General features: G+C 31.8%; 3 protein-coding genes, 1 long non-coding RNA gene and 1 pseudogene across 5 annotated transcripts; 1 reads left to right on the forward strand and 4 right to left on the reverse strand.

Moving 5' to 3' along the window:
- Nucleotides 1-13614: 13614 nt before the first annotated feature.
- Nucleotides 13615-30213, reverse strand: LOC139498399 (uncharacterized). 2 transcript variants are annotated; one of them, XM_071286785.1, is made up of 6 exons: nt 29673-30211; nt 27992-28066; nt 27595-27666; nt 25284-25364; nt 24220-24279; nt 13615-13748 (listed from the first exon to the last, which is right to left on the reverse strand). In XM_071286785.1, exons 1-6 carry the CDS (start codon nt 30040-30042, stop codon nt 13738-13740), a joined length of 669 nt encoding a protein of 222 aa, XP_071142886.1. In that variant the 5' UTR covers nt 30043-30211; the 3' UTR covers nt 13615-13737. The 2 variants fall into 2 exon arrangements, with proteins under 2 accessions (XP_071142886.1, XP_071142885.1); XM_071286784.1 differs by lacking the exon at nt 13615-13748 and having other exon boundaries at nt 24132-24279; nt 29673-30213.
- On the reverse strand, nt 15152-17144 carry LOC139499258 (uncharacterized). The gene has a single exon (XM_071287932.1). The coding sequence runs from the start codon at nt 17066-17068 to the stop codon at nt 15152-15154; it is 1917 nt and encodes a 638-aa protein (XP_071144033.1). The 5' UTR covers nt 17069-17144.
- Nucleotides 30214-32102: 1889 nt separating the features above from the next.
- LOC139499259 (perlucin-like) lies at nt 32103-39853 on the reverse strand (annotated as a pseudogene).
- Nucleotides 39854-43634: 3781 nt separating this feature from the next.
- LOC139499261 (C-type mannose receptor 2-like) lies at nt 43635-118356 on the forward strand. Its single transcript, XM_071287933.1, has 6 exons — nt 43635-43757; nt 44240-44330; nt 46813-47020; nt 49840-49928; nt 58135-58345; nt 118263-118356. Exons 1-6 carry the CDS (start codon nt 43635-43637, stop codon nt 118354-118356), a joined length of 816 nt encoding a protein of 271 aa, XP_071144034.1.
- Nucleotides 118357-129813: 11457 nt separating this feature from the next.
- LOC139499612 (uncharacterized) lies at nt 129814-130935 on the reverse strand. The gene is made up of 2 exons (XR_011658227.1): nt 130811-130935; nt 129814-130176 (listed from the first exon to the last, which is right to left on the reverse strand). It is a non-coding gene; the product is annotated as an uncharacterized lncRNA (long non-coding RNA).
- Nucleotides 130936-144179: the final 13244 nt, after the last annotated feature.

Consider the following 144179-nt stretch of genomic DNA (forward strand, 5'->3'; position numbering starts at 1 on the left):
TCCAAAAGTTGTACATAGATTATATGAGAATCCAAAACTTTTAAATGGAACAATTAAACAGGACACAAAAACATCTATCTACGAACACATGGATGATTTGAGTGTCTAAAGTCAGAAAAAATATATACGTCACATAACTTTGTCAATCAATGTGCATACAAACAATTTTAAAATTTACATAGGCCATGTACGCATACAGGGTTAAAAAATCATAAGTATGTAAGAATAAATAAAAGAAATAGACCGAGATACAAACTAGTACAAAAGTTATAATAAAATTTATGAGAATCCAAAACTTTTATAAGGAACAATTTAACAGGACACAAAAACATCTGATATCTACGAACACATGGACCGACCTGAGTGTCTGACGTCAGTAAAATCACACACGTCACATAAATGTGTTGTTCAATGTGCATACAAACAATTTTTGAATTTTCATAGGCAATGTACGCATACAGGGTTAAAAAATCAAAAGTATGTAAGAATAAATTATAGACCGAGATTCAAACTAGTCCAAAAGTTATACATAGAATTTATGAGAATCCAAAAATTGTTAATTACACTATGCACCACCAAAACCTTTCTTCTAATTTAATTTCACATTGATGCAGCCTTACGACTTTTTAAGGTTTGATATTACTTTTATAAAATTTAATATCTAAGACTAATTCACCAACTAAACCTTAAAAAAATTTATATTTTTCAAACAAATTTTATGATCTCCGATGTTAGAACTAATGTTCAATTCTATGAAATAACCATGTTTGTTTTTAAACCCGTCGTTGGCATAATACGGGACTTATTCTTCTCGTCTACTTTATGAGAGGAAAAGATCGATTTAATTGAGGCCAGGGACTGCTAGTAGTTTTTTGTTTAATTAGTGTCACTTCCTACAATTTCTGCTGTTACCAAATATAACATCATGACATGCATATTGCTGTGTGTTTAAATCAACTGATCAACATTGGCTTGGCAAGAGGTTAAGAGGAAAGTTGAGATCAAACAAAACATGTTAAATCATGTCCCTTTTTTGGTCAGAAATATTCAAATGTGCGTTTTTTTTAAATTTTGGTTCGATTGTATGTTTCAGGGTTTAGTATAGCGTTCATTTTTCTGAACTAGTATACATTATTTTTAAGGGCCAGCTGAAACTTATCTCCGAGTGTGGCATTTTCTCGTTCCGTTGAAGACTCATTTACAGCCTTTGATTTGTATCTGCCTTGTGGTTTAATAACATTTTCACATCTGTAAACTAATCTCAAAAATAAAATTTACAGGCTGATGCACCATCCGAACGTTTATAAGTACATCCATAAGATACACCATAAATAGACAGCTCATATAGGCATTATATGTATATATGCTCATCCGTTAGAGCACTGTATCGTCAATATGATGCCTGTCATTCTAAGACCAATAATAATGGGATCACATTTAGCTACAACATGGATATGGTATTTTATTACACTTGTGTCCACAACTATATCCCATTGTGGTTATCATTTCCCTTTCCTGCCATCACAAGAAGCACACGATTTTTATCATCAAATGTAAGTGAAGAACTAAAATGTATTAGGGCAAACAATATAATTTGATTTGGTATCTTTAAACTTAGTTTTTTACAATATTGTCGGTTGCCAAATGTGTAGTAGAAAATGCTAACCGTTCAGAAACTTCAGGACTAACCCCAAGTTTAGGTGGGATTTCGTTGCGCAGACTTTCTATACCATGTTTTGTCTGCATGATTTATTTTTTCCGGTGTGTCTTTTAATTTTGACAAAACTTTTATCTTGTTTTTGAAATAATAGCTTTAAGGTGGTTCCTAACACCTGAACTAAAACTACTTTGGCTCGTTTAATTTCCTTAAAATATTGACAAAGTATTAACTTTGAACTTTTGACAAAAATATAAAAATTTCAAAAATATTGAACCAAGCGTTTAAACAGAAAAATTACACTGGTTATATAGTAGGTCGACTGAAATCTATTTTGATCATTGAGAAGTTTAATACTCCCTTAACAACACGACGTCATTAAAACGTTCAGTTGATTTTACAGAGTTATCTCCATGTAGTGTTTGGTACCACCTTAAGATGGCGTCTTGGTACATGTACATATAAAGTCTCTCGGATTTTAACGCATAACTGTGTATAGCGTTATATTATTTTGAATAAAAAATCATGCATATATAAAAGCAAAGATTTCTTATACAGTTTTGTAGTTTTCAATTTTTATCAAAAAACTGAATTTGTAAAATCTAACTATGACGAAAAAAATAAATTGACTAAAATTCAGAAACGGAATCAAAAGATGTAGATAATTGCCAAGTATTGCAAACATTTTCTGTTTAACTATCCAAGAAAGTAATGTAATAGTAAACAGTCGTTTATTTAGTTTCTACTAACAATTTGAAGTATAAATGAAGAGTAAGCTAAGGAAATTGCTTGTGATCATTAAAAGTTACATGTTTTCCTTGGTATGCACTCACATTGTTATTTCGCATAATAAAAACACATATGAGTCGATGAACAGAGGAAGCTCATTAAGTTTGTGCAAACACGAAAAAACAAACCTGCACGTATTTATTTTATTAAATGAAAATACTTCGTTTTGTATCTCGCTTCGTTTCCATCAACACTAAATGAATCATCATACATGTGTACATTATATAGGCAGAATGCATAGTCTCATTGTTCATCCCGCTTATGATTTTCATTTTCGGTTATTTTGAGAGGAAAACGAAAAAAAGGCGTCCAGATGTTGTTTCCGTCATGGGACGGACTTTTAAGCTATAGACAACACTTATGATTGCGGATAACGGATTTAAGGAGGTCGACTCATTCACTTGCAAGTGAAAACCGAATTATTAATGTTTCTTAGCATAATTTGACAAAATTGAACCTTTTTGGCTGCAAAAAGCGAATGTTTATTTCACTATTTCACTTTCATAATTGATTGAACAAAAAAAATCAAACTTTAGATTTTTTATACATCTCGTAGCTACTGCCCCTTTAATCAACTATCGTAATATCAAAAGCAGAACAACTACTGTTTCGCGTTGACTTTATACACATTCTTTATTCTAACTCTACGTCCTGCACAGACGTCAATCCAAGATAATATAGGTTAAATGCACCGCCTTAGCTTCCGTGGTACTCTCATATTATCAAATTCCTTAGCTAGTTGCAGTTAAAATTACGCGAAATATAATGACGTTTGCAGTCAAACTTGGAAACTATTTATCGGTTGAATAGTTTTCAACGCTTGCAATTAAAATTAAAAATAGTGTGTACTTATTTTATTAGGAAAAGACTGTGGTATAATAATAATAAAAACATGATGTACATTACTACATAAACTTAAATAAACATGAAGTCGCTATTTACAACTAACTATGATATTGCTAACAAATGAAGGCCAAACGCCCCCTGTCTGTAGTGCTCTTAACTTTATTTTTTTTGTAGGATAACACTTTCCTTGTTTTCTTCTATAAAAAAGGTATATATAACTGAAATAGTTATTAAAATATATGTTACAGAACTGTGTTTACTTTACAATTGAAAAACAAATGATATTAATTTTCTATAGGAATACAATTTCGTTCGTAAAATTAAAGTAAGCAATCACCTTAAATCATTCATTTGTATTTCTTCTTTTAAAAACCATAAAATAATAATCTCTCTCTAGAACATGCAGGGGCTTATTTTTGTCTTCTTTTATATACCTTTTTCAATATAAGGTTAAGGGCTAGGCATGGTTTTTTTTCTATGTTTGTTATCAATAATACGAGGCTTTTAATTTAATACGCGTCTGCATTTCGTCTACACAAGACTCATCAGTGACCCTTAGATCAAAATAGTTAGAAAGTCACAAGTACAAAAATGAAGAGCAATATTGATGACCCGAAATTCAAAAAAGTTGTGTCTAGGGCTTTCTCTAGGTTAAGTTTTATGTTTAGGGATAGAACTAGTGTATGGTTAAGGTACGGATACGTTTATGGGTAAGAGTAAGTGTTAGGTACGGCTAAGGATAAGGGTAAGAGAAAGTATTATGTACGGGTAAGGGTTATGATAAACGTTTGGTATGGTTATTGGTAAGGGTAAGGGTTAGGTTCATGGTTAGTTCAGATATAGCCCTACATGGGTTGGGAACCTTAAAATAAAAGAAGTTCTTAAAAACTCTTTTGTATCGTTTACATGTCCAGTTTCATTTGTAAAACGGCATCCCTTTCTTCCATATGCCTCAACTTCTTTCCAGTGCTAAGAGTCAATTACGATATAGCTAGATTGAGATAGACATCGGTAGCATATAACTAGCACAAAAGTCATGTCTTGTTACAGGTTTCTGAATATACTTTTGTTTATGTATATAAGTATGACACAAAGGTGAACAACCATATAACTTTTCTAAACAATTTTATGATACATACCAATCAATAATGTACATTTCATTAGGGACTATCATTTGCTCTTGGTTTTTTTTTCTTCATTTTCATAGTACATGTACCTTCTGCTATGTGGGTTTTTTTTTGTGTTTTTTTTTGTCTCTCAACATATATATATTTCCTAGTAATTCAGTCAACCATGTTCGTCAAAGTTTCATATAATTACTCGCCAAAACGTAATACTAAATTTAAATTAAAGACTGAAAGTATGTATACATAATATTTATGTTATATGAATTTAAGGCGCAATTACTTCATAAGTAAGCGGCCTTCCAAAACCAATAACAACAACAACAAGATAGACATCGTAAGACTTATCTTCCAGACTGATTGATAAATTAAGATTTTTACTTCTTTATTTCTTTTCATACGGTTTAGAACAGATTAACCCCGGAGGGCTGATTTATAAAATATATTCTACTCCGTAACAGTTTTCAGAGTCAGGAACCTCTTTAGTTATTATCTTTTCCTCAAAATAAATTATAGTATGTTCTGAAAACAAATTCTCGACATAATCTTCTTGAACAAGTGGGATGTACAACTTAAAATGAATGAATCATAATATTCTTTTATGGAAAACTATAAAGCAAGACTAATGTCGAAAGGACTTAAAATTATTTTCTGTCAAAGGACCACAAGACGTCATTCTGGAATATGCTTTGGCGGGTTTTTTTTAATCCTGTCTTTGGCAATATATTTTTCAGCTCTAACTATGCACGAAAATTCATTTGGTAAAGTGTCAACCCTCAACAAAATCAAATGTTTGTCATTTTTTCTCAGACTTCAAGTTGGTATACAGAGAGAAATCGTGTAATTTTCAAGATCTTTAATCTATCTTTCGCAAATAAATATGTCTCTCCAGTCACGTTTTATTTCGCTTACTAAAAAGACGTTTTGTTAAATCACTTAAGAACATTTGATTACAGTTAATTGTTTTGTTTATTGAGTTTTGCAACAGAACCACATGATTAGTGAAGGTGATTTTTAAATGGTAAATTAAGATATATCTACATTGAGACGGTCATTCCATAACTTTGACACAGCCTTCTATAACGATGACCTGTCAATCCTTTGCCTCTTAAGAAACAAGATTTTGGTAAAAACAAATGTGGAAATTAAATTATCTACGAGACTTATTAATAAATGAGGAGTTTTGTTACAATTTTTACTTCTTAACTTTTTGTCATATGGTCCAGAGCAAAACAACAGGCAAGTTCTAAAATATTTGTTATTCCGACCCAGTTTTCAGAGTCTTCATTAGTTATTTTCTTTGTTTTCTCAATATAAATTAAGATATATTCTGAAATCGATTTCTCGACATATCTTTTTGGAACAAGTGGGCTGTATGACTTGGCATGGATGAATTCCAATATTCTTCCAAAAAAGACTTTCTAAGAAAAACCAATGTTAAATAATATAGCTAAAAAAGACTTAATTTCTTTTTCTGTCAGCGGTCTCTAAGACGTCATTCCTGCATATGTTTTGACGGTTGGAGCTTAATTTCCTTTAAAACTGTTCTTAGGAATATCAAATCTTTAGCTATATATTCAGAGCACGACCATTTGTTATTCTTTTCGAGAAGGTGTATTTTGGTGTTCATACTTATGGCCTTTGTTGCATGCTGACACTTTTTTTCATCCTGTTTTGGGCAAATATATTCAGTCTCATCTGTATTTACGTCTCCCATCAAGAACATCAATTGTTTGTCATTTTTTTGCCTCAAAATTCCAAACTAAGAAATTCTCCACATCGACCATTATACCAAAGGTAGAGGTTGATATTGCCTCTAAAATGGTCTATAGCACTTATGCCATAGACTCGTACGATTTTATCAGAAAAGGATAAGGGGGGTATAAAGATAGAAATCGTGTTATTTAAATGATTTTTAATTTATCTTTTATAATTATGTCTCTTTAGTTACATTTGATTTCGCTTCCGAAATGGAAGTATTTTTTAAAATTAATTAAGAACATTTGAGTACATTTAGTTTGTTATTTTTTTTGTTGATTTATTTTAACAGCACAACAATATTTACATTGACGATATTTTTCTACTTAACTGGTGCTGAATTTTCTGCATGCCAGCATGTTTCAAAGCTCATGGTTTGCACGGATTATTGTGTTCCACTCCGGTTCTGGAAGAAAAGCCTGCAAACATGGGCTTACAGAAACCATTGCGCTGATTTTGAAAGTGACTTTCATTATGGTACGTCGTATAATTGAGTACATGTATGTCGTCACGAACAAAGGAAGAATGAAGAGAGAAAGAATTATGTTATGCTTCACGAATTAAAATCAACGTCTTTATATATTTGATGTGTGTCAGCTTAACTGTTATCTGAAGGCAGTAAAGTCAACTTTAAGTCTTTGTGATTTGGCAAACGACCAGGCAAGGGGACTCAAAATTTTACACCATATTCCTGAATGAAGTGCTTCATTCTCTGAATATCAATTATGGACAAAGCATGCTTAGTGGTTTTGCCAGTGTTTCAATGAGTGATCCTGGGTTTAAAACCTTCCTTTTCCAACGATTTGGATATAGAATATAGCTCAGTTTTTCCAATTGCATGTGCATATAAAAAAGTATTCATTTATGTCTAAATCACTGAAAGCTATCTGACATGTCTCTCTCTTTTCTTTATCAGACTCGTCATTATCTGTGTCATCATCATCGTTTGTGTCATGTTCATTGATTTAATTTATTTCTACATTGCTAAAAAAAATTATATCGACTTCTTCAATTTCGTTGACGAAATCCTCATCTTGTTCATCTATCAAATCCAGCGGTACAGTACTTGCTTTAGAGAAAACACTACTTTGAATTGACATATTATTATATCGTTTTACCCTACATTGATTTGCCTTACTTGTAAATTCCTTTTCATCTTCAAAGTATGCAAACAATATATTTTGTTCTCCGTGTTTACATTTTCGTTTGTTGTCTAAAAATAGTTTAACATGAGTAGTTCTCCTTGATGAAAACCTAGAGCTCAAAACTAATACGGGACAGGAAATTAATTTACGTATTTTATAGTCCTTCGCTACTATTTTATTTTTACTATTTATCTGCAATGCTACTATAATCTATAGATAACAATCAAAGGCCCTTTCAATGATGCAGAACGAAGTTGTAAACATCAAATCACTAAGTAACAAGTTGCGTAAATTAATTATGTCGGAAATCTGTACACGGGAATTATAAATTCTATTTTATTCCGCATGTTTAAATATTGTTCATAAAAAATCTTCCGTTCACATATTCGAAATTATATTCAAGTTCCTTACGATAGAAAAGGCAATTCTAGTTAGGTTTATGAGTTAAACAAATCGTACATCCAATCACAGGTGCCCCGATTAAGTTACGTAACTTTATATCGACGTTTTTGCATTATATTATGACTTTTACCTCCATAAGCCTGGACATGTGATTGCGGGTCACATATCATTAGCTTAACCATTGGCCAAATCGGCCGATTAACAGTTTAAACACATAAATCGGCAGTTAAAGGCATGGTCAATCAATCTAATGGCATGTAAAGGCTATACCAATCGGTGCTGATCAGCCCGTTGACAGAATAAGAGTTCAGCTTTGTATAATTTGGACTTGGCATTGATAGGAAAAAGTGTTTGAATCATTGTATTTTTCAAATTGTGGAGTGATTTCTTTTGTTTGCCAAAGTATTTATATTATTTTTGATTTCTTTCATCGAGATATTTATTTAAATTTCCAATTTTACTAAGAGCCATGGAGATTTATCACAAGAAGTGAACATCTGCTGAACCCCAATGTAATCCCTTCTTCACACAAAAAGTTTCTTGGTCCAATTTTTCTTTCCCAAACCAAGCAATCTTGTTTAAATCAATATCATTTTGTTATAAAGTTCATTTGGGTAAAGCTGATCACCGTAACTGCATTCACGGTCATCTCAAAATGCCGGATGAAAAATTAGGTCAGTTTATATATTGACTATTGAAGGGTTTCTATATCATTTTCTTTACAAAGCATACATTGGTACGATGCAAATTTAAAAAAAAATTCACACGGAAATCACAAATTACTACTGAGAAATGTGTATGAAACAGGAAATTGGATTTGAAGAAATTGTTAAGATTACCGCAAATATTCATTAAAATATTTTAAGGATGACCGTAACATATAACTAGGATGACCGTGATTTGAAAACAGATGACCGTAATTTGAAAAGGATGACTGTAATTTATTAAAGATGATTGTTACATTTAAAGGATGATCATCAATTCAAAGAAATATCCGTATTTGTGTTACCTTGTTTTACAAACATAATAATTAATTGTATAGAAGGTAATTATAAGACAGCATTATCCTATAGGTAGAAGAGAATGAAACGAGCTTCAAATTCATAGTTCACCATATGTAGCCTTAAGTACAAGCCAAAATATATTTTTTTTTATTCTGGGATTCCTATTAATGTCATATAATAAATACAACTTTTAAAAAAATGCCTATTTTGATTGATCTTCCATTTTGTCTTGCAAGTATAATAAAGAAAATGTTGGTTTTTTTTAAACTAGTGAATAGTTATCAAAGGTACCAGGATTATAATTCAGTACACCAGACGCGCGTTTCGTCTACATTAGACTCATCAGTGACGCTCATATCAAAATATTTATAAAGTTGAAGAGCATTGAGGATCCAAAATTCCAAAAAGTTGTGCGAAATACGGCTAAGGTAATCTATGCCTGGGATAAGAAAATCCTTAGTTTTTCAAAAAAAAAGTTTTGTAAACAGGACATTTATCAAAATGATCACATTATTGATATGCATCTCAACATTCAAACACTTAATTGTTGACTACTGGGCTGAAGGTGAGCTTCAGCAAAATAGATCATTAATACAGTCTTTTGCAAATAGCGTATTACGAGGAGAATCTTGAAAAACTTGGTATAAATACATGTAAAAAACTACATGTAAAGACGGGTTACCCGTTAAAATACTGAAGTTGGCATTACTAACAAAATTAATAAACAAATCTATTGGGCACTCTTTATTTCCGTACAAACTCAAAGAGGCTCAAGTGGTGCCACTTCACAATTGAAAAGACCACTCGAAGTTGGTAACTATAGGCCAGTCAGTATTTTACGGTTACCTGTTGAATCAAACAAATTTCGAGAAGCCATCTTCCGACAGCCAGTTGATTTTTTTTCAAACATTTTTCATCCATATGTGCCTGCCTTTAGAGCAGGATACGGCTGTCAGACCGCACTTTAGAAAAACTTTGAGGATTGGAAGAAGGTTATTGATTATATATATATATTGCTGCTGTGATGGTGGACCTGCCTTCCATATAATTAATTGATTTTAAAACTAAAGGCATATGGATAATCTGAAACAGATTTATGCTTGATAGACAACTATATTAGTAAAAGAAAACAATGTGTAAAAGATATGGTATAGATATATAAATACCTGAAAAGATATATATAAAGGTAAGCCACAAGGCCCTATATTAGGACCTGTACTTTTTAATATTTTCTTGAATGACATTTTTCATTTTGTACCAAGCAGTTCATTGTATAATTAAACATAATATGACAATACTTTGTCATATTCAAATTCTGATATAGACACTGTGGTAAATATTTTAGAAAAGGAAAGCTTAGAGCTAATAAATTGGTTCAATTTAAATCATATGAAGGCCAATCCTGACAAGTTTCAGGCAAAAGTCATTGACAAGAAAACTGAAAATTAATATATTTCTTGTAATCTAGATGGTATATTATACATTGTTAAAAAGAAGTGAAATTATTTGGTGTATCAACTGACTACCAGCATAAGTTGATGCCCATATTTCTAACATTTTTAAAAAGACATCAAGACAGTTACATGTACTTTAACGTCGCTGTCAATTTGTATTGACATTCTTACGTCGTTATCAATATATATTTGATTATTTACGTGAAATATGAAATTTACTATCATTGTCCAAACCCAAAATACGGAAAATGGTTAAAAAGAAATTGATTAAACATATTTATATCCGCTTACCGAGCCCCTTTTTAGACAAACTGAACTAAAATGTATGATTATAAATATGAATGTTTCCTAGAATTTACGTTCATCCTATAAAAGTTACGGTCATCCTATACAAATTACGGTCATCTTTGAGCCAATTACGGTCCCCCTCGTTATGAATCGCTAATCATGTAACGGTCATCTCGATAATTATTTACGGTCATCTTAGCCATTTTTTCGAATCAATTTTCCTGTTTCATACACATTTCTGGGTAGTAATTTGTGATTTCCGTGTGAATCTTTTATAAATTTACATCGTACCAATGTATGCTTTGTTAAGAAAATGATATAGAAACCCTTTAACAGACAAAACAGAAACTGACCTAATTTTTCATCCGTCATCTTGGGATGACCGTGAATGCAGTTACGGTCATCAGCTTTACTCCAGTGAAAGTTACTGCGAACTAGATTTTTAAAGGTTTTTAATTTGTTTGTATTTAAGGTTTAATTTGTCTAAACAATTTCACAGGGAAATGACTCAGTTAAAATACTTCGTTCTTACGGTTGAATAAAGGCATAATCGAGTACATGTACATACAATATTATTTCCAATGAATACAAGAAGTAACCTATAATTAAATGGGTATCTATGAGAAAACCATGCAGATGGTGCTCCATGTAAGGTTGTTTGATTTTGATGAAACTTTGCTTAAATGATCAGGTTGACTTCATATGAAAGTCCAACAATTTTGATGGCCTTACATCAATGGTAACCATGGTAACGGTAGGAATTTGTTATTTTCTCTTGTTCATATATAGATGCTACTAATGAAATACAGAGACTTCATAGATTTCTCAAATAATAATAAAGACTATAATACTTCTGAGTGTTTATATACTTTTATAGCATAGATAGCATGTGTATGAAGAATAAATCACATAATTTCATTTAACATAACAATAAATATAGAAATTAAGGGGGTTGCCCAACACATAAAATGATTGAAAATCTGACTTTTTCACCTAGTTGCACTAAAACAGACACTACAGCCCAAAAGACGCTTTAATTAGTCCTAAATTTTTTAAGAGCATTACATTGTATTATGTTCAAAATATCTTAAAGGGAATTCGGTTGCAAATTAATTTTATAGATAAATTTGGTCGTTCAGAGAGCCCCCCCCCCCCCCCTTTTTTGTAATTTAGCAATAAGATAATGGAAACCCTCATATTTCCATAAAAAAAAGCATTATAAAATAAGGAGATGAATTATATAGATTATTACATGCCATTTAGGTAACTTGAGTTGAAAATTTCAAGTAAAAAGATTTTTAGGTCACAAACAATAATGATCATTAGGCTAAAAAAAGGGGGGGAGCTGCACAAAGACAATTTTTGAAGGTTTCTTTTTTTTTAATAAATGTAAAAAATCTTAACACATGTGGCAACTTTTTTCTTGCTTACTGGTTACCATATTACTCAATTTGTCATCATTACCTGAGAAAGCGTTAATATTTTTTTCTATGGTACAAAGGGAGATAATCCAGAAAGATGAATTTTTTTAAATCTTAAAATTTCAAAATTGCATATTTTTAAAATTTCAAGTTCTCAGTCCATTTAAAATATAAACAGATTTGATCAGTGACAGAGTTTAAAATGCATTTTATAAAGTAGTACAAAGTATGTAAACATGTTCATGGTACAAAGGGAGATAATCCAATAAAAAATGAATTTTCAAAAAAAAATAAAAATTTCTTCAATTGGAAGTGTTCTGTTCTAGATCAGGACACTTGAAAAAGAATGCAAGATGGCAAGTTCTAAAACAATACAAGAAACCACCAATGTGAGCAGAGCTGCTGAATAACATTGTAATCTAAATTCAAAATGAATCTATTACAATTTAAAATTATGATTTTAAATGAGACAACTTTACAGCAGAGTCAAAATAACATGGATTGAAGCAATTCAATGTCATTGTACAACCTTCAACAGTGTTCAAAATGCACACAGTTTAGTAAGAGTGAATGCATAACAATGAAAAATATGGTCTAACAATTCTGTCCAAAATCATACGTAAGAAACATTGTACAGCAACTTCTACATAACTGCTCCTGTCTATATTATAACTATAGACATAAATCTTTCAAATAAATGTAAGCATTCAGAATATAGGTTACAGTGACAAGATTTTGGCTTGGTGCTGAAGTACAAAAATACTTATATGTACTTACTGTATGCAAGATACATGTTTATACAATTTTGCATGCAGTTTTAAATGATCTTGAATATAAAACTGAAGTCAGTTAAGTGTGAAATGTAGGTCAAACTTTGAATTTTTAAAGAAATGGATTTGGTTGTTTCTGTCCCTTTATGATTTTTACTTTGATGTTATCTTAATTTAATATCAAATCTTTGTTAAACAACCAAATTACATTGCAAGAATTAGATTAAAATACATCCAAGTTTACATCTATATTGAGTAAATTAATCATGACTTAGCAGCTACATGTAACAATACACCAATTGTTGAATTAGTCAAGGAATTTATAATACATGTAGTAATGAATTGTTTCTTTACTGTCTAATATATATCATAACTAAGAATAAGATCAATAAAACTAATTGGTCAATCCGGTAACAATTTCTGATAAAACATTATTGTGTTCATTTGCAATTAAATGGCTAAGTACATTTTGAAGATCTTCATCATCTTCTTGATCATTTTCTATTTTGGCGACCTCTATAGATGGATTTTTGGACTTCTCTACTTTCTGTTTTTTGATGCACAAGTTTCCAAAGAAACTTCTTATTTGTTGATGAGACAACCACTCTGATGGTGAGACAAGTCTGTTTCCTTGGGAGTCAATCTCATTTCGCATTTGATTGGAAACTGTATAAGGACTTGGTTTTTTACCAGACAGTTGCCCAGCATTAAATAGAGCTGCCAAATAGTCCTTCACTTTTGGGGAGAATCTCACAGCCTTTTTTCTTTTCTTCAAAGCATAACCATGCTGTTCTTTGATATTTGTTTTTGTTTGATCTTGCAATTGTTCCAAACCAACAGAAGAAATCAAAGGTTGATTAAATCTAATATCTTGGCATTTGGCCGACCAAAGCCTTTTGGAAGTATCTATGATACTATCTTGCTTTTCATCATCAACAACATGTTTACCAACAGACAGGTGTTTCAATAATTGGTCTTCTTTCTTGAACTCCAGTATGCAATTTGGATCAAAACATGGAAAACTTGCATTATACCTGAATGATTTGATGGAAGCTGGTTTAGTTTCTGGTATTTTGGAATCACCAAATGTCTGTAAAAAATAATTATAAAAAGGTTATCCTCTTGAGACTTATCAATTGGAGTTAAAAAAAATCCTGAAAAGAAATGATTAATCAGCTGAGTACAAGATATGGTTCCTTTTAAATTCAAAATTAAATTCCTAAAGAACAATGAAGAATAACTAATCTCAGAATTCAAATCTAGAAGAAAATTTCAACAAGTGACCAAACAAGACATTAATTTACAAATGGCATACCGCATGAGCAATGAGTAGTTGTTCTGCCAGTAGTCAGTAAACAAAGTGCTGATTAATGTCCGCTGACACATTAGCTTTATTTGTCAAAATATTTACGAATTTTAGATTCTCATAATAATGATATTATTTTACCTCAATAGGCAATTTAGGTGTTTTTATTTTTTATATTTACTTCAGCGTCACTGATGATTATTTTTTAAACGAAATGCACTACTGGGTTTACAATTTTAATCCTGGCATCTATGATGAATTTATTTGGTTGTAATCTCATTGACTCATATATCCAATATCTGCCCTACATCATGTATGTCTTTGAACAGAAATGCTTTTTAAATAAAATTTTGAAAAGGCTTAAGCTTAGTTAAGTTTTAGGCTATCTATAATGTGTTAGGAGAACATTCTACTTGATGATTGTTTGTGAATTCTATGAAGTAGCCCTATTGTTTTAGTCTTTGGAGGTTTTGTTTCTAGATCTGTTAATTGGTACCTTTTTTTTAAAGGATTACAGACATGACAGAAATAAATAAATTCTTACCAAAAGAGGGACGAAAGATACCAAAGGGACAGTCAAACTCATAAATCTAAAACAAACTGACAACGCCATGGCTAAAAATGAAAAAGACAAACAGAAAAACAATAGTACACATGACACAACATAGAAAACTAAAGAATAAACAACACGAACCCCACCAAAAACTAGGGGTGATCTCAGGTGCTCCGGAAGGGTAAGCAGATCCTGCTCCACATGCGGCACCCGTCGTGTTGCTTATGTGATTACAAATCCGGTAAATAGTCTAATTCGGTAGGTCAAATTCATGAAAGGGAAGGGGATTGTAGTTACGACGTGAGGAACATATCCGATATCATTTGTGAAATGGTTATTCCATAACGGTCAACCAACTCGTGATGGCGTCCGTAAAATTTACGAAGGGATGATTTCAACTTCACCATTTGGAACTCTTGATTTAATAGCTTCCTTGTGAGCAGTAACCCTCTATCAAGAAAATCATGATAGGAAATGCAAGCACGGGAATATCGTATCAATTGAGAGATATATACCCCGTATGCAGGTGCTGCTGGAATGTTGCTACTTAGAAATGGAAAGTTCACAATTGGAAAGCTGAAATCATCTCTTTTGTCGTAAAGTTTTGTCTTCAACCGACCCTCATTGTCAATTTCTAGATGTAAGTCAAATTAGAATCAAATAAAGTTAACATGTTGGAAATTCTGGCCATGTCTGTTGCTTTGACAAGTTCCCCTCCAATGCCATATGCCTTGTAAACTCTCATGCCTTCATCATCAAACTTGAAATTGTTGAACTGCGTAATTTGGAAATTCTTTATCGTGCCACATAATAAAGGTTGTGTTTCACATGATACATTTACCACTGAAATATAAGTGTTTTTTATACCGCCATGGCTTTCAAGTGCTTCCTTCATCTGTTTACCATTGGTTATGTCATTCCCTTCATTTATATAGTTCAACATGTGAAGTCTACAAGTGCCTGTTCTTGAGTCACAGAGATCTTTGCCAGATTGTGCTTCACTGAAATCATACTGTTTTACATCTAATGACAATTCATTACGAAACTTCCAAAGGTATCCCATCAGTGGCAAGGCATGATAACATCCAGCATTATCAGATCTTATATAAGCATGTTTTAGGTGTGGATTAATTGATTTTAGTATTTTGAATGCACTGCTGAAAATTTGTGACACAATATGCCATCCTTGCTTCTGCTCCTCAACAATGTGTACCATTGAGTATATATCAAAGTTCTTATCATCATCATTTTCATCTTCCTCAGCTTGTGGCCTACAAACAAGAGCACAAATCATGTGCCAGCTGATGCCCTGCTTCCCGAACCATTCACTCTGAGTTTCACGGAAAGTTTGTGGTATGTACTTCATGGCCCAATCAGCAATAATCAATACTTCATGAGACTGTAAGTTTCGTAGAATATCTCTTTTGCATGAATCTTGATTTACAGTTCTAATAGAATGATCCCTCCAAGCCCAAATTTTTTCTGTAGAAATTAAGATGTCATGTTCAAGTTCTTCTTTCTCTTGAATTTCTATGTTTGAAAAATTTGATGTCATAACATTTTGGATTTCATCTTTAATTTGGTACATTCTATCGCAAGGTTGACATATATTGCTGTGGGTATGTTCACAGCCTTTTTCTGATAATGCAAAGTGCATGCAATGTTGACTGCAATCACTTTCTGTAGACAAATGACTTCTAAATTCATTCTTGAGATGTATTTTCAATGTGTCTAAACTTTGAATAAGATCAGATACTTTACTTGATTGCAGGCCTTTTGTACCAAGATTTGAAACAACTTTCTTTAAAGTATCAATACTTTCCATACCATCACTTATGTAGTTGTCAAGGCCATGCAGGGATTTGAGTTGAGAGGCGGCGCAAGCTTTAATGATCTTATACTGAGTTGCTCTACATGGAGGAAGTATGGAGTTGTCCTTGCAATAGTTGTTGTATGCTGTTATAAGGCGAGATGCAATCATTGTTCTTATTACCTTTGGTACCTTTACAGTCAAACCTGAGGATAATTTAAGGTGTCTTGATCCAAATCCGACTACTTGGAGATAACATGGAGCAGAAATAAATTCAATGAAATGATGAATTTTCTGTTTTGAAAGGCGAAGGCGTGTGATCTTTGGTGGAGTAACATACTGTCCTGTTCCATGAGTTGATGCATATTTCCGAGCTGCATCAATTTTGTAAATAGTCAACCCTTCTATAAAACTTAAAAGTTCAGATTTAGAATATTTCTCCACTATCAGAGACAAAATCTGGACTTTAGTTGTGTAATCTTCAGCCTTCCTGTAAGCAGATATGATTGTGTCTGTAACTGCATCTTTTTGTTTGGTTTCAGCAGTCTTCAATTTCATGCTTTGGTACACTTGAGTCAGCAATTCTATACCTTGAGCTGGAGCAATGCATTCACATACAATTTCACATGCTAACCTTGCTTGACGTATATAATACATTTTTGTAGAGTACTGTAGGTCTTCTAGATTTAATGATGCTTGCGATTTGAGAGGTAGATATTGCCCATGAGACATCATTTCCATTGCCCAGTTAAATGTATCTTTCTGTGACCTTTCATCTTTGGAACAATTAGAAGCAACTGTTGTTTGAGATGAAAACATATCAGGTTCTGAAAATATCAAAAATAAAATACATGACAATTTGAAGGATAACAGAATCAGAGAGCTTACACAACAACATCTGAGGTATACAGATGGGTGCGGTCCTAACCTTGACAACAGTTAACTTAGAGTTAACTTGTTGACTGCTTTTTAAGTTAACTTGAGAATTTTTAAGCAGACAAGCAAGTTAACTTCGTCTACGGTGGACCAGACCTACGGTCCGCCTTTTTATGACTGCTGCAGACCTATCGACGGGTCTGTTCCAGACCAGACCTGTGGACAAGTCTGCTTTTGACCAGTCCTGAGGACAGGTCTGCCCAAGACCAGACCTGTGGACAGGTCTGCTCCTGACCAGACCTGTGGACAGGTCTGCTTCTGACCAGACCTGTGGACAAGTCTGCTATTGATCAGACCTGGGGACATGTCTGCTTATGAAATGTTATCGTTTTTGCGACTTTTCATATCAGACTTGAGCTTTATTAAAATATGTATAAACAACATTCGCATATTGTTCTTCCCAAGAAGGCCTCTGATAGCAAATTTCTTTACTCGCTATACTCTACTAGACATTATTAATAACAACACAATTCTTCCTTTTTTTATTTTTATATATTCTTATAAACAATAGTCAATTACATAGAGCTAGCATATTATTTTAATTAGAAGGCGGATAGAAATTAGGGTTATCCAACGCATCGGAACAACATTCGTATATCATGGGATATCAACATCTCTGTCGACGTTACTTCGTTCCCCGTTTTTTACCTGTCCCTTCATAATTTTTACTTTACGCATTTATACATGCATGGATAGTTCATCATGTTCATTGTTATTCTACTTTTTTGGATTGGATTTACTATTCTTTTTCCGCAGAATATTCTAACGAAAATTGTACAGTTGTACAGTGTCCGGATATGTACGATGTGGTAAAACTACCAACAATCTCGTCAAATTCGTCAGATTTGTCGAGAGATTTGTGCACATGAATGAAATAGTTGTCACTTGACGTTTAACTATAAACAAAATCAATCAACCGACATAATAGATTAACAGTATACTATTACCAGAAGAGAACCTCAAATACATTGTTTATTAAAAATCACAAATGAATTCAGACATGTCAGTGTTGGTACATGTACTTGGATGATGCGGCCTAATAGTTTCTTTTTACACACCCTAGTGACTGTTCAATATTATGAATACAGAGATGAAACGCTGATATTCTCAATGTATGCGGGAAAAAAATTGCATTAATTGTTTTCCTTATTGCTTACATTTGCCGTCCTACTAACATGTTCACAGGAGAAGACATAATAAGGCGCCATCCCAACAACGGTCATTTATTTTATACATTGAATCCAGACATCAAAAATATGGCTGATTTACTATGCGAAAATATATAGATTTTAAAATTAAAGTGCACATTCGAGGTCAGTTTTTGGTCGATGCAGTCAAATAATTTTGTTGTATAAGTCAGCATGAGGTATCAATTCTACTGAAATTTTGTTACGTATCAATAAAAGGAGGACATGCTGACATCCAAAATTAATGCGAACAAAAATTTGTTGTTATCATATTGCAATATTACTTTCCATTGTATTATACATTGAATCCTGGCATAAAAAATATGGCTTTTTACTATGCAGGTATACATGGTATATAGATTTACAAATTAAAGTGCACATATGGTCAGTTTTGGTCAATGCGGTCAAATCATTTTGTTGTACAAGTCAGCATGAGGTATCAAAACTACTGACATTTTGTTACGTATCAATATTTTGAATAAAAGGAGGACATGCTGGCACCCTAAATTTATGCGAACAAAAATTTTTTGTTCATGTTGTTATTGTATTGCAATATAGCTGTCCATTGTATTATTCATTGAATCCTGACATAAAAAAAATATGGCTGATTTACTATGCTGGTATATAGATTTACAAATTAGAGTGCACATATGGTCAGTTTTGGTCTTGGTCAATGCGGTCAAATTATTTCATTGTACAAGTGAGCATGAGGTATCAAAACTATTGAAATTTTGTTACGTATCAATATTTTGAATATAAGGAGGACATGCTGGTACCCTAAATTTATGCGAAACAAAAATTTGTTGTTATCAGCTGGTTATTTCTTGCAATATTACAATCCATTGTATTATACATTGAATCCTGACATAAAGAATATGGCTGAATTACTATGCGGGTATATATGGTATATAGATTTACAAATTTAAATGCACATATGGTCAGTTTTGGTGGAAGCGCTCAAAATATTTTGTTTTACAAGTCAGCATGAGGTATCAAAACACTGTAATTTTGATACGTATCAATATTTTGAATAAAAGGAGGACATTCTAGCACCCTAAATGTATGCGAACACAAATTTGTTGTTATTGTATTGCAATATTACTGTCCATTGTATTGTTCATTGAATCCTAACACAAAAAATATGGCTGATTTACTATACAGGTATATAACTTTACAAATTAAAGTGTACATATGGTCAGTTTTAGTTGATGCGGTCAAATAATTTTCTTGTACAAGTCAGCATGGTCAGCATGAGGTATCAAAACTAATGAAATTTTGTTACGTATCAATATTTTGAATTAAAGGAGGACATGCTGGCACCCTAAATTTATGCGAACACAAATTTGTTGTTATTGTATTGCAATATTGCTGTCCATTGTATTATAAATTGAATCCTGAAATATCAAATATGGCTGATTTACTATGCGGGTATATAGATTTACAAATTAAAGTGCACATATGGTCATTTTAAGTTGATGCGGTCAAATAATTTTGCCGGACAAGTCAACATGAGGTATCAAAACTACTGTAATTTTGTTACGTATTAAAATTTTGAATAAAAGGAGGACATGAAGGCACCCTAAATTTATGCAAGCAAAAATTTGAAAAAAATTGCTGATTTAGTATGGTGGTATATAGATTTATGAATAAAAGTGCTCACATGGTCAGTTTTGGTCAACACGGTCAAATAATTTTGTTGCACAAGTCAGCAAGAGGTATCAAAACTACTGAAATTTTGTTACGTATCAATATTTTGAATAAAAGGAGGACATATGCTGGCACCCTAAATTTATGCAAACAAAAAATTGTTGTTATTGTATAGCAATATTGCTGTCCATTGTAATATACAATGAATCCTGACATAACAAATATGGCTGATTTACTATGCTGGTATATAGATTTACAAATTAAAGTGCACATATGGTCAGTTTTAGTTGATGCAGTCAAAAAATTTTGTTGTACAAGTCAATATGAGGTATCAAAACTACTGAAATTTTGTTACATATCAAAATTTTGAATAAAAGGAGGACATGCTGGCTTCCTAAATTTATGCGAACAAAAATTTGAAAAAATATGGCTGATTTACTATTCGGGTATATAGATTTATAAAAAAAAAATGCACACATGGTCATTTTTGTTCAACACGGTCAAATAATTTTGTTGCACAAGTCAACAAGAGGTATCAAAACTATTGAAATTTTGTTACGTATCAATATTTTGATTAAAAGGAGGACATATGCTGGCACCCTAAATTTATGCAAACAAAAAATTGTTGTTATTGTATAGCAATATTGCTGTCCATTGTAATATACATTGAATCCTGACATAACAAATATGGCTGATTTACTATGCTGGTATATAGATTTACAAATTAAAGTGCACATATGGTCAGTTTTAGTTGATGCAGTCAAATAATTTTGTTGTACAAGTCAGTATGAGGTATCAAAACTACTGAAATTTTGTTACGTATCAAAATTTTGAATAAAAGGAGGACATGCTGGTACCCTTAATTTATGCGAACAAAAATTTGAAAAAATATGGCTGATTTACTATGCAGGTATATAGATTTATAAATAAAAGTGCACACATGGTCAGTTTTGGTCAACGCGGTCAAATAATTTTGTTGTACAAGTCAGCATGAAGTATCAAAACGTAACCACATTTTTTTATGCATCAATATTTTGAATAAAAGGAGAAAATGCTGGCACCCTAAATTTATGCGAACAAAAATTTGCAGTCATGTGTTAAAATGATGCTTTCCTCTAAAATACGTCCTTTCATAGATATACATATAAAGAAAGTGCAAATATGGTTGAATTTGATAGGTATTGGAATATATATTCAGTGCCCTTTATCATTGTAACCAAGGTCGTTTTTTTAATTTATAGATTGGCAGATCACAGATAAATTTGTGTTTCAAGCAACATTTTATGCGAACTTTATTATAGGATTAAACACATTTTTTCTAGAGGTTATTGATGTGTAAACCGGGGCGGTTAACTCACAAACTGAATAAAAGTCCGAAGGACTTTTATGTCAAGTTTGTGAGTTAGAGACCCGGTTTACACATCAATAACCTCTAGAAAAAATGTGTTTAATCCTTATAATTCTTCAGCCAAACATACGCGATTATTAGTTTACATTATAACTTTGATGGCTACTATATGTACCATCAGATGCAAACTGTCATGTCGTAACTAAGGAGTACGCCGCCATCTTGACTTTCTAAAAAACTTTTAAATGTTCGATAAATGCAAAAGAGTCTAAAATGAACTAGCACCTACCTCAAAAACTTGATTTTTATTAGATACTTTCCGAATTTGAAGCGTAATAATAACGAAATAATCTTCCGTCTGAAAGTTTTCAACCGTATGACGTCGTGTTTTGCCATGACGTAAATTCGCCAATTCATTCGTGAAATTTCCCGGAATTTTATTTAAATTTCATTTTTTATACATTTTCGAAGCTTTAGTGCATTTACTTTTTTTCTTTTTTTGGATTATATATGCATAAGAATAGAAACAACTGTCATGCCAATTGTTTAATAATCTCAACTTGCTGAAAATCTCAGTATCCCTGCAAGAATGTGTATCGCGCATGAATAGACTACAAAAGTAGTTTCGGAAACATGGTTTATCGAAGTGTAAACCAAGAGAAAAATTCTTCTTGACCAATCCAATTCAAGTATTTATAGATATGCAAATGATATAAGAATTATTTTCAAATATTTGTATTAAATCCTGTTTATATAACGGAAGTATTAGTTTTACTTTATTTTCGATGTTTATACTACGAAACAAAGATATTAAAAAATATTTTTAAAAAATCGATGTAGAGCGGTCCTGGTTACAAGTTAACTTAGTGTTGAGCAGACCAGTCAAAAGTTAACTTGGGAACAAGTCTGGTTTCGGTCGGATTTGTCAAAGCAAAAGTTAACTTATGTTAACTTTGTGGCAGGACTGGTCTCGAAGTTAACTTATGTTAACTTTATGGTAGGACTGGTTTCGAAGTTAACTTATGTTAACTTTACGGCAGGACTGGTTCGAAGTTAACTTATATCAATAGCGGACCTGTTTCGAAGTTAACTTTTTGGCAGACATAAAAACAGTCCTAGGACCAAGTCCGCTTTTCAAGTTTACTAGATTTTGGTCCTAGGACTGGTCAAAGCAGTCCTAAATTTGGTCACAGGTTCACTTTGACCAGTCCAAATGACTGGTTATCAAGTTAACTTGCTGTACAGGTTAGGACTGCACCCATCTGTAGGGGCAGTAATTTTGATCACATTGGGACCAATTCATCTCATCATGAGTAACTCACATACCAAGAATCTGGCAAAATTTTGAAAGCATTAAGAAAAAAGGTCTGTATAACTGTGACTTTCAAAAATTTATCAAGGTCCAAAGCCTGAAATTACAGCAAAAATTAGCCAAGCTGAACAAAACTTAAACTTGATCTGTAACTCATCTTGGTTAACTCACATACCAAAAATCAGCCCAAAATCTGAAGGGGTTAAGATAAAAAAAAATCTGTATAATGGTTTGTTGCAGAATGAATATGACGAATTACGGAATTACGGAAAAGGGTAAAACTATCTGGCACAGACAACTTCATTGTTGTGCCATAAAAAATATGAATTAGATATTTACCATACATGTTTTGTCCGAATTCAAAATGCATGGTTTAATTGAGCATATTAAAGAACCCCAAGAATTCATTTTTTTATGACATCAAACAAAGATTAATTTTTGACCCTTTTGACATCAATGTGGACTAATTTTATAAAAGTACCATAAGTTAAAAATCTAAATACAGTAAGATTCTGCATATCAAAGAACCCAAATAATTCACGTTTTAATGAAATCAAACAAAATTTAATTTTGGACTCATTTGACCTGGTATAACTAAGCTAAAATATCAAAGCCATGTATTCAATTTTTGTTGGAATCAAACAAGTTTTAATTTTTAATCCTGGTTTGGACCAACTAGAAAATTAGGCCCATAATCAGAAATCTAAATAAGCACTTTGGCATATCAAATAACCCAAATAAATCAAGGTTTGATGAAATCAAACAAAGTTTAATTTTCGATCCTTTGGCTGGACCTCACTGCAGACCAATTTAAAACCGAGCCCAAAATCCAAAAACTTATTACATGTTTAGATTCAGGTTAGTCATGTTTATAGAAAGAACTCCAAAAATTCAAGAATAAAACATAATATAAATTGGACAGGAAATAAACCATTTATGCAAGGTATTAGAACGGAAGTCTTGTTTTGGACAAAATGCTTATTAGGACCCCCTTTTAGGCCCTTAATTCCTAAACTGTTGGGCCCATAATTCCAAAAATCAATTGCAACCTTACCATTGGTAGTTTCAAACGTTGTGTTTAAATTTAAGAAATCATTTATTCACCTAAACTAAAGTTATTGTCCAGAAATTAAGTGTCTTTGGACAAGGACAAAGTTATACCAATACACAACATTTTTAAAGTTGTATAAAAAATATTCAATTAGATTTACATGTATCACAATAAAGATCCCCAAAAGTATTCCCTATTAAATTTGTAATAAGAATGTTGGTATATGTAATTACAGGTAGAAAAAAATAACAGTCGCATTCTTTGAGATATAATCAATTGAAAACTTGTCGAGAAATGACTTTCTCTAAAGTTTTCATGCAGGCTTTGCAAAAATTACAAGAGTTTTGTGAGAATTTCAAATATGCCTTTTACTATACATATGTATATGCAGGTGAGATAATAATTGTTTACCTGAATCCACACACATTGCTAATTCTAGGCCTTCTTCATATATGCTATCAGACACCAGCTCTGTAAAAAAAATTATAGTAAATTATAATGCAATAATAGCAAATCATGCTCGAACTGTAAAGGAAGACATGGTCACAATATAATAGTTTGTCTCTTGACACTCACACTACATCTTCGTATTTATATAAAGCAGAAACAGCCTTAAAATCCTCAGATAAAACTGTCTTTATATTGTTGCTGGTACATGTAGTATTTATTTCCCACTCAAATATATTTCTTGTATCAAGTGTATTACACTTAATCTTTTTTATAATGATATGAAAATATATTAGAAATTAAACTGACAACATTGTTAATGTTGTGAGGTGCCTTATTGCACCTTATGAAGTAACACATGTATTATTTACATATAATACAAACAAAACACTGATTTCTTGTTTAATTTTAGATTTTAGTTTCTTTTTATATATATTTGGAGTCAAAGTCAAATGAAATATCAAATTAACTAAATGGTTAGTTTTCATTATGAAACATGTGTACATGTATTTTTTTTCTCAAGAAATTCTATAATTTGTCGAAATGTAGTAGATATCTACTTTCTTTAATTGTTTAATTGATTGCCTCTAATAAACTATTTTGCCCATATAATTTCAGTGTATAGTGAACTCAGTGTGACCTTTTTCATAAAAATATGTGAAACTAGTACATGTTGTTGTTTAAGGACCAGCTGAAGCATGCCTAAGGTTGCAGGATTTTCTTATTGTCTGTTTTTTTTATTGGGTTATTGACTCTTTGACACATTCCCCATTTCCATTCTCCATTTATTTATGTATTATGATGTATACAGATTGCATAGTAATGATATTATGCTTACAAGGCTATATACATTCATTGAAATCATAGTACAAAAAGAAGTTCCTCATTATATGTTTTTTTACCAACATTTAGTTTTTACTGCAATTTGACACCAGGAATCAATTTTGAATAAAATTCTGAACCTTACCCTTAATGTTTGTTGTTATATAATTTTCCTTTATTGTTATTTTTCACAAAAACTATTGTACCTGTATTTATACTTTCTGTATTGATAGCTTCTGAATCTATGGACATAGCTACTTGATTTATGTCATTCATAGTTGCCATTTCTGAAAAAGAAACAAAATTAATAATATACTGATGTCAGAATGTGTCTACAGATATGAAATATAACCTTCCCATATACATTAAGTCAATGGAGCATGAACTGATAAGTTAGTTGATGATTTGGTATTTCAAAAACTATTTGATTTGATATGTTTCTAATCTTTAATAGCAATACAACATTATTTGTAGACAAGAATTTAGTTAATTACTGAATCATTTGTTTTCTTGTTGATCTTGTATTGCTTATAATTTATTCCTGTACATACATGTAGTTACTGCATACATGTAGCTTAACTCTATCAAATGTATTGTTTTTGGCTAAAAGCAAAAAAGTTTGCCAAAATTGTAATCTAAGGGCAATAACTCCTACATTAAAGAAGTTATCTGAAAACTTTTTAACAAATGAAGTAAAAGATATCACTTTAGGAATTTCAATGCAAATTTAAACAAAATTCATGGGAGAAATTTATTGCCTACTTATAACATGTATGCTACAGTGATGTAAAAATAAACAATTGTCAACTAATCAATCTGAAGTTTAACATGATACTTTGAACATATGTCATTTATGTGTTAGATCAGGGACGTATGCATGGTATATAGAAGTATAAAAGTCCTTGGTTAGGCCACACCAATTTAATTTCTTGTTCTTCAGATTTTTGGACTCCAAAATTTGGGGCGAGCAAGCGATTTGAAAATTTTAATAAAAAAATATTTAATTTGCAAATTTTTGAGGCGAAGCTTGAAAAGTAGAGGCGAACGATTATAATTTTTTTTTGTAAACATAAAATAGAAGGTTTTGACAATATTAAAACTTGATTTATCACTTGTACTTTGACATTTCTTTAATTTCTGAAGTATTGTTTCCCTATTCAACAAGAAATAATTAAATCTGGTCTATGTATGACAATGAGACAATTCTCCATCCAAGTCATATTCAGTTTGGGGGCAACCCTTAATGTTATAAATTTATCCCTTTTACATGTTTTATGAGAGATCAATATAAGTTATAATCTATTTGTTTGTACAAAAGGGCTCATATTTTCTCAAAGAACTATATATCTATCTGGTATTAAATGGTCAAAACATGTCCAAGAATTTTTGTATTATTCCTGGACTTTAACCATGTTAACACATTTACTTTAACAGTTTAATAATTATTCAAAATAAGTGGACCCCTCTTTTAGAAAAAGTTGTTTAAAATATGATGTAACTCTCCTCTTTTTGAGTACAAAATTCTAAGTTTTCAAAGGTTTTGCAGTGGCGGATCCAGAACTTTTCCTAAGGGGGGCCCTCGATCTGACTGACCTAAGAGGGGGCCCGCTCCAGTCATGCTTCAATGGTTCCCAATATAATCAACCAAATTTTTCCCACGAAAAGGGGGGCCCAGGCCACCCTGGATCCGCCTATGTTTTGTATATAAGAACTAAACAAATCCTTGGTCATGTTGGTATTTCTATTTTCTTTTTTCTACATCAGTAAAATGACCCCTTGTCTGAGGGTGGGTTGTTCTCAACCTGATAATAGCAAACACAGGTCAAAGTACGGCTTTTTACACAGACCAAACAGCAAGCTAAAAAGGACCCCAAAATTATTAGCGTACACAATTCGAACAGGAAAACCAACGATCTAATTCATATATCCGAACGGGAAAATACCAATGAACAACATCAACAAACGATGCTGAACAGGCCCCTGAATCAATCAGGACAGGTGCATAAACATGCAGTGGCTATGGATAGTTTTGTTTCGCCAGCATACAATATAATTGCAGTTGAAGGCAAATCCTTCAGAAGTTCTTTGTACTTTATTCTAACAACGAATGTTTGTTGATAGGGAATATAATTAAGGGGGAAAGAAACCATTTTTTTGTTCTTAAAAGGTATTTCTGCTGTTCTAAATTTATATCGGAGCACTCCCGCTTTGGATAAATAGGTTTCATGCTAAAACAAATATTCTCACAGATATTTACACAGTATGGTGGGGTGCTTTTATGTTTAAAATCGTTATATACAGGTTAGACTGTGATTTTAAAAACAGATGTTGATATCTTTTTAGAATATTTACAAAAAAAAACGGTGCGGGAAATGGACATGATTACATTTCCTGATGCGAGAAGCGGGAATATAAAAAAAATAAAAAAATTCTGTCTTGAAAAAAATAGGTGCAGGCGGGTCCGTCGAACAAGGAATCAAATTGGTGTGGCCTTAGATTAATTATTTTTTTAATTACCACTCAAGTTTTCATCTGTAACAATTCCTGCTTCTTCCCTCTCTGTAGAATTGTCTAGAAAGCAACATATTTCTAAAATAAAAATTACAATTATTGTTAATTTAATTAATTCACAGTAATTAATGTTAATTTGTCTTCATCTTGAGAATATGTCAGTCTAACAGGATAACCAGGTTTTTTTTCAGGCTTATTGTCAGAAAAGAGGATAAGTAGTTATTATTCTGTTTAACCACAGTTTATTTGTGTTTTTCTAGATTCAACTTTTAATAAATTTTTTTTATTTATTAATTCTTTAACATGCTGCTACAAATTCTCCAAATGATAATAAAATCTTAATTGTAGTCCATTTAGCAGTCTCTATCCATTGTTACATCTTTAATCAATATCATTTATGTACCTCTAAGTTCTCCTTTCAAATCTGTGGCAATTTGTACCTCATCTTTATGCTTTTCAATGCACCTCCTACATATACCTGTCGATAAAAATACATGTACAGTTCAATGTAACAAATGTATGCCTATTTTTAGGAAATTAATAGACATTGGATACATGTAAATTTTCAGTATCAAAATTTATATGCATGAACATGTGTGTGCTTTTACTAGCAAATTCTGTTATCAATTTTTCTTTGGGATAGAATATGAAATGCATGAAGAAATTAAAGAAAAATATGTTGTAAAGTCATGAATTCAAAGTTGTTCTGTTGTACAGCTAGATGTACATTTGTACATTTATAGGTCTTGCATTGTAATGTGGATGCAATTATTGATCAATTGACAAGGATTGAAATTAAATCAATTCATGAGTATTCATCTTGGTTACTGTATAAAATATATATGCAGCAGAATTTAAACTAAAAAATTGCCAATATAAACAGAAAGTTGTGATGTACAAAAGCAATAAATTGAACATACATGTTCATGTATAACATTGTAAATTAATGCTCCTTCAATTTGAAAGCTACCACAATGCTATTTTTTCAATAAACATGATATATACATGATATATACATGTAGAAGTTGTAGAGTTGTCTTATTGACACCCATACCACATTGTATATGACTATATCATTTGTTGATCCGTGGACTGTAAAATTGCCATTATTGAGGTCAAAACTCTTAATTTGGCATAAAAATTAGAAAGATCATATTAAAGGCAACATGTGTACTTAGTTTCAATTTATTGAACTTCAACTTAATAAAAAACTAAGTCAACCAAAAACTTTAACCTGAAGTACATGAAGTACAGACAGACAGATGACGAACGGACAGATATTAATGAATGGAGGCACAGACCAGAAAAACATAATGCCCATAAATAGGGCATAATAAAGGAGACATTTATCTAAATTTTGAGTTTTCATAAGATGGAGACATTTTTTTTTTGAATATATAATTTTCATTTATTACTTGAAAATTTATTTTCATAAGATGAAGCTCGAGCCATATTTAAAAAGATTTGATACAGAAGTTAAAATTCATTTATAATAAAATATTTGAATTCATGCATAATGTGACAGCGTTAATATTATGTGGTATGATTGCCAATGAGACAACTATTCACAAGAGACCAAAATGACACAGAAACTAACAATTAGAGACAACGATATGGCCTTCAACAATGAGCAAAGCCCATACTGCATAGTCAACTATAAAGGCCTGGAAATGACAATGAAAACTCAGGGTCTTATTTATATTAAAGAATGTTAGCGGGATCCACACTTTCTCCCTAACCTTGGACAGTGGTAGGGTATTTGTACCTGTAATATTCCAACAACAAAAGGACACGTCTTGATACAATATGAGTATGATACATATCTGAATACAATGGAATAAGTTTGTTCATATTTTTTGTAATAAAAGTAGCAATTGGAATCATAGGGAAAAGACCCATTGCAAATATGAAGCAAGGCAAATGAGCCCAATACCCCAAAATATTCCCCCCTTTTTTTACGATAAATGTAGTGTTTTTTTCCTTTTATATATATCATATATTTATATATGCATTTCTAGATGATGAGATCTTTTTTTTGTGGTGTCATTTTCCTTTTCTCTTCATTAATTTCGAAATAATCTTACCAGAACCAACTGAAACATTCAAGTTAAACTTGACCCAGATCTCTCTGCTTTGGATAAAGTTCACTCCCTTTGCCACTTTTGAAGATTTTGAAAGGTCATGCAGTGGATGGCAACATGTCCTTTTCTTTCTTGTCCACTGCAAACCAAGCTCTTGTCTATGTTTAAGGCAAATATGTTTTGAAAAGTTTGAGAGTCTTAGGCCCAAACTGGCACGATTGAGGATTAACAATGATTCTGGTATTGTTATGTCTGTACCACATTTAAAAAATCTGAAATGATTGGTGGTATCTTTCCTGCATTTTCTTAAAATAAATAGGTTGTCTGTGTCACAGCTCTCATCAAAAATACAACTTTCTCCTTTCTCAGCCATTATCCATCCTTGAAACTATGTCCTTCTGCTCATTTGTTTATTTCCCTCCTTCTAATGTAAACAGTAAATCTACCTTGTGTTTGGAGAGTAGTACAAAGGGAAGTAATCGAAGGTATAAATTTTTCAGATTTTTTATTTTTATTCAAAAAGTTTAAAAATAATTTGCAACGGAAATCCAGTTCAGGAATTTTATTTTATAGTGAAACATAACATTTGACCAAATATTGTTTCATTTTGAGTGACTTTTGAGGATTTATGGACATTTGAAGTGCAGGCTACAATCAAATTTGTGAAAAAAAAACTTTTTTTCAATAGAAATACTAAAAAAATTGAAAGGCGAAATAAGATTCGACTTGCAGTTAATTTTAGTTTAAAATCTTAATTTTAAGGCATAACAAAAAGATTTGACATGTAATACTTGGAACAATTCAATATTTTTTTTTTTAAATGTCCATTTTCATCAAGATTTCAAGCAAATTTGGTACCAAAATAGAATTACCCTGTATTTACTGTATTTGACCTATATTGTCATTTTTCAACCATGGGTGTATTAGATGTACTTAATACTTTGTCAGGAAACCAAAATCAGCTGAAAACTCCACCACCCCTTTCATAATTTTTTTTGGATTTTGCATGGTTTTCTGGTAGACACCCATTTAATACTAAATTACGGCTTATTATTCTTAAAATCGTTTTGCATACGATTCACAAAACATATAAATATAAGGGAAATTTAAGTTATTTCGGAACATTTTATAGCTGACATTGCAGTATGGGCTTGCACAGTGTTGAAGGCCGTACACTTATCTTTAGTTGTTACATGTAGTTTTTGTGACATTTGGTCTCTTGCGGTGAGTTGTCTCATAGGCAATCATACCACCTTTTCTTTTGTACCCACTTAATTTAACAGCTTTCGTAGCATTATTCAAAACACAAAGAAGATCATTCAATTTAATATTTTTAACTTGTAAAGACAATCATGTTAGGCTACCTATAAAGAAAAATATATTGTAAATGTATGTAGAGTAAATTTTCTTCCAATTACAATGAAATAATTACTTGTCATTTAAACCAGACATTTGAAATCTGTCAATATTTATTAAAAACTCAGAAAAAAAATAAAAAACGAGTTTGTTATTACTTGATGTTAAAAGAGGGACGAAAGATACCAGAGGGTTAGTCAAACTCATAAATCGAAAATTAACGTACAACGCCATGGCTTAAAAAGGAAAAAAGACAAACAAACAAACAACAGTACGCATGACACAACATAGAAAACTAAAGAATAAGCAACACGATCCCGACCAACAATAAGGGGTGATATTAGGTGCTCCGGAAGGGTAAGCAGATCCTGCTCTACTTGTGTCACCCGTCGTGTTAAGTATTTCATAACACGCATGTATTCTCTGCAGCTGTTAATAAACAAATTTAACTCAGAAATATCTTTTTTTAACAATGAGTGGTTAACATAGTACTACCAATAACTCCTAAATCAACATTTATTTGGTTACTGAAATTTAGTTTTTGCTATATCTGTTCATTTTTTATCCAACGATCGGACTTTCCATACTGCAAGAGATAAAAACAAAAGTTTATAACTAAATCAAACAAATACAAAATTCAATACAAAAATACTGGCGACTACATATTCATTCTAATTTTCTAATGTCACCAGTTGTCTTTTGACGAAAACCAGGTGTATCATATTTTGGTCCTCAGTACTTCGTACTGTTTTACAATGTTATAATTTGTTAATCAAGGGTCAATTTTTGTCACTATTTTGCTAACGAAACGCCCATCTGCCGTACACAGTAATAGTTCTAGAATCTTTAGTAATTATTAAACTTTTTAGAAAATAGTACAACTAGTATTACAATCATAAATTTGAATCGTTAATGAGGCAAAACAATTATGAGCCTCATAAGACCATTTGTCGCTCACCTTGGTATATGTGCATATTAAAGAAAGAACACAGATTGATTCATGACAAAATTGTTTTGGTGATGTTTTGATTATTAGATAATGTAATCGGTTCACTATGGTGGCAACTCAATTTTAAATCACCGATTTAAAACATTTTGTTTTAAAAGGAAATCAGCTATAAATTTTCTTATGTTTTTCTCACAAATATATTTGAAATGCTCCGTGCAAGGCGCATCATTCCAGAATGTTTTGTAGCCTCCGCCCGTCAACACACAGTCTTCTCGACCCCCACTATTGGTGGGTTCTCCTGGGTACCAGTTTGAATAATCGAAAGCGACGTTAATTGATGCCCATTCCCATTGTCCCTCAGAAAATTCATCTGTTCCATCCAACCAGAACATTCCTGGACAGCCAAAAATATTAAAACATGTAGACATTCTGATCATTATTTTATTTAAATTTAATTTGTTTTTATACAGTACCATGAGAACGTATTCACAACTAAGTAATTTTTATTGAATAATAGAATGCGAGATGCAAGTTGGGTAATTTTTTTTTGTGAGAACAGATTCAAGTTTAAGATATATCATTAATCATTGTATCACGGATTGTTTGTATTTATGTAACGCAAAAGCAGTCTTTACTAAAGCCTGCTTCACACCTTACCGGATAGCACGAACGGACGTCTAACGGATGAAAATAAAAGTTGTCAGTTGACGAAACTGTTATCCGTTTGGAGTCCGTTGTTGTACTGACCGAATAGAAGGCATAACGGACACACACCGGATATGTAACGTACGAGAAACGGAAACGTACTGGACAGAACGGATGTCACACGTACATCCAACGTCCGTTTTATCCGTTAAACGTCCGGTAGAAATCCGTTTCTCATTCGTTCAACATCCGTTTTATCCATCAAACGTCCGGTAGGAGTTCGTTGGTGAATTTATGTTTCAGACCTCCAATGGATGTATAAGAGACTAGTAACGGATACAAAAACGGAAACCAAACGGACGAGTACCGTACAAAACGGACGCCTACTGAAAGTTCAACGAACATTTCATCCGTTGGACGTCAAAATTTTGAACATGCTTAAAAATTTCAACCGGACAGAATTGACGTCGACGGATAAAACGTATGCTAAACGGACATGTAACGGATATGAACGGACGTCTAACGGATAAGAACGGACGTCTTACGGACATAAACATCTCGAAAACAAATTATCCGATAGCCATTCGTTTGTTTAAATTACTAAGTAATAACAAGTTTCTTTGCCGTGCAAGTACACGAATTATGTTTGTTTTTTGTGTATGTGTCAGTAATCTCTATGAACTAAAATTTATTTTAGATCTAAACATAATGTATTTGGTTTTCAAAAGGAAATGTGTATGATATTAAGTTTGATAATAACTTGTCCAGAAAACATAATTTCATAATTGAAAGAAATTGAAATATTGGTGTAATGCATAGTGCAAAGTTTCCAACCTCCAAGTTTAGACATTTCAGACCATATGAATGTATTTTCTTCATCTGTCTCTATGACAGCAAGTTCTGCGTGATGTGCCTGGCAAGAAGCCTGTAAAAAGATGAAAGTATTGATGACAATAAAATTAGTTATACTATTCAATTGATTAATCATGATAATAGTTATCAAAGGTACCAGGATTATAAATTTTAGTACGCCAGACGCGCGTTTCGTCTACATAAGACTCATCAGTGACGCTCATATCAAAATATTTATAAAGCCAAACAAGTAAAAGTTGAAGAGCATTGAGGATCCAAAATTCCAAAAAATTGAGCCAAATACGGCTAAGGTAATCTATGCCTGATACAAGAAAATCCTTAGTTTTTCGAAAAATTCAAAGTTTTGTAAACAGGAAATTTATAAAAATGACCACATTAATGATATTCATGTCAACACCGAAGTGTTGACTACTGGGCTGGTGATACCCTGAGGATATACTTATTTGATATTGACCACCGATGCCATGGTAATATAGTATCGGTATTAAATTTGAATATACAAGCATTTTGGCCTCTGGGGAGACTGAAGAGGCGGAATCAGACCCAATGCTTATTTTGTACAGCAAATTAACAAATGCAGTATCTATAATTCCGTCTTAAGTTCATTATAAAAAATAACATACTGAAGATGTATCCCATTTTTTTTTGTATTATCGCTGAAGTAATAACATGATGTACTATGATGATTCCAACCGATTGGACATTGACAAATACCATTCTTGAAACACGCTGGAAAATATAATTATTGTTATGAAATGTTTTAGTTGTAAATAACAGTTAAATATGTTAAAAGAGAATACATTTTTACTGTTTTTATCATACTACTGACCAATAACTGTTGTTAAAGAATGTATTTAACTTGTTATATGACACATGCATAAAATTAATGTTTATTTCACATCAAAACTTTTTGAGGCAATAATTTCCGTTAAAGCAGAGATTGAGCTCGCGTCGGTCCAACAAACACTTTCATAATGTTTGAAGATTCCCTTGAAAGTTGCGATCTGTTTTAGATTATACGACTACATACAACGTTTTACCTAGGTGTAACTTACACTATCATCGCCCTTTGGAACTTATCTTCAATTTCTGATATTACGACTATTGTTGATAAAAGACAACGCAATTACAACACAGGTTTTGTGACAATCGCATGAACCGCAATAAACAAAATCAATATCGTTCCTGTTTTACACTTTATGACATTTTATAAAAGTTGCTCTGTCTTTAATTTTCACTGTTGTGTGTTGTGTTCTATTATTTGTCGGTTTGTCTATTTCTTTTTAAGCCTTGGCATTGTCAGTCCAAATTTTATCTATGAGTTTGACTGTCCCTCGTGTATCTTTTGCCCCTCTTTTATCTGTATTTTAAAAACATTTGTTCACACCAATTGTTAGCCAAACTGGGTCAACTTCCGATTAGTAAATTACATAATAAATATAACGTGTGTGATACAATGTTGTTTTTCATTCCAACATATAACTGTACACATAGTTGTTAAACCTGAAGATCATATCACATTATATTCTACAGATAAAATAAATTGATATAGATTTGATTTAATAATTCTATAATAAGTGCATATTTTTGTCTGACACTACCGTTCAAAACTTTATATCTTCATAATTTGATTACTTACAGCCTCTATTATTACTATTATTCGTAAAAGAAAACAGTATAAGTTTAATTTTTAATTATATGTCACTTACATCAGACATTACAAATTTTACGGGAATCTTCAAACATTTTGAAAGTGTTTGTCGGACCGACACGAGCTGACACAAACAGTAATATTTCCATCTAGAATTTGATTGTGCCGATACAAATATGAAGTATATTTTTTTGATTGAATGATATCACCATGAACATTGTATTATAATGTTGAACAATGGCGACAAAAGCAGATTTAGATTATCTTATAGGTTTGGAATTTTGGATCGTCAATGCTCTTCAACTTTGTATTTGTTTGGGTTATAACTATTTTGATATGAGCGTCACTGATGAGTCTTATGTAGACGAAACGCGCGTCTGGCGTACTAAATTATAATCCTTGTACCTTTGATAACTATTTACACCACTGGGTCGATGCCTCTGCTGGTGGACGTTTCGTCCCCGAGGGTATCACCAGCCCAGTAGTCAGCACTTCGGTGTTGACATGAATATCAATTATGTGGTCATTTTTATAAATTTCCTGTTTACAAAACTTTTGAATTTTTCGAAAAACTAAGGATTTTCTTATCCCAGGCATAGATTACCTTAGCCGTATTTGGCACAACTTATTTGGAATTTTGGATCGTCAATGCTCTTCAACTTTGTATTTGTTTGGGTTATAACTATTTTGATATGAGCGTCACTGATGAGTCTTATGTAGACGAAACGCGCGTCTGGCGTACTAAATTATAATCCTGGTACCTTTGATAACTATTTACACCACTGGGTCGATGCCTCTGCTGGTGGACGTTTCGTCCCCGAGGGTATCACCAGCCCAGTAGTCAGCACTTCGGTGTTGACATGAATATCAATTATGTTGTCATTTTTATAAATTTCCTGTTTACAAAACTTTTGAATTTTTCGAAAAACTAAGGATTTTCTTATCCCAGGCATAGATTACCTTAGCCGTATTTGGCACAACTTATTTGGAATTTTGGATCGTCAATGCTCTTCAACTTTGTATTTGTTTGGGTTATAACTATTTTGATATGAGCGTCACTGATGAGTCTTATGTAGACGAAACGCGCGTCTGGCGTACTAAATTATAATCCTGGTACCTTTGATAACTATTTACACCACTGGGTCGATGCCTCTGCTGGTGGACGTTTCGTCCCCGAGGGTATCACCAGCCCAGTAGTCAGCACTTCGGTGTTGACATGAATATCAATTATGTGGTCATTTTTATAAATTTCCTGTTTACAAAACTTTTGAATTTTTCGAAAAACTAAGGATTTTCTTATCCCAGGCATAGATTACCTTAGCCGTATTTGGCACAACTTATTTGGAATTTTGGATCGTCAATGCTCTTCAACTTTGTATTTGTTTGGGTTATAACTATTTTGATATGAGCGTCACTGATGAGTCTTATGTAGACGAAACGCGCGTCTGGCGTACTAAATTATAATCCTGGTACCTTTGATAACTATTTACACCACTGGGTCGATGCCTCTGCTGGTGGACGTTTCGTCCCCGAGGGTATCACCAGCCCAGTAGTCAGCACTTCGGTGTTGACATGAATATCAATTATGTGGTCATTTTTATAAATTTCCTGTTTACAAAACTTTTGAATTTTTCGAAAAACTAAGGATTTTCTTATCCCAGGCATAGATTACCTTAGCCGTATTTGGCACAACTTATTTGGAATTTTGGATCGTCAATGCTCTTCAACTTTGTATTTGTTTGGGTTATAACTATTTTGATATGAGCGTCACTGATGAGTCTTATGTAGACGAAACGCGCGTCTGGCGTACTAAATTATAATCCTGGTACCTTTGATAACTATTTACACCACTGGGTCGATGCCTCTGCTGGTGGACGTTTCGTCCCCGAGGGTATCACCAGCCCAGTAGTCAGCACTTCGGTGTTGACATGAATATCAATTATGTTGTCATTTTTATAAATTTCCTGTTTACAAAACTTTTGAATTTTTCGAAAAACTAAGGATTTTCTTATCCCAGGCATAGATTACCTTAGCCGTATTTGGCACAACTTATTTGGAATTTTGGATCGTCAATGCTCTTCAACTTTGTATTTGTTTGGGTTATAACTATTTTGATATGAGCGTCACTGATGAGTCTTATGTAGACGAAACGCGCGTCTGGCGTACTAAATTATAATCCTGGTACCTTTGATAACTATTTACACCACTGGGTCGATGCCTCTGCTGGTGGACGTTTCGTCCCCGAGGGTATCACCAGCCCAGTAGTCAGCACTTCGGTGTTGACATGAATATCAATTATGTGGTCATTTTTATAAATTTCCTGTTTACAAAACTTTTGAATTTTTCGAAAAACTAAGGATTTTCTTATCCCAGGCATAGATTACCTTAGCCGTATTTGGCACAACTTATTTGGAATTTTGGATCGTCAATGCTCTTCAACTTTGTATTTGTTTGGGTTATAACTATTTTGATATGAGCGTCACTGATGAGTCTTATGTAGACGAAACGCGCGTCTGGCGTACTAAATTATAATCCTGGTACCTTTGATAACTATTTACACCACTGGGTCGATGCCTCTGCTGGTGGACGTTTCGTCCCCGAGGGTATCACCAGCCCAGTAGTCAGCACTTCGGTGTTGACATGAATATCAATTATGTGGTCATTTTTATAAATTTCCTGTTTACAAAACTTTTGAATTTTTCGAAAAACTAAGGATTTTCTTATCCCAGGCATAGATTACCTTAGCCGTATTTGGCACAACTTATTTGGAATTTTGGATCGTCAATGCTCTTCAACTTTGTATTTGTTTGGGTTATAACTAATTTGATATGAGCGTCACTGATGAGTCTTATGTAGACGAAACGCGCGTCTGGCGTACTAAATTATAATCCTGGTACCTTTGATAACTATTTACACCACTGGGTCGATGCCTCTGCTGGTGGACGTTTCGTCCCCGAGGGTATCACCAGCCCAGTAGTCAGCACTTCGGTGTTGACATGAATATCAATTATGTGGTCATTTTTATAAATTTCCTGTTTACAAAACTTTTGAATTTTTCGAAAAACTAAGGATTTTCTTATCCCAGGCATAGATTACCTTAGCCGTATTTGGCACAACTGATTTGGAATTTTGGATCGTCAATGCTCTTCAACTTTGTATTTGTTTGGGTTATAACTATTTTGATATGAGCGTCACTGATGAGTCTTATGTAGACGAAACGCGCGTCTGGCGTACTAAATTATAATCCTGGTACCTTTGATAACTATTATGATGGGAATAGATACTAAGGTAACTAATCTCTCAGCTAGGATGGACTCCGTTGAGAAAAACTAAATTCATCTAACTTGTGCAGTTAAATTCAAGATAAGATTTAAATTTGACATGCGTAGCACTAAAAAATCATTGTACGAAAAACAAACCATGGAAATCTTATGGCTCAAACATCAACTTCCTTTTTGTAAGCGCTTACTTGTTTTTTGTTTTGTTTTTAGTTTACTTTATGCGTTGCAGGAGCTTCTTGAATAAGATGCTTTTGTTTTGTTTTAAGTAATATGATTTCCTGATGCTCTTGAGGTAAATACTATGAAGTGTGTATTCACTGTTATTGCATGTTTGAGAGATAAACATAAAAAACATGGGAAGATTGGGAAATGTAAATTTCATGAACAATAGAAAAAAAATAGGTCAAAAGAATGAATCAGTAAATTTTACTAAAACGCAAATATCTCACGTTGTTGTAAGTATTAATCTGTATAGATAATCGGGTTTTCTACACATTGATATCGTATAATATCAGCCGCGATGTGAACCTTATTAGCGAGTGAGCGTAGCGAACGAGCTAAAAAGTTTCACATTGTGTCGAGCGGCTGATATTTCACGATATCTATACGTAGAAAACCCGATTATCTGTTTATCGTACTATTAATTTTCTTTTTTCCTCTCCCAAAGACAGTTTTACGATTGACGAAAGCAAGCTTGACGTCTCCTCTCGCATTGTGACGTCGCTGATAACTTCTCCTCTTGCACTGTGACGTCGCTGATAATGCCTGGTCTCGTTTTGAAGTCTTGATACGAGAATAACTGAGCGACAGAGCAGGGTGATATAGGCTTAGGAAAGGACGATATTTTCATTTATACGGTTGCCATTGTGGTACAGTATCACTTATTGTACAGCAAAAATGATGCATTTTTGATATAGCTTGAAATTAATGCAGACAATGTAAAAGAGGTCAGACATTTTTGAGTAACATAAGGCTTTACTTATATAGCATATATAGTACGTTATTGGACATTGTCTACATACATTTATCAAATCTGAAGTTATTGTTCTACTATAAGTTAATATTTTTACACATGCATAATAAGAGTCAGTATAAGGTATATTGTTTTTTTTATAAAGTTAATAACGTCCTTTCTAGTGCTTGTAATCCTTATATACTATCAACTTTTTAATCCACTTTTAAAAGAAATTATACCAACCTTTGAATGATTAAGTATGATAATGAAAAAAATCATTACTGAATACAATTACGACTTAAAATATCATATTTAATATATAAATGCATAAAATAAATATATAAAATCAATAGTGCTCACTGTCAAAATTATACATAATCTACGAACGATTTTATTTATTCTGATATTAGTTTATAAAAAAAATTTATTGACATACATACCAAGTAAACATATCAAAATGATATACAGCATGTTTTTTTTTACACAATGCCATCGAATATGTTATCCTGATGCGTGCTTCTTAACCATGTTAACATTTTACATGTCTTATCATGATTATGTAGGCACGTTCAAATAAAACGTCGACTGATAGCAAAAGTTAGAGATAATGTTGGTTTAAAGATAATTGACACATATATATGTATTTGTACGTCGTTAACATTTCAAATAGTATGAATTTTACCGGCAGATTGCTATCAATAACGTTTAGTCTGAAATGTTTTTAAATAATAATTTATAACATTGTATAATATGTGAAAACTGCACATATCACAACATTTTGTTAGTTTACCCTCTTTATTATATTACCTTATTTGATAACTAAAGGGGTTAATGATTGTGCTGTTTTCTATGACAAGGTAAACAGATTTGCTTGATATATTTCCGTGTATTTGTGGTCTTCATTTATTTTGTTTTAAAAATCTATACCAGTCGCGTCACTCACTGTACATAATACTTTAATTATGTTCGTTATGCCATTGTTTCTGCCGATTTAGTAATGGATTGGCCAAATTATAGAATGAGCAGAGAAAAAAAAATTATTTGGTGTAAAAGAATAAAGATATTCAACATACATTCAGTTTATTCCAACAAATAAAGTGTTAATAATTGTGTCAAATTATTGATAATTTATCTAACTGGTGTAATTCTGATCATCGCAATTGCAGTAACGGTGATCTAAATATGGCGGGGCCAACACAGGTTTTTGACAAATGCGTTAACAACTATCGTTCTTTAACATAAAACACCATTTGCATAAGTTTACAATTGATCTTTTCCATAATTAAGCAGAACAATCAGATACATGTATCAAATCGACGACATGGATGTCTATTCGGTTTGATCTGAAAAACGCAAAACCTCCGATTTAAAAAAAATAATACAACGGACCGAAAATTTATTTGTTCCTCAATTTTCACTTCTGCTCTTCCATTATTGACTCGAGGACCCCCCCCCTCCCAACCCCCACCCCTCCCCCAAAAAAAATCGAGTGCACCGGTTTATGTAAGAACGTATTTGAGTGGAATATTTGGTCTTGAAAACGTAAAAGTAAAAGAAATTAATACATCATATCGCGTCAGATTGTATCACTTTTATATCGCAAGGCTACAGACTTTAAAACAAAGAAATTCACTGTACTAAAAAATGAAATATATGGGTCAAGTTAAATACCTTTTTAATGAATCACAAAAAAAAGTTCGAGTAGATGTGTTCCAATATCAAATGTTGACTTAAAGTACTTGATGACAGATTTTTTATATAAAAAAGATGAGGTATGATTGCCAATAAGACACCTCCACAAGACAGCAACATGACACAGAAACTAACAACTACAGTTGGGTGAAGACCAAGCATTACATGTAAACGGGCCAAAAAAGTTAACGCGGCGTTTACTCGCGTACACTTTATGTAAACACCGCGTTAACTCTGTGTTAACTCCGAAATTTTAGTAGACATAAATAGTAAACGAACGTAACTTTCGCGTTTACATGATTGAGAAAATCAAAGGCTTTTACTAGATCTAGAAATACTGCTCCAAATTATAATAACATGTGAACATGGAAATATTTGCCTCTCCTAGCTTGTGAACATGATGAACATTTACCGTACAGTATGACTTGTAAAATATAAAGACTATATTTACAAAGCATAAATTAAACTAGTAAATTATTCACTAGTTTTAGCCACACTATCAAACATTCAAGCACGATTTATTGATAGTCGAATATCAGCATGTAGAGAAAGTTACGATCTTCACTAACAAGTTGCTATGATCATGACCAAGTTACGACTATCTTATAATCAAGTTACGGCTATCACGACTGAAAAAATCTTGGAGTTACGATGATCTTCCGTAAATTTTTAATGGCTATTAAGTCACATATGATAATATTTTTAAGAAATCACACATACAAATACCGTACAAATCAACATAGCAGCTGCGTTATTCTTTAAAACAACGCGTGTACACGGAGTAATTTGAAAAATACGATATTTCTTTGTCATAACCTTTTTTAATAGTCAGAATTTAGGCAGTACAAAAAAGATCTTAAAACCTGGAATGACGCGTCAGTCATAGATTTTAAAAAGAACATTAAGTTCTGTATCTGTACCTTAACTTCATTAACTTCTGTCAATATTTCTTTGGAGTAAAATTATCCTCCACCAAGAATACATATACACAGATATCTAATATAAAAAGAAAATATATATAACTGTTGTAAAGTTCTTCACCAATATAATGGAAAATCTATAAACAACACACTGTATCTACTAGATTATTGTCTCTTTAGAAGGATATAATTATTTACACTTAACTTTAAGCAGGGCTAGAACATATCAATTACAAGTTTCCTACGACATACGATGGTCACTGTATAGTATATATAGAATATAAAAGTGACCCTGACATGGAAAAAAGTAAATGAATTAAAAAAGCAAACACACGTTATTTATAGTACATTGTAAATGTATGTTAAAAAAATACAGAAAACAATTGATATTAACGTAGAGAATAACAAAACATTAGAAAAAAGGGGAGGTAAAAAAAGTGTTCTGTCTCCAAGTACTTATTCATGTTATTACCTTTGATACTTTATTTTCTAAAATTCACCAGTCATAAAACTTTTCTTCAACACTTTACCTGCTTTTAACCAATTTCTGAATGCCCGCGATTTCGCGATTAAGGTTTACTTGAACTTGTTGATAGAACCGCGATAAGAAATATCATAAGATACAAGACGTACACATAAGATTATATATTCATACATCGAAGTACTTGTATGAGGACATGTGGTACTTCATTTTGAAATGTTTATTTGGTATGTCACCTTAATTTCTTTAATTTACGAAGATGAATTGGTAATAATGTTCCGAGATTTTTACGGAATTATTAACTATATATGAAGACCCAATTTCCGGCGCAGAGTTCATATCTGTTCCATACATGCTTTGCAATACTGCATTTATATTGAGTGTAGTGTTACAAAGTATTGAACGGAACGGATATGTGAGCTCTGCGCCGGAGATTGACGAAGACCATGCTACTTTATAGTATGACTGAAACTTTTTGTTTTGTTTATAACTGTATTGATCAATAAATAAAAGAACATAATGGTAGGTTAATATGGTGTCAATTGTTGAGTAGAAACTATACATTAAGAAAGACGATGTGGTATGATTGCCAATGAGACAATTCTCCACTAGAGACAAAAATAACACAGAAATTAACAAATGTAGGTCACCGTACGGCCTTCAACAATCATCAAAACCCAAACCACATAGTCAGCTACAAAAGGCACCGAAATAACAATTTAAAACAATTCAAACAAGAAAACTAACGGCCTAATTTATGTAAAAATTGAACAGAAAACAAATATGCAACACATAAACAAACGACAACCACTGAATAACAGGCTCCTGACCTGGGACAGCCACATACATACAGAATGTGGCGGGGTCAAACAAGTTATCATATCGACTTTAGAATACGTGACAGGGGCATGTTTACAAAACATATTACACCAATCAAGCCATAATACAGCTGGTAAATCAAAATACATAACTTGATCGTCAGAAGCCGAAATTAAGAATGTTGGTGGTTCTATATGGGTACTACGAATTCCTCCATCAAAATACAAACTGGCCACCATGATATAGTCAATAGTATTGAAAGGAGCAATTAACACCACCGATATATCAATCTTAATTACTGACAAAGTCTACGGTTCTATACAATTTATAAAAATATAAAACAATGATTATTTTTGAAGCATGTGCCTTCCAGAGTGTTTTTTGTCAATGTAGAAACGGTTGGATTCAGCATAGTACATCATGTTATTACTTCAGCGATAATACGAAGAACTGGGATTCTTCCTCTGTACGTAATTGTTTGGAATTAACTAATAATAAACAGTAGTAATTTCACTGCCGAAAATGCGAATTTTATCAACAAATTTATCTCTTCAGTGAGGAAATTTTAATTAAAAGGGGGAATGTGGTAAAAAGACAACAACCCGACCAATAAGCCCAAAAACAGCCCAGGGTCACCAATGTGTCTTAAAAACAACGAAAACATCCCGCACCCAGAGTCGGACTCACTTTTCCAAATAACTAAAATGTGTATTAGTTCAGTTAAAATTGACGTCGCTTGTCAAAATATGGCTATACGCAAACTAAGACAATGCAAGTCATCTAGTTCTTATAAAAAAAATCATGTGGTCCAGTTTTTTTCACATTTTAACGTTAAATACTTTATAGTACCAAGAGTATCGATGTCAGTGTTATCACTCCTGAGTATTGTGAGTAATGATTTAAATATAATTAGTATTATTGTCATCTTTATTGTCATATATCTTGCAGGCTTCATGTCAGGAACATCATGCAGAGCTTGCTAGCATAGAGACAAGTGAAGAAAATACGTTCATATGGTCTGAAATGAATAAACTTGGAGGTAAGACATTTAATATTACGCGAATACAATAGAACAATTCCCATCAATTATAAAGAAAGTATTAACAAAAATACCGAATTCCAAGTAATATTTTAAAAGAGGGAAGTCCATAAAATACACCTATGGCATTTACTGTGAAAGTACTTTTATTCGTGGGGTACCAATTTTCGTGGTTTTCGTGGATGCCTTTATCCACGAATTTAAGTGTCTAACGAAATAAAACAACCATTGTCCAAATCAAGACATGGAAAGATCCCCATCGGTAGTGGGACTTCTGATACGATCTAGAGAATATATTGAATAACGCCAAATCTGAGAATACTTAAATGTCAGTCACAGAACTACAAAAGCATGCAAAATGTTACCCATTTAATCATTAATAACTTAAATTGTACAACTTTTGATCTTTTAATTTTCACAAAAAATATTTTTGATCGATGAAAATCAGATATATCCGGTATTGATATGCTACTATGATAAAGTGTTCATTAAATATCCTCATAGTTCTCGTACAATATTTTCATGCTGGACTTGACTTTGATTAGAATTGTTTGACAATTCAAGATACCTTTAAAGCATTTGTTCATTTACTGTTTTCTTAAGGTGACATGCTGATGGCCTAAAACCTTTGATGGTCTTTAATCTGTTGATCACTTTATCATGGGTTAATAAGAGTTATCACTAACCATTTACACGGTCAATGTTTACTTTGCAATTTCCTTCAATCCAGACTATTTGTAACCTTCGTTTCTATAGCTTTTCGTATTTTTTTTAGAAAACTAAATTCCACGAATTTAAAAACCCACGAACATGTTAATATTGCTCAAACCACGAAAATTGATAGCCACGAAATGAAGTACTTTCACAGTATTTGAAATTTGATTTGTGTACATGTACGTCGTACCGTTTCAATATAGGGATACTTGTTCTTTGCTGTCCTCAATCTTTGTGCCGACATAATAAAACAATATTATGAGCCAGTGCCTTGTTTAATGTATAGTTGAGGTTTGATGAAAAAGTAAATAAAGACAAACATATATAATATGTTCATAGAAGAAACAATTGTTGTCGGTTCCAAATGCTTTAGATTTTTTTTGACGAAATGCGTAAGGTTATGACCATATGCAATATACCAATATTGTACGACCATACCGGAAATACTACGATTTATTGAAAAAATAATTTTGCTGTAAAGTGTATAAAGCATCACCGAAAGATGTCATTAATTAAGAAATTTTAGAATTAAAATTCATTTTCAATAATATAATAATTTGGTTGATTAATAGATAACAGTCCTTGGATGGTGTTAACTTCACACTAACATCATACACCATTACACCATAACACCATACACTGTGTACCATTACACCATACACGTTACACCTTTGCAAAACACACTATACACATTACACCATACACCATTCCCAATTCTGTCTACACGATCAGAAATTACCCATAATGCAATTAGATTTCAAATATTAAGATTATTATTATTGTTTATGTTTACAATCCGAAAAATCAAAAAGAAGAGAACTTCGTTTTCGACCAATGAAATGTCGAACACCGTTCATTCACACCATTCCATATCGCACGTTACACAATTACACCATGCCTCATACACCAAAACACCATTTCCATTACACCATACACCTCACACCATTGTACCATATAACATACACCATTACACCATACACGTTTTTTTTTGGAAGTTTACACCATCCAAGGCTTGTAATTTCAAATTATGACAAAAACGTTTACACTATCATTTTCGATTTTTTTTTTGTTCTTAATTGACGAACTATCTAAATGAAATGTGTAGCTAAAAGATAACGACATTATTCATCAGCAGCTGATTAGTTATCCCTCATTTACATTTGTCTTACTTTGGTTTTTTTTAAGTAATGATAAGATCCATATGTACTTTATATTCAAATGAGTAACTGCATAAGGTTAAAATACTCACATGCTCCGGGATATGTAAACAAAGATGTGGTATGATTGCCGATGAGAAAACTTTTCACAAGAGACCAAATGACATAGAAATTGAGAACTAAAGTTTGTACGGTCTTCTATAATGGGCAAAACCCATACCGCATAGTCAGTTACAAAAGTTCCCGAAATGACAATGTAAAAACAATTGCCCCAGAGTAAACTATTGGTTTGATTAATGTACTAAAAGAGGGACGAAAGATACCAAAGGGACAGTCAAACTCATAAATCTAAAACAAACTGACAACGCCATGGCTAAAAATGAAAAAGACAAACAGAAAAACAAAAGTACACATGACACAACATAGAAAACTAAAGAATAAACAACACGAACCCCACCAAAAACTAGGGGTGATCTCAGGTGCTCCGGAAGGGTAAGCAGATCCTGCTCCACATGCGGCACCTAAACTATACTAAACTATACACAAAAGAAAATGTATTTAATACAAAACTAATGAAAGTATAACAAACAAAAAAAATTCCTACTATACAGGACATTTTTGGTTGGATGGAACGGATGAATATTCAGAAGGAAAATGGGAATGGGCTTCAACTGGTTATGCCTTGGATTATTCAAACTGGTCTCCAGGAGAACCTAATAATGATGGGGAAGAAGACTGTCTGATGACGGGTGGATCTTACAAATCATTATGGAATGATGACGATTGCGGGAGTCATCAAAAATGTATTTGCGAGAAAAAGTAGGTAGATATACATTTTAAGTAATTTTAAATTTATATAGTTGTTTATATATTTTGTTTAAACCAAGGTAATTAAAACGGATATAACTTCAAATCTGAAAATCTGATAATGCTTTAGATTTTAAGAGAAATGTGCATGTTATGATTATTTGGGCTATTATTGCTGTCACGTCTACTATTCATCTTTCTGATTTGTTAAAGAAATACATGATATGTTTGATATTTATTTAATTTGATGCAACTGTCGTGCAAGTGAGAGGTTTACCGCTGTAAAACCAGGTTAAATCCAACATTTTTCTACATTTGAAAATGTCTGTACCAAGTCATGAATATGACAGTTGTTGTCTATTCGTGTTTGATGTAATTTGCCATTTGATTTTGTCTTTTTTGATTAAGGACTTTCCGATTGAATTTTCATCGCAGTTCAGTCTTTTTGTGACTTTCCTTAAAGGATTGGACATAACGGAGTATTGACGTCGTAAAAAAGTGCGTGATGTTAGATTTGAAACCCATTCATTTTTAGGTTTACACTTGTAATATTTAAGACCGTAAACTTGTCAATAACAGTACAATAGAAACAAAACTGACCCCGATTTGTTGACAGTTATCTAATAATTGCAATACTGAGTGCACGTAAAAAAAAAACACATAATTTCCAGCATTATTGACAAAAAAGAGAAAAAAAAACTTGTCATTGACATTATATGTTCGAACCTAGATAATTTTGTCTTTGTGTCAAATTATATTCACCGTTTTACTATTTATGAATGTAATACGAGTTTTACTGAACAATATCTTTTTTAAAGCATTTTCATGACAATACACCATCTTTATGTACAAGAAAACTAGATATAGGTTCAGAAAATGTTCCCATTTTATGCATTAACTGCTCAGAAAATCATAGTCCGTTATCTCTCCAAATACAATTATGAAATTACTATTTCTTGCAATTTTCAAAACTAATTGATCAAAAGAATGTTTTCTTAAAAGTATTTTTATTGAAGAAATATTATACAGTACGGTGTAATCCCAAGTAATTATTGTTTTTGTATTTGTTTGTTTCTTTCAGGTTGGAAAATACAATCGTGGGATAAAGAATGAACACATATGACAGAGAATAAAACAACAGTGTACAATATGTGTTAAATTATTTAAGTACGTGTTACTCTACCCAGAATAGACAACAATGCAGAAATGTTCGATAGTACGATAAAAGAAATTAGGAAATCTGATATGAATTCGACAAAACCAACTGAAAAGAATACAAAAGGATGACATATAATTACTTATGCTTGTTATAAAACATGTAAAAATGATATCTTCATTATATCAGATTATGTACACTTGCATTAACCCCTTGATTGAATATAATAAAAAAAAAATAAGCTATGTAATGTGATTCAATATCTTTATCATGCAGGATCAAAATCAAAAGGTGGATTCATTATAATGTGATTCAATGAAATTAATTTGTCTGGGATTTACGTCATTCTGTCTAATATTTATCTACATTTACTAACGTTTATAAATAATAACTCTGAAAATACACCCCCACTATACGAAAAAGGGATAGAGGTAGTTGAGCTTCATTTTCTATTCTAAAAAAAAATATTGGAAAATTCGTTTTTTTCGTTGCTTAATCTTTCGTTTGGCATTGACTTTTTTTCAAATGCATTTTTAATCTTTCAGGTTAGGTTATCTATCAATATTTTCAAAAGTTTTCTGCTGTATACTTAAAGCTTAATTGGAATATTGTGTATGCATACATATATTTCTAAAGACATTTCATTATAGATTGCTTCACTGACGTTCAATGACACTTGAATTTTGTACGTATATACATCTAATATATTCATGACGTTTGCAGAAATTCCGTTCTTATTATTGCTAGACATAGTCATCACATTGCATTTTACGGAGCTAGTTGAACGTGAATAAAATGTAAAAAAAATATCGAGTAAAAAAAAGTTTTGTTTGAATAAGCAATTTTTATCAGATTATATCTACATGTACAAAAACAATTAAAAAAAACCGGAATAAATCATTCATTTGGAAACTTATGTAAATTTAACATTAAGAATGCCTTAAAAAAAAGAGTTAAGATATTTTTAGTTAAGATCTTTTTAGAGTTATAAAAGCGTCAAAATCATAAAACTTGCAAATATCCCATAATTATCATAGCTCCAAAAGAAACACAAATATTTCAAGTTAAACAATTCACACCTTAAACTTATTTTGTACATTGTATCGAAAGACACCTGTTACAAAAATGAGAGAATTTAAAAGATACTATAGAACGTAACTTTTTCAAACATATTCTTGTTACGTTGGCTTTTTTTTGATTGAATCAGATGCTGAACGCCGCGAAATTTTTTTTTCAACTACGATCTCGGAAATGGTGTAAGTAATATTTAATTTAAATAAGACGAACGGTCTGTTACTTAAAAATTTTGTTTTACATGTAGACAATATGACCTTCCTGTAGATAAAACTCAATGCCAAAATCAAGTCTTGAAGCATAAAACATTATAACACAATGCTAACTGCTATACCCTTATTTTTGACATTTTTACCTATTCTGTCTGTTTGTTTCGTTCACACATCGTTGTTAATATAACAGAATTTTATTCGACTGTCATACAAGTGAGAGGTTTAGCCAGCTATAAAATTCGGATTAATCCACTACATAAGAAAATGCCTGTACCAAGTCAGGAATATAAAAGTAATCCATTCGTTTGATTTGTTTGAGCTTTTATATTAGGGATTTTCCGTTATGCTTTTTCAGTACAGTACTTATGGGATTTTACTTTTATTTTTAGCCAAATGTTAAATGTATCAATAGTCCGGCAGATTGGTAGTACAGTTGTTGGTTTGATGGCAAGAGCACCAAAGGCATCGTTATACACTGGTTGTTTCAAATAATACTAGCTATGGACCAACCTTGCAAGTTTCATATAGCGGCGTTTTGAAAAGAGGGACGAAAGTTTACAGATTGGTAATACAGTTGTTGGTTTGATGGCAAGAACACCAAATTTGGCATCGTTATACTTTGGTTGTTTCAAATAATACCAGCTATGGACCCAACTTGCAAGTTTCATATAGCGGCGTTCTTAAAAGAGGGACGAAAGATACCAGAGGGACAGTCAAACTCATAAATCGAAAAATAAACTGACAACGTCATGACTAAAAATGAAAAAGACAAACAGACAAACAATAGTACACATGACACAACATATAAAACTAAAGAATAAACAACACGAACCCCACCAAAAACTATGGGTGATCTCAGGTGCTCCGGAAGGGTAAAAAGATGGCCGAACAAAAAACTAGAAAAATCAAAATATATAACTGATATAAGGTTGAAGGCAAGGCCCAATTTGGAATGACAGTAGTACGGGTTGATTTGAAAATTGTCAGCTATGCATCATCCATGAATTTCAATATGAGATTTTCTTCCAAGATGGCCGTCTCAAAATATCAATATCCTCAATTATATCTCTCAAATTTTAATTTAAAATGTTAATAGTGCCGGATGCTTCAAACAATATAACAAAGTTGAATTTCAAAATGGCCATATCAAAATATATCAAAATCAACACTTATACAATTGGCCATGACTTTAAGGAAAACAGAACTTTATGTTAGTATGTCGTACAGTGCTTTAATTTTAATCGGGCACGCTTAACATGACACATGAGGTCAAGAGTCTTGATTCAAAATGGCGTAATCGCGTGGTAAGCATGCTAAGTGCAAGTATAACCCAAGGCGACACATTCGTATCATGTAGATACGTTATCATAATAGGAAATAATTAATTATAATGTTTGCGTTCACGTTTACTGATCCTGGAAACGTACTGAAACATCGAAGAAAGTATAAAGCAGATGAATACCAACACGTCTAGACGGTCATTCGACTTTGTTTACATGGTGATCTATAACAAATTACACCATTCCCGACCCTTTTATTTTCTACATAATTAGTTGTACCATAAATAAACAAGTTCCGGGTCGAGTCGATACCGATACCATAGTTTATATCGCATATAGTTTCTGGTTGTAGTAAGAAAACCAAGGCGGGTTCAAACATAAAGATTCGGAAAGAGACAATACGATTATTTAAGATTTAGGTTAAAAGTATGGCGTATGTACTTAAACCCGGTCACGGACCCGTGATGTGTATTCTATCTTATTATATCTCATTAGAATAACATTTTTGTGATAGGTGTTATTTTTTGTTGTTGATGAAATCGAATAAATCACAGATTATGGATTTTAGAAAGTCAATATAGCGGATAACTCAATAGTGACGACATTGTGTATTTGATGGTAAACATAAACCAATGAAACAAATAAAATCCTTTTGTTATAAAGGTTGGGAACTAGCAAAACATTGCGACATGTTTATGTTTCTACGAACAAGGGCAGACACTTTATTACTATTTGTCTTCCGTTACTAATATTCAGACGAAAACAATATTGCCTATATCCCTTTTTTTAAAATCAGATTCTTGCTATCTTTCAATCGGTAAATGCCGATTACTGGTAAATTGATAATACTTGAAAGTTTTACGACGCACTTATATCTATTATTTTCAAACCAGCATTATCACTTGTACTATCAAATATTTACATGAACGTGCCAACTATATAAGCACGATTAGAACTATTAAACATGTTAATTGTGAAGAAGCACGCATAGGGATCATATATACACGAATCTAAGGCGATGTATAAAGACAAGTTTTATTGCGTTTTGATATGTTTATTTGGTATGTCACACTTATTACTTTTGCTTAGCATACTAGTACTTTAGTAAAATTGTTTTTAAATTATGCATAATTTAACAGTAATCACTTTTTTTTTAATATATGTATCATGCTACTGAATGCAATATAATACTATAAATCGTATTTTTACTGATAATTGATTTAATGACTATCAAACAAAATCATTTAACAGTCGGTTAATTTAAAAACAAACATTATGTCTAGGTTAAAATTGATAGTTAATAAGAAAAAACATCGCGTCAGAGGAGAACTTGACCCAGGTTAATAATTTAAAAAAAACACTTTTACACGTAATTGAGATGATGAACAACGTCAGTAGAATATATACCACATGACCATCATATAAAATGTTTGAAGTTGATACGAAATATTTATCAACAAGGTCTAGGTATCTTAAGATGAACTTCTTTAGAACCAAGGACATTTTGGTATAAATAAGGTTCATCAACCTTTTTATCAGACACTGTTGACGTTTGTTTTTATAAGTCTGATGAATATGGTATATTGCTTCTAAGGTTGGGGAAAATTTTAATTTTTAAAATTTCTTTATCTCGTCTGTCATAACTCTGGTACTGGGATGATCGCTTATGTCAAATTCGATATACGTCTAAGCATGAAGCGAAGGACGCCGTGTATGTTGTTTCTTTAATTTCAAGTTCTAGAAGATATGCAACAAGTATTATTGGAACCCAATCAATAAAAGAAAAACTTAATTGGAAAGAACATCATCAATATATCTTAGTGTGCAATAAGATGATCTCACTACTTCGATCTTCTTGTTTTTGTTATGTTGCAAAGGGAACTCTGATTCAGTTGTCGGGGAGATGCACACTGTTTATTCCCATAGGAATGCCGACAATTTGTTGAAAAGTCTACCACATATGCTGTATGGTGTCCCAAAGTAATAATTAGTAGTTTGACCATTAATCTGAAAACTGTGTTCATTGCTGATAATTATATATATATGTTAATGTTGACCATTTAGAAAGAGGTTTCGTGCAGCATTTGAAAGTACACATAAAGGTATCAAATAGAGCGATGAACATCTATTTCTCCATTTTTGGTTGAAATTCCAAAGGAATATATAAAACACACCTATTTCCCTCCTTATTTAAGTGTTCTGGGTTATATGTTGAGACCACTCCTCACACGAGACCAAATGAAACAGAAAAAAACCATTTAAGGCCTTCAATAATGAGCAAATCATAAACCACGTAAAAGGTTCAGAAATGACAAATGTAAAACAATTCAAACGAGAAAACTAACGGCATAGTTTATGTACAATTTCATTTATCAAGCAGTGTACGTAATTTGAATTATTTGCATTATCGATGATTATGATTTTTATCTGCGAGGATAACAAAATATGTGTCATGGAGATAAGGACAGGTTTTGTAACATATGGATCTTTTAAAAATTGATGAATATTCGGTACTCAAAAGATCCATTCATTTTTATGCAGATTTCTATCAACGACCCTATAGGTTGCATTTCTGAAAATATTGACAATACAATTTCCCATAGGAACTCCTTTTACGGCTAAAACTGTACCAATTTTACTATGCAGTTTTGAAAAAAATCTTATCCTAGAATTGAAAGTTCATATGCACCACAATGTTTTTCAAAGGTCAAAATATAGGGCTGTGCGGCATATTTTCAACGTTTATATGCCCTGAACTTCTCAAAGTTTAAGTTAACACTAATTTTCTTAACTACCCCTACCTCGAATGAAAGGTTACCACAGATTTCAATGTAAACAATATGCACATGTTTATTTACTGGTAACATTCCCAAGTTATGTCTCTGTGAGATGGAACACAGAGAGCATAACTGGAAACCAGTATGTAAACAAAATTAATTTTCTATGAATATTCAAGATGTCCCCAAAAGAGGCGTGTTTTGATAAACAGCTGTATTTACAAAGTGCAACTTATACAGACATTTATTCAAATAGAAAACTCTCTAAAATCAGTTATTCTCACATTAATACTCATTTATTAGAATTATAGTCTTATAGACTGCGAATACTCTAAGTTTTTCTTTACTATACATTTTATACCCCCTCCCCTGTTTCATTTTTTTAAAGAATTTGAAAAGAAGACTTTAATTATTGCCAGCTTACCTTATTTGCATATTTTCTGATACAAAATCACTAGAACCTGTTTTAAACTGTTTTGATAACATATTGAAAGCATACCAGAATACTATAAATGTATGTTTAGCAGTCAATCATTACAACATTCAAGATTATATAAAGTATCCAATCTAGCCTCTTTCTCCAGTACACATCTTACTGTATGCCTATTTGTCAATTAAAGAACACATTTTCTGCCTCAAATGGTCAATTTAGAATTCTTGTCACAACAGTATCACCTGTAACCATATATCTGACACAATTTAGCTAATATATATGCTAGAAGTGTTCAAACAAAGCCATATTTGCAATAGTTGTATGTATGCAGATACCAGTCTGAGATATAAATTCACTTAAAATGTTGTAGAGATGACTGCTAACATCTGATTTTTGAATAACTTCCAAGCGTAGTTATTGTTTTCTATATCAAGAACTTTAAAATCATAAAATCATAGCATTTACAAGTTAAATTATTTGTTTTATGACCCAGGGGTAGGCAATTTTCTATGTGTTTTGCCCCTGGGGCCGCAAATTTCCTAAATCATTCTGCTGTTTCTAGCAATTTGGAATATTTAGTACATATTCAGGATAGAACACACTATTGTAAGTTTTCTTGAGATATTTTTGTTTTTCTAGCTTGTATTTATTATGCTGTGGTGACAAAAAAGCAGATTTGGGTGTTGCGGCTTACTTTTGAGTTATCGAAAGGACACAATTACCCCATAAATAATATTCAGGAAGGATCTTTGAGTTTCAATGACTGCGAAGAGTAAATATAAGCACTTCTTAACAATTAACTTACAAATATGCAAACATTATGAATTAGTTTTGTATCCAGGACTTTAAGTAAACTATGCATACTGTAAACTGTGAATGTATGCTGAGTCATCATATTTAAGGCCCAGGATTCTATCAATCTTCATTAAATATTTATAAAACTTCATATTTGAGTTAATTTCTTTAAAATCTGTGAAATAAAGCAAATTTGGTTAAATTCTGAATGTTCCCCTTTTTCACCCTATATAGGTTGCATATCAGTAAATATTGACAATGCAATTTCCCATAGGAACTCCTTTTACGGCTAAAACTGTACCACTTTCACTATGAAGTTTTGAAAAAAATCTTATCCTAGAATTTAAGGTTCATATGCACCACAATTTGTTTCAAAGGTCAAAATATAGGGATGTGCGGCATATTTTCAACGTTTATATGCCCTGAACTTCTCAGAGTTTAAACTAACACTAGTTTTCTTAACTAACCCTACCTCGAATGAAAGGTTACCACAGATTTCAATGTAAACAATATGCACATGTTTATTTACTGGTAACATTCCCAAGTTATGTCTCTGTAAGATGGAACACAGAGAGCGTAACTGGGAACCAGTATGTAAACAAAATTAATTTTCTATGAATAATCAAGATCTCCCCAAAAGAGGCGTGTTTTGATAAACAGCTGTATTTACAAAATGCAACCTGGAGTCTTAATCCATTTTGAAAGAGTATATTTGTATCTTTTTTTCGCGTTTTACATCGGCTGAATTCATAAGTATTTTTAAGTTGTGTTTTCTGTAAATGGATTACGCCTCATAATGTGTCTGGCCAACGAAAATCACCCAAAGCAAAAGTGTTTTGACAATGTTAAGAGCATCAGTATTAACGTGTAAAGCCGGACTATACATGTATTGGAAAATTGGAAACTATCACAAGTGCAATCAAAAGGTTTGTTGGCAAATTAACTTTTATCCTTTTGATTTTTTCCAATTCGAACTGGTTTGTAAAATCTGTAAATAACATTATCCGAGATGATAGCAATATGGTTGCGTTAATTTATTATAGGGTTTGTAACTAGTTTCTAAACTAAGATGTGTTTATTTCGTTACACATCGTCCAAATATAACACCTAACGGCGTGTGTATAGATTTACATTAAATACGGATATAGACCTGTTTTCAAATGAGTTTATTTCGGACTGATACAATCTTTGACTTCAAATAGAAAGTGAATTACCAGCAAAAGAAGGTCATGATGTGCACCAAAAGTAGATAACATTCGTATTTTATATATAACTTATCAACCAATAATATTGCCTCTTTGCTCATAAATTTAAATTGTAAATTCGACTTCGAATATGCATTATTTTTGCAGCTTGTTTCCAGAATATTGTTTGTCAGTGTCAAAACGGTTGGATACATAATTCTACATCATGCTATTACTTCAGCGATAATACGAAAACCTGGGATACTTCATCTGTAGGTGACTTGTTAATTTACTCTATACACTTTGAAATGTAGATACTACATAAAACGGTAGCGATTTTACTGTACATTTGGCCAACGAGTTGGTCTCTTCAGAGATGAAGGCCGAAAATGTTTAAGCATCAGAAATTGTATACAAACTGTGAAAAGCTTATAAAAAGCTGTGTTTAGGTGTACGTATTCAAACAGGAATAAGATTTTCCTTACATTTTAAAACTGTTATCAAATATCTAGGTTTCGGTAATCAATAAGTCATTCAGCAGTTTATGTTATATGCTTTGAGCATTTTAAACAATGTTATAAGTTAATTCGGATTTAAGTAAACCAATTATTTTTATAGAGCACTGGTGGATATTGTAGTTTTAGTTTGCCTTTTTTTATACGAGCGTTACGGACGAGTCGTTTGTAGACGAAACGCGCGTCTGGCGTACACCATTTTAAATTCTGGTATCTAGGTTGAGTTTATTTTGATTATTTTTTTGTATCACATGTCTCACACATATTTGTGGTCTCGATTATATGTCCATTTGTTAGGATAGCGTAAGTTGGTATTTTGTCCGTAAAAAGTTTTATAACTTCTCAGTATTTTTTATGATTTATACATTAAATAGAATAATGAGTATTATCGTCAACAGTATTTTCGTATATTTTACAGGCTTCTTGTCAGTCACATCACGCAAAACTTGCTGTCATAGAGACAAATGAACAAAATACGTTCATATGGTCTGAAATGACTAAACTTGGAGGTGGGAAGCTTCATACTGTACATAACACTTAACAATCAATTTCTCAATCAATTATGAAATTGATCCCTATGGAGAACTTTTTATTAGATTTAAATTATGTTTGTCCAACAGATTGCCTTTTTAGGAGAACCAAACATCCGTTTTATTTTTTTTTAAACCAATTGTTTGTCATAACACGGGAAAAAGATTATACACAACGAAACTTTCCATAATTTGGTTCTTCGACTTTTCTATTGTCATATATGCTGGTTGGTAAAGACAGGAACATTGCAATGCGTAATATAAAAACTGAATAACAAACAGATATTTTCAAATGAATTGTATCTGGTAAAACATTTAACACTAAATGAAAGACGAAAAGATCCGTTTTCATAGAACATGTGGATTTTGAAATATATTTAAAGTATGACTTTATATTTTGGAGTTTAATTATTATCTGTTGCTTGGACTTGTGTCACGTTAGTATTCCTGTTGTATTTAATTTATTTTTTCACAAGATTTTGTTTAAAAATAACATATATTTTAATAGACATTTAAAATTATAAATTTTGGTTGGGGTGATGATATCAGAATTTTCAAGAATATTACAGAAGATTGAGTTTTTAAAACTTGGTTTTGTCTTCTTCTACCCCTACCTTTCTTGTACTTTAATTATTTGAAAATAACGAACAGTCGAGCTTCAATGATAAAGTTTGTGAATTGAATACTGTTCATGTGGCGTTTCTGACTGATTTAACACGACATCAAAGATGTCCAAAGAAGATGACTGAGATACATATGACCTATAAGATACTGTTTGACATAACAATGCAAATAAACTCACCATAAATACTAGGATTGAATTTTTGAATTTGCGCAAGACACGCATTTCGTTTACAAATGACTCATCAGTGACGCTTGAATAAAAATAAAGTTAAAACAGGCCGAATAAAATAACATACATTTAAGAATAAACGCAATCTTTTTGACTGTGACTGTTAAAATTTTGTTCAAGCAACACAAAAGGTTGATATAATGGATCATTTCAAAGCATCAGTCTTCAAGCAAATTCAATAAAACCACTTGCAGTTTGCATTATAGAAATTAAAAAAATGTATTAATGGTTTCAACCGTTTTAAACACTAATCTTAGGAATAAGAATAATGATTAGAATTAATATTGCTCTATGTTAAAATATTCTCTGCTGTTTAGGATTTTTCTGGTTGGATGGAACAGATGAACTTTCTGAAGGACAATGGGAATGGGCATCAAATGGCAAAACACTTGATTATTCGAATTGGTTTCCAGGAGAACCAAATAATAATCATGGTCAAGAAGACTGTCTGCTGACAGGTGGAGTCTACCAAGCATTCTGGAATGATTCACCTTGCTCGAACCAGATCAAATATATTTGTGAGAAAAAGTAAGAATTTGTACCTTTGATTTTAACTTAAACAAGTTACTCAAGTGGCTACATTCCAAATTGATGCATTAGAATAAATACTAAATTTCATTTGGTTATGTTACATTGCTATTATCATTTAAGTGATAACAAGGTGAAATATAGTTTCATACACAGACCCTTTTCCTCTATTTTGTCTATGTGTCGTTCTTCTTGATAATCTGACGACCCTTTTTCAACTGTTTTTTCGCATTTTGTATTTATTGATTCATGTTCTAACAACTTCTGAAATTTAACAGAAGGAATAAGAGCTCGAAAACATGTTGAACATTGGTTAGTAGTCTGTAGTTTATGTAAGGATGAAAGTTTGCGCCTGTAATTTACTCGGTTAAATCCGCTGCATTTTTATGCACCTTTTTAAGTCAGGGACCTCTTGTTCAGTTGTCGATTACTGGAGTGGTTCATATATGTTTTAACCTACTATGAGTATCACGTTTAAAAAAAAAAAGATTAGACTGTAAGAGTTCCTGTTTGAATTGTTTTACACTAGTCATTTTTGGGCCCTTAATAAATTGCGGTTCTGTGTTAGCCAATACTATGTGTTGCAGGCCTTACTTTGACCTATAATAATTGTTAACTTTCATTACATTGTGACTTAGATAAACTCATAATAGATACCAAGAGAGTTATCTCATTTTCAATTATACCACATCTTCTTTATCAGTTATTGACGTCTACATGTACATAAGTCAGTATACATGTAGTATGTTTGTTTTCCCATTGAAAACAATCACATTTGTCATGCCGGTATATCTTAATCTATAAGGTGACCTATGGTTGTTCACATCATCCCGTCATTGTGTCTGGAGTGATCTAGTTGTCTCATCGTATATCGCATATCTCATTATCTTAATATTTCATTATGGTATTTAACTTGACCTAATGAATTATAACAAATAATGAAGACAATTTCTTAATTTGGATACATAATTGATATTATATACATCTTGAACAGACTAATCAGGAGAAACTATATTGACCTTATAGATACCTGTATCAGATAGATATTTGAAACATATTTTGTCGATTTCGACTTGATGCAATCAATATCGTTGACATCGACATCTTAAATAGATATATCTGTTTATTTCGAAAGACATTTGTCTTTTTCCACTCGATGTCATTAATAACGTCGATATCGACATCCTAAATAAAGGAATCACGATAAACATTATTGTCTATATAGATAAATATAGATAGATATTTTGGACAGCTCTGTCAGACAAACACTTTATAAAATATCGATATCGAAACTTAAACAATTTAAACAGATAAAACCAAGTATAAAATTGGACCGACAACAAGGCAGCGATATCGACAGTTTACAGTGAAACATATAGTAAAGGTACATATTTAAACCGATACGATGTCGTCGATATCAAAACTACATCATATTTTGAACATATCTTATAATCATAATGTATTTTGCGGTGTTTATTTTTTTATTTGTTTTACAAGTCATCTTTTCTTTATGTATGTTGCAGGTTGGAGAATCCAGTCGTAGGATAACATCGATAACATCGATGTATATATATATGGCAGCGAAAAAATTCTAGAATTATAATAAATGATAAATTCGTCAGCATTTTCAGTGTTTTTTATATTTATTTTTAGGTGAGTGCCCTTTAAATGAAGTAAACGGTTCATATGGACAGCAGATGATCTAATGCACTTGGTTAGATTTACTAGTGCCCCCCATCCCTTACCAAACTTTTTTGTCACACGGTAGTTTAGTAAAAAATGGTATGTTTTTCAGAAAGAGTTACTTCTCAGTTTAATGTTATATATATACTTAGGAAGTATAGCAACCACTTTATATTTATACAATCAACCATATACTTCTTTATAAGGTTCCCATTAAGGGAATTTATATGTCTGTATATAGACAATAGATTTAATCACAGCTGTATTTAAATGAGGATACTAACGTGTTCCTATTGGATGAATATTTATCGTGTTAAAAAATGAAAAAATTAAATGATTTCTAGGCAGACTTTCGGAGAATGCTTCTGGCTATAGTCAGCACTCCTGTGTTGATATGAATTTTCATTGTTATGGTCATAATTAGATATAAACTGTAAACAAAACTTTGAATATTTCAAATACTGCCTCAGAAAAAGATCACCATAGCTGTATTTGGCGTACTTTTTTTGAATTTTTGGTCTTCATTGCTCTTCAACTTCGTACTTTATTAAGTCTTTTCAAAATATTTTGTGCCCAATCGTCACTGATGAACCTTTTTTAGACGAAACGCGCATCTGGCGCAAATACAAAATTTTAATCATGGTATCTATGATGAATTTAATTACAAAAAAATGAAAGAAAAAATTCAGACGTCAGTAAGATCATGAAAATTCAAAAATTGTAATGTTATAATACACCAAACCATATACAATAATATTGGTGACGCACAGATTGAGAACTTAGATACACGATATCCTTGCTTGCCACTCACATAATTAAACCATCATTTATTCTAAATTGTTCAGTTATACCATTGCTTAATAAGTCGTTCTGTATTTTCATCATATCTTAACCACATTTCAAACTCTCATAAGACTAGAACATCAGACAAGAAAATTTTCAAAAACAGGAGCAAATATTCATCGATTCTTTCAATGGTGTAAAATTTGATGTATTTTGTTATAAGCATACAATAGGTAGTGTGAAAAATAAAAAAATAAATTCTTTAGGCTTATAATTGAAGCCAATACTCCTGGGTTTTATCATTATATATGACTACTGTTGAGTTTAGTCTGAGCGCACGCTGATATAATTTTTCATTTATGTCAGTTAGTTTCAAAGATAAACATTTTTTGTCCAATGTTGAAACCTTCAGTCAATCTTTGTTTTGGGGTTCATCTTCATTGTATTGTTTGATTCGTCTTTGTATCATAAATAGATTGGTGTGAAGTAAGGAACATATCAGGAATGAGAAAGTAAATAAAAATTTTAAGGAAACCCACCAAGATCCCGGCCTACATCGACACATACCGCAACTCATAATCAATGGGTTGAAAAGCCGATTTAGATTTCAAATATAGGGTAGATTATTGAGATAATCTACCGGTCGATATGTCCAGCATGGACAATCCTTTCAGGAAACAGTTTTGTTGGTGACTTACCATAATTGATTCGTCTTTGTATCATAAATAGATTGGTGTGAAGTAAGGAACATATCAGGAATGAGAAAGTAAATAAAAATTTTTAGGAAACCCACCAAGATCCCGGCCTACATCGACACAGGCCGCAACTCATAATCAATGGGTTGAAAAGCCGATTTAAATTTCAAATATAGGGTAGATTATTGAGATAATCTACCGGTCGATATGTCCAGCATGGACAATCCTTTCAGGAAACGGTTATGTTGGTGACTTACCATAATTGAGAATTACTGCAAAAATCAGTCAGATTTGCTCATCGTGAATTATTTACAGTAAGGTCACATGTACCAAAATATCTAATTTCACTGCATGTTGATTTTGATAGCGAAATCAAGATATGATCCCACGTGACGTCGAATCATATTCATATTCCTTTCTTAGTATCATTTTCCCCTCTGAAAGTCTGGATTGCCTTGTGCGACGTTTCCCGATGTTAATGTTTTATAACGTTTTATCGTGGTTTTTAGATAGTATAGTAATTTTGTTTTAGAAAAATATTTATGATCTAAAAACAAACAGAAATGAATAAATTATTAACTTTAAATCGATACTGATTATCATTATGTATGTTGTGTTTAGTTATAAAAAAACGGATAAAAACAATTATGTAATTAATATTTTTTGTTCAGAAGTAAACAGGTATAGGTATTGGAATAAAACATTCGATTCCCTTGGGGTTTTTTTTCCTCGAAAAGTCATATTTCCCTTGGGAGATACCCTCGAGAAATATGACTTTTCTATGGTGAACAAATCTTCATTTCTCCCTCTGGCACGGAAAATAAAAGTATTTTATCCTTTTCCTATAATCACACGCTTATAAATATTATGTTGTGCTTCTGAATTTTTTTTTTTTTAGAATTATCAATACTTGAAATGAATAATATGAATAATCTTGTTTAACTTCACTTAAGCCGAATAATGACGGCCAGTTTCTGTTGATGTACGAACCATAAGTACTAGAATAAAACAAGCACACGAAAGGAAAGCATGTAGTTAACAACTTTAACCATTTATAATTAAGGGGAAGTCTTGTAAAAGTGTATAACTCGTGCGTGTTTCACTGAAAGAACCAGGAACATGATGTTTAATAATAAACCCAAACTCTTTCATTTGCTATTTTTAAATTAAAAAAAAAGCTTTAGCTCGTTTACATTTCAATATATTCACAGAGAATTCTTCTGTGTAGCTTTTATCAATTACTTTCAGTTCAGGGCAGTGTTTCGTTAAATTGATGTAAACAATCGATAAGTATTCAATTTTATTCAATCTTTGATGTAGGAAAATTGAAAAGCTATGTTATATAAATAACAAGTTTCAAAAGAATAGAAGTAGACCACGGAATATATATATATAACAAATGGCGACGCTCTTTACGATTAAAATTTATAAAAAGCATCGAATTTAAAAGCATAAAAATGCTTTTAGCTATTCTTTAACAAAACTAGTAGCTTCTAAGAGCAAAAAACTAAAACATTATGTGATTTTAAATTTTATATAAATAACCTTTCAGGGTAAAATACTGTTTGTAGAATCACCGTGAAGTCATTAAGTGGTCCGTTCTTTGGTACTGACATGATTTATATCAAACCTTTCTTGAATATTCCTCTAACAAATTTGTAAAATATAAGAAAAGTCGACCTCCCAAAGGCAGAGTTGACCTCAGATGAAATTCTCTATTTTATCTGTCCTTTTTTGGCTATTAACCTCTTCAAATGTTTCAGTTTTTATACATCCTTGGTTTTCAAGAGTTTGGCTTGGGGGCGTTCCGGATGAAGGTTAAACAGGAAAGCACTTCGGGCTCATGAAATTAATAACGTGTATTTTTCATTTGGCATTAAATAATTAACCTTCCCTTGTAATTAGATCTTTTTGTTATTCAACGTTAATTCGGTTTTATAAAACGTTTATATTGTACATTTTCAAAAGAAAGGCAAAATATACCAATAGGATATTTTAACAATACAGTCGAAAACGAACGGACAATGCCGTGGCAAAATCCAAGGCAGTATATATAATGCAACATAGAAAACTCAAGACGGGGCAACTAAAAACCCAACCAAACTCTGGACCTATGTCAAGTGCTCCAGGACACGCATATCATGATCATCATGTGACGATCGTTGACTTGATCTATATTTTTTTAAAAACCAGTGATTTGTCTAAATTGGTAGGTAGAGGTCACATTATGGAAATTAGGACTGGATTCTTGTTAAGACAGACAATGTTAGAACATATCAATGTTAGAACGTATGTGTCGTCATTTTTGAAATAGACATGTCATGAAAAGCCAACAAAAGAGCAAAAAGATAAACTTGTAACAGCATTAAAATCAAAAACCATACAAGCAAATGTTTATTGAAGCATACATAGTCGAAACAATAACAATGCAACAACTCTGTTAAGATATATTTATTTGGTAAAATGTGAATATTTCTAAACAATTTCAATATCAATATATTGTCAGTCTACAATCTATTCATATTCTTCCATTATTTTTCAAAAAATAATTGATATATCTTTTTCCTAACCGATAATGTAACATTTGCAGCATTTTAATTTAATTACATACACATTTTAATTAAATACCTGTGACTGAGCTTAACAAGTCATGTTATTATAAAGATTTTAAAGACCTTTCAGTGCTTGCTTCATTGCTTTTTTTGATCCCATAAAAAATATAGCAGCTTTCTACATATCTAAAAGATTTATAAGCAATTAGTCATTTTAACTAACTCACACGGGATTAAAAGAATGCATTGATTGGTGCTATTATTTCACAACAAAATAAAAAAATTATTATGCTATTTTGAAGAGTTTAAAGACTTTTCAGTGCTTGCTTCATTTCCCCAAAAAAATCAATATGGCAAAGACACTAAAAAATGTATCAGCTTTCTACATATTTCAATCATTTATAAGCAGATGGTAAGGGCGACATCAAAGGTTCCATTTAGGATAAACAAAACTTAATTCACAAAGTTTTTCCCTTTACGAAAACTAACGCACAAAAGATTAAAAGAAATGCAATTTGTGTATATTAATCCACAACAAAATAAAATCATAACTTTCTTCCATCCTTGATTATAATATTTTAAACATAGAGAGGGTCAAATAATCTATAAGCCTGGTGTAATAAATAGCGATTTGAAGCAGCTACTGGTACCGTTTACTTTAAAACTAAGTTCAAATTACGGGGTAATTTATTTGTGTTTTTCTGAAGTGTTCAATTCCTATCTGCATGAACTGATAACAACCAATTTTAATATCATTTTAATCACTTTTAAGTTCTAAAGTAGAGGTACTCATTATATCTTCTAAAACAACTTCTTACGTGTATATCAATAGTATGCATACTAATTTTGTTAAGCCGTTTCCTAATTGTACATTTGTTGTAAAATCTTGCTGATTATGCAGTTGATTATAAACTTGTTCAAGTTTGGTATAACAAAATCGTATGTAATACTTATTATTATTTAAACATAAACGTGTGTTTAATCTTTTTGATTTAACAGTTTGAAATAAAATCATATTATGTAACTACTTTATATCCGAAAACTTTTCATAGCATTATTGTTATATTCATTATTTATTATATATTGCAATTCGGAACATATAATGTCATAATGTATACTTTAAAATCAACTTTACATTACTCACTGATAATGTTTTAACACTAAAACGCTTAAAGATAACCAGTTAAGTAGTACTTTTCTTGAAGACATGTTTTTTTCTTTAACTGACACTTAACTTCACACAAAATGTGTTCACAACAGGTATAAAACATATTCTTAGAATTGAAATACTAGATTCACAGTGTATGTCATTCTTTTCATTTCCTGAAAACATCAACTTTTTATCACTTCTTTTGGGTTCATGTGCACTATACGATACAAAAATATGTCCCTTATGCTTTAACATGGTATGTATATTTAAATTGGAAGTTCTCGTTTTATTTTGTTATCCATATAAAACATTTAAACCATTTTTTATTGACCGAATATATTTATAAGAAAATTATTCGAAAAGAAGTAGAGCATATTGACATTGACAAACCTTTTCATTCAACAAAATATATTATAGATATATAACAAACTTCGTGCTTGACCACCTTTCTCTTACGCAAAAAGCTTGGTCTTTAACAGTTTCATTTAAAGTCTATAATGTAATATAGTTATTGAAAAATATTAGATATTCAGAGCCTTGAAATTAAAAATATCCATCGTAGGAAAATTCCGGTAATACTAACATGACTAAATCATAATCATTATCTTGCATTATCATTACTCTTTTAAAGTCATTTCTTAGTACTTATTTCTTTTGTGGAAATACTTTAGGAGCATAATAGCGAAAGTCCATTAACACGATAACGCAAATTACAATCACTAGGAAAACAACACTAAATGATCCAATACATTTTGAGGACGACCTGTCATCTGCTGTTGATATAAGTGACCTTTTGTATCTGCTTGTTTTCTTTGTATCTACAGTAAGTTCTGATCTAAGCTGTTCAATCTTTTGGATAAGCTCGTCGTTTGTTAGCGGAGTGTTTGTTATGTTATCACATGAGCAAACACACTGAGGTTCTGTTGCTGAAAGATTTGTTTGAATCATATTAGCTGTTGGTGATGTTGTCATGGTTGTATTCAATGCTGTGTTATTTGATCCGGGAATCGTCGAAGTACATGCTACAAAACAATACATTTTGTACACTCTATACTATAAAGTATTTTAAAAGTAAAAGGTGATACATTATTACCATTCATTTCATTTATAATTTCAGCTAAGGCTAAAATGCACTGAGGTCAATATTGACATCTGAGTTAGGCATCAGATAAAGAATACATATAATAGTGGAGCTGCGAATATGAAAAAGACGCTAAGTTAATGAGTTTAAATTACCAAAATAATAATGGAATTTTATTGCCTACCCAAATAATGGCACACCAAGTGAGTTTTGATGGATAATTTAGCAAAAATGACTTTTAAGAGTCAGTTTTCTTTAAGGATATATTAAATCATACTTTAAACGAAACCGTGTTTGTCCGTGTAAGGAGGAAGCATGCGTTAACAAGGGCATCGACTCATTTTTAGAACAATATTACTCTTACGTCGTGAACATTTAAGTAAAACTGATGATCAATTTTAGTCTTGACAAAAACTGACTGTTACTTTGAGATGAACAACAGCAATAAAAGAGATGCGAATAAATACCAGAGTGTAAGTCAAACTCATAGATCGAAAATAAACTGACAATGCCATGGCTAAAAAGAAAAAGACAAATAATAGTAAACAAGACACAACATAAAAAAACTAAAGACTAAGCAAATCGAACGCCACCACAAACTTCGTGTGATCTGAGGTGCTCTTTGAGTTGCTCTGATTTTTATCAATTGCGCCTATGGCCTTTGTTTGATTTATTAATATATCGTATCTACATATGTCTGAAAACTACACCTAACAGTGTAAGAGTAAGATTTTCTGCTGATAAATATCGTATGGTATCATGATTTGTTTCATTATACAGTCACTGGAAATAAGTATATGAAACAAACAAGTCTAAACAAGTGACAACCATAAAATATATATGTCTACTAGATCTCAGAGTGATAGAGATACATAATTAATACACATATTTATATAAGTCTGAAATTACACCCCAGAGTGTTAGAGTTAGATTTTCTGCTGACAATGTTTTGACTGTCCATCAGCGGGTTTCGAACTCATACATTTGAAATAATTCAGCACCAATCGCTTAACCTCATGTCCAGTGCTCTAGACCACTCCACCATATACGCTATGTAAAAATATAACTTCAATAGTCGTAGTGTTACCTTATAACGGAAGGCAAACCTAGAGATAAACATAATACACGTGTTATTAAGCGTGAGTAGATGTTATATTATTATTTTATACACAATGGATTTGTTTTTATTTGTCAGCAATCTTACTCAACATTTTAATATATCGTATGGGATCATGATTCAATTCATTATACAGTCACTGGACATAAGAATGTTTTACAAACAAGTCTAAACAAGTGACACCCAAAAAACATTTACATTATATATGCCCACTGGATCACGTATGATAGAGATACATAGTTATTACAAATATTTTATATAGCTTCATTTGCACATGTCCATCAAAATCAAACCTCGAAATTATTTTTCCTTTACATTGCCAATCCTTTTTGGACCAAACCTCTGTATAAGAGTCACAGGTGACCTGTAGTAAGGCAGATCTGATGTTGTCTCTATCTAATATAGCCTCATATTCGAGAACAGGCCAGATTTCCACGACTTCCATCCAGGCGTCCTACGTTACAAGACACACTCATTGTAATTTTCTCATGTATTCTGGTCATAAACATGTATGACATATTTGCCAGTAGAAGTTAAGCGGCTCACAATCAAACAATCTTTCTTGCATATGTTGCACGAAATTGTTTACTAGTATTGTCAAAATGTAGGTCATTGTAAATTGTTAAAGCCTTCGCCGCCGACATAGCTGACGATTCAAATGACATTTCATGCACAATGTTTAAAGGAAATAATTGGAGTGTTCCTAGTTCATGTCGTACGTGAATTGTAGCTTTTTTTTCCGCCGTTTTATTTCGTATATGAAAATGATCATGTGTCTAACATTTTGAATTAGTCATAACAATCTGATTCTAGTACTTTCGAATGAAAGTTAATCGTAGTTGTCACTTCGATATCTCGTGTATCATCGGAAAAATTATCTTGTATTGATAAAAAATGAAAATAGAAATGGAGAATGTGTAAAAGAGACAGTAACCCCGACCAAAAATCAGAAACAGTTGAAGGCCACAAATGGGTCGTAAATAGAACGAGAAATTCCCGCACCCGGTGGCGTACTTACCCTGGTCCCTGAGACTAACATTGGAATATGTTTTTTAAAAGAAATAGTGATTTTGCTAAATCCTTTAATACAGAAAGAAGATCTAACCTGCACATTTGGATGGGTTTGATCGACAATGTACTTTGGACATGTTAGATTCTCTATTAGTACATATAATTTTCAAATATAGATATATACGAAAAACACGTATGAACCACATCTACAAACGACAACTACTGAATATCAGATTCCTGACGTAGAACAAATGCAAAAATTTGCAGTAAATTTAAACGTTTTGATAAGAAACAATTTTAACTCTTATCTAAAACAAATGTGTAACATAATAACATAGAAAGACGCATTATAAAATGTCAACTAAAATGGCTTAACTCAATCAAATGACATAATAACAGAAATGAAAATACACTGAATGAATCTGATCTATGATACAATGTAAATTGAAACTCAATAAGATAAGGAGTGAATAATTAGAATAACAGTATTGTGCCGCTGTGAAATGTAAAACAATTTCAGAAAACAATTACCTTGAACAATAATCCACCATTTACAATAATATACAAAGGTAAAAGAAAATAGTTTTGTTGTAAGGTATACAGTTTGAATGGGGAAAGGAATTATTTTTACAAAAAAAAAAATTGATGTTCACAATGTTCATAGTACAAAGAAATTAAAATTTATAGTCGTTCCAAATACTTATCAAAGCTGACCAAATTAAACCATGAATAATTTAACATTAAATAACAAAAAAGCACAACAAATAAAATCAACAGGTCAAATTACCCAGAACGTACGATTTGAGAGTACTCGCAGTTACTTAAGGCAAGTTAAAAGCCAAAAACAATTAATAATAAAACAAATCATGCAAGACTAAAATCAACTAAACCAAATCCTACGAATTTAGTATTTTAACGCCATGAACAGTCAAAGAAGACATAACTTATGCAATGTATGTATGTTTATCTTGTCCAGAAAAGATAATTGTTAAGGTCGAAGATCAAGGTCATTCTGTTGTAATTATATATTTGGCTTTAAATTTCCATCATTACCTTTGACAAAAGTTGAATTAAACGTTTTCCGGACGTTATGCATAAATATGAACATTTATAAGTCGGAACTTAGCAGCATTGATACATAATGCTACTTGTATAATTTATTGAAAAGATTCAAGGTTTTGAAAACTGCAGTTTGCTTCTATAGATGAAACAAAAATTGTGATGAAATTTGACCTTGATTAAAGTCCGGATTTGACCAGCTTTTATATATACGATATGTAGATTAAAAAATTATACGATATGAGCTTTCAAATGAGATCCATTATTGCAATGAGATATGTTTTTAATTCAAATTGTTAATATTATTCTCTCTGTCGCTCTTCTACTTGGATTTCAAGTTGGAATTATTCAATCATGTCCATGTTCTTTAGTAAATTACATAATTATATCATCTCGATAACAAATATTGACGTAAAACAAACATAATCATTGAACTAATCTAGACAGAAAAACACGAAAACAACATTGTTATGATGACAAATGACAAAACTATCAAGCCGAGACCAAGAATTCAATTAATACAGTCTGTGTGGGCGCTAAACCCTACCAGCACATAGGACACAGTGTAACAGCTTACTTTTATAAAAATTCAATGACATGAAGTTGTTCACATCATTACAATTGTGTATATGCTTGATAATAGTGCCAATGGGAATAATACGTTTCTTATTTTAGTTCAATGTAATCTTTCTTAAAATTTGTCCAAAACATAAACTCATCATGGTGAAAGGACATTTTTATCAGCTGAATAAGTGTTTAATTTTTGTACATAAAGGTAACGCTGATGTAATGTAATAAATAACCATCATGAAAGGAATAACATTGAATCAACTTAAATTTCTTACATTATCCGACGTTGATATAAACAAACTAAAACATACCTTATAGTTATATGTGATGATCATAATTACATGTGCGTATTATAAATATACCTAAAGAGTACAAAAAGTAAAAAGATACCATTGGGAAAAATTAGATTACAACAGAAACACTTCAAAAAGAAAAAAACGGCCACAAAATCTTTTCGGAAAAAAGACGATTGGGCAATAGTCACTCCACCAAAGATCAGCTTTTAACTCATGTTAAACTCTGAGTTAGCAAGCAGAACTAACTGTCTTATCATCTTCGTTTCAAACGTCAGAAATATTGCTACATTGATTTTACCCATTGCTAAAATGTTTTGTATCGTTTTTGATTGTCATGAAAATCTCAGTAAAAAAATATTGATGAAATTTACTCTGACTTACGATTTAACATTCATCATACATACTAATACATTATAATATCGAGAAGATTCAATGTCTTTTTCTCATATATTTTATATTTACCATTCGTTGAATTTTCGGGGAAATTAAACATCCAATAGGCTTCATAGGTGGATGCTACTTCAATAAAATTTATTCCGTCTAAAATAACGCCTGTGTAATTGATGAAAATGTGGTCTCCAATAACGGTACCAGTTCCCGCCATGATGGTCATACCGGACCAGGAAATCCATAAATTTACATAACAGTTACAGTTTAATCCTGACCAGGAAACATTGGCCTTAGTTAAAGGTCCTGATTGTATTTGGGAGAAATCTGTTCCAAACAGTACGGTGCAAATGGATGGTTCGTTGAATATTAAACGTAAACCTATGCTTACTTCACTGCAGGCTTTGATCTTAAAATTTATTGAGGTTTGACCTGTAACATCTAATCCGTTAGTGTAGTCTAGTACTTTTGTTTCGTTGTTTGTTTTAACATGATTTTCTACAAAAACAAATTTCAATCATTAACAACTATCCATCCTGATATTAACGATTTCGTCTTAATTATCTTTGAGTAGCAAATATTTTATACATATACAGGATGAAGCCAATTTTGATAATACAATGTTGACTGATTTTTAATAATGTGTTCATTTTTATAAATTTCCTGTTTACAAAACTTTGTATTTTTCGAAAAACTAAGGACGTTCTTATTCCAGACATAGATTACCATTTGCCGTACTTGGCACAACTTTTTGGAATTTTGGATCCTCAATGCTCTTCAACTTTTTACTTGTTTGGCTTTTTAAATATTTCGATATGAGCTTCACTGATGAGTCTTATGTAGAAGGAACGCGCGTCTTGCGTACTTAATTATAATCCTGATACCTTTGATAACTTTTTAAACCATTGGGTCGATGCCCCTGCTGGTGGGTGGACGTTTCGTCCCCGAGGGTATCACCAGCCCAGTAGTCAACATTTTGGTGTTGACATGAATATCAATAATGTGTTCTTTTTTTTTATAAATTTCCTGTTTACAAAACTTTAAATTTTTCGAAAAACTAAGGACTTTCTTATTCCAGGCATAGATTACCTTAGCCGTATTTGGCACAACTTTTTGGGAATTTTGGATCCTCAATGCTCTTCAACTTTTTACTTGTTTGGCTTTTTAAATATTTCGATATGAGCTTCACTGATGAGTCTTATGTAGACGGAACGCGCGTCTGGCGTACTAAATTATAATCCTGGTACCTTTGATAACTAATTACACCAGTTGTTGACGTTTTGTGTATTATATATAGTTTCGTTTTGCACACACATTGTTGTGAACATATCGGAATTCTATTGCACTACCATACAAGTGAGATTGTTTGCTTGGTATAAAACCAGGTTTAATCCACAACTTTCAACATATGTAAATGCATGCATACATAACTATGAGAGTTGTTTTCCATTTGTTCGATGTGTTTGAGGTTTTAATTTTGCCATTTGTTAAGGGACTTTCCGTTTTAAATTTTTTGATCGGCATTTTGATTAATTTTCTTTTTAGAATCACTCGCTTCAAATATCGTTCGACCAATTTCCTCTGCATTTTTATCACCCTTGAGGCTAAAATTCGAACGATATTGAAAAAAGGGAGAATTTGAACGTCAAAAAGTTAACATTAAAATATTATTATGACTCGGTACATATCCCATGACTTAAAAGAATGTAATATTAGTGTTTTTAATTCCATATACTATTTTTCGGTCAATAGTTACAAAGATTATTACTCGGGTCAATAGTCTTTAAACATATTTCCCGTACTTTTTCATACTTATTTATATTTGGTCTACATGACAAAGTAAAACATAACAAGTATATGATATGGTCTTGTCGTCGTTTTCATAATCTTGGTGTATGCATGGTTATATTTTTAAACTAGCGTTAATAACATGCATGTGACTATTTGTATAAAAATTCCTAGTCCCGAATTAAGTAAATAGAATATTGACAATTATTAAGACCTCAATTGTCATTTTCTATTTAAAATAAGTACACACTATTTCCCATATGTATGAAATTACAAGCGTTGAACTATTGGACTGGTCAATAGTTTCCAACTATTGGACCTTGGTGAAACTATTTGACCGCAATCGTCATTATATTTCGCAGAATTTTTAATGCAGCTAAGGGATTGGCTAACGGGTGTTTATCAGTTAATTCGAGTCTTTTTATATTCATCACAATCCTTAACGTCGTTAACACCAAATCTTGGAGAATAACCAAACCATCATCAGACGACAGAATAACGGCTTTAGCAGGACGGTTCGCATTACTCTCAAATGGAATTTCAGAAGGTTGGATTTGGGACCAATATACAAAAAAACACTTAATCTGTTGTCCGAACTGCCAAAAAAATAATGTCAGGCTATCTTAAGGAAAAAGATGGTGAGCTGAGGTCTCTAGAATAGTTGGATGAGATCGATCCCAATCTTCTTAATTCCTTACTCGGGAAGTTCTATGGAGTAATTCGCATATCAGACTGGAAAAGTTATGCCTACAAGTCAATGTCCACAATACGTTTTGGACAACAAAAACATTTCATCAAGTCTAGAGACATGGATATTGTAAATAATGTCATTTTTGCAACATCCAATGCAATGTTCAATGCAGTAATGGTTCAATTGTTAAAAATGGGAATAGGAACTGTCACACATAAAGATATAATAAGTCCTGAGGACCTACAAAAATTGTACAGCCATGAGAAAATTTCACTTGATACTCCAGAGTTGAAACGAACATTTTTTGAAGATGAATTATTACTTCTGTAATTGTGAAAAGGAGAATCTTAGGAAAGTGCGCAGAAGGCAGACTTTGAACGGTGACGAGACTGACGGGACAGAAAATAAACGTCAAACGAAGAATACCAGAGGTGAAAACGTGACTTACATTGATCATAGTGATTGCAGAATGTACGAACTACCAGGTAAAATTATCAAGTTAAAATCAACATCATAAAAACATTGATCTTTTTTGTTATTGAAGACTGTCCATGCACCTTGCTCAAGTTTAAACTTTTGTTTTAGGATTAATTGAAATTGTAACAAACACGGCAAACCGAACAAAAAATTAAATGAAAAACCAAGAATTACCCCAAAATCTAAAAATAAATTATATTGAAAGGACCTACAATACAAAATATGAAGATACATATCGTTACATTTTGCGCATCTCAGTTGGAAACTATTGACAGTCAAATAGTTCAACTTTTGTAATTTGAAAAATACTGAAAATATTGTTACTTGGGGAGCTACCATTTGATTTTTATGGGGGGGGGGGTGGCTTGGATGAAATTTGAAAAAAAAGGCAGGACAGGATTTTGAGTTAAAAAAAAAGGCAGGATGAGTAACTTGGCAAAAAAAAAAGGCAAAATGACAATTGTTGTAAAAAAGTCAGGATAAGCTAAATGATACCTGAGATATAATAATATGATATACATAATATTTCCCTTAATATTTTTTATCTTGAATTTGAGGTGACATAAATTGTCAAGTTGTCACATTTACAAAGTACATGAGCAATCTCAACCCGCTAAATGCTAATGTTTGGCAGAGATCGAATACGTCGTCCAGTGTTTCCTCTACAGATGATTAATGGTTTGATAATATTCTTGTGAAAAAAAAATCACTTGGTAACATGATGCCGAAAATAAGTACAAAATATAACCTTTTTAAACGCTATACCAATCATTCCATACGAAGTACCTGCATCACATCCCTTGATGATAGGGGCATTGCAAGTAGACATATAATGTGCCTTAGTGTGCATAATTCATATAGGTATCATGTTTCGTACATTCATATAGACTAAGCGAGAGGAAAAAACGGCAAATGTCTGACGTGCTAAGCACTGCTGTAAAGGATAACCTTGTCCCCGCAAAGAAATCTGCAAGTACCGTAAAACCAAATACCAGTTGCAGTGCTGTCTAAATCATCAACTGTTTCTTGTCCTCATATTCCAAATAATGTAAATCATGTTGAAATACCAGACGTTTTGTCTGATGAAGAGGCCATTGCTAATGATTTAAATGACATTACCAAGTTTGGAACACATCAAGTGGCTGTTCAAAAATTTTTTACAGACAGTAATAAATGCACACACTTGTAATTTAAATACATTTTAGATCCAAGCTAAACTTCCGACTCCGTCAGGTTTCGCCATCAGCAGTATTAACAATTGTTCTGTTAATTTCCACTTTCAATAAAAGTAATTACTATTGGTAATCAAATAAAAAATTGAGCTTTAAACTTAAAATTGATTTCTTTTATTGGGACCCTTAATTACAATTGGATATGTGTCATCAATATGTGTCTGTCATCTCTTTCAAATATAAAAAAAGTAACTTTGGTCAGCTATGTCGTTTAGTACTTGGCTTGACTCTGTGTCCGGTGTCTCTTTCGGTATAGTAAAACACTTACTAGCTTGGTATGAGTGGAATAGTAAGTGTATTGTCCCTAAGGTGCAACTATTGCCCTGAGGCGTAGCAGGATAGTAAAGACTAGATCTTTTCAACGTCCAGATAGTAAACACTACATTTGTCAACGTCCATGTTCAGATATGTCGCACATCATATAAAGTACAATCAAAGGATCACATTTTTATAAGATTGTCTTCTGATTTTGTAAGTTAAGAAAAAATGACAGTGTTTATGTGTTTTACGGACACCATCACGAATTGGTTGATCCATTCGATGTGTCTTTGTCCAAACTAACTAAGGACATTTTTTCAACGTGTTAGATTGTGGTTTGTCATTACATCGTCTGATTTTTTAATTACCGATCGTGACTTATTTCCGATTCTGACTGTTTTGCTGAGTGTGAATTCGAATTGCTATAAGACGTGGCACGGAACTTTTCTATTCAAAATTCATGTATTTAGTGTTGATGTAATATGTTATTCTCATCGGATTTTGTCAAATGTCTTATCGTTTGTAGTTGTAAATCTGTTTTTACTCTGTTGTATTCGTGTGTTATGGTAAAGATAATTAATCTTCAAGTTCATTTATTAGACTTAGTTTGGTTCAACTTTTATAAGATATATTTGGTTTACCATTTGATTTAGAAGAAATACCGACATAGCTAGATAATAATTAATTATCTAATTACTACCACAATTTGATATTCATTAGAATTGTACTGTTCATTGTTATTAATAAATGTTATATCTACATTACAAACCTCATCTTGAATTCTATCCTAATTCTAGTTTTGGCAAATTTTCTAGAAATTCAAATGTGAAGTCATATGCGTTTATCGATTTGGCTAACGCGGCTGTGAATTTTTATATGCTGGTTTAGGTTATTTATCTATCCGTTTTTATTTTGTAGTTAGTCGCCGGTTTTATAATCTATATCTATTATAAAGTCATTTTATACAAACTTACTTTTTGCAAAAGTATGAATTATTCTAAATAATAAGGATGTTCTTATCAGAAAATCCTAGCCATATTGGGCACAACGTTTTTGGAACTTTTGGTCCTCAATGCTCTACAACTTGTACTTTTGTTTGGCTATCGAATATTTTCATCAGAGCTTCACTGGTTAGTCTTGTGTGAACGAAGCGCGCGTCTGGCGTATAAAACTTAAACCTGGCAACTTCTTATTCGTGTTTTTCTCTGTCCTATATGTTCTCCCATTTATTTGTATTGTAGTCCTATCATGTAACGTTGTCATTTTAATGTTATATTTAACAGTGCCATAAAAGCGGGAGGTCTGGCATGCCAGATTCAACCCACATTTGTTTTAATTAAAATGTCCTGTATCAAATGAGGAAAATTGCCATGTTTTTGTTGCTAGAAAATCCTCCCGCTTCTATGGCAATGTTAAATATAACATTAAAGACACAACATAACATGAAAGGACTGCAATACAAATACAAATAAATGGAAGAACATACGGGACAGAGAAACGCACAAATAAACAGTACAATAGAACATTAAGACAAGCTAATAGATATAAAAATTGTTAATATCTGTGTCATTTTGGTCTTGTGGGGAGTTTGCTGAATGGCAATCATATCACCTCTTCTTTTTTATATTGTGTGATGTTTTTTATTTATAGCACTGTTATTAAATGTTTCTTTTAGGACGTATACTCTTTTTTCAATAAATTGTTGAAGCAGTATAATATGTTTAACAATTTTAACTACTTTTAATCAATATGTTATTGTTCTATTATATGTCATTATGTTATTGTTCTATTATAAAGTTGAAAATACTTTGAACGACAATTTTTTTTTGTTCATGTGACGTCTAACACGTAAAGCAAAGCATGTGGTTTTTAAATTTGATAGATTCTTTTTGTGCTTTTTTGTTAAATATTTGTCTGTCATGAGAGATTGTGACACAGTATTGACTGCTGTACCAATATTTGGACTTTGTTACCTATTATGTCTATTTTGTTCACGCATCGTTGTAAATGTAATGGAATTTGATGTGACTGTCATACACGTGAGAGGTTTGGCTCTATAAAACCAGGTTCAATCCTCCAGTTTCTACATTTGAAAATGCATGTACTAAGCTAGGAATATGACAGGTGCTGTCCATTCGTTTGATGTGTTTTGTCATTTGATTTTGCCATTTGATTAGGAACTTGAATTTTTCTCAGAGCTCAGTATTTTTGTGATTTAACTTATTTTTTAACATCAAACTATTTCCGTTTAATTTGTACAATGACTGATGATATACTATCCCTCCACCCATAATACAAAGAAATTAAATAAAATAAAACTAATCGTGTAACACGTACATGTATAAATGTTCCAGACCGTATGAGTATTTGGACCGAACGCGTACGGTCTGGACCGTATGCGTCCTTTTTCAAAATACTCATACGGTCGGACAGTACGCGTACGGTCTGGTTAATTTAGGATGTCAAGTTAATTAGATATAATTGTATATTACTGATCAACAAATCGAATGTCTCTAATTAATCTAAAAAGTTTAAATGATAATGAAATTAAAACTTAATAATTTAACTATTTAAAAAAGTAACGTTAATTCAATCTGTTTACCTCATGTATTTATCATGTCAGTAACAAATGCTATTTAATTTTGCTCTCTTAAATTGAAGTTATCGGAGTGTGAGAATAATAAACAAATAGAATATTTAGGAACGTTACTACAAAAAACCGTGAAAGATACTAGACAAAATCTATAAAAAAAAATCGGTCGAAAATATAATTAGAACGTGTCGAAGAATGAATATAGTATCTTTGTTACTCTAATAATACCAGTTGTTGAAAGCATTTTTCCTGATAAGTGTGTACGGTTGATGACATATTTCACGTTATTCATATACTTGCAATGAAATTAATTTGTAAATTCAATTACAGATTTTGATAAATGTTTATCTAGAATTGACCCATATTGTTCAAATACATAATACATAGTCTAGTTTGTCCTAGACCGTATGAGTAAACATTACATATAAGACAATGCATACAAACAAAATTGCCAATATTGACTATCAACTCTTATTAAACAAAATGTGACCCTTTAAAACCAAATACATGGATCAGGTATCGTGTACTTAAAACGCCAGACCATCCGTATATTTTATCTCCAATTCCTGTCTTGTCCCTAATTTGATAACAAATAGAAGCCAAACGAATTTTATCAACACATGTATACAACCAAGTAGAGCTTATTGTTTTAGTAATAGATTTAAGATGGCTACTCGTCGACTAATACTTATATCTTTGCAGCATTATGTGAAGAAAAGTATGATACCTTTTTATTCATTGAATATAATGAAAGAAAGGTTGGACAGACACTCGACAACATAAAAAAAGCAAAAGACACGAACACCTAATCTTTGTAAAAAGTAAAATCACAAAAATACTGAACTCCGAAGAATATTCAAAACGGAACGTCCCTAATCAAATGGCAAAATCAAAATCGCAAACATATAAAACGCATGGATACCAACTGTTATATTCCTGACTTGGAACAGACATTTTCCTATGATAGAACCATGCAAAAGGCTTATAAGTAAGTCCATATGAATATAATGACATGTCAAACAAATGGTATAGGAAATTTCCGTGTATATTTGTATATCCAAAAGTTAATTTTATTCTTTAAAAAGATGATCTGATGCCCTTTTTTCAGATTTTAGTGTCATCTACAGGGAAAGGCATAAATTCCAACCATTTCCACTTAAATTTAAACACATTTGAGTTGATCTGATTATGCTAGATACATGTATTAATAATATTTAGTTGGCATTTGAACTGATTTTCATATTAACAAGTTCTATAAGTTCTTCGAGACTGGCCATGTTATAGTTTAAGTGTCGCTATATTTTGCGTCTCACAAGTTTAAAAAGGGCATTTACAGCATTTTCAATTAGCGTAAAAGATCAACATGAAGACATTAAACATTGTATAGGACTGTGATTTTTAAATTGTATAAATCAATTCTCTAAAGATCTACGTGAACATGTTTGCTACAAGTAATGTATGATGATTGCCAATGATCAACTATCAATCAGATTTAAGATGAAGTGTTTGTTTTTTAAAGGCCACCGCTATAGCGATAAATTTTCTGTTCAGCTAATGATTTGCCCCTGTGTGTCACTCCCCGCCCAATATTATAAAAATGTTGTTATTAATCTTAAAAACTGGTATCCCATCTCAAAAATATCTTATTTAAAATGATTTTTAGGAACAGTTATTGTCAATCACGGGGGTAATACATAGTTAACAAAATTCAAATATGTTCATATCCGCATATTTTATTCGTGTACATGAAAAACAAATTTCTGGATATAGGGGTCTAAATACAGCACAAACAACATGTTCCAAAAGACTCAAAAAGTGAAAAGTATATTTTATAAACGCGTTTGACAAACAGGTCAAACAACTGATGTTATAACACCCTGTTGGCGATATAATTCAATTTTAAGTATACATATATATGCATACATTAACAGCATTACTGTAGCGTTCTTGTACATGTAGGTGAAACAACTTTTTTTGTATGAGCAACTGCTTCTTCTAGATTACCGAATACAACGTGTAATTTTTAACAAATTGTTTGTTGAAATAGTATATGTTTCTTACGTAAACCCGTATAGTCAATGCAAATCGTATGAACTTTTATAGATATATTTTAAAAAAGAAAGCTATGAGGATAAACAATATATTTTAGAAATTAACAACTGTCACGCATAAGTCTAATAGATAGTTTAAGCATACGTACCAGAAAATATAGACCTAACACAAAAACAAAACACTATAATTTCCAATAATAAAGCCATTATGTATTTTAAACAACATTAACTACTTTTTAAAATGAAGTTCGTATACCCAAAACTTCATAGTTAGTGTCTTTTATACATTCTACGGTGTACTTTTATATTGTATAAATTAGTTGATTAAAGTAATGCATATCTGACAAATTACCTGTTATATCGGCTCTCAAATCAGCACTTAAAACATGTTAAGTAGTTAAGCTTCTTGCCAAACATGTGTCGTCAAGACTGCGATTTAAAAGTACACATTTAAATCCAAAATAAAAAAATATTTTTCCTGGTGTGTGAAAGTTCATACTCGTGATTCAAGAACTCCCCTAAGGTTTTCTTCTGTCCTGTGGTTTAAGCTTCGTGTATCATTGAATTGACATTCCGCAAGGAATAGGTCTTATTTTTAGATTGAAAGACACGTTCCATTTTCATTCTCAATTTTGTTGAACATAAATATCTTGACAATCTTAAAGTAATATCATGAATGTTAAGCTATATGTATACGATACGTCTGAGTAACAAACAATCTTAAAAAATGATCTGTTTAAAGACTGTTATTTCGAATCATCCATCTTTAATGAACACAGTGTTACAGTTAAGTCATGTGTCATTAAACGTCTTTCCCTTTTAAAATAAAGATTTTTTTCGTATAAGATAAAATAAAATAGTGAATCGTATGTGTTTGATATCAACTTTTCCCAACGTACATATAAAAAGAAGATGTGGTATGATTTCCTATGAGACAACTCTCTACCAGAGGCCAAAATAACACAGAAATTAACTATAGGTCATCGTACGGCTTCAACAATGAGCAAAGCCCATTAAGAAACTGAAAATTTAACCTTGAGGTTGACGAAATCTTTAGCATGCAATGGCTTAAGTATAACATGTAGACATAGTTCTTAATCAAAATAAATTATATGTCGACGTTTGAAATTGTTAAGACCACCAATTGATACTCAATGCAGCGAGAAAATACCACACCCGGACGTGGTTCTCGGCCTCTAAATAAAGATGTGTACTAGTTCAGTGAAAATGGACGTCATACTAAACTTCAAAAAATGAATGAACTAAAATTTAGTAACTAAAAGACCCACAAAGGCCATAGGATCATGACTTTGGACAGGCACACAATCCAGCGGGGTTAAACATGTTTTGGGAGATCTTAATTCTCTACTATACATCCAACCAATGTAGAATGAAGAAACACACAGCAATACGCTCAATAAAACTCACTTTAAAAGTTCCAGTCAGATGTCAAAAGAGGAAACAAAAGAACATAATCAAAAAGATAATGATACATAAATTAACAAAGGACTACTAGCAGTAACTGACATTCCAGCTATAGACCTCAACTAAACTAATTGAAAGATTATGTCTTCATCGTATGAAAATCAAGCACGATCCCTCCCGTTTGGGCTTTAGTATTATTCTATTCACAAAATGTGTAGTTTTTAGTTTAATAAGTAATAACAACAGATTATTGACCGACAATAATTTTTATAACTTTAGTGCACATACATAACTTAGCAGTTTCAACCCGGAACCTACTGCATATTCGATTATTAACCTGTGTTTTATCTGAATCAATTTCTAAGCACTTGCGAAGCTCATTTGCATTATATGCCACAACTCTTTCAAGCTTCTCGTGTAGTTTTAACAATTAATTATACTTTAAAGCTGTTCTATAATGCATATATTATTAAAATTCATACAAACAAGTTGACTCGCCTACTAAAATAAACTTTCATATACTTGATCACTAAATAATAGATTTCAGGAACGTACTAGTTTTACCCGGTTTTCGAGAACACATAGAATGTTACTAAAAGGATGACAATAGTATTGCGGTTTCTTTTTTGAGACGATAAGGAAAAGAAAGTCACAGTGAAAGTTTTAAAATAGTTTTGAATTTCTTAAATTGTTGATATAAAAATAATTTGATGCAGATGTTCAAGAACGATTTTATTACTGCAGATGATAATTTTGCCATAAAAAACATTTCCCAACAGTGGAAGGGAGTTTTCCTTTAGATTTAAAAGTTAAACTTTAAATGAAAACGGTATCTAGTAGCTATTAAGCATCACTTGCTGTTTCTTCAAGATTGTTTCAACATAAAATAAAAAATGTTGTTTGAACGATTGTCAGTTTTTTTTTTCGAAAGTTCATTGGAACACGTAAACATTATTCTATGGAAGGGAAGACTAGAACTTGTCAGAAAATGAAGACGAGATAACCTAGATAACACTAACAGAAATTTGATTTTTTAGAGTTTTGCATTTTATAATTTCAAATTCAAAATACATTTTTTTTTCATTTGTGCGTTTTCAGGACAAAGTAAAGTAAAATGCGTACTAAACTGTCTCTTTACGATAAACTGATTGTCCATTTTATACCCCCCCTTTCCACCACTCCCCCCCCAACTATTGATGGGAAAAGGGGGTCAGAGATGCAAATTAGGATCAATATTTTATCTTTCGTGAATGCTTTTTTTTTCAGTTGAATTTATACAAAAAGTATATATGCACCTACCGAAATCAGCTGTTTTGTAAATGTGCCTCTTATTTAAAAAAAATAAAGTATCTCGTAGCTTCATAATTCCAATTGAGTAATAACAAGTGTATAAGATGCAAAAAAAAAATCTTTAATTATACATTTTAAAAGCCATAACAGTTTAAAACAAACCAAATTTACACACTTTACAAAACTGGCTAAATTTCAACTGGTTATCAACCCGTTTCACTATAAGCTCACCTGTGTTGAGCCGTGTGAGCTACATGTATTGAAGTTACTTGACCAAATGTTATCAAATGATTTGTGAAGAGTGAATCTAGTTATATTCATCTACAAACATGACCACTGCCTGTTAAAATGCATTCGATTTTTTAATTAATTAAGGAGGTTCGCTACTCAGATTCAAAATAACTAGTTTTTCATAACACTAGTAAACATTGATGGAACCAAAAAAGTAAAAAATAAAATATAGGTCAATGTGCTTGTTTTCGAGATACTAGCCATTGAAATTTTTTTCAGCTTTATCATTGACAAGCTTAAGTTCTCAAAAGCTATCAAACCTTATTACAAAGATCTTATAAGACTTTTACAGATGGCTTATAATTATACATGTAAAAACATTTATATAAAAAAATGGGGGTCAATGTGCAAATTCTTTTTATGGCATACAAATGTAAAAAAAAAACCAGAGGATTCAGAAAATCTGATACAAATCCCAAAACATGACAAGCGAACATCCTTAATATCGCAAAAGTTCAAGCAAAACTTATCGAATAAAAACATTCAAAAGGCCATTGTTTCCCTACCTTGCACTTTTCAGAAAGTTCTACCTCGCACTTTTTCAGATTATTCAGACTAGGTAATGAAACTTAGTCAAGCAACATTTACGAGCAATTATTATATAAGATTTTTACCCACACAGTTTCCATTCAGCACAAATACATTTTTTTATATGTATATGAATATAATTATGAAAGACAGCAGGGTCACCAGGGTGTGAAATTCAAGTCATCTGAAATAAATACTAAGCATAGATATAGAAATCGACAGATAATCATGAAATTAAAAATAATCTCTCTTGTATTAAATTTTTTTTTGCAGTTTGTTTTTCCTAAACAAATTGACCCACAAAATGAATGTTGTATAATTGTGGATTTTTTAAATCTTAGGTTCAATACATTGGTTACACCGGTTACTAGGATAATAATCATGTCACGTATGAATTGGGTAAAATATTTCAGACAAGTGTTTGTCGATGGTTGCTTTCTGTTATATTTGTATTTTGTTCAACGTTGTATTTAAAATCAGGCCAAAGTTAGTCATTTTGTTTATCGTTTACATTTGAGTAGCTAGTATTTGTTATGGTTTTTGCTTGATGAAGGTCATACTTTGAATTGCAATTGTTTACATCTTGTTTAATTCTAGTTAATTTTTACCAGTCATGTATGAATAGCAATTAAGTCTAGGTCGTGATTTTGTTTTTAATCTAGTCGAAATGTATTGGAGAAAGTGTATTTATTAAGGAAGAAATTAGAGGTACCAGTAGTTGGATCATCTAACGTCGTATTGTAAACTAAAATAGACTAGTCAAACCTATAAATGTTGCTTTGCTTTAATCACCTTCTAAAACTGAATTAGTTAACAGATTGTGTAGAGAATCGTCAATTTAAGGGCATTTAATATCTTAAATACAACTATTCTTATTTGATATATTTTCATCTGATATTGGACGGAAGATGTTGCCCTTTTATGTAATTAAGTTACGATTATTTGAAAACGCTTATTAAAAAGTCAAATAGATGGGAAAAAGTAAAAATAGGATTCACAGATCCGATCTAATACAATTATCTGCCCAATTTCATTGATTTTGTAACATTTGTTTCAAATATGACCAACTTTTTATCTAAATCACCAGCACCGTATCAGGACCCATCAGCACAATGACAGACCCCACAAGCACAGTATCAGGACATAAATAAACTGAGAAAATACAAAATTTTAATGAATTGCACTGGTTTTTCACAAAAAAATTATGTCGTGTAGATTTGAGTATAGAAAGCGCACTCCAGGAGCATTTTTGTTTTATTTTTTCAGTTCAAGATTTTCTGAAAATGAGCAATTTTGTGTTACGCTTACTAAAACTGTTTAGAGGGTCGCATTTTTAACGGCTTGCCTATGAACCCCTAAGAAACAACATTGAAAAATCTCAACTTTTTCCTTCCATTTTTTATGAGACAAAACGTCAAAAATCATAATTTTCGCCTTTGTTTACATATTTTCAATGATCACCAGCACCCGTCAGGACCGAATCACCAGCACAGCACGTTTTCTCGAAGGAAAACCTTACCCACCGTGATAACCGTTGCATGACACAGAATATGATTCCACAATGTGATTATTAACAACGCGGTTTTGCGTTGCAGATACTATTGGAAAAGCAGTTTTCATAAATCAATAGAACTGAATGATGTTTTTGTTTGTTTTGGAACACGATTATACTTATAGTACACTCAGATTATTACATTACAAAGGACAATGTATAACAATATTCTTAGAATTCAATGGTTATACTGAGAAAGCTTCTTTTTATTTTGTTTTTTTTAAGATTACCCATATATGAAATACAAGGCTTAGCATAATTCATAATATTGATTTTTATCATTTAACTTCGCTTTAAGCTGAATAAAGGGGCCCAATTTTAGTTAAGAAGGAAGTCAGATTACCTGCAGTAAACGAGTCGTTTGGCAGCAACATTTGCAATCCTAGTCAATTAAGATCACAGTCGAACACATCAATTAGGGGTGGGTTTGAAATCAAAACTTAAGTGTTGAAAGGCCAGAAAAAAGCTTAAGAAATAGCTTTTTTAAGCTTCTCTCACCACTAATTGTGATAAATTTTATATGAACAAATGTAAAGGCGTGCAATGTACTGCAAGAATCAGGAACACTATTCTTGTTGAAAAACAAGTCGATTAAGTGGTTATATGATATGAATAAAAGCTAGCTCATTTATAATTTAATATATTCACAATAATGTCTTCCGTATAGTTTCATATCAATACATTTCAGCTAAAGTTGTTTTTTTAAATTGATTTAAACAATAAAATGGTAATCAGAATTAATCTACTAGAATTTGGAATATTGAAAAGTAATGTAATATTTTTCATGATCCAACTAAAGAATAGAAGCAGACCAAAGAATTTATAACAAATAACAAAGTATCGATTAGTAGATTAAAATTTATAAATAGCATCGAAGTTAAAAATGGAGGAATAAATAAGCAATTTTTTTACCAATACTAACTGAATTATATAAACAGGAATGTGACCTGTAATCAATTGTGTGCGTCTGAGGAATTGTTCTGAATAATCCAAAAAGTGTAAAATGAAATAAATCTGCACAGACAGGATTCAGCAAACATTTGAACAACAATACATATTAAAAGACCAAACGGAAATATATTGGTCGAACAGCAACTATTTGTTTATTGTTTATCCAGTTTATACTTTGTCATGAATTTTGACGGACAGGAAAACGTTACAATAAGACTTTATCATTAATTGTTTTCTAAATACTCGAAAGAAAATATGATTATAATGGTTATTTACACCATATAAACCTTTATCAAATGATTGTTGAAGGAAAGATGTCGTACATATAGATTTTCAGGCGGAGAATGGTTTCAAAACACCTACCAATCATAGTATTGGAGTAAAACATTCAACATGATTAATATACTTACCAGAACAAAATACCGACGTAGCAAAGATACATACATGTAAATCTCCAATAGAAAATATATAACGTATTTAACAACATGAAGTGCGGTCTAAAACGAAGTGCATATCCCCTAAACTTTACATTATCAGTTTCTTATAGTGGGAGCAGAATCGGCGTGACCTTTCGAAACGCACAAAATCAACCCGGTCGTTGGTGGAGTTTGTGTTGCTGAGTCTTTGGTTTTGTATGTTTTGTTTTGTGGACTGTCTTTTGTCTGCTTGGCTTTTTCTTTTTAGGCCAAAGCGTTGTTAGTTTTTTTTTCGACTTTTGAATTTGATTGTCCCTTTGTTATCTTTCGCTTCTGTTATATAGTATAACTGTTTTGTGAGTTGAGTATACAATCAATATGTATACATTGCAAAACATTTTAATAAAATAAGAGCCATTATATACAATTATTTATAAGAGACTTTTTAAATGCATGTATATAATGCATCAATCACCACTGCTTGCTTACAATTGTTGCATTTGCATAATTGCAAAGTATCTATAGTGTTTTTTTATGTCTTATTATTAAAGGACAAAGTTTCACATTAGAAAATATCAGACCAATAAGTACAAAGAATAAAAATAACAGGCAATGAGAGGAATTCCTTTATAGTATTTCAATGATAGCAGAACTGCACACTTAAATGTGTGTCGGCAAGATCTGGTGAGTCCATTTTTATTCTTTTTTAAACGTATTCATACAATGAGACTCACATCAGACTATACAGATGAAGTTAGTGAAAGAAATGGTAAGGAAATATAAATATGTCATGTCAATGATTATTTTTCGAGTCTGTCGGTTGCTACAATGAAAGGAATAAAATTTTAATGTCAATTTATATGCACTATCATTCTTGCCAAACAATATCCGTACTAAAACAATAAATGAAAGACATTTCATCGGCATATAACAAGGAACACAAGGTCTTTCCACTTGTTTGAAAGCATAAGTGTTTAGTATTTACAAAGCGACCACATCACATTTGCAGTAATTTTTATTTTTTTTAAACTATAATTTGTATAAATAAAATCCATAAATAATCAAGTAAAATTCATTAGCATACTACAATGTTGCATGATAATAGTGAACTAACATCGGGTAGTCTCAACCCGGAACCTGGTGAATATCCGAGTATTAACCTTTGAGCAGATTGTAGATCAATGTTAAAGCACTTGCTTAGAACATCAAAGAACATCCTTATGCAGATTTTTTTTTTAATTTACTGAAAAGCTGATATAATGTATTCATTAATTAAATTTAAACAAACAGGAAGAATAGCATCGCATGTATTTTCGTTTAATAGTTCATTGACAGACTAAGAAATAGGTTTAGACCAAGTAAGGGCCGATTTTGGCCTCAAATTTTATGTTCATCTAACAAAATATTTAGGACAATTTTTAAACACTTGAGTGTCTATTTCAATTTATTCAATTAGTTTATGTGAAAGGTTTTAACTGATTAGGTCATTAAAAGCGCTCAAATACCAGCTTATATATGAAAAATCTATCAAATATGCAAAAAACGTCACTTTTCACATTGTTTTTGTCAACCTGTATATATGTTATGTATTATCAATAAATACAACGCAGGTAGCAATACACAGTTAGGAGTTTAATTTCGCATTTTGGCCCCTGTGGTTTTTTCAAGATTAATTTTTACATGTTTTATGGGCTGTTTTCTGTTTGACAATCCTTATTTTCATAGCTAGACCGGCCATCGGTCCAGAAATTAATGTTCTGTTTACAAACACTCTTTTTCTACACGAAGTTTTTGACGCAATTTTACAAAAAAATGAGATGAAAGACATATGATTTTCATTGGATTTGCTGAATGATATATGTACACAGTTTCAGAAAAGGTATTACTTCAAGCGATTGAAATTCTACTTTCAGCCAAATTTTGGGGAAATATGTGACATCTTTCCCCCCCCCCTTTTTTGCAATATTTTATAACAAATAAATTCAGATTGTTGCCATGGATACACCAAAAAGAAATTATATTTTACCATTTTATATACTGGATATAAAATCTATGGAAGATTCTGATTGCATGCATATGCCCATATATGACACAAACAGTAAGCTTAATATTGCAAGAAAGCAATGAAGAGGGGATGGTAAAATTCATAAGGGCAAATTTTAGTATTTTTTCCTAACTGTTTATTGCTACCTTACGTTTCAATATTATGAATGAACACAAATGCGGCCACTTTCATTTAAGACGGAAACCGTCTAAAATTTAACTAAATTGCTGAAATTGTGACGATTTCAATAAATTACTATGACTTAATGATGTTAGTATCCGATATATGTGCATTGTATTGTCAAAAACAGCCCATATTTGTGCAGCAGAAGCATTCTACTTTCAAATAAATAGCTAAATTATTACATTTTCACAATTTTGTTAGACCAGGAAACCCATAAAGGTATGTAACAATTGCAATATAATCCTGACATATTGACATTTAGGTAAGACGAGGTCATTGATCGTATTTGTGAGTATCTATTTTGATCGATTCCGAACAGTACATTGCACCTAGATGTTTCATTGTTCATTTCATTTAGTAAACCTATGTTTACTTCACTACAGGCTTTGACCTTAAAATCAATTGACCCTTGATTTCTTTTACTCAATCCGTAAATGCTTGCTAGCTCGCTTGGTCCATTATTCGTACTGATATATTTCTCTACAAAAAGAATATCTGAGTTATTGATACTCTTACGATTGTCATCTTTCGATATTTACTAAATACTATTTGATAAAACCACAGTGGTAAACAGCTAAATCATCTTCAGGCAGAGACCATTAAAACATTAAAGTTATCAATTTGATCGACAAATATGAACGGCTAATATATATCGTCTGTCGCTGGATAACGGGTATTTCTAGTATAAATTTAAAAGAGATACATATATTATAAAATTGATCATTGGTATTTTTAATAAATACTTAAATTAAGAATACGTACCACACAAGACAGAGGTGACACAGAAATTCAAAAATATGTCCAGAAGTATATGCATTGTGTAATCAACACCATACGATGCTGTGTAGAGTGATACACATTCTCTTGATGCTCTTCGCAATTTAACAACAGATTTTTACAAGTCAAGAGCTTTTCTTTCCGGGGAATCGCACCAATTTAACATGAAAAAGGGGGGGGATAGATACTTCAGTTTTCGGTTAAAAATCGGCACCGAAGTGCAACTTAAAAACGGCCCAACCCCATTCATATAACAATGAATAAAAATTAAAATATTGTTTTGCGGAGCGAAAGATGTTGTGAAATATTTTAGGACGTCATCATTTTCGCTTTAAATTTTGTCTTCAAATATTATACAACAAGAATATCCTGACTGATGGGGGAATTACTTCGGTTTTCAGTTAAAAATGGATACAGAAACGCGGCTGGAATGTCCCCCTCCCCCATTCATATATTAATGCCAAGTATGAACTTTAGTATATTTCGCGGGTATTTTCTAGTATAAATTTAAAAGAGATACATATATCATAAAATTGATCATGGGTATTTTTAATAAATACTTAAATTAAGAATACGTACCACACAAGACAGAGATGACATAGAAATTCAAAAATATGTCCAGAATTATATGCATTGTGTAATCAACACCATACGTTGCTGTGTAAAATGATATTTGAATCTCACAAATCCGTAGTCAGGTACGTCTACTCAATAGTAGTTCATTGTTGAGTTTAATGGATTGATATCTTGCATATTTAAAAAATCAAACGATATTTCCACATAATAATTCCTGTAGCAAGTTATAACGGGATGTGCTTCACAATAACAATTTAATGATAAAGATATGTTTTGATTCTTATCAATAACTCGACATCAGTAAGAAATTTATTCATCACATTTTTTAACTATACATAATTGAATAGGGCTATTTGAAGATGTGGACAGATAGGTTATCTTAATAGAAAATTGCACCACTTCATTTATAATAATTTTGTACTTGTTAAAACTAATAATGTAACTGGTTAGAACATTGTGTGAACATTATCGTTAGAGTACAGATGATTATCGCGCTTGATTTGTTGCATCGCGTAAAGTTATGACGTGTGCCCACTGAACTGATGTTTCGGAGTTTTTTTGTTTGTGAGTGAATTGGTCGAGTTTATACACCAATAATTTCCTTTAAAAAGACGTTTTATCTATAACAAAATATCCAGATATTTATTCGATGACATTCAGAATCATGTATTTGTGTAAAAAAAAAATAGAATTATTCAAAGTACATGTATAGTAAAAAGATGTCCCGTGTACTTACATACAACTCTCGCGTGTTATTTATTAGTGTATACATTGATTCTAATGTGTGAAATTGTGTGAGTAAATATTTTGATAACTACATTTGGACATCTACCTGTATATTTTAATTCTGTCTGTGGTAAATAAATGTATATTTTATTTTTGATTTGATAATGTGAAGTGGTTATTATACATCACATGGAATTCTGTATTTATGTTATTTTATTATAAATAACTTTATGTCAAATAAATGTATCTACCTTAGTTGAAAATGTTCTGTTACAACTCTTTAACGAAGGTAGACATAGTTGTTAACACAAATTGGTGTTTGTTTTTGCCTATGGTAGAGAACCATTAACTACATTTTGTTCTTACTGCCAGTTTATCTCTGTATCTGTCAAAGGTTTGCACAGTCTGGTTTGTTGCCTTTGTACTGTTATTTGTGAACCTTTTAGCTTAGTTTTTAAAGCATAATTTGATTATTGGACATATCTGTTATCTCGGCTTATCAAATGTCCGTTTTGTGGCGTCACAGCTATCTATAAATTGATGGTATCATCCCTGTAAGGCCCATCCCATCCAGTTTGAGTACAGTATTTAAAAAGTTATCCAATATACTATCTATTCATTTTGAGGGATGTTTTGAACATTCCCTTAAAATAAATAATCATTAACATCCATGTGGTCTTAATTCATTTATTGAACAAAATCTGTATTAGACATGTTAGAGAAATGTCTTAAATAAAAATTTCTGCAGATGTTTTTTTTCCTATTCGATATAACGGACAGTGGACATTTCGTATCATTCATTTAAATTAAGTTGACACTCCTGCAGCTTCATCTTGTATATTAGTAAGGACCAGATTTTTGGAAATATCAATATCCTTATAAACTTTCAGAACTGGTCTTATGTAACATAGCAAGTATAAAAGAAAGCAGATCACTTTATTTAGGCTTTGGAAAATTAAATTCGCCATTGCGTTTATTGTACTGCAATTAGTCTCCTTTGTATTTTTCCATGATGTTGTCAGATTGTTTTCGACATTTGAATTTAAATATAACTTTAGTATATTTCGCTTCTCTTTAAAGGCTAAGAAGCATAATTTTGTTCAGATACATTTTCCATTCTTCTGACAGTATAGTATAAATGTTCGAAAAACATAAATCAAAACGCCCAAACATTTTCTCGTCAATATGTAGCGCAAACTTAAAAAAATAACGCTCTTACGTTTACATATATAAAACATAATTCTGTACGTATCTTTTCCTGGAATAGCAAAGATTAACCTCGCATGTCTGTTCATTAAATCAATATTCACAATACTAAGTGTACTCAATAATGAATATACACACTAGTTTATACATTACAGTTATCGAAATAGCTCAGAAGAGTGAACAACACAAAACGTTTGGCACTCTGAGTACAAATAAAAGAGCTCATATATTGCTAAAATATATAAAAGTCCGAAAACCTCTTAGATAAGTACAAACTCAATTGACGATAGATGCATGATAGTCAACTTAAGGATGGAGAAGACATTATCCTCACACAGAATGAATGGTTTAAGATAAATGGTGTTTAAACAGTTTTTTCTATGTATATATGTAACTATTTCTGTAACTATTTCTGTATACTGCAAACCCAAAAAACATATCAAATCAAAATGTGGAAATGTAAAACATGTAAAGCAAACATCTAACGATCAAAGTGATGCTTACTTTTCTCTATGAAACCTTTCGTATGTTTTACTGCAACAGATATACTAATAACATAAAACATAATTCTAACACGTTAATGTGACGGTGTCCACTGCTACTTATGCATTCTTGTTCTATTCTACGAAGTTATACACAGCTGAATAAAACCATAGGTTGCTTTTACAGATAAAAAAAACTTGATGCATATCATTTACACATTTTTGTACATACATGAGGCCGTTAGTTATCTCGTTTGAATCTTTTTACAATGTCATTTCGGGGCCTCTTATGGCTGACTATGCAGTATGGGCTTTGCTCGTTGTTGAAGGCCTTACGGTGTCCTTCAGTTGTTAATTTCTGTGTCAATTTGGTTTCTTGTGGAGAGTTGTCTCATTGGCAATCATATCACCTCTTCTTTTTTTTTATTTCCATTTTCCTCAGAGTTCGGTATTTTTGTTATTTGACGTTTTACCAAAAAGAATAAACTTGTATGTTCTTCCATTTATTTGAATTGTAGTCCTGTCATGTAATGTTGTCATTTTTATGTATATTTAACATTGCTATTAAAGCCATTGAAGTTTGGCTAGCCACAAAATCAGGGTTCAACCCACCAAAATATGTCCTGTACCAAGTCAGGAAAATTGACATTACTATATTATAGTTCGTGTCTGTGTGTGTTGCATTTTTAATGTTACTGTTGTGTCGTTGTTCTCTTCTTATATTTGATATGTTTCCCTCAGTTTTAGTTTGTAACCGGGATTTGTTTTTTTCTCAATCAATTTATGAATTTCGAACAGTGGTTTACAACTGTTGCCATTATTTATTTAATATTGTTTGCAGTTTGTATTAAAATTAGATGAGGTCTTATTCCCACATACACAACTATTCACTAATGTCTTGATTGACAATGTTGCAAGCAAATTTACAAGTCAAGGAACTACATAGTGTGACATGAATATCCGTCAATTCATATAGATTATGCTTTCATTAAACGGCGAGACTAAGGTCTTAAAACAAGCCAAAAGAATAATTACCGTTGGTCCAAAATATATGTAAAGCCATCCTGAACAGAAAGGAAACATTGTTTTTCCATCTGCTAATACATGTAAAGTGTTAGAAAAAGACAAATTGATAATTCTAATGATAAAACATTAAAGGTTTAAGGATGATTTATAAAAATATTGAACACAAATAGGTAAATACGATCGAGTCAGCAAAAGAATTTAGCAAGTCGAAAAGACCAATAATTTTCTTTAACAACGATATTCCAGTAAATAATACCGCGAAGAAATTGCTAACAAATTGCTCATTCTGATCTTTAATCCAATGTATTATTTATATTCATGTAAGAAATTCAACGTTTTTTTTTCTGAAATCGGTTTACATTTTTATAAATCGACAAAATGTAAAAGATATAAGCATGACGAGAAAACATGTTTTGGAACAATATTACTTCCTTGTTAAAGCCGGAAAATGATGCACCTATAAGATAATTTACCTTTCATCAGTTTCTAAATCAATATTCAAGCACTTGATTGCTAAACTAAAATAAATTAAAGAACAATCTTCTTTACAGATTAGCAATTTCTTTGCGTCAAACCCAGATTCCAATGCATAAATAAATAAAATCTCAATGAATTAACAACAAGAGTAAATTGCGTACTTTAAACACGTTCTCATCACATTTTCTGAACCAGACTTTTCGTCAAATTATTCAAGCGATGTGCAGAGTCGCAGAGTCAAAGTATTTTCAAACAAGAATAGTAAACAAACCTTGAATAGCTTATCATACTTACAAATAACCAAAGTATACCCAAATTCTTACATAGTAACAGAGCAATGTACGAGAGAAAAAAATTTCGTCATAATGCGTCTGTTCATGTATGGAAGCACAGAAGAGCTGTCTTCTGAAGAAGTTATATACTCGGGGAAAACCTTTCAATTAGCAGATGTATTGATCAAGTGGTAGTAATATTTCAAACGGTACCAATAATAAGGTATATAACCAGCCAGAAACGGTTATATTATAGAATGGCTCTATGTACTGTCAATTTGTAAAATGAAAAAAAAAGTTGTAATCGGTAGGTCACTCGTGAAAGGGGAAGAGAATTGTAGTTACGACATATGGAACATATTCAATATCATCTGTGAACCGGATATTCTATAACGGGCAACCAACTTTTAATGGCGTCCGTAAAATTAACGAAGAAATGATTTCAACTTCATCGTTTGGAACTATTGGTTTAATACTTACTTTTGAGCAGCAACCCTCTTTATGCAAAGATTTATTCAAATAGAAATCTCTCTAAAATCAGTTTTTCTCACATAAATACTCATTTATCAATATTATAGCCTTAAAGAAATCACTGCATATACTCTAAGTTTTTCTTTACTGTACATTTTATACGCCCTCCCCTGTTTCAATTTTTTAAAGAATTTGAAAACAAGATTTTATTATTGCCAGCTTACCCTATTTGCATATTTTTTGATAAAAAATGCCGAGAACCTGTTTAAAACTGTTTTGATAACATATTGAAAGCATATCAATCATTACAACATTCAAAATTATACAAAGTATCCAATCCAGCCTCTGTATTCAGTCCACATCTTACTGTATGCATATTTGTCAATTAAAGTACACATTTTCTGCCTCAAATGGTCAATTTAGAATTCTTGTCACAACAGTATCATCTGTAACCATATTTCTGACACAATTTAGCTATTATATATACTAGAAGTGTTCAAACAAAGCCATATTTGCAATAGTTGTATGTTTGCAGATACCAGTATGAGATATAAATTCACTTAAAATGTTATAGAGATGACTGCTTACATCTGATTTTTGCATAACTTCCAAGCATAGTTATTGTTTTCTATATCACGAACTTTAAAATCATAGCATTTACAAGTTAAATTATTTGTTTTATGACCCAGGGTGTAGGCAATTTTCAATTTTTTTGCCCCTGGGGCCTCAAATTTCCTAAATCATTCTGCTGTTTCTAGCAATTTAGAATATTAAGTACATATTCAGGATAGAACAAACTATTGTAAGTTTTATTGGGATATTTTTATTTTTCTTGCTTGTATTTATTATGCCGTGGTGACAAAAAGGCAGATTTAGGTGTTGCGGCTTACTTTTTGGATTCTGTAAGGACACAAACACCCTATAATTTTTTTTTAGGAAGGATCTATATGTTTCAATGACTGCGAAGAGTATATATGAGCACTTCTTAACAATTTAACTCACAAATATGCAAACATTATGAATTAATTTTGTATCCAAGACTTTAAGTAGATTATGCATACTGTAAACTGTGAATTTATGCTGAGTAATCATATTTAAGGCCCAGGATTCTATCAATCTTCTTTAAATATTTATAAAACTTCATATTTGAGTTAATTTCGTTAAAATCTGTGAAATAAAGCAAATTTGGTTAAATTCGGAATGTTCCCCTTTTCGCCCTATATAGGTTGCATTTCTGTAAATATTGACAATGCAATTTCCCATAGGAACTCCTTTTACGACTAAAACTGTACCACTTTTACTATGAAGTTTTGAAAAAAATCTTATCCTAGAATTGAAAGTTCATATGCACCACAATTTTTTTCAAAGGTCAAAATATAGCGCTGTGCGGCATATTTTCAATATGTATATGCCCTGAACTTCTCAGGGTTTAAACTAACACTAATTTTCTTAACTACCCCTACCTCGAATGAAAGGTTACCACAGATTTTAATGTAAACAATATGCACATGTATATTTACTGGTAACATTTCCAAATTATGTCTCTGTGAGATGGAATAAAGGCAACAGTAGTATACCGCTGTTCAAAACTCATAAATCCATGGACAAAAAACAAAATCGGGGTAACAAACTAAAACCGAGGGAAACGCATTAAATATAAGAGGAGAACAACGACACAACACCGAAACGCAACACACACAGAAACAGACCAAGCAACAGACAAAACACCACGAGAATAACAAATATAACATCAAAACCAAATACAAGAATTTGGGATAGATAAGTACCGTGCCACGTCTTATCTAAAAAAATAAGAGAAAACACAAACGACTCAACGTTAAAATGCAACACACACAGAAACGAACAATATTATAACAATGGCCATCTTCCTGACTTGGTACAGGACACTTTTAAAGGGGAATAAAAGTGGTGGGTTGAACCTGGTTTTATGGCATGCCAAACCTCGCACTTTAATGACAAAGTTAAATATAACATTGAAATGACAACATAATATTACAGGACTACAATACAAACAAAAAGGAGACCATATTAGACAAAGAAAAGCATGATTAATAGACAACAAAAGCATCAAGTTTAAAATTCAATACGCCAAAAACGCGTCTTGTCCACACAAGACTCAATAGTGACGCCCAGATATAAAAGATCGAAAGTGAAAAAAGTACAAAGTTGTACAGCACTGAAGATCAAAAGTTGAAAAGGTTTTGCCAAATACGGCATTGTTTGTATGCCCGGGATAAGAACATTCTTATTATATAGAACAATTCATGCTATTGCAAACAGTAAATTTTATCAAATGAATATGAAAGAGATATACATAATCATGATAATGAAACTGAAGTATTAACTAATTACAGAAAACTAAACCCGAATACATAACGCCCAGATATAAAAGATCGAAAGTGAAAAAAGTACAAAGTTGTACAGCACTGAAGATCAAAAGTTGAAAAGGTTTTGCCAAATACGGCATTGTTTTTATGCCCGGGATAAGAACACAGAGCATAACTGGGAACCAGTATGTAAACAAAATTAATTTCCTATGAATATTCAAGATCTCCCCAAAAGAGGCGTGTTTTGGGAAACAGCTGTATTTACAAAGTGTAACCTAAAAGAAATCATGATAGGATATACTAGCTCAGGAATATCGTTTGAATTTGGAGATATATACTCCGTATGTAGACGCTGCTTGAATGTTGCTTCATCAAAATCGAAAGTTAACAATTGGGAATCTGAAATTATAAAATATGCATGCATTACGTGATAGTTACGAAAAAATAGCTTACATTGCAATTTTCAAATTACACTAGTCAGAACCCTTTTGTTTAGTGGTTATTGTTGGTTGTTGTCTCTTGTTTTATATAGAGTAGGCTGTTTGTTGTCTATATTTGCCTATAGAATATTAGTTCTTCTGTATTGTAATAGTTCATAACAAAAGTCACCACAATCATATGGACACTTTAATTTCAACTGTTATTGTTCTGTTCCTTGGTTTCGTTTTGACTTGATTTTAAAATTTTAAAAAAGGTTGCTGTAGTTGTCATTGGCACTCATACCACAAATTAGCATTCATATTGTCAAATGATAAACAAACGAATAACAAAAACGGAATCAGTTCAAAAACAGTTAAACACATGCAGCACAGTATTCAGTTTAATCGTGAAATGTAAAACTATTAGCTAGCATCAATTACATGTTATAAAAAGTAAATACAATATTTGTAGTAAAGATTATTAAAAATTTTGTTGAACTGGTTCAGAAAATAAGAAATTCCAGACAAAAATATGCAAAAAGCTTCGTATCAAATTATTAGATCTGAGATTTTTTTTAATTTCTTTACCAATTTCATGTTTTGCCTTGACATTGTCAGTTTGTGAACGACATTTAAGTTTGAATATCCCATATTTCTTCTCCCTTTTAGTTAAATAATTTTCGAAGGGAAAGAGTTCATTTTTTTTTCACTTCGTGTTGGCGACTAGTCTAGAAAAGAAAAGTATAACACGTAGTTATCTGATTACAACAAAACCTTGGAAATATTGTTGAAGACCTTTTAAATATATTGTATTTTAATAATTTAGAAACTGTTATACATCAATTTTATATATTTATAACCTATATCACATTTAATGATTTTTTTTTTTATTTATTTTTTTTTTTTAAGATAAGATAATAATAATAAAGCAGGATGATCAAATGATGTAGTTTCTGGTTGGATTCAAAAATATCATGTTATAAATAAAGTTTTGATAATGATATATAATGAGCATATAGCTTGATATACAGCCAAAATACTAGAATTTCCAACCATAATTCAAATATATTAGAAGTTTTTTTAGAATTTTTTTTAAATATGTAATGTATGTAAAGCAACAAATGTTAACATTGACACTTTTGTTTTGTTAAACTAAGAATTTTTAAAAATCCTTATAATATTTATACTTTCATAGAAATCCTCGATTACCTTTTAAAAAAAGTCATGTTTTCCAAAGTTGCAGCAGTTTTTATATTGTTTTATTTTTAATAAATCAAAATAAGTTTCGTCATACAAGAAGCACTTTAATAAGTTTTATAACCTTAAAACAGGTGTGTTTTACAGGTAAACAGAACATAATATTTTCTAAAACTCGTGTATTTCTAACAAATGAATTCAAAAGGCTTTATTATTTGAGTTTTACAGGATGATGTTATATAAAATGTTTTACTGACCAAGTGTGATCTTTTTAATCAGTATGTCTCAAGCAGAATGTATTACTTAATAGTTAACCCCTGATCAGGAGAAAACTATAATTCATATCTTTATTTTCTTATCGCTTTTTTAAACATGTTCAATGTATATTATATAAGAATAGATATATTTAATGTTAGTGATTTTGATGGCTGTTGTTACCTGTGATAAAACTATTGTATGTAACCATGAATCCTATATCGTTTTCTATTTAAGAGTTAAGGAAAATCAAGTCTTGTTCAACAAATACACATGCCACACATTGAACACCTTAATTTGTTATATAACCCTCAGTATAGTTTTTTTTTAACTAAAATCAGATACTTTAATTATCTCTATTTCATTCATCTGAGAATCTTGTAAGGATGTAACAATCTGTTTGTCATGTATATATAATAAATCAGATGTTATTTTGTGTTACATATTGATTGTCCCCCCATTATACAATGATATAATGAAAAATATGCATTTAAAACAATCAATACCAACCTATTGAGTTGGTTTATGAGACACATATTTACAAAACATCTCACATGTTTATGTATATAACATTTCCTAAAATTTGTTTACGTACAATTTAATAAGAAAATCTTATGTGGCTGTTTTCATGTCAGTTAAAAACGAAGTTATCTTAACAAACAAAATATTAAAAAGGAGAGGATATTTGGTCTCGCATGTTCGAATATTGATCAGACAATTGGTTGAGTATAGTTCAGTCTGAAAAATAGGTCGAGAGCTGGTCAATCATTGGTCGAGTACATGTCGAGAACGGGTTAAGGCTGTTTCAGAGTGGTCGAATACTAGTTCAGACTATTTTCACCAGCAAAGATAAGGTTCAAGTATAAATCAGTACAGTCGATTATAGTCAAGACTGGGTCGAGATATATTAAGTTAAATTCAGACCAATTTTAAATCGTCGAGTACAAAAATCAGTTCCTTCGAGTACAGATGTAAGCCATCTTATAATTTGACTAGTTTGTAGTGACAATAAACAAAAGACAACAAAATACCAATTCGAGGGGCTGAACATATCCCTCGCATCTACCTATTAAGTGCAATATCTGATTTGTACTCGCTAAAAGTAAAGAAAAGACTAATATAAATTTGTGTATTTGACTTACAGATGTTAATTTTACTCACGGATTGAAAGTACAACTTCGCACATTTTACATTAATTCAGAACGATTAGAGCCTCCAACATTTGTCTCAATTTAAGAAACTGTCAACAAAGTTAAGACATGAGCAACAGCTCTGCACAAAGAATAAACTGCTAAAAATTTATTTACAAAATATCTAATATATATTCTTGATAAAATATGTTGCTCACATAGATATTTTGACAAAAACACAATACTTGAAATTGTAATCATAGCAAGTGAAGGCCGATATGTAAGTTTAATTATGTTTTTGACGTCAAAGTGTTATCTCTTTCTGTCAAGTAAATCTTCAAGTATTTGTGTATCAACAACTTTAACATAGTTGTGATATGTAAAAATAACTATAAGATGTTATACAATTGCAAACGTAAAAATTTTACGACAGCGATTCAATTACGGAGTAGATCACAACTTACTAAAAAGGTAATTGAAAGCATAATCGATGTACTAATTTTTTTTATTGTTGGATACCATTCATGGATCTTATGATACTTTTCTTCTACATTATTTGTAATTATTCAGTATCTGATTTTTGTCATTTTCTTTTTTAATATAAAGGAACCAAAATGCTGTAAGTCAAGCAAAATAAAAATGCTAAAAACTATTACCAGGATGAAAATTGCAAAGCATCCGATACATTTAGAGGAGAACCTGTCATCAGCCATTGATATTAGTGACCGTTTGTACTTTTTCGTACTATTTGTATCCACAACCAGGTCTAATCTAATCCGTTCAATCTGTTTGAATAGATCATCTTCTTTGAATGATATGTTGTTTTATATTACTACACAAACAATAACAGGAATCATACGTTGTTTTAAAAATATTTGGTTTTCTTAATTTAGTCATTGTTTCTGTAGTGCTTACGGTTTCCAACTCTGAAACGAAATAAAATGTATATATACTATATATATGAATAAATATATACTGATGCAGGATATCTGCTGTCCGACATATTTAGAGATAATTACATTTAATTACCTTTTGCATTATCGGTGTTGTTATGTACACTTTTTATGCATTTATATATAAGAAATCGAATTCTACACATGCACCATGCGATGCAAAACCCTCAGTTCATTTGCTTTAGGTGTTTAATACCGGTCTTTAATTTGATAGGAACTACTCCCAGTATTTTCATGAACTTTATATCTTAGGCATCACTGATGATTTTTTTTAGATGGAATTGATATCTGGCGTATCTATGTATCTATGATAAGTTGTTTTTTTGTCTTCGCTAATATGTAGAAAAAAGTCGAAGTCTACTTTAAATACCCTATAGCGGCTGTCTGACAATTTTTATCTGAGCGTCACTGTTGAGTCGTGTGTAGACAAAAGCACATCTGGCGCAACAAAGTATACGCCTGGTAGCTTTGCTAATTATTTTTTTACGGGTGTAAAATTTCGCGATTTTGGCGGATTCTGAAATGGTTGCAGAAAAATGTTTGTCTATTATTATGGGTAAAAGATGACAGTCAGGGAACAATGGTTTTTCTTATTAATGTTGATAAAATCGACATTAATCATTGTTGATCCGAAGAAAAACGCTTTAGCTATGAGGAGGAACCGAACGTTTGCATATAGGTTTCGCGGAATATAATTTCGCCATTTCCCTTTCCCGCAAAATAAGAGAAAATAAACGTCCCGCAAAAAGTAAACCGCTTCTAAAAGACCAACAACAATTATTTCGTAGTGGATTTCTTATAGGTGGCAATTCTGTAAATATTGACAACGAAACTTCCCATGCCACTTTGCAGCTAAAACTGTGACACTTTTACCATGACGTTTATTGAAAAATTATATCCCTGAACGATTAGTTGATATGCACTACTATTCTATTCAAATGTCAAAATATAGGACTGAGCGGCATATTTTTAACGGTTATATGCCCTGAACTTCTAAGAGCTTACACTTGAACCTCCTGAACATTACATTTAAGGTGCTATAATGTTCTTCTACACTGGTCAAATTCTTAAGTTGTGTCTACGAGTTGAAACCCAGAGATTATATCTGGGAACTAGTACGTCAAAACATTAACAAATCTATAAATATTATTAGCCGTATTACCCTTTTTGGAATCTCGGGTCCTCAATGCTCTTCAACTTAATACTTGGTGTGCTTTCTAACTAGTTAGTTCTGAGCGTCATTGATGAATCTTATGTAGACAGTACAGTAGACGAAACTCGCGTCTGGCGTAACAAATCATAAGTCTCATACATTTGATAACTATAGATCCCTATAAGAGGCGGGGTTTGTGAAACAACTGTATTTACAAAGTACAACCTTAAAGACAAAACTGTCTGACAGCTTTAAATCAAAATACGGATAATATTAGGTTCAGGGGGTCTGTAATTTAGTTGTTTAACATGTAATACTTATTGTTGTCCTTTTCACACTAGTTCAATTCACTACTTAACCCTAAAGTTATGCCCCAATTGTTCAACACGTAGTTGTATCTCTCTTCTTACTATTGTATGCATCAAAATATAACGAAATGAATTTTGGAGGTATATGAAAAATATTGCAAAAAAGGGTTAAAGATACCACAGAAACACACAAACGCATAGATCGATAAAGAACTTACAACGCAATGACTAAAAAAGAAAAATACAGACCGACAAATAATAGTACACACGACACAGCATAGAAAACTAGAGATTAAGCATCACGAACCCAACCAACCACTGGGGTGGTCTCTTGTGCTTCAGAATAATAAGCAGATCCTGCTCTATATGGGTCACCCGTCGTGTTGCTCGTGTGATTAAAAACCCGGTAAATAGTCTAATTCGGTAGATAACTAATTTACACACTGTCCAATTTATGGGTTTTATTTGTACATTTTGTAGTAAAAGAGGCGATACTGAGTTTCCTGACCTAAAGGCTTGTTATGAATAACCTTCACCAGAAACGTTTAAAATTTTGAACATAAAAACCAAGGCTGCACATATACTTGAAAAATTGTAGAGCTTTGTCTGACCTAAAAAACATAGCCAAATCCATCCAACTAAATGTTGATTTTCCTGATTATTTCAACATTTCTAGATTTATCAAAGAATGTGGTAGATTACTTTAAACTTAAAATTTCAACAACTAAGGTTGTATTATACGGAAACATTGATGTTAGTGAAATATACATTTCGTGCTTTTATGGTCCATTTGAAAAATTATGAAATACAATATAAACAACAACAACAAAAAAACACCAGCTTCTTGAGCAATGACGACAGTTTTTTTTGGTGCATGAATTATTTTGATATTGTGTATGTGTTAAAACGCAGAACTTCAAAGCATGATAGTTTTAAAATTACCAGTATGTGATCAAATCAAACAAACAATAACATAACAGGTCAATTGGACATCAAAAAGAGCCCAAATAAATATATGCGATTAGAAACACGGGACATATTGATAGATTTGAAACATTAACTTATTTGATTCTTTAAAGACAGGACACAACCTGCACATAAGAGAATCATCAAAAACTCCGATCTAGTCATAGACATCGAACTAAATACATCATTAGCCAATTCGTAAATATGCAATATACGCATTAGCTAAATTATATGAACATATACGCATTACATAAATTAAATAAACATATACGATATGTGCATTTACCAAGTCTGGAGGTTGAAGATTAGTGGCAGTGTTGTTTTATGTATTTGTTTTTCGTACATTTGTCCTATCAGGGCCTCTTGTAGCTGACTTTTTGGATTCACACTTGAAAGTCAGAATAATTTCATGTTTGTCTTCTAGTTATTTACGAACACTATAAATAGTTGTTGTTATGGTGCTCAACGATTGAGAGCGTAGCCATATATTAATACGAGACATGGGATCAAACATTTTTATTTTGACCTACTGTGTTTACATGCCAGTAGAAAGACCATATGTTGTATTCCCGACCTTTTGGCATTTTACTAACACGATGCTAATTAAAGGAAAGACGAACATCGATTAAACAAATCAGGAGTATTTACAGCCATATACACTATTTCTAATTACACACATTTCGATAATTAATTTACCTGTGATTTCTTCTGCAGGAAAATCAAATATCCAGTCGGCTGGATAAGTCGAGTATACCATAACATCATTTATATTGGCATTATAATTGATGTCAGTCAAACTGATAAACATGCTTCCCGCAATCTTGGTACCTGTTCCAGCCGTGATGGTTCGATTCAACCAGGAAACCCATAAAGGTACGTAAGACTTGCAATCAAGTCCTGACCATGCTGCATTGACTAGTTGCAGTTGATTTCTTCTTTCATTACCATAATCAACAATATGTACTGTTTTGTCAAAATGTACATGCAATAACATATTTATGCCATCTATTAAGACAATGAATGCATCAACGCACGCTTTAACCTTGAAATATATTGACTGTTGGCCCGTTACATGCAGTCCATGGTCTTTCAATAGTGTACCTTGTCCAGAAATTGTATGTATATGCACTTCTATAAAAAAAAATCTAGTTTATATTATAGTTTATTATTTTCGAATCATCGAGTACCATCCAATTAGAATCATATTCAAAACAGTGTGGTCCTGGCCATTGATTGACGACCTAAATTATCCCATTGACTGGGACATATGAGGTGAACGTTTGTAGGTAACAACCACTGCTCACTATGTACTTGTTAAAGACACTTAATCTGTGGGATCACAAAAGGTTCTCAACACCTTAAAAAAGCAATTCTTAAAACGAATCCGGAATAATACGATGTGTTGATTTATATCAATAATATAAATCAAAACATAAAGGTTATTCCTGAATAATTTTTCGAATTATTTTATTATTAAAGGCGTTAAGAACCTTTGGTGACCCCACAGTTTAAATTCTATAATAAGTCAGAAGTGAGCAATGGTCGTTACAGACAAACGTTCACCTAATCTGTCCCAGTCAATGGGATAATTTAGGTCGTCAATCAATGGCCAGGACCACACTGTTTTGAATATGATTCTATTTCAATATGACCTGTATATTTTGTTTTTAATTCGATTTTATGGACAATGTAAATTTGCTATACCTATGTATGATTGCAAGTGCTTTGTATAAAGTAATCCCTTAAAGTTTTATGGAACAAAGTAAAATCACTAAAATACGGAACTCAGAAGAAAATTCAAAATGGAAAATCCTTAATCAAATGGCACAATCAAAAGCTCAAACGAATGGATGACCACTGTCATATTTCTGGCTTGGTAAAGGCAATATAAATTTTTTAATTTACATTTCGTGTTTTTTTCTGTGGTTTGTATATTTCTGAGAAGTCAGTTTGATCGAAACATGTGATCAACTCAGTTTTATAATTGTGGTATCACATGGTGCTGTAAAAATTTGATAATGTTTCAAAATAATGGTTAAATTGAATAAAAATTTCAACATCTAAATTGACATAAAAACAAAAGTTTACGAACCAAATCCCCTGTTTGCAAAGAAACAATAAACTCATCATAGCTACCATGATTGAAATTTTATATTTACGCAAGACGCGCGTTTCGTCTTCACGAAACTCATCAGTGACGCTCGAATAAAAATGTTAAAAAGGCCAAATAAAGTACGAAGTTAAAGAGCATTGAGAACCAAAATTCTTTTAAGTTTTAATAGATACAGCTTAGGTAATCTATTCCTGAGGTAAAAAAAAAGCCTTAGTATTTCAAAAATGCAAAGTTTTGTTTACATTTAATTTACAATTATGAACATATCAATGATAAGTCAAGTCAACACAGAAGTGCTGACTAATGGGCTGGTGATATCCTCGGGGAATTAAAACTCCATCAGCAGTGGCATCGATCATTATCGAAATTATATAATACTTTCTGACAAAGAGCGACCAATGAAAATTGCTTAAAAAATGTATAGCCACCTCTATCGGTCAGTTACATATAAAATATGGCATAGTTCACAAATTTGTACACTTTCATGATTGTGAACTACCGAATAAGACTATTTACCGGATTTGTTATCACATAAGCAACACGACGGGTGCCACATGTGGAGTAAGATCTGCCTACCCTTCCGGAGCACCTGAGATCACCCCTAGTTTGTTGGTGGGGTTCGTGTTGTTTATTCTTTAGTTTTCTATGTTGTGTCATGTATACTATTGTTTGTCTGTTGGTTTTTTTTTTCATTTTTAGCCATGGCGTTGTCAGTTTGTTTTAGATTTATGTGTTTGACTGTCCCTTTAATATCTTTCGTCCCTCTTTTAATTCTCCCTCTTCCCTAGAACAGTGGTGTGTCAGCATACTATGGAAATGACTTGACACATCAGATAAGAATCAAACACAAAAGATGGAACGTTCCAATCCTGAAGTATATTTGCGCCGATTTTTAAAAGATAAGTCAAAGAAAATTTCTGATAAATAATCATTTTTTCCCTGAATAAAGTATCGATAAGTTCATGAAGTTCACATCAAACTAATTAAGTTTAAAAAAAAATCAAAATGCTACGAAAATATACGTACCAGCATATACGGAAATGCCAGGATATAAAAAATGTCCGTTTTCAAAATCATGATCAAATCTGCAAGTTGACTGATCCCAATTGACGTTTAGTATTGTAGGAGTATAAGAACTGAGTTTCTAATTAAAGTTATAGATATGCATATCATCTCCTCAATTGATTGACATATTGTATCTGTAGCATCTATAAGATCTGTTCTGCATAATTATATAACAACAACTAGATTAGTGAAACAATTGGAAATGGGCGTCCAATTTTATATCTACGCGTGTGTTGGTTAAGAATAATCCTTATTCTGAAAATGATTGAAAGTTGTAAGCACGGTAGCTTTATATTGTTCTAAATTTATTGTTTTTAAAACATTGACCAGAAATACGAACTACAGATGGGTGCACTCCTAACCTGTACAGCAAGTTAACTTGATAACCAGTCATTTGGACTGGTCAAAGTTAACCTGTGACCGAATGTAGGACTGCTCTGACCAGTCCTAGGACCAAAATCTAGTTAACTTGAAAAGCGGACTTGGACCTAGGACTGTTTTTATGTCTGCCAAAAAGTTAACTTGGAAACAGGTCCGCTATTGATATAAGTTAACTTCGAACCAGTCCTGTCATAAGTTAACATAAGTTAACTTCGGAACCAGTCCTGTCATAAAGTTAACCTAAGTTAACTTGGAAACCGGTCCTGCCACAAAGTTAACTTCTGCTTGAACAAATCCGATCAAAACCAGACCTGTTCCCAAGTTAACTTTTGACTGGTCTGGTCAACACTAAGTAAACTTGTAACCAGGACCGCTCTTCGTTGATTTAAAAAAAAATATTTTTAATATCTTTGTTTCGCAGTAGAAACATCGAAAATAAAGTAATTTGAAAATTAATACTTCCGTTTTATGAACAGGATTAAACACAAATAATTGAAAATAAGTACGCACAGAACGTAACACAAATTTATCTGTGATCTGACAATCTATCTATTATAAAAACGATCTCGGTTACAATGATAACAGGCACTGAATATATATATATATTCCGAGATCAAATTCAATCATATTATGTATATTTTTGAAAAGAAGTATATTTGATGTTAGGTGTATACGTCCTTGTTAGTTATACATCCTTGAACTATGCAGCCACAATCAGCAATAGTTTAATTCATTTAAATAATGACTACAAATTTTTGTTCGCCTAAATTAAGGGTGCCAGCATGTCTTCTTTTTACTCAAAATACTGATACGTAACAAAATTTCAGTAGTTTTGATGCCTCCAGTTGACTTGTACAACAAAATTATTTGACCGCATCCACCAAAACTGACCATATATGCACTTTAATTTGTAAATCTATATACCCGCATAGTAAATCAGCAATATTTTTTATGTCAGGATTCAATGTATAATACAATCATGACAATGGACAGCAAAATTGCAATATAATAACAAAAAATTTTTGTTCGCATAAATTTAGGATACCAGCATGTCCTCATTTTATTCAAAATTTTGATACATAACAAAATTTCAGTAGTTTTGATACCTCCAGCTGACTTGTACAACAAAATTATTTGACCGCATTACCAAAACTGACCATATGTGAACTTTAAATTGTAAATCTATATACCAGCATAGTAAATCAGCCTTATTTTTAATGTCAGGATTCAATGTATAATACAATCATGACAATGGACAGCAATATTGCAATATAATAACAAAAACATTTTTGTTCGCCTAAATTAAGGGTGCCAGCATGTCTTCTTTTTACTCAAAATACTGATACGTAACAAAATTTCAGTAGTTTTGATGCCTCCAGTTGACTTGTACAACAAAATTATTTGACCGCATCCACCAAAACTGACCATATATGCACTTTAATTTGTAAATCTATATACCCGCATAGTAAATCAGCAATATTTTTTATGTCAGGATTCAATGTATAATACAATCATGACAATGGACAGCAAAATTGCAATATAATAACAAAAAATTTTGGTTCGCATAAATTTAGGATACCAGCATGTCCTTATCTTATTCAAAATTTTGATACGTAACAAAATTTCAGTAGTTTTGATACCTCCAGCTGACTTGTACAACAAAATTATTTGACCGCATTACCAAAACTGACCATATGTGAACTTTAAATTGTAAATCTATATACCAGCATAGTAAATCAGCCTTATTTTTAATGTCAGGATTCAATGAATAATACAATCATGACAATGGACAGCAATATTGCAATATAATAACAAAAAATTTTTGTTCGCCTAAATTAAGGGTACCAGCATGTCCTCTTTTTACTTAAAATACTGATACGTAACAAAATTTCAGTAGTTTTGATGCCTCCAGTTGACTTGTACAACAAAATTATTTGACCGCATCCACCAAAACTTACCATATATGCACTTTAATTTGTAAATCTATATACCCGCATAGTAATCAGCCATATTTTTTATGTCAGGATTCAATGTATAATACAATCATGACAATGGACAGCAAAATTGCAATATAATAACAAAAAATGTTGGTTCGCATAAATTTAGGATACCAGCATGTCCTTATTTTATTCAAAATTTTGATACGTAACAAAATTTCAGTAGTTTTGATACCTCCAGCTGACTTGTACAACAAAATTAGTTGACCGCATTACCAAAACTGACCATATGTGAACTTTAAATTGTAAATCTATATACCAGCATAGTAAATCAGCCTTATTTTTAATGTCAGGATTCAATGTATAATACAATCATGACAATTGACAGCAATATTGCAATATAATAACAACAAATTTTTGTTCGCCTAAATTAAGGGTGCCAGCATGTCCTCTTTTTACTAAAAATACTGATACGTAACAAAATTTCAGTAGTTTTGATGCCTCCAGTTGACTTGTACAACAAAATTATTTGACCGCATCCACCAAAACTGACCATATATGCACTTTAATTTGTAAATCAATATACCCGCATAGTAAATCAGCCATATTTTTTATGTCAGGATTCAATGTATAATACAATCATGACAATGGACAGCAATATTGCAATATAATAACAACAAATTTTTGTTCGCATAAATTTAGGATAACAGCATGTCCTCATTTTATTCAAAATATTGAAACGTAACAAAATTTCAGTACTTTTGATACCTCCAGTTGACTTGTACAACAAAATTATTTGAACGCATCCACCAAAACTGACCATTTGTGCACTTTAATTTGTAAATCTATATACCCGCATAGTAAATCAGCAATATTTTTTATGTCAGGTTTCAATGTATAATACAATCCTGACAATTGACAGCAAAATTGCAATATAATAACAAAAAATTTTGGTTCGCATAAATTTAGAATACCAGCATGTCCTCATTTTATTCAAAATTTTGATACGTAACAAAATTTCAGTAGTTTTGATACCTCCAGCTGACTTGTACAACAAAATTATTTGACCGCATTACCAAAACTGACCATATGTGAACTTTAAATTGTAAATCTATATACCAGCATAGTAAATCAGCCTTATTTTTAATGTCAGGATTCAATGAATAATACAATCATGACAATGGACAGCAATATTGCAATATAATAACAACAAATTTTTGTTCACCTAAATTAAGGGTGCCAGCATGTCCTCTTTTAACTTAAAATACTGATACGTAACAAAATTTCAGTAGTTTTAATGCCTCCAGTTGACTTGTACAACAAAATTATTTGACCGCATCCACCAAAACTTACCATATATGCACTTTAATTTGTAAATCTATCTACCCGCATAGTAAATCAGCCATATTTTTTATGTCAGGATTCAATGTATAATACAATCATGACAATGGACAGCAATATTGCAATATAATAACAACAAATTTTTGTTCGCATAAATTTAGGATACCAGCATGTCCTCATTTTATTCAAAATATTGATCATAACAAAATTTCAGTAGTTTTGATACCTCCAGTTGACTTGTACAACAAAATTATTTGACCGCATCCACCAAAACTGACCATTTGTGCACTTTAATTTGTAAATCTATATACCCGCATAGTTAATCAGCCATATTTTTTATGCCAGAATCAATGTATAATACAATCATGACAATGGACAGCAATATTGCAATATAATAACAACAAATTTTTGTTCACATATAAAATTTAGGATACCAGCATGTCCTCATTTTATTCAAAATATTGATACGTAACAAAATTTCAGTAGTTTTGATACCTCCAGCTGACTCGTACAACAAAATTATTTGACCGCATTACCAAAACTGACCATATGTGCACTTTAATTTGTAAATCTATATACACCATGACGTACCCGCATAGTATTAATCAGCCATATTTTTTATGTCAGGAATCATTGTATAATATAATCATGACAATGGACAGCAATATTGCAATTTAATAACAACAAATTTTTGTTCGCATAAATTTAGGATACCAGTGTGTCCTCCTTTTATTCAAAATTATGATACGTAACAAAATTTCAGTAGTTTTAATACCTCATGCTGACTTGGAAAACAAAACTATTTGACCAAAACTGATCATATGTGCACTTTTATTTGCAAATCTATATACCCGAATACCATTGTACCGAGCGCCTTAATGTCTTCTCCTGGCGCTCCTGTTCACATTTTAGTAGGACCGTAAATGTACACGTAATCAATAATATTGGAAAACCATTAATGCAAAAAATATTCTGAATAAATTGAGAATGTCAGAATTTCATCTCTTTATTTATAATAACAGTCACATCATATATAGGAGTTCATGATGGTGTACGTGTAAAACAAAACTATTATGCCACATCATCAAAGTACCAACACTGACATGTCTGAATTCATTTGTACTATTCACAGGGACTCGGTTAGCAGATTAAAATTTTGTAAATCAATGTTTTTAATTTATTTTTTATTATTTCCTGTCTATTTGCATTACTGTATTAACGTATTTAACGTTGCCTTTACTATTTCTTTGTTTTCTGGCAATGTGCAGTTTACTATCCATATCCATATACTGAAAAAACCTAAAGGGATCTAAGTCGCCATCTTGAATTGCCTTCCCTACTTTAGATAAAAAATAATTAAAAATATTAATAAATTACTATATACCTTACATCAGCCCTCATTTTCTTCCGAAATTATTCTTCTATCACATGCATATTTTGATTTGTGGATTAACAGAACCCTTACGCAGTTTCAGTTGCATTCGTGTCAGAATATTCAAATTTCCCGGCGAAAGCAACGTATCATTCGGAAACTTCCGGGTTGATGCGTTAACTACAACGATAAATCCTTATAAACAGACGAGTGCTGTCCCCTGATTTATTATTGCAGATCGAGCGCAAAATTATTAACCATGTTAACGAATAGAACCTTTCTTCAAACGGGGTAACATGAATCATTGACTTTTTCGTAGACACATCAATAAAATGAAGAAGTTACTTAAAATATTGACACGTTCAATGGGATTAATAAGGTTTACTCTCAGTACCAGGATATAAAAAAGGGGGAGGGCCGGTTGGTAGGTCAACTTGGAGTAATACTTTGAAAAAGTATATTAACTTATCATACATGCATGTATGAAGTTCAATCAGTAGGCCCCTTATCCATATACATACATAATCCTCTGATTATATAAGTGTTGTATTGCATAAATCCATGATTTGAAAAATATCAGGACGATGTCAGAAGATCTCAGAAAAACAACCCGATAGTTTGGGACAATCATTTGATATTTTCAATGGGCGGAAGGATAGGAGGATAACCTGATATTGAAACAATACATGCACTAACTGTTCAAAGACATTTTTGTTTGATATTTAATTTATATGAAGGATATCGTGGTGTGGCGTAGGTATGAAGTTAGGGGACAGCACTCGTCTGTTTATAAGGATTTATCGTTGTAGTAAACGCATCAACCCGGAAGTTTCCGAATGATACGTTGCTTTCGCCGGGAAATTTGAATATTCTGACACGAATGCAACTGAAACTGCGTAAGGGTTCTGTTAATCCACAAATCAAAATATGCATGTGATAGAAGAATAATTTCGGAAGAAAATGAGGGCTGTTGTAAGGTATATAGTAATTTATTAATATTTTTAATTATTTTTTATCTAAAGTAGGGAAGGCAATTCAAGATGGCGACTTAGATCCCTTTAGGTTTTTTCAGTATATGGATATGGATAGTAAACTGCACATTGCCAGAAAACAAAGAAATAGTAAAGGCAACGTTAAATACGTTAATATAGTAATGCAAATAGACAGGAAATAATAAAAAATAAATTAAAAACATTGATTTACAAAATTTTAATCGCTAACCGAGTCCCTGTGGTACTATTTACAATGATTTAATAAAAAAAAAGTATACGAGGTTCTCTTCTTGGAATCTATTATGTCGGTTGATTGATTTTGTTTATAGTTAAACGTCAAGTGGCAACTATTTCATTAAAGTGCGCATTGAGTATAATTTTATGACGTCCCATATAAATATCGGCAATGACAAATCTCTCGATAAATCTGATGAATTTGACGAGATTGTTGATAGTTTTACCACATCGTATGCTTACGGACACTGTACAATTTCTGTTAGAATATTCTGCGGGAAATAGAATAGTAAATTCAATGCAAACAAGTTGAATATCAATGAAATATCCATGCAAGTATAAATTTATGCATAAAGTAAAATTTAGGAAGGGACAGGTAAACAACGGGGAACGAAGTAACGTAGACAATGTTGTCGATATCCCGTGATATAAGAATATTGTTCCGATGCGTTGGATAACCTTTCTATCCGCCTTCTAATAAAAAAAAACTCTGTGTGATCGTATAGCCATTTTTTATTTATATAAAAATACATGTATATCAAATAAAAGATAGCACTTGTATAATATCTAGTAGAGTCTAGCGAGTAAATAATAAATGATATCTGTGGAAAAACAATGCGAATGTTGTTCACATATTTTAATGAAAGCTCAAGTCTGATATGAAAACTCTTATAACGATAATCTGTCATAAGCAGACCTGTCCTCAGGTCTGGTCAATAGCAGACTTGTCCACAGGTCTGGTCAAAAGCAGACCTGTCCTCAGGTCTGGTCAGGAGCAGACCTGTCCACAGGTCTGGTCTGAGGCAGACCTGTCCTTAGGACTGGTCAAAAGCAGACTTGTCCACAGGTCTGGTCTGGGGCAGACCTGTCCTCAGGACTGGTCAAAAGCAGACTTGTCCACAGGTCTGGTCTGGAGCAGACTTGTCGATAGGTCTGCAGCAGTCCTAAAAAAGCAGACCGTAGGTCTGGTCCACCAACGACGAAGTTAACTTGCTTGACTGCTTAAAAATTCTCAAGTTAACTTAGAAAGCAGTCAACAAGTTAACTCTAAGTTAACTTTTGTCAAGGTTAGGACCGCACCCATCTGTACCTACCATTGAATGGGATTTGCATAATATGTACAATTAAACAATTGGATCTGCTTGCCACTATGTTTTGGACCTAATTTGGACAGTCATAACTTGTTTAAAAAGTATGTATTTGATTTGAAAACAAAATTAAATAATTTTCATTTTGCCAACAGTCTGGTTTCGGGGACACGTGTCTGTGTCTTGATAACAGATACACATATGTACAGCAATTTTCTTTATATAATTGCTGATAATAAGTTGATTATTCTCTTCTTACTTATTTATTTTTAACCTTACATTTGACACAAATGATATTGCACTTCGAGCATGTTATCAAAAACAATGTAAAGAGGTATAAAATGTTGTTGAGTTGTTTTTTAAAAGGGGGTCTGACTTCTTCAAAATTTGTTTGCATTTAATTATACTTGTACTGGTGCAAACTTATGTATGGGAATACTATAAAAGCCAAATAGAGATTTCTAATAAATTACTATTGACATGATAGACATAACCAACCTACCTGATTGTATCTTAGCTTATTGACCGCATTGTAACCACTGTGTATCATCGTCACCTGAAATTGCCCGCCCTCAGTTGCCCCGTTGGCCAGATACTCAAATGTTTTCATTCTTTTTTTCCTGAAAAATCTTTAGATTATAAAAATAAAATCTACCTCTGAACAAAAGGCATCCTACTGTTTAACTCGAGCGTCACTGATGACTCTTTTGTAGACGACACGCTCATATGGTGTCCAAAAAGGTAAGCCCTCTAACTATGATTATTTTTTTTTTATGTTTTGTTATAAATAAATCACCCAAACTTTAAACAAGAGAGGATAACATCAATTGTACAATAATCTGAAATTATTTACGACCATATGCGTTACCGACATATTTAAGTTATGGTATCAAATTTATTTATTTTGAAAGAGGTAGTAGATACCAATGTCGAAGACAAATGGACAATTTTCTCAAATTTAACATCATTGTCTAAAAGAAAACGCAAGTTAACAAAACATTGCAGAGACCAAAACCTAAACAGCACAAACCAATCAAAAATGCTTGTCATATAATTTGGGAATGCAGTCATATGTGCCAGTCGTATTGCTCCAGGCAAGCACATAGTCGGTGTTAAGCTGTATCAGTCAAACAATGTACAATTATGGGATTTTTATTATATCATTTTGTGCTTAATAAAGGTAAGTTAACAATTGTTCGTTTCTCAATCAACACTTATAAACAATTTCATGATGATTGCCAAGTTATAAAACAGCCTTAACTGTATCTATGGTACGCTGTATTTCTTAAGGAGATCAATGAGATAAATCTCCGTTGAAAACGGAAGTATTTCAGGTTGTTATGTATAAAAAAGCAAAGACCTAAACATGGATTTAATCATCACAGTCTCAGAGTGAAAACAAACATTGTATCTTCAAAATGATTGATATTGAATATCAATAATTAAATATATTAAACATATTAATACTAGCGCATTTACATAATACTACACTGATAGAACAATCTTTTCCGTGTAGATTTAACAATTACTTCTAGTTCAATGCTATTCTATAATTTGTCGAGGGAATCTTTTTTTTTTTGGAACTAGCTAAATTAATTTACTTGAAACGGAATGTACTTTTGATAATTACCACACAACAGAAAAAAATAAAATAGCTGAATTGTTTACTTCACATTATTACATAGCACAATCTTTTGATAGAGTAAACTCAATAGACAACTTTCGAGTTAATCTGTTCCGTCAATGTTTCTTTGATTCTTTTGTACTTGAGTCACGTGATATCAATGAACTAGGGGCTATGTCTTTTTCCGGTTTGTATTATTAACATTGGAAACTCGGGAAATGTGCCTACGTCTTATTGAGGACAGGCATACGTTTCTTCCCGTTTCCTTCACTTGCAAACTAAAACTGTTACAAGAGATGGACGGACTTGATTAGGCGAGAGAATTTTGTTCACGACAAGTTCTCCCGTCTGTGTTCCCCTCATTTTATTAATGTAGAACCAAGTGTGCTAAAGCCTTACCCAGAGATTTTCGCCTACAACAACTACAAGACAAGACAAGTTTATTGATACACTCAGGCCCACAGTGTGTGCAACAAGAGTAACATAATGTATATAGTATACAATAATAAATTTGTCAACAAATATAACAAATAAAAAATAACGCAACCCTTTTATCACTACGGGTGAAAAAGAGATCAATGATTAGAGGGGTAAATCTTCAATCTTGAAACGGGAAAACACAGTTACACCACATTCGCACATCAATGATATTAGAGGCTCCCAATAAACAGACAACATCAAGATCATACCTGGTAACTAAGGTTTTAAAATTTTTGGTACAAATTTTTTCTTTTCTTTCAACAGTTTGAGAATTAAACTCCAGGTAGAAATATAATTGTTCTTATCTTTTTGGGGCCTATAATTTATCTGATTATTATAACTTTCTATTTAATATATGGGTTCATTGCTACATGCAACTTCTTTTATCTATGTAATTCAATCTCATAAGCTATCATACCACATTTTCTAAATTATTGTTGAAAGCAGTATATATATATATATATATGTTACAGGCATTTTCTAAATTAAGGCATTTTGTAAAATGACTGAATTTTCAGGCAATTTAGAAAATGCCTAACCTCGACAGGCATTATACAAAATGACTAAAAATACCTAGTCATTTTGTAAAATGACTGAAATTTTGATGCGAAATTCCAGAAATTGCCTGTTGAGTTTCTGGCAATTTGTAGAAGGAAGGTATCATTGAGATGCATATGACAAAGTTGACAAAAGCACAATATCTTACAAAGATAATAACTAATGGTTTGGCAGAACTAATTTATTCTCCAAAAACCAGATCGGAAGTTTTTTTTATGCCTTATGATGTGTTCCTTTTAGGGAAACTACGTTAAGTACGTACTCACTCTGTATTTGAGATACCAACAGTGAATTTATGATTATTTTGTCAATATGGCAAACAGACAAATTGTTCTGTCAATGGAACAGAATTTACAATCACATTTTTAGAAAATATAGATTTAAAACAGTAAAGTGAAACATATGAAATAGAGAAATGTTCGTTTTGCTGGTTTTTTTTTGCTTTCAGTTGCAAATATGTCATGCATTTTTTAGGATGTGAATAATTTGGTTATAATATGTATGGATTATTTAACAGTGGATTGACCTGGATAAAGGACATTCATTTAGACTGCAACTGCAATTAAAATGAAGGTATTTAGGACAGGGACAGAAAATACCCCTTCAGAACAACCTTAGAGTTCTCAAAAGAGTTGTCCGATCGTCTGAAAATGTCAGGGCTGATAGATCTTAACCTGAAGAACTTTTGAACCCCAATGTCAGATTTGATCTAAATGCATTAGATTTAGAGATATATCAAACCAAAAACAGTATTTATGTTGCCTAACGTTAAGTACTTTATCAGTAAAGAACAGTAAAGGTAATGAAAGACCTAAAAGTGTGATGATCCAGATTTCTCCAAATGTGGTCTGAGTGTTAAATCAGATTTTACGCCAAACAATATATTTGCAAACAATCAGGACAAATATTATGTAGTTCTGTCGTGCAAACATTTTTAGAAATTAAAAAAAAAAATGTCAGGTTCTGTGCTTGTGTGAATTGTAATTATTCAGTAAAATGTGATTCTTGATTATTTAAGCTCTTCATTTTTAATTCAGTAATTATCACAAATAAAACAGCTCTGGTTTTCAAAGCTTTCAAATGTTTTTCTTAAGATTTTATTCTATAAAATAATTTCAGGCATTTTGTAAAATGCCTTTCAATTTTTCTAGGCATTTTGTAAAATGCCTAGAAAATTTAGTCATTATGGATAATGACTGAATCTTGCAGGCATTTTGGAAAATGCCTAAAGTTTTCAGGCATTTTACAAAATGCCTAAATTTAGAAAATGCCTGTAACATATATATATATTAGTACGTCTGAGTCAGTGACAACTCTACAACAGATTAATCCATCGGATCGCCATCAATGATGGTGATACATGGCTGTGTACATTATGTATATACAACTCGTCTAAACATCAACTCAACAATGTTAGATCTGTAAATTTCAGATCTAACATTGTTGAGTTGATGTTTAGACGAGTTGTATATATATATACCAAATCTTCTTCTTGTCTTTGTTATTAGTTACAAGTCATATTGGGAATCGCACCACATCTGTTTTCTGCTTATTTTTATATTTTTTATATTAAATACAAAGAACTTATTTGCAATACCTTGTCCTTTTTATATTTAAATGTCTTTAGTTCAAGTTTAAAGACATTACAATTATAGTTTGAAATTTTTTAACAATATCATGAATGTAACATAGATTTATAAATAAAAAAATCCATATTATATGTAGATGTGCCGTTTAATGTATAATTTTTTTTCTTTCTTGGGAAAATTGTACATTTTTGTAGATAGGTTTGCTTTAATTCATCAGTTTTATAATGATATGTATTGCTTATTGCAGGTTGATGAAGAAGGCAACTGTCACACTATTCTTTTTGCCATTTCCAAATGAAGTGACTGTAGAAACCGCCAAGAATCCAACTAGCAGTAAATAATAAGTAAATGCATACAAAATTTATGTTTTTCTTCATGCTGTCTAAATTTATAGCTAGACAAATAGATTATTGTTTTTTGGATTAACTTTAAAGATGTAAAACTTAATTAAGTATACAATATTTGTCAGAGATGCCTTTACATAAATCCAATTTCTAATCATCCAACATTTTGTGACAGTGAGACCCAAACAGATTTGTCGATGAATAATATATTTGAATTAGAGGCTAATTTAAAGCAGATGACGTTTGACCAGGAGAATTTAGTCAAGACAGAAGAAAAACCTTGTTTGACTGCTGAATTTGTAGACAAAATAACTTTACCAGACAAGAATGTGTCATCATACCTTGGCATTCCTTCAGTAATGGCTCTTCTTGGAATATTTGGTAAATACTAAATATAATGATTTGCATAAAAGAATATACATGCAGGGTTCTCATCATCTTTGAAGTAAACAAATTTCCAGGACTCAAATACACTTTAATGAGAATCTTTATACTGTTTGTAACTCAAAATCAAAGCATTCAACTGATCATGAATATAAAAATCTTCCATAATCATTTGAAAATAATCTCATTTCAACATGATTCATGGCAAATCTTTTGAATCTTTTTGTAAATACGCTTTAAATGATTCAAAATTATGAAGACAATGTGGTATATACATGTAATATAACTGAAGACTTTAAATTGTTGTCCTGTAGATGTTTATTGGTTTATTTTGTGTTTGCAAAATGTATTATCCTCACTTATTTTTTTAACAGGTTCAACACATAAAAACAAAGTGTAACACATCATATAAGATCACCTCTGACCTTGTTCAATGTATCATAGTTGACTTTTATGGCTCTTTCATTTTATTTTTAAAATTTAAAATCTGTAGTCAAGCCCTAGATTGATAGATATTATTTTCAGCTATACTTGACAAAGCATCCCCGTCATTGACGCACTGGAGAGGACACGAAGGAACGCATCATGATGCAAAATACCAGTTAGAAAGCTCAACAAAAAAATTGGTCCTTCAAGAAAACTGTCTTGGTACAATGAATTTCTAATTACACTTTTAAAAAAACAGATTGGCTTTACCTTCATTTCTTTTGGGAGATATTTTAGAATTTCAGGATCAAGAGTTTCACTATTTTTTTTAACCTGGATCAATTTTATGAATACTGTTTTTACTCCTTGATTACAGTGGCCAAAGTAAAAAAAAACAATCAGAAAACATCTTCCAAAATCTTTTAGAACAACTTTTCCAAAAACAACATGTATAATTGACTGTACCGAGATATTTATTCAGAAGCCAACAACGCCATCAACTCAAGCCCGTACATACAGCACATACAAGCAGTATAATACATAAAAAAATGCTTGTTTCTTTTACTCCTACAGGAGCATTTAATTTCTTTTCGAATTTGTGTTGTTGTAATGTATCGGACAGATACATCACAGAACATTCAGGATTTCTTGATAATATCAAAGCAGGAGATGAAGTTTTGGCAGATAGAGGGTTCCTGGTTCGCAAATTATTACTGGAAAGGAAAGCAACACTGAAAATAAACTTATCATATATACCAGGACTAAATTTAGTATATACGCCAGACGCGCGTTTCGTCTACAAAACACTCATCAGTGACTCATCGAATCCAAAAAAGATAAAAAGCCAAAATAAAGTACGAAGTTGAAGAGCATAGAGGACCAAAATTCCTCAAAATTTTGCCAAATACAGCTAAGGTAACATTCCTCCTTTAACCACAAAATGTTCTCAAGGAAACGGCAGATGTCTTTTGACTAGAGAAATTACAAAAACTAAAAAACAATTGCTAAACAGAGAATTCATGTGGAACGAGCAATTGGACGCTTGAAGAATTTCAAAATTTTATCACACACTTTACCGTTGGAGTCTTAAACCATTGTCAAATCAAATAACAAAGGTTTGCAGATTTCTGTGTAGCCTTCAATCACCTTTAGTAAAAAAAATAATCATAAATTTGCGATTCACATTGTTTTATTACAGTTTCTTCTTTTTCATATACAAGATCTTCATTATTGATATATGGTTAACAAATTCATGTGTATACTGGTAAAAAAATAATTTCTAGCTTTTAGTTTATCACTGAAAACTCATTTTCAGCTACAAACATCTTTTCTTTTTTTAAATTTTGTAAGGCAAAATAATTGTTTATCTTTTTCATGTTTTAAATTAAAAAAAAAAATATATTTGAGAATTCAATTTAATATTGCACTTAAATGCCACTATTTCTTTTTTATTTATTGATTGTTGTTTTACTTTTTATTAATTGATTGTTGCCTTACTTTTTCAACAAACCATCTCGATATAATCTTTAAACTTTTTTGAAATCATCAATAACCTTTCATTGAAATTAAATTATACCCGTTAATAAGGATTTGCTTTAATATTAAGATGTACCATCAAGAGTAAAAGATTAATTTCCTTCCTCATTTTTATCAATTTAACAAAACTGGAATATTTTGTTTTTGTATGCATCATTTTAAACTAAGGTACATGTACAGTCTTGCTTGTGTTTAAAGCTTTGAAAAAAATGAATAAAGTAGAAAAACATGGATGCGCCATGAGCGCATGATACGCCCGTCGTCTTGTGTGAATAATCATAAATAGTTTCTGGATACAGCGCTAGCGTGACATGTGAAAAACCAAATATTTCTGAAATAAAATTTTGAATCATCACCAAAAAGTATACAGATCTTAAGATAAATATAACTAGAAAACCAATATACCTTTACCATTGTATATGCTTAAAATCAATATAGTAAAAGAAATATAATTTTTGAGATTACTAATAAAACATTAAACCTTTCCATCATGTCCATAGATGGGGGGGACAGTATTCCTGGTAGCCTTTATGCAATCTAATAATTCATGAAAACAACTGAACAGAAGACAACCTAGTTGAAAATATATTGAACCTTGAACAATGTTAACAACAATAACAATTCTTAACAAACTAGAAAGAAGAATCAATGCCACAAGGAGACACTTACGCAACACAAGAACAACCGGCAGAAGGTGTAACCAAAATCCATACATCATATGGTGATTCTTTCTGTCTAGTTCCTAGAATGCATGTACCACCAACATAAACACAGTTGCCATCAAATTGAGGAATTATCTTTACAGAATCAAAATGGTTGGCCTGGAAAAGTTGATAACCATTGTCCCTTTTATTACTCTTTGTTTATATTGATAAAATATGAAAATATAAAAAATATTTTGAACAAAACCTTTTAAGGACCTCTGTAACACCTGCTCTATTGAGAATGTAAACCAAACACTCCATAGACCCCTTTCCGTATGACGATGTCTTTTTATATTTTAATATATTATATATATCAATATCAAACGAGAGCAGATAGCTCCTGCATTCTCTGCTACTGTTCTGGTCTTCTTCAATATTAATAATGTGTCTCAATGTAAAACCATGCATTTCTATTAGAAAAGCAACATTGTACAGCTGTTTAGTAACAATTATTGTCTTTTAAGCCACCATCAACAAAACATAATCACTATCACCGTATAAGATCTATTATCGGACTCATAAACATCTTGAAGAACGCTGTCGTACAAAAAAACATTAACAAAGACACAGACAACCTGATTTAGTCGTAGCATTGATTACACATAAACTTAACACAGAGCAACAAACCGTGAAAATGAGATCAAGGTAAATTAAAACATGTTACATGTACATCATAAGATATTTCCATACAATTAATGTAGTTGACCTATTGAATATAGTATTAGAAAAAAAACCTCAAAAACTTAACTTTAACCACTGAACCATTAAAATGAAGTCATGGTCAGATGACGCAATCCTTCTATACACCACATATACAAGACCTATTGCTTATAGTATTTTAGGTATGAACCTGACCAACAAAACTTAACCTTGTTCACTGATCCATGAAATGAGGTCGAGGTCAAGTGAAAACTTTCTTACAGACATGAGACCATTTATGGTACGCACATACCAAATAAAGTTATCCTACAAAATATATTACTCATAAAAAGAGAGAAATTAACATTACAGAAAATCTTTACTTTTTTGTGGAGTCACAGAACCATGAAAATGAAGTCAAGGACAATGGACCTGTGACAGACGAATCTTTCGTAACTCAGGCATCTATTTACAAAGTATAAAGCATCTAGGTCTTCTATCTTCTAAAAATATCAAGCTTTTAAGAAGTTAGTTAGCGCCGCCGCTGGATCACTATCCTTATGTCGAGCTTTCTGCGCCAAATGTCAAAAGTCGCACGGTCGACAAAAACTCTTTACAAAGTTTCCAGTAAATCTCTTGGTTTTATTATTTTACACATTTGAAAACAAAGATTGTACTGTCCAACTTTATTTTGCAAATCGATTATTTCATGAAATAGCATTCGACAACAGGCACCGTAACATTGGGGAACTGTTCATGAGAAATAATTTCAAATCATCTACAAAGCTGAAACTGTTTAATAACAACTATAAAAGAAAGAAAAATACAATACTTAAAGAATGACTGTAATATTTTTTCTGTCTATGAAGAAATATCATAAAAAATGTGGTGTACACTTAATAATCCGCGTAGTATGTTATTTTACAGTGTGCACCACATATTTTTTATGTCATTTCGAATAGACTGACAAAATATCACAGTTATTTTAAATAATTTAATTCTAAATTCCATTTTAAACCGGCGTAAATGATGAATAAACGTTGATGACGTCCAATGATATGATAAACAAAAGAACGTCAGCTAATCAGAAGACGCGTTACATCCAAAATTAAATTATTGTCTTTACTGTCAATATTAATTGTCTCACAAGCTCACACTTGTCTTGATGAAAGAAGTTAGAGTGCATGTCATACAAGTTAGGAATATTGTACGCATATTTTATTACTCTTCTTTGTTAAATTCAATGTCATATTTGATTGAAGCTTTCAATAAAAAAACGAGATCTACAATATCTGGTAGTGAGTAAATCAAACAATAAATATGCTAGGCGTGTCCAAAAGTAACTACCCTACTATAAGAATTGAAACAAATCAAATTAAAGTATCAATCATTTGCTTTAACGTGAACTTTACTACGAGGTTTAGCTAGCTTTAAACCAGGTTTAATCCACAATTGATTTTGCCATTTGATTAGACAATTACCGTTTCGAATTTTCATCGAATTTAAGTATGTTTGTGATTTTACTATTCAGCAATGTACATGTAGTTTTCTACTTCAGAAAAATATTACCTTAGCTGGGTTTTTTTTCAAAACGGTCTGGTCCTCAATGCTCTTCAACTTAGTACTCTATTTGACCTTTTTTATTCGAGCGTCACTGTGGAGTATTTTGAAGACATAACGCGCGTCAGACGCAAATGCAATGTATCAATTCTGGTAGCTTAAATGAGATAATTTTCAAGTTTTGCCTAATCATTATATGCATAAATAGGTATACATTTATCATACCTAGACAACATCAGCAAGAGAAATTGAATTGCGAACGTCATCAATATAGTTGTTCTTATTAGGATTTTAAAAAAAATTGCTGACTTGTAACCAATGAATTGGTTTCTTAATCGCACATTAAATTCAAACAGTGAATATATTAAAAAAAACTTATGCACGTATAATTGATCTAAAATCTGAGTACGGTATACCACATTTACATTACGTGTAGGTTCATTCCGGGTAAATTTGTTTTTCTGACCAACAGCTGTTTCGTGGATTCACCCATCAATGTCCTTCTCGAGTATATTATAATTTGTTAACTATATATAATTCTTCATATCATCGGAATTTTAAGTTTGGCGTTTTTTACCGGTTGCAGACATGAAACTGAGTGAGAACATATACACAATTTAAATTAGCAGCAGTATTAACGGTAATACGTGAAAAATGGCTTGTTATTTCGGCAAAAACAATAGGTCAGGGTGTAAGCGAAAATTGTAGTTCGGTTAGGCGGATGAGCATCTTGACTCTGGTAAAAAATGAAGGATTTTATAATTTAGATTCAGAATAAAAAGAGGAATGACACAAGTCTTTTTGTTTAAACTAACGAGCACATATCATTTTGACTTATTGGAGTTTTATTTCAGGCATCTACAGTCTGATATTAAATACAATGTTTTATTAAAAGCCCACTGTTCAGAGATTAATGGAAGTTCTTGTCACATCAATTTTCGAAATATATGATTAGAAACTGCTTTCGGTTTTCTCAAATTACTATTGACGCTTAAACACATTTTTCTACATACTCATACGATTACTTAATAACATTCATATACTTTTGTGTGAAATCAGGGAGATAATGTGCTACCTTCAGTTAAGTATATCTCACTTTCGGCCATATAAGATATCTATTTCATACCGTCTTCAATATATTGTTTTATATGCTTTTGTCTAAAAAAAAAAAGAAGAGATAACTTCAAACTCCCGGTTGTGATAATATCTAGTCAGGTGTCAATTGATAGCTGTATTCACACTGATTCGTTAAAAAAATATTGTTTATGTATTCTTTTTCCTGTACAATTAGGGGGACAATTAGTCACTTCCGGTTTATCTTAAAACGCGTCCTGTCTCAGTACGTTAATGAAAAGTTATTAAAAAAAAATAAAAAATTCTTAGTTCTTTTCCGTGATAAAAATGCAGAATGGCTCCTTCCGGCTTTCCAAAGGTCCCCAACGGTGAAATTTTTATGAACATGTTCATTTATATATTTAAAAGTGTCACACATAATTCAAAAACTGAGAAAAGGAGAACAGAACCTGACTTATGATCTAACTTCATTTTCTAGGTTAAGGCTCAAGGACTTCGGTGTGAGAATATAACATACTAAAAAGATTCCAAGTTGCATAGAAACGATGGATAAAGAAAATCTAGAGCATGCAATGTCATTTTTTTTCTGGATCATAATTTCATACAGATTTATAAGTTTGGAAGTAAGAACTTGCATTTGATAATGGAATGTTCAAGATAGTTTGCATTTTATGCATTGAACAATCTAGGAAATGTTCTACTTTCGGAAAATGTGACCACCAACATTAGAATGACTACTCAAAATGATTACTGTCGACCAATGCAAGATCTTAATTTCACAATAAAATTTAGAAGATACAATTTAAGATTTTCTTTAAATGTCGAAGAATTATAGTCTTCTGGAAAGATAAAATCTTTAAATTGGACATTTGGTCCAGAAAATACATATACTTTGGCTATATTCTTTATTTTGTTGCTAGATCTTTAGTCAGATAATAATAAAAAAAAAAACATTTGAAAATGCATTCAACGTTTGCCATTCCAATGAATATTTGGCCTTTATACAGAAATAATTTCTGATTGTAATTTATTCTAAATAAAATGTATTAAACTTTAAGATAGACTTATTGATAACCAATAAAACTAGTTCGAATTGAATTTCTTGATTCAGTTAAAAAATATTTCGTATAATTCTTTGAATTGGAACACGTGTTCTAATGATTTTCAACAAGGAATAACTATGTCTTCATCTTCTTAAAGATCATGCTACAACATTTGTAACCAGACACTCATTGTTTGGAATGGGTCATGCCGTTTTTGTCTGCCTTGTTTGTGGAAAACAGTCTGATTTTCTCGCCAGAAGGACAGAGCTTGAGTGTTACAACTGAAATTTTCAGAGCTAAAGATAGATAATTAAATGTTTACATATTTAATACTAGCTTAACATCAACAAATTATTTCCCTGCTTCAGATTTCGTCGTTCTCATTCCTCGTTTCCATTTTTTCATTAAAATTGTTTACAAATATCGCTAACTTATATTTAGATTTGTTTCCATTTTTGGGAGGAAAAAATATGTTTTTGTGCCTGTTTCACCCTCAGCTGATACTATATGTAATGCTAAAATTGAAAGAAAAAAAATGTTTTCAACGATTTTGTCCGGAAAAAAAATCCAGAGCATGTTGTTTAAATAAGTAGATTCAATAAGTTGTGTGTCAGGATAGGGGAAAACCCAACTAAAGTAAAAATGTATGTATTCAAATGCCAACTTATTGAATACCAATAATATAATAATGAATTAAAAATTAACAGATGATAGCTTATTTACATAATACTACATAAACAGAAAAATCTTTTTCTGTGTAGTTTTTCCTATTACTTTTAATTCAATGATGTCCTATATTGTATCGTGAAAAACATCTTTTCTGAACATGCTTGAATAATCTATCATATTTAAATAAGTTCTTTCAACAATTATCTCACCTAAGAAATCTACCAGTGGAAGGACTTGTTTTTATTAAAATTGATACGGTATACCAAAACATTAATCTTTTTGGTAGATATACATCTATTTAAACAAATTTATAACAATCATATCGTTTAAGTTTTTGATGAATTATTATGTGATGTTAAACTTGACTGCTCCATTCTTTAAATATAATAATTGTGCCTAAGAGTTTATTTTGTACGATAATTCCAGACAGCCATAAAAAGGGGGATTAGTCACTTAGAATATATAATGTTAACAGGAGTGTTAATAAATACTAGCATATACTAACAGTGCAGGAAATAATATAAATATAAAGATAAAAATCCTAATATAATTTTGTTAAAAAAACAGCAAAAAACAGCATTTTCAAGAATTTAAAGAAATTGCACAGTTTAAACTACTGTACTCAGCTTGACAAAGAAGAACCAGTCAAAGTGGTTCACCATGATAAGTTGAAATCATACCGAGAACCATATCCAGAATGGGATACAAGTGTTGTCAGATTTCAAAACGCCAGAATGCATATTTGTCATTTTGATGCTATAAATATTGATTGTTACCATGTTTTTGCTTTAATTTAAATATATGTAAGCAGCTAATTGTTGCACAGTGAACAAGATCAAATATCTAAGCCAGTCTTTCAAATTTTGGATCTTTTTGATGTTAGAGGTTCTTCGCCTCTCATACCTCCTTGGCTAATCACAGTCCCTTTGTTAACAATCTAGTAATTGCCAGTGTTCAACCAGAACTTAAAAGTTGTATATGACATTTGTCTTACCATTCTCTCTCCTATCTTTCAGCACAATGGATTACGACAGAGGAAGAGTATACGAAAGTACCAACTGCTGTTTTTCCAGCAAGAAGAGGGCAGCCATTAGGCATAACGCCAGTAAAACATTTGGTGTGGATGAACATATGTTCTCTTGTGAGCTATGTAATTTTTCAACCGACAATAATTTAACAACTGATGAAGTCATCCGTCCGTTTACGCTCCACATAGTAAGGCAAGACTTTTGCCGCTGAACAGAGAATATACCGGAGCAGTAACGAGGCCTGTTTGAAACTTAATCCAACTTCACAACAGGTAGATCCTGAATTACACCTTTAGAAGTGGGAGCAGGAGGTCTCTGTGCTGTTTTGGATAACAAAGAGGAAACCGAATTTTGGTTTTGCAGTATGTTTAACATCCCATTTTGTAACTAACCCTGTATTCAATCCTTCACTGTTGAGTAGATGTTGAACTTGCCATTTGTACCACCCACTACTGAATAACAACCAACTTGTGCCTTGCATAGTGAAGCTGAGGGCTCCACTGAGCTCGTGGATACGAGAGTTGTGGAGGCTGAGGAGTGTGACCTAGCCGACCAGTTCATACATCTATTTGACCCTAAAGCCATGCCATCACCGCTTAAGTGTCCAACAAGTTCAGTCCCGAGACCATCACTACTATATTTTGTCCTGACGCCTCTTTCTGATGATGAGGAAAACTTGATGCCCAGTTAAATGGCAATTAGTCTGATACTATCACAACGTGAATCTCCTGTTGAAAAGCTTTAAAAAAAGCAATAAAAGTAATAATTTAAAATATCTTGAGACAATGAATAAGCAACTGGTCAAAAACCGTAATATGTTAGAAAAAGTCGAGATTGCGGTAAGAAGTATCATTGAAAAACTTACGTTGCCCGTAAGACTCCGTTACCATCCAACACCTATAAACGTTCCCGTGTTCCCCTCTGAAGAGGAAGGTCATACCCGAGAGAACCATATCCCCGTCCAAGATAGTGAAGTCGTGCGTAAGAAGCCGTTAACTTTATTTAATGTAAATTGTTACTATTTTTACTTTTTAATTATAATATTTATATACAGGTACAATGTAAATGTTATAATTGAAATGCTATGGTATTATTACTGAGGTCTTCCAGTAATGTTTACCATTTAAGCACTAGCATATACAGTGGGATTTCCAGTGACACTAGAACAATAGAAAAGTCACTCTTCTTATGAAAGAGATAGAAAAGGTCTAAAAACTGGAGAGACAATTTACGCATAAAACCCGATATGCATAGGGATGAATATCTCTTAAAACACAAAACCATTATATAACTTTTATACAACCACTATAAATAAAGTATATGTTAAAGCTAAATGTGTTAATATATGATTTTTTAATTGCCAAACATGCTGTTAATTGAACAACCTATTGTTCAACAGAGGGGTGTGTAAAAAACTGCCACATTTGACTGCATATTTTTCTTTTTTTTTGAAAAAAATATATATCAAACCTTAATAATGTAGCTTTCTGGGTATCCAATTTTTAACGTGTTCCGAAATGTAGTTTCGTCACAAGAATTTTTCAAAGTTGTGTCATTTTGTCTATATGAATGTCGGTAAATTCGTATGATCGAGCACACCGACAAGTATATCGTTGGGACAACTCGATATAATGTAATCAATATACGTGAAAGATTACCTAATGTGAAGTTTATCAAAATCATCATAACATAATTGATCAACACATTATGTTTGAACAACATGAGTCCTACAATATAAGATTTAAAAGTGCATATCATTTACATTCAACGTTTTTATTGGATTTTTTTTTACTACAATGTAACCTCGAGGTTCAACGTTGATAGTTAAAAAAAAAATCCCAGAATTTTTTTGAATGATATTGTAAATGATATGAACCTTCGAATTCTTATAACATCGGAATAGAAAATATGTGATCCGAATTAACCATGCACGTGTGTTACAGAAGATTATGAACTTTTATGATTTAAGGGTTTTTCTTAAACAATATTATGATCCCAAATTTGATGAATGTTGTTGGCAATACTTTAATATACACACTACATATAACAAAGTATATATTAAATCTCAATGTATTATTATTAGGAAAAATGTTTGACTCTGTAAAAAAAAATATCCCCCCTCCCCCGTATTACATGTAATGGTTTAAACCTAAAGGATTCGCACTAACTGCCCAAAAGGGGTCCGCTCCAGTCTTGAATCAGTGATTTTGTTTATCATAAACAAAATATTGTCTCACACTGAAAGGGGCAGTCGGGCAACATGCACAGCCCGGATTGCCAAAACAACTAAGATTTACAAAAATGATTACAAACAAAAACCATCAGTTGGACAATCTTACTAGCTGGAATCTGATTATCTCTACTGATAAATAATGCAACACTAATGACGCATTTAAGTTTTGGAATGATTTTATTCACAAAGAATGTTTCTCATTGGTATACATTTCTATGCTCTTGTCTTTTCAGAGTTTATATTGGAAATTAAAAATTGCTGCATGAAAGACACTAGCTCCACATTTCTATGCATATGATTTTATATGTATGAGAATCATTCCATAAAATATCCGTTTGATATCCTTTCAATGCATGACACTGTCTAGTGGTTTTTCTGCCACGATTACAAGGAAAACCTGGCTAAACTTGTGCTAAATCAAACACTTAAATCTTACATCGCTATTGATGTTAAGCAATTATTTAAAGGGCCATCCGGAACTGTTGGGTTTTATGACAGTCTTCCTTCCATACACACCATCGCTGCAAAATAATTTGAACATTCAATTAGATGATTATAATATTATTTGGCAATCCAATGAAATTGAAAAAGTAGTTAGTTACATGTCAAATCATCTTTTGGCTGTCGACAAAAAATAAATAAAATCTAAATTTCGTAGCATTTTACCCCCCCCCCCCCCTTTTTAACTGAATTTGTTCAAGGTATGGTGGTTTTACCCCTTTTCAGATTTCAGTATGTCATGTTGTATATCTTTTATACATTAGATGAATTTCTAGCAAGTTTCTACGATATTCTTTATCATTTGACAAAATACTATGCATCTGAATTAAATTGTTTACTATTTGAAAAAGCGCGCCTTCTTTCACTTTAATTTACTTCCCTTTATTTCACATAGCAACAAATATTAAAAACTGCCACATTTGACTGCATATCAATTTTTTTCCCAAAAAAAATATATGTCAAGCAGCATAATTAACTTTACAAATTGGGAGAAAATCAAGATGTTCCGACTATAGGTTAGTATTAAAAAAAAATAAGGAAAGGTTGGCATTATTCCAGGTTTGAACCCTGACGACACTTAAAATCGAAAATTCACTTATTTACCTATCATATGGAGATACGATGATGTGATAAACTTAACAATTAATAATTTACCTGGTGCATTATCATATTCACATTACGTTGACACGTCTCAGTTCGTCTGTGTTAGCTCATTTCAAGCTCGTAAACAATGTACGCCATTTTCCGCTATTCTTTACCGATTACCTCTAGTCAGAAGAGCCCACTGTTTACAGGGGCGATAATATTTTGTCACCAGTTCACGCACTGTATAGCCAGTACTATGTAGTTTAAATATCAAAATTTAAACTTTTCTAAATTTTATGGAATATAAGGAATCATTGACCTTATAATATAATTCCCCATGTTAATGTTATTTATTAGAGTTTTATTGATTAACGTTTACAGGATGAGACATTCTGAAAATGCAAGTCCTGCTCCGGGTGGTTGTGAAAATTTAAACATTTGTATATTTAGTCTGTAAGCGACAGTCATAGTGTTGCTTGTTATTAGCAATATGTTTATTTCTTCTAGTTATGAATTAATGTTTACGAGGTATAAGAATTCCTTGGCCTTATATCTTATATCTTAAATCCAGTATTGTAGTTAGTAAATTAATATGTGTTGGTTAATTTTTGCAGGATGAGACATTCTTAAAATGTAAGTCCTTAGATGGGTAGATTTTGAATTTATATTGTTATTTGAATGTTGATCATGTTGATAGCGACATTAATTTGTTACTATATTTTTCCAAGTTGTATGTTGTTATTTTCATTGTACGTTGACAAAAGTACTCTAGAAATTAAATGTTTTGAGAAAAGGATTATTTTTATGTCGAAAGTAAGATAAATGGACAAGTTTATTGAAGACCATATTAATATAAGATAATCGCTTGTGAATTTTTCTCAACATTGGAAGTAAGATTTGTTTCGTTACAGCAACAAAGGTAAGTTTTCAGACTTATTTTTTAAACAGCTTACATTTAGAAATCTGTTCATATCAAATTATTTTTAATTAAGTAGGAAAGTTTTATAAATATATGTTTTTATGTCATTTCTAATTGATTATTTTGCCATGTTGCAAACTGTTGATTGATGTGCATATTTTGAAATGAAAATGCATTTGTACAATACGAATGAGATATATATATATATATATATACAACTCGTCTAATTTATATATAAGAACGTCTGAGTCAGTGACCACTCTATAACAGATTTATCCATCGGATCGCCATAAATGATGGTGATACATGGCTGTGTACATAAACATATAAAATGAGATTCATTGACTGATTTACAAACATTTTCCTCAAATCGAATTCGTACCTCAGAAATAGTACTTGTTCATGCATGACAATAACCTTTCTTTTACATGATTTCCAAAACATTTAATACAGACGAGCGACACAGGCTTCTAAGAGCATCCAGCAGCTTAAATAACCTGTGAAAAGTAAACTTGAAAAAGAAATAAACTCCGAGGAACAATTTTAAACAAAAGGTCCCTTCCAAATGACAGATATTCGTATATTAATAATGGTGGATTTAACTTGTTTTTAACTAGTGTATCCTTTTACTAGTATGTCAGTCGCATCAAATTCCATTAAGTTGACAACGATGTGTTACCAAAACAAACAGACAAAATAGGTGAATGAAGGTTAAAATCATAATTGTTAGAAAAAGACACCATATAAAAGATTGCAAAGTTTGGAAAATTTTGCCTAGTAGTTAAATAACATGAAGATTATCCCATTGTAGTCTTACAATAGTTACCAAACCGATTAAATTCGTTGTCACATATTTTTGTAATACGTAATAACGGATAAAATGGTTTGACACGAACTTCATGAATTTGTTATCACAGTTTTTGTTTTTGTAATTCATGATTACTGGAAAACCTCATCTTAAACAAATAATGATACATTCTCAACTTACGAATATTAAGTTCAATCAAGACAGCTTTGGCTTCTTGTTCAGTGTTCGGTCTCCACATGTAAGCACCATCTGTCTGGGCACAAATTGCCTAAAATTTAGTAAGATGATATTCATATCATGTGTACATCCGTTCATTTTCTCGAAATTCGTAGGTACAGGTAAACCACGAAATTAAATCTTCAACGAATGTATATGAATTTTCTATAAACTTGTATATAGATATAAGATGATGTATGTGTGCCTATTAGACAACTCTCCATCCAAGTCAAAATTTATAAAAGTTAACCATTACAGGTCAAAGTGAGGTCTTTAGTACGGAGCTTTGGCTTGCACCTAACAGCAATCTATAAAGGACCCCAAACAATTTCTAGTGTAAAACCATTTAAACATGAAAAAACAACGTCCACATTATATAAAAATAAAGGAAACAGTAGTATACCGCTCTTCAAAATTTATAAATCGATGGAGAAAAAAAAACAAATAAAATCCAGAAACGAGAAAAACACTTTTTAACCGAATCAACAAACGACAATTACTTAACATCAGGTTCCTTCCTGCCAACAATTGCAGTGGATTAACATGTTTTTATGTTACATGTACCACACCTGTATTCTTATCTGAACCATTAGTGTATCATCACAACATGACCGGTTTACAGGATACCGTAGAAAAGGTAACATGTCGAAAATATTAATTTTCGGAGTCTAAAGTCGATAATATGAAAATAAGGAGTCAGAATTACGCAAAAGACCGTTCAGTTATTGTGTTGTACTATTTTAGTTCTACTATCAATATACCATTGTTTATTTAGATAAAGTTTTGTCCAAATATTTCCGCTTCATTCAACACTTCTCAAAACGTCACATGGTATCCATATATACATATATATATATATATATATATATATATATACAATTCGTCTAAACATCAACCCAACAATGTTAGATCTGTAAATTTGCTTTCGCAAATTTTTGGTTCTTCCCTCGCCGGGATTCGAACCCATGCTACTGTGATATCGTGACACCAAATCGCCTGCACTGCAGCCGTCCCGCTAGACCACACGACCACCTGGGCATATATATATATATAAATCTTCTGCAACAAAATTAACCAGACTTTCATCAAATACTGTATAATCAAACACAGATACAGATATAACGCCAATGACATAATTATGAACACTGTAGAAATACTTTTTGAAAGTCGTCATCTTTCGTACATTAAACCAGGTAGTCATTTATTACTCTTATAAGTCAGGGATTAGGAATTATAGGAAATTATAGAAAATGACTTAAGTCAGGGATTAAGGATACTGAAATGTCACTTAATAAAAACATCAAACCTATACCTTTTTGTGATCTTATATTAAAACTATAGTCTGCTTACAGATTAAGTAAAGTATTGTGTATGGTGTGTGATTCTTGTTTGATTTCGAAGTAACATGCTCGTTCTTGCAAATGGGGATTAATTAACATACTCACAAAAGCTTCATGCCAGGTTGTCGATCTAAGACCAATAGACGTGGAATAACAATTAGCACTACTTGTTTGGTTTGATAATAGCTTGAACCCGTTTGGACAAGTTTCAGGAACACACGGCGCTTTTAAAACAAATCGTTACAATTTTATCAACAATAGCAATTAAAACATTAAAAAGATAAAGCGATGGCGTAATTACAATAACGTTATAAAAGAATAATTATGTTTAAATTTTACAGAACTTCATTAAAAAAATAAATGTTACCAATCGTCTGCACCAGATGCACATTTCGACAATCAATGTCTCGTCATTGATGCTGGAGGCCCAAATATTCAAAATTTACACCTAATTAAAAACATGAACAGCTATATACCAAAAAGAACACAAACTTTAAAACGAGGTTCAATTCACCATGTTCGTCATTTGAAAATGTCTGTACCAAGTCAGTTCTTGTCCATTCGCTTTTGATGTGATTTGTGATTTTGCCATGTGATTATGGACTTTCCGATTGGATTTTCCTCTGAGTTCGGTATTTTTGTGATTTTACTTTTTAGCCAAAGTTGGACATAGAATCAGGAACTTTTCATTTTGAATTAAAAAAACATGGTATAGGGATATAGAAATACAGAAGACACAGTTACTTAAGAAGATTTGAAATGATTGCCAATGAAACAACTCTCAACCACAGAAAAAATTGTCGTGCATGTAATGCATAGACATTTTTATTTTACACATCTGTTTATGATAGCAAAACAAACACAACAGAAGAAAATGATGAAAAGAAACAGAAACCGAATATATGTGATAGAAATAAATCAACAAAATAGAAGAACAAAAGAAAAACAGAAAGAAAAAAAGACAGACAGGTTATACCTACGTTGCAAATAAATATCAAAATAAGGTAACGTTTTTAGAGGGTATCCTTTAACTCTACTTTCCGCTATATAGATGATGTTCTTTCACTAAAAAAATTCACCCCAAGGTTGACTGGGGTATATAAAATATGGTTACTTGGTCTTATCCCAACCGGCAGTAAAACGCTTGCCGCAGTGGGGCGTCCGATAAATCCGATGTCTCGTGTAAAGAGAGTGTTACGCTCTTTGCACGTTAAGAACCCTTGCAACAACTCCTTTGAGGGGTCCGTAGGTGGCCTGTTGCAAAGCAAACTTTCTGTTCCTATCCAAGATATTTTCCAGTGGCAGTCCAAATTTTCCCGACCCCGATGGCCTCTATCGTATCAACCTACCTATAGTATTTATTGTGAACTTGTTCTCGTCCTGAATATGCATGAAATATTTGCCTCTGGACGTTAAGCAACCAACAATCAATCAATTCACTAAACAATTCAAAATTTGGTGACTATGTGGAACGCATCTCTCCAATCGAACTAGAGATAAAGGATACAACTGATACAGTTAAGTCGGCTTCATATCTTGGCTTACATCTAGAAATTGACAATGAGGGTCGCTGCTCGCAAGGAAGCTATTAAACCAAATGGTGAAGTTAAAATCAACCCTTCGTAAATTTTACGGACGCCATCACGAGTTGGTTGACCTTTATGGAATAACCGTTTCACAAATGATATCGGATATGTTCCTTACGTCGTAACTACAATCCCCTTCCCTTTTATAAATGTGACTACCGAATTAGTCTATTTACCGGATTTGTAATCACATAAGCAACACGACGGATGTCACATTTGGAGCAGGATCTGCTTACCCTTCCAAAGCACCTGAGATCACCCCTAGTTTTTGGTGAGGTTCGTGTTGTTTATTCTTTAGTTTTCTATGTTGTGTCATGTGTACTATTGTTTTTCTGTTTGTCTTTTAAATTTTTAGCCATGGCGTTGTCAGTTTGTTTTAGATTTATGAGTTTGACTGTCCCTTTTGGTATCTTGCGTACCTCTTTTATTGCAGTGTGTTACCCTTTTGTCGTGAAAGTTAATTGTAAAGGAACAGAATACATTAGTTTTGATGTTATGTTTAATTTTGCATATTGCAATGAAGGCACATAGCGAATTTCAGCGACGGTATACAGTTGTTTCCATTTGAACTGTATGGTGATTTAGACATAGACTGCTATGATATTTTTAATCTTGATTTAGAAAATGGTTACAAAGGGATTTTTTTTTTGGACGGGATATTTTTTTTGCATATTTACAAAATTAAAAAGAAACAATAATTAAAACCGTTCTTAATGTTTGTGTGCAAAAATCGTTGTATTATGTGTTTATGGCTTCTGAATAAATGACATTTATCGCAAACCTTGAATCAGATATTTTGCATGTGAACTGTAATTCTTGAAGTGTATCCGTCATACGTCATCTGTCATCCGTTTAAAAGGAAAAACGAAAAAAAAAGGGCGGACAAAAAGACACTTTACATACCATTTTTTCACAAAAAATAAAACGAAACTATAGGTAGTGAAAACTGATTACTTTTATAAAATTTATTCTTACATTATCAAAAGATTTAAGAGAGAACTCGAGTTGATCAATAAACCTATGTTAAAAACATTTCTGCTAACGTGAGGCGTTTCTTTTTTTAACTATGATAATTGTTTTAGTTGAAAGTAAGTTGACATTTATTTATTGAATTATGAAAATAATTTAAAAAAAAACACATGTAAACACATAAATGTGCCTCCCAAGTGTGTATTATGCAGACGAAAAGTCAGAACATAAGTTAAAAACATAAAAAAATTCTGAAAATTGTAACATAAAGAAATCTGTTTCGACAATATGGCAGCTTAAACTACTCTGTATAATTGCTTTGTCTTTGACTGCAAAATTGCAAATGTGGTATTGTAAGTATAAACATGTCACATTTAGATGTTCTGTCTATGTTGTGGTATTCTTAGTATAAACATATCACATTTAGATCTGTCTATGTACAAAACAACATCATCAACGATGTTTAGCACAAATTATTTCAATAAAGGAAATGAGAAGCTGTTCTATGATTTTTTTTCTCTTAAAAAATAACTATCTTTGTCTATAAATATCATTTGCATTTTGTTTGATGTGATCAACAGTGACTAAAACTATTAATTAATGTATTTGTCTACTTACATTTACAACATGGTCGTCCACTGCAGCATTTCCCGTTATAGTTTCAGATCAATGTTGTTGGTATATTCGAAACGTAAACAGTTACAGTTTTCCCATGATCCTTTATTCCACAATAGACATACTCGCATACGACAGTGAAAATGAACTAACTGGATTAGAGTTTTATATACACTGTGTGTTTACGAATTACAAAACGCAGGCGGTTGCATAATTTACAATGAAAATAAAACCCAATTAAAAACCAATTGTTCAAAGAACAATTGAAGGTCTTTCCACAAGTAAAGATCTATTTTATTATCAAAATATTAAAAATCAATCTAAAATGTCAGTTCCTATGGCTTTATAATGTATAAATATGAATCTAAAGCAAAGGTCAAAATCTAGAACGTGCAAATTACCTATGACCTTGACCTTAATTTCAAGGTCATAAACCAAGGATCTCAAATCAAAAGACCCTAGGTCTTTATTATGTATGGTTAATGAGTTATATCACTTTACGCATAATTCTAAATATAAGATGGGCGAAAACTCCTATTTATTGTTTACGCACCCTTTCAACCAAAATTTATAAGTAACGTCATGTCGCAACTAACAATTTAGTAAAAATAATATGTTGATATGTTATAAGGTTTTGAAAATTAGTAAAAATAAGCCAAAAAAAATTTAGAATATGACCTTGACCTTTGACCTTGACCTAATTTTATTTTTTTTGGACCAAGGATCTTAAATCAAAAGACCCTAGGTCTCTACCACTTATGGTTTACCAGTTAGAAATGCAAATCACTTATATCAAATACATAAGGGGGAATAACTCTCATGTGGAGTCTCCGGATAGCTTCGGTCAAAACTAAACTCCTAGTCCTGAAGATGTAACGAGCAATTTGGTAAAATAAATTTGTCGTAATCTTTTACGGTTCCGAAGGAGTAGTGGCCACAAGAAAAACAGTGTTTGGGGAGATAACTCTTACAACAGAAAGTATTAAGTTACACGGTTGTCAGTTTAAAAGCGTATAAACTATACGATATCATATTCCAAATATGTAAGCGACATCTTTTGAAATAACAAAATTACGCAAGAAAAAAATTAGGCGGAAGAAAAAAAAAAATAATAATAATAATTAAAAACCAATTGTTCAGAGAACAATTGAAGGTCTTTCCACCAAAAACAATATATTTTAATATGAAAGTTGTAAAATTAAGTTTAAAATGTCATTTCAATCGTCAAATGACAGCTTATTGTACGCTGATTCCAAAAATATATGGTGTCTATACAATATTTTTTAAATAAGGGAGATAATTTGTTACTTCCGGTTTGAAAAATGTTACTTCCGATAATATTTGAATATTTACTTGACACTGATTCCAAAATTATCTGGTTCTATATACTTTTATATTAATAAAGTACAAAAAATAGCTGCTTCCGGTTTACACAGGGTCACTTCGGGTTGGTTTTTTCAAGGTTAAATGGTTTGATACCTTTTGCCAAAAAGTCTCATGGCTTTATCATGTACACATATTAGGTAAAAGCAAAGGTCAAAATCTAGAACATCAAATTAAGCTATGACCTTAAGATCAATTTCAAGGTCATAAACCAAGGACCTCAAATCAAAAGACCATAGGTCTTAATTATATTTGGTTAATGAGTTATATCACCATACGCATATTTTTAAATACAAAAGGGGAGAAAACTCCCTTTTACGTTCAACGTACCCTTGCAATCAAAATTTACGTGTTACGACATGTTGCAACTAACAATTTAGTAAAAATAATTTGTTGTTATCTTATACGGTTTTTGGGAATTAGTGAAAATAAGCCAAATTCAAAAATAAAAATATGACCTTGACCTTTGACCTTTGAACCAAGGACCTCAAATCAAAAGATCCTAGGTCTCTATCACTTATGGTTTACAAGATAGAAATTCATATCACTTAAATCAAATGCATAAGGGGGAATAACTCTCATATGGAGTCTACGGATAGCTTCGGTCAAAACTAAACTCCTAGTCCTGAAGATGTAACGAGCAATTTGGTAAAATAAATTTGTCGTAATCTTTTACGGTTCCGAAGGAGTAGTGGCCACAAGAAAAACAGTGTTTGGGGAGATAACTCTTACAACAGAAAGTATTAAGTTACACGGTTGTCAGTTTAAAAGCGTATAAACTATACGATATCATATTCCAAATATGTAAGCGACATCTTTTGAAATAACAAAATTACGCAAGAAAAAAATTAGGCGGAAGAAAAAAAAAATAATAATAATAATTAAAAACCAATTGTTCAGAGAACAATTGAAGGTCTTTCCACCAAAAACAATATATTTTAATATGAAAGTTGTAAAATTAAGTTTAAAATGTCATTTCAATCGTCAAATGACAGCTTATTGTACGCTGATTCCAAAAATATATGGTGTCTATACAATATTTTTTAAATAAGGGAGATAATTTGTTACTTCCGGTTTGAAAAATGTTACTTCCGATAATATTTGAATATTTACTTGACACTGATTCCAAAATATCTGGTTCTATATACTTTTATATTAATAAAGTACAAAAAATAGCTGCTTCCGGTTTACACAGGGTCACTTCGGGTTGGTTTTTTCAAGGTTAAATGGTTTGATACCTTTTGCCAAAAGTCTCATGGCTTTATCATGTACACATATTAGGTAAAAGCAAAGGTCAAAATCTAGAACATCAAGGTCATAAACCAAGGACCTCAAATCAAAAGACCATAGGTCTTAATTATATTTGGTTAATGAGTTATATCACCATACGCATATTTTTAAATACAAAAGGGGAGAAAACTCCCTTTTACGTTCAACTTACCCTTGCAATCAAAATTTACGTGTTACAAGTGAAAATAAGCCAAATTCAAAAATAAAAATATGACCTTGACCTTTGATCTTTGAACCAAGGACCTTAAATCAAAAGATCCTAGGTCTCTATCACTTATGGTTTACAAGATAGAAATTCATATCACTTAAATCAAATGCATAAGGGGAAATAACTCTCATATGGAGCGTTCAAATTGCTTCGGTCAAAATAGGACAAATCATGCGAAGGATATAAAGAGCAATTTTATCAAATAAATTTGTCGTAATCTTTTACGGTTGCGAAGGAGTAGTGGACACAAGGAAAACAGTGTTTGGGGAGATAACTCCTACAAAGAAAAGTATTTGGTTACGCAGGGTAAATTTGAAAAGCGCATAAACTGTTCGATATTATATACCAAATATCTAAGCGACATATTGCGAAACAAATATTTATCGCAAGAACAAAATTAGGCGGAAGAAAAAGAAAATAATCAGAAGAAAAACAATAGGTCTTTCCACAGAAAAGTGGAAAGACCTAATAATGAGAACAAAATCAATAGGTCTTTCCACGGAAAGGTGGAAAGACCTAATTATCAAGTTAGCAATAAAACACATGTGACTTTTCAACACTTTGTAAATGGGGTTTTCCTACTATAAAGTTAAGCCAAAAGCAAAATTTCTAGCAGAATATGAAATGTTACCCAATTGATAAGTAGATTAATAAAAATATACGACTATAGAAAAGACAATACAAACTGGTTCATGCAGGGACATAACGTAAGTATTGTCCCCACCTTATCGGATAGCGCGAACGGACGCCGAACGGAGAACTTTTTTTCAATCTGTTCATGTCTATTAGACGTCTGTTGTGATCCGTTAAGCATCCGTCCATTTCAGTTTCATGTCCGTTCTGCGTCCGTGTTGTCCGTCGACATCCGTTCACTCCGGCAGAATATTTTGAGCATGTTCGAAACTTTGAATGGACGTCAAACGGGTGAATTTTTCGTTTGAACGTCTGGTAGGCGTCTGTTTTCACAATGCTTGTCCCTTCCGTTTCTGCTTTGTGTCAGTTACTTGTTCGTTATGTATACGTTGGAGGTCCGGTAGATATATTCAACTACGGACTTCTAGTGGACGTATTATGGATAAAACGGACGAGGCATGGGTTTTAAACGGACATGAACGGAAGGTAAAATAATAAAATTGATACGTACCGAATGTAAAATAGATGTATATGCAAATTGTAAAATTCCGCGCCAGAAAAAGCAAGTATTGGTTTGTCAGATTTCTTTAGTGTCATGAATATTTTTGGCTCGACTTCTGAATCATTTTCATACAGAGTTACTGGCATTTTTCTTTGATATTTATTTTCTCCTTCTTTTTCCACCCCTACCATTTGGCGGCATTTACTGTTATTAACTTCAACCAGTTACAAGATTTTTTTTTAATTGTTCAAGTCCCGTTTACTCGTCTATAGGATGTACGTTCAACATTAGTTCTGTCCGGTACGTTTCTTTTTCTCGATCGGATAAAGTTTTCTAATCAAAACAACTTTATTTTCAACCGTTCGGCGTCCAGTTTGGTGTAACAACAGCCTGTCTATAATATGCATGTGATACTAAAGTGGTTTACTTTTATAGCTTGTTGTTCGGTGTAAGCCAATGCTCCGTGTTAAAGGCTGTACATTGACTTATAATGGTTTACATATATAAATTGTTATTTAAATGGAGAGTTGTGTCATTGGCACTCATACCACATCTTCCTATATATATGTATAAAAGGTACAACTATTCATGTTGTTATTTCAAATTTCAAGCAGAGTGAGATCAACTGTATCGAAGTGCAAATTAATTTTTAGTTCGATTTTAAGTTAAGTTCAGTTCAAGATCGTATTCCAGTTTATGTTCAATTTTAATATTAACGTTATACTCTTACATGTAGTTCGAGAAAAGTCAGATTGATATAGTTCGAGTGAGAAAACTAGTTACAAGACGAAGTAGAGTTAGAGTTATAAATATGTCAGACAAAAACGAGATAAAGAGGTTTTGTTGAAACATGACTAGAATGAAAAATTATATACGAATATCATCTAATTAGATAACAATTCCAGATCTATATAAATGTCATTGCATCTGTCCGGTTTTTTTTTAAACTATTTATAATTACACGGTATGTATTCTCAAATTTTAATGTTTGAAATACAATATTTATATGTTGCTTTAGGCAACCGTATATCCTTGTCACCCTCACCCTTGAAAAAGAACCATTTTATTATTTAAAGCTAACGATAACAAATATCCATTTCGAAAAATTTGTCTTTTTATCTTTTTAAAGGCATTTTTTTTTAATTTAAAAGAGAGAAAGAGAGATATCAAGCTAACACTTTTGTAAACAACACGCTGAATAATTTCGATGCGTCTGAAGCTTTGTAAGAGCGGGTTCGTTGTGCAAATCAAATGCAGCTGCAAAGTATATCAGCTGTGGGTTTTTTTGTTCAATACTGTACCGATTAACTGTAACACATGTACTTAAAGTCAGGAAATATAGGAGTCATCAGTTTATCGTGATAACATCAAATAAATCATGTCAAATCTGTTGCAACAACATGCATGGGGTTTTCTAACCACAAAAATATATATCAAATGCCAAGTCTATCCTTGATCTAAAAATTATGGCGGGATCTTAATAACTAATAATTTGTAAATATTAACTAATTAGTTGATTGATTGTTGGTTGCTTTGCGCCGAATTAGCACAAAAAGGCTATATCGCGGCGAGAGCTAATTCGAATATTTATAAAAAAAAAGTGCCAGTCCGTCTTTCCAACTCATACCAAGCCTTTTTTTTTCATTTCATAATCCTCCTATACCCCCAAAAATATCAAAAAGTCGTCCCTGTATATTAAGGAAATATTATAAAAACAAATTGTCATCAAGTACAGATTTTACATATGAATAAAAAAAAAACTAGTCGTAATGAAGTGGTGGATCCAGAACTTTTTGTAAAGGGGGGGGGGGGCACTCTAGTCACCCTTCAGTTATTCCCTATATAATCAACCAAATTTTTCCCACGAAGTGGGGTATCCACAGCACCCCGGATCCGCCAATGCTATGCATTGACAACAGTTACTCAATGACAAAACAATTACTAATGAGCAGATGGAAGATGGAAGATTTTATATACAGTTATTTGATGGAGGCAACTGCAATTGCTGTTTTCTTTTCTTTTTTACTTGATTATGAAATCAATAGTACTATCAATTTTGTTCTAACTAAACAAAATAGTCCTGAATGAGAATTAAGTACAGCTCTTTGTAAGAACCAGGCAGAGTGCGATATATGAGGGTTTCAGATTTTTTCTATAAATTGCCTGGTAGAAGAATTCCTTGAATACTGCTCAAAAAATAAATTTGAGTGGGAAAAAATGAGTAGTTGCCAGGGTAACGGAGACTCTATTTTTGGGTTGTTAAGCGTGGTCAAATCTTTCAAAAAACATCTTTATCACTACAATTCAGAGCCTGATATTGAATAGAATCAAGTATATTTCATCCATTTTCATATGTAACGTTGATACAACTTGGTTTAAACTTCATTTAAGTTAAGATTGCATGTAGACCAAATTTGTAATTTTTTTGAAAAATTTTGCCAAAAAAAGCATATTTTCAACTTTTCTGAATTTGGGATTTTTGCGAAATTATCAAATTTTCTTGGGTGTTTTTCAGAAAACTGCAAATGTGTACAGCATAGTTAGCACTGTAGTTATAAAGTTTGGATACTCATTTACCAAATTAAATAGAAAAATGCTTGGGACCTTTTTCAGTTTGATCACCATAGCAACTGATTTTTTCCTTAGAAACGGAGTTATTATTTGCAGAATATAGGAGTTTAAGAGCTTAAATGTACTGAATTGTTTCATAACCGATAAGAAAATACATAAAAGAATACGCTAACTATAAATCACCATCAGTAAGAGTTGCTGACTTCAATAGTTACCATGGAAACACATATTTTCCATAGCAACATCTATTTTAAAATGTATCAATGGATTTATGTAAAAAAATACATATATAGAGAGTGTTTATATTCAAATTTGAATATGACAACATGCTTTTCTTCACTCACAATCTCTTCTGTTCTTTTCAGAAGGTTCAACAAATGTTATATATAATGTAACAT

This window comes from Mytilus edulis, chromosome 12 (assembly GCF_963676685.1).
Source record: "Mytilus edulis chromosome 12, xbMytEdul2.2, whole genome shotgun sequence".
In the NCBI taxonomy this organism is placed as follows: domain Eukaryota; kingdom Metazoa; phylum Mollusca; class Bivalvia; order Mytilida; family Mytilidae; genus Mytilus; species Mytilus edulis.

What these genes read in the sequence shown, in the direction of transcription:
- LOC139499258 (XM_071287932.1), bottom strand. Translation starts at nt 17,068, where the DNA reads ATGGAAATGATGTCTCATGGGCAATATCTACCTCTCAAATCGCAAGCA.
- LOC139498399 (XM_071286784.1), bottom strand. Translation starts at nt 30,042, where the DNA reads ATGGCTGAGAAAGGAGAAAGTTGTATTTTTGATGAGAGCTGTGACACA. An exon ending in TTTGAAAGGAGAACTTAGAG is followed by an intron (nt 27,667 to 27,991) that starts GTACATAAATGA and finishes TTTTTATTTTAG; the next exon opens with AAATATGTTGCTTTCTAGAC. An exon ending in TACAGAAAGTATAAATACAG is followed by an intron (nt 24,280 to 25,283) that starts GTACAATAGTTT and finishes TTTTTTTTACAG; the next exon opens with AGCTGGTGTCTGATAGCATA.
- LOC139499261 (XM_071287933.1), top strand. Translation starts at nt 43,635, where the DNA reads ATGATTATTTTTGAAGCATGTGCCTTCCAGAGTGTTTTTTGTCAATGT. An exon ending in AAAGGCATCGTTATACACTG is followed by an intron (nt 49,929 to 58,134) that starts GTTGTTTCAAAT and finishes TCTGCTGTTTAG; the next exon opens with GATTTTTCTGGTTGGATGGA. An exon ending in AAATATATTTGTGAGAAAAA is followed by an intron (nt 58,346 to 118,262) that starts GTAAGAATTTGT and finishes TGCTTATTGCAG; the next exon opens with GTTGATGAAGAAGGCAACTG.